The sequence below is a fragment of the Larus michahellis genome, chromosome 3 (assembly GCF_964199755.1).
Source record: "Larus michahellis chromosome 3, bLarMic1.1, whole genome shotgun sequence".
In the NCBI taxonomy this organism is placed as follows: Eukaryota; Metazoa; Chordata; class Aves; order Charadriiformes; family Laridae; genus Larus; species Larus michahellis.
This window is the reverse complement of record NC_133898.1, coordinates 39,387,146-39,527,461: the sequence shown is the minus strand read 5'-3', so window position 1 is coordinate 39,527,461 and position 140,316 is coordinate 39,387,146. Positions and strand designations below refer to the sequence as shown.

The window sequence follows — 140,316 nt, the reverse complement described above, 5'->3', positions numbered from 1 at the left end:
GTGCAGGGGGAAAGCCTGTGTGAATCCTTAGGGCCTTTTGCCACCTGTTTTCTTCCAGGATACTCTGAACTCCAGCAACTTGAGGAATGGCTTCAGGAGGATGCTCCGATCCGGTACCTGCCTGTCCTTGGTGGCTTCTTTTTTCCAGCTGTGATATGCTGTGTCAAAAAGAAAGAGCCTGGAAATCCAAGCTGAGCTCTGCTACTGATTACATTGCCTCAGTCCAATCCCGTTACCCCTGGTCTACAGGGACCTGGAGTTATGCCACTGTTTATTACCAGGCAGTATTAACATTAGAAATAAAAGGTTAGGGAGGAGTTGGGGCATCTTCAATGGATTTTGCAGCATTTCCAGCATTCTTTGGGAGTGTGGTATTGTTGATCTGTTGTGTCACATTTATTATGCGCGTGCTGCTTGTACTCGATCCCTTTGGCACATTTCAAAAGGCCACACCATGCAAAGGGATGCTGCTCAGGAGGAGGCCATGTGTGCTCTGTTAACGCAACCAGTGCTTTGCATCTGGAGATGTGTTCGGTATACCACTGTGAGCCATGTTTTCGCAATGCCAGCACCATCCAGAGCTGCACAGCTTTACTGTTGCCTTTGCACCTGCCTTGCAGCCCCCCCACTAGCCCAGCCCTAGCCCCGCAGCTCTGCCCTGTGCCTTGCTCCCGCCCCGCCGTAGCCCCTGCTGTGCCCATCTTCCATCTCTGCCAAAGCCCTTTTTTCTCTACAATCCTATAATTTTATTCCATTGCAAATTCTTAGTCTTTACAAAATTAATGCATTGCAGTGGCCCTGTCTCTTGCGCCGTCTTTCACAAGAAACACCTGGCTGACCCTGGACAAAAAATACCAATGTCAAGTGTCTGCTTAGAAGCAGAAACTCAGTAGCAAAGAGTAGGGGTCAGCAATCTTTGAAGGGCCGCATGCTGCATTGTAGTTTCCTGTCCTAAGTTACTGTGAACGTGCAGTTAATCAGTGGCATCTTGCCCTCTGTGGGACGCAGCGGGTGCCCAGCTCCAGCTAAATGTTGAAATGAGGAGAAGCTGGGAGCCCTGATCTCTCACGGAGACAAGTTCAGAGTGCAGCGGGCAAAGTTTGTTGCTCACTGTGTTTGACAGCATGCCGGCAGGCTGCCCCTGCTGCCTCCCACCAGGAAAGGGCTTTTCCTCACTTTTCCTTCCACACCTGATGTTGTCATGAGATGTTATAGACCGAAAAGCTGATCCAGTCTGGGCAGGAAGGACCAGCAAGATTTTGCTATGATCCAGGACTCAAAGGCAGTGTCTGCACATACAAGATGTGTAACTTGCTTTCCTCTTCCATGCCCAGCTTCCCAGAGGTCAGCATGCAGAATGACATGCCTAGACAAGGCAGGGGCTCTTCTTCATCCTTAAAAAGTTCCTAGTTCTAAGCCACTACAATCCAGATGCAGTGAGAAGTGCTGTTAATACTTGTGCATTTTCCAGAACCCAATCCATTTAACGTGCCAGTGGTATTCCTTCCCTTGTAAAAACAGACATTGCCACTGTTCATGATTCAGAAAAGACCTGTGGATTCAGGGGTCCCACCAGAGCCACCTGACGTCTGCAGGAACCTCCACGGACCTCCGTGGCCAGTGGTCTGTGCTCTGAATGAGCGAGAGTCCTGTGCTTAAGGAAAATACCATGCTCTGTCTGTTCTTACCCACCTGCACTGGGGAAAGACCCTATCTGGGTTGAGAAAATCTGCAGACAGTAGCTCCAGCTGCCTGTAGGGTTTTCATCCCATTTTCTGCTCATGCAGCATCTCCATGAGAACTGCAAGTCCCTATCAGACCATGCCGTGCCTCGAATCAGAGCTGGAGTCAGGCTTGGCTGCTTCAAGCCGCCAGCGCTGCTGCGGGGCACGAAGCCAGGCTGGAAGGCAGCTGGGACAGCACAGCGCCGAGGGGTCAGAAGAGGAGCTGGGGGCTCGCCAGAGGAACGGTGTGTGCTGGGCACAGCCCGTGGCAGTGCCAGGCTTGCAGAGAGAGGGGAAGGTGCAGAGGCTTTCCCCTGGGCACAGCTCTGGTTCGTGGCGACGCTGGGGCAGCCTGAGCCACGCAGCAGGGCAGGAAAGACGTGCTATTGTTCTCTGGTGACAAAAAGAGCCCGTGAAATAGATGCACTGAGACCCAGGTTCTTCAGGAGACAGATCGCTCCGTAGGTTTGAGCTGATCGGCAACACTCGCTGTCTCTCGCCCTCCTCGCCATCCTGCTGTACATGTGTTTCAAAGGACAATTACATTTGTATTTTACAAAATACACTGCTCATAAGAGGAGAGGAAGCCACCACGCTCCCTGCCCCCACTCCTCCGGGCCCCCATTAAGCCTGTTTGCCTGTGATTTCTTCCAACTGACAGAGCCAGCCTGTTAGCAGTTAAGTTAAACAGAGCTTGTCCTGTAATAACCCCATTCAGGCTGCTAATTGGTACCAGCACCTAGTCCCTGCCTGCTCCTTGCCGCTGGCAGGGCTTGGGTCTGCAGCGCTCCTGCAGCAGCCCTGCTCAGGTCAGCAAGGGAAGGGATGTCACCTGCCGGCTTTTGCTCTGCAACGCGGACGTCCCCGTCATGGCACAGGTGGCGGTGGCAGGGGACAGCGAGCAAGGATGGGAAAGAGCTCTGCCAGAGAAAGCAATGACCATGTCCCTGGATGCGCTCTGTTCCCTGCTGCTGTAATTGAAGACAGCAGTTGCTCTGCCTGATCTGGCCACAAAGTCATCCTAATCCTCTCCCTATGACATCACAGTGCGTTGCTGTGGAAACAATGATGACATCCCAGCATAATCACAGCAACATATGGCTTCACAGTGGGGAAGGCAGGCAAGGTACCACACGAGCTGGACACAACTATGTGGTGGTGTTTGAACATTAGACCTTTGCAAGGTCCCATGAGGTGCCCAGCTTCCCTGGAGATGCAGCTATCGCTGCTGTCAAAATGCATCAGGGTTGTCCAACACACAGCCCTCATACAGCACCATGCACTAGGAACAATTCAAGTTAAGCAACAGGTGAAAATAAAGATCCTGGGAAGGACTGCATTTGCAGTGCTGCCCAGTCCCTTGGAGAACCCAGATGACAGGGCACTTTCCACAGCTGAAGTCAGAGAAGGTTCGTTGTTTGGTGCTCATAGTGCCTATGTTCAAATCCTTCGGATGACCTATGGCAGTACGATACTATTTCACTTCCATGAGAAACTGTATTTTACTGCTCAAGATATTTTTAGGCATCACATTTCAGTTCCCTGCACAAAATAGGCAGAATTATTTTTGCAGTCATTTGCCTTTCAAAGAACATACTTGCTCATCTGCTCAGGGATCAGCAACACCCACTATTTGTGAGGAGCCACCCCTACTAACACATACTGAATTTTAAATATTTGCTGTCAAGTCACAGGACAAACCAAAACACCAAAAAACCCATAAATATTGCTGACGGGATTCTTTCATCAATTAAATCAACAAACAAATGCAAGGAGAGCACAACTTCGTAGTGAGTGCAGTTCAAGGAAAAGAATGAAAAGGCTGAATCTGACAGGCTGCTCATAGTGAAATATTTGTGCCACTCCTACTATTATTATTAGTCAGTTGTTGTACATTTCCGGAGCGGTGAACTCATTAATCCTCACAGGGCCCATGGGAGGTGCGACAGTCATTACCCATTAAGGGAAAGCCCTCATTGTCAATGGTACCAAATGTTTTGGCTGCATGGAGGCTGCTGGAGAAGAGGATGCTCTGTACTGCTGAGAGGTAGGGCTCTGCTGGAGGGGCATGAGATCTTAGAAGTTCTTCTCATTTTGGCTGTATCCAGGGTCAAACTGGTCCTCCTGCTGCTCAGAGAGGCCTCCTTACAGTATGGAAGTGCTTCCAGGCACTGAAGGAATGACCTGTGCCTGCATCCTTCTCTCAAGGTCTTTGGTGTGATCCTGAGGGAATGGTCTCAGGTGTCTCAGGTGTCTCAGGCCCCAGACACACACAGGAGCATCTGTCAGGCCTGATGCTGATCCCAGTAACTCCTTGGGAATAACAGGGGCACAGGGTCTTTATCCTGAATCCTGACACATCTTTGTGTTGGCTCCCCAGGGGAGCAACTGGAAGAGCATCCTCATGCACAGCAGCCCTGCACCGAGGGGACCCTGCACACCCTTTGGTCCTGCGGAGCAGAGGGGGAGCGCAGCATGCCTTTCCCCACCGGCATTATTCAAAGGCTGGGCTCCAAGATCCCCCTCACATGCATTCTTGGGAAGAAAAAGAAATTTCTCCGTTCGCTGCCCAAGTGCCAAGGAGTGTGTTTATGCAGCCCCCTCTGCGAGAAGAAGATTTGGTGCTGCTCACCAAACCGCCCTCATCCCCATTAGGCAGGGCTCCAAGCTTCTCCGACTCCCGGTTCCTGGGTCCTGGAGTTATCCATGGTTTGTGCAACACGCCCAGTTCTCGTGGTCTTGCTCATGGCAAACATCTGACTTCACGCGCGGTTCCCACTCCAGCACTCTAAATCATCCCGTACACGTCACACAATTGTTTAGCTCAGACCAAGCGGCCCCAGCTTTCTCCCGGCTCTGAAAGGATACTAATGATCCCTCTGTGCTGCTCTGTGGTGCGGGGACACAGCCTGGGCTCTCTGGAGGAAACATCATGCACATGAGCATTGCTAGAAGTTAGGTGGATCCCACCTGGGAGGTACTACTCCGGAGATGGCTGCATTTTTGTATCACAGTGCATTTCAGATGTGTGATGGGATCCTTAGGAATGACAGACACCACAACTGTGGAGAAGGTAAATTATTTGTTGCAATTACTTAACCAACTTCTTAATTTAAGGAATTTTAGGAATCTCTGCTCAGGGCAGAAAGCTCAGAAATGATGCACCCTGGAGCTCCAGGGAGTAGAAGAGAAACTTGATGAATTTAGGAGCTGGCAAAGCCCTGCTGGTGTGAGAAACTGTTCAGGAGAGTCCCAGACAGCTGCATCATCTCCACACAGAAGTGGCCACTAGCCTCAGTGGTTGGACCAGAGGGAAAACAGCAGTCTGGGCTGGCTGTGAAGCGCAAAGCTTTTGGATCTGAGGAGCAGAAGCCATACAACCAGCACTTTCCATGTCTCTGAGCTAGTGGAGTAGTTTTAGGCGACCTTGATATGAAAGAGCAGTGACAACTTCCAAGCCAAATGGTTCTCATTAGTGGTTAATTTTCTTGGTGTGAGGGATAAAAGCACAGAAAGAGCTAAAGCAGCTCCCAGCGTTTGGGTGGAGGGGAGGGAATGACTACAGAGGATCACCCTTTCCCCAGGCGGTGACTCTAGAGCTTGGCACAACCCCACAGCAGGGAAAGGGGGAACTGCCAGCCCTATGCTGAGCCTGGCAGCGAGTCTAAGAGCCTGCTCCCAACCAAGAAAAAGGAGCTTAGAGATGGGGGTAGGGAAGGAGAGACCTGGCAGACTGAAGAGCTGGGGGAGAGGACTGCTCCAGCAACCTGTAAGTGCAGCAGCTTGGGTGCACAGCAGCGTGAACATTAACATGGGCTGCAGAGAGGGGATTTGAAACCAGAGCAAATATGTATGTGCCAGAGCATCTCTGGTGAGCAAGCCTCTGCAGCTGGGGAGAAGAGGCTCCAAAGCCAGAAGAGCACATTGTGGCGATGGTAGTGTGGAGTCCTCAGGCTGTGTTGCCTCCCTGCACTGCTGTCCCAGGATGAGTGCCTGGCACCACACCTTCCAGCCTTCAGGAGCTAAACAGGGAGAGACCTGGGTGACAAGGGCATGAACACACTGGCTGTGCTTTGAAAAGCTGCATGACCAGGGCATTTCTGGAGCTTGTAGGCTTGTAGGGGTCTCCTGGTTTTCCAAGGATCCCTCAGGGAAGCTAATATGCCTAGGCTTAGAGCCGAAGTGGCAGCAGCTGGTGTCCCAGTGCTGTTTCCAGACCTCTTCCTTTTGGTATCTGGCCCAGAATGTATATATAACCAGCTGGGAATCATAAAAAAATATATATGGAAAAACCCTTGTACCCACTGGCATTTTAAGAGCCATCAGCCTACCATCAAGTGAGTGGAGTACTACTGCAGGTCTCAGACCAGTCCTGTAAACTGGCAGCCGTTGGAAGGCAATAGTCTGATCTTTTGGTGTTGAAGAACCAGCATTAAAAGACAGTACTCTGGAGAACGGTCCCAGGGCCAAGGAGTGAGCTGATGAAGGAGTGTGTCTTCCTCCCAATGGCCAAACGGTGATGTAGCAAATCTTCACTGCATCCCTCTTCTCATATGTTTGGAGCAGCTGCGAAACAACTGGCCAGGCTGGCCTTCCAAACAATACTTAAGAGTCCTCTGAAATATCTGAGAAGTGACTCCGTGTTCCCTCGTGCCCTTGCATCCAGCTGTTTGCCTGCTTGGGCAGATCCACTGCTCTGGATTGAGCAGTAAAGTCTGCTTGAAGACTTTACTGTGCAGTTTTGTTCGCTCTTCGGAATGCTCGGATTTTTTGGAAGGCAAGGTGGCAGTCCCCAGAAATGAGGGCTAGTCCTTCCAGCCACAACGGGCCAGCCCTGTTCAAGCCCTGCTTGCAGCTGTGAGCCGTGACAGACTGTAAATCTGAGGGCTGGAGTGGGAGAACAGCTGGGTGGCCATCAGAGATGGCTGGGAGGGGAACAATGATGGGGAGAGCCGTCAAGGGCACTGCCTGGCTTTCGATCAGTCCTAGGAACTGGCAACCTTCAGCAGATACTGATCTTCTCTTTTGGCAATTCCTGGCAATCAGCTTCCTTCGACAGCTGAAGGAGGAAAAAAGTTACTTGATCCCAAAGCTGAAGGAGCTGGTGTGAAACATATCTCTAGCTTGTTTCTGAATTGCTTTAAATTATAAAAGGGGAAGGTAGGAGGGGGAAATATAAATAAATACACACCAAATAGTCACTCTACACAATAAAAACTCTCTATTAACTCTCATTTTCAAACAGATTATTTGCCTTTAAGTTTTCTGCTTGCTTCACTTTGCCATTTGAATTATTCGGAGAAGGGATTTTAGCCTCTTGAGATCCCACAGCAACCGTCAAGATAGTCAGGCATGTGGTCTCACCACGTGCTGGTGGCTCCTTCTGCTGGAGGTTCCACAGGTCTGTTAGATAGCTTTGCATTTGTTTGCACCCTCCCCGTAAAGAGGGGATGCAGTATTGTTCCCTTTCTACAGACAAGGAACCTGAGAGCCTCAGCTCATGCTGCAAAGCTGCGGCTGGGAAATTAATCTGTATCCAGCGATCCCAAATGCCTTAGCTGTAAAAGTCTCATTGTGAAATCCTTTGTTCAAGCTGGCTTTGCAGTTCTGTGGTTCTGTTTCTGGATTTGATGGACCACCCGAGAGCACATGTTATCTCCTAAACCCAAAAAAGAATCCATCATTTAATTACCATCAGGGCACGAACCCTATTCACTTGCTGGGCTCACAAAACTTACTGCAGAAATGCTTGTCAGATGCAGAGAAAATGATGCCCAGTTAAAATTTAATTCACAGTTGGGGAAAAAAAATCCTCTGATGATTGACCATTTGTATTGCAGCTGTCACAGAGACCAGGGACTTGCCGTGCTGCGTACTTGGAATAGGAGTTGGTCCCGGACTCAGATTTATTGCTCGGGCAGGGTCCCACTGGAGGAAGGGCTCTGCAGTCCCTGGCCTGTATGATGTGAACGGAGGCACAAGTAAGGGGCTTTCCCCACGTCGTGCTTCAAAACCAGCTGATTCAAGTGCAAAACTGAAAACTCCTGGGCCCCATTCCAGCCCCTGACCTGTGGGACAGTCTTGCCCCTCTGATTTTTCTAAGGTTTTAAATTGGAGCGAGTGTGCAGCATAAGCCAAAAGAGTCCAAGGGAAACCTCTCACTCACAGGTAGCCACAACCATGTTCTGCAGATCCAGACACCAGTGTCACAAGAGCATGGAGAAATATTCTCTACCACCGGAGTATGTGTCCCCGTCCTTGATCCTAAATGTACAGGCTGACTTTTAATTAGCAACGTGTGTCCCAGAAGGCTGGCAAGATGGCTCCAAATTTACCTCTATCTTAATTGCATCAGGAAGCTGTCTTCTGGGGCTCATCAGCTCCGAGCCTCTTGGCACATCTCACGCTAACGGAGCAAGGCTGCAGCCGGCAGCTCCTCCCAGGCGCTCGCTGGGCCCTTACTCACCAGCCTCCGAGTATCAGGTGCTGCAGGCAACGCCTCGCAGGCGTACCAAACCGGTCCAGCATTCCCGTGTGGGATAACGGGATGCTGCACTGAGCCACCTCCATGCCAGCAAGCAGAGGCGTTACCAGGCGGGTTTGGCTGCAGGGGAATGGGGGGTGGTGGGAAAGGGTGATGGAAAGGACATGAGGTTTGTACAAGTAGCATCCACAGAGTGAAGCTCAGATTGGATTTGCCGTTGGGAAATCCCACTCCGTTATTTCAAATTATCTTGATTCCAATTCCATTTCCCCGTGGGTGGAGGTGTATGTAAATGCGAATGTGAGCACGTGTACACACAGAGCAAAGCCAGCCAGACACCTCCACAACTGACTGGCTTCCACTGCCCTCTCTCCTGGCTCCTCTGTGCTGGAGACTGATGCGACCCTGCTGATGAGCAGCCACGATTTGTTGGTACAAGCCATTTTGCCATCCCTCATGCTAGCTGGGAATGCAAAATAGGGAGCTGCATGGCCAAGGGCTAGAGCACATCCCCACCCACCCCCTTGCTCCAGGAGGGAAAACAGGCTCCACCAAAGCCCTGACTCATACCAGCTCCGCTCACCTCTCCATTTTCAGTGCCTGCTGCATTTCCTCTGCCTGTCTAATTTCCTTGGGCTCTCTCTGGGAGGGAGTGTGGCCAGGCCCGTTTCCTCTCATAAAGCAGATGTGAAATTTGTGACTGCAGCTCCCAGAGAGCTAGGCTGTGCCGTCCTGTGCCAGAGCCCGATTCTGCAGTGGCCTTGATGTTGCAGAACACAGCGAGTTCAAAATGGCAGGGAGGTACTGCTCAAGAGCACATCTCCCTTGTTACGTTGGGTGGCCTGAACCTGCTGACAGCTTTAATTTAGGAAGCTGCCAATGGCTCTCTACATGCAACATCTGCCTGTTGGGTTGGCTGAGCTACAAGCACATCCTCTTTGCTCTACCGTCCCATGCCATAGCCCATTCAGGGTCATGGAGTGCCTCTGCCACCACAGGAATCATGCACCCCTAAAGTGCCCTCCTCAACTTGTCCTTTTCCTCTCCTTTTATGGCTTAGAGAGCATCCCAGGGAAGATCCCCAGAGCTCGGAGCCTGTCAGCAGCAGGTCGACAGCATCCCTGCCTGCAGGAGCCTCAGAGGCAGAGGACGATATCCAGGGACCTTCATCTCCTGTCCACTCCCCAGGCAGGCATGAGCAAGCAGGTCTGCATGTCTCTGGCTGGTTCTTAGCAGACCTGAGCAGCCCCGCTGCCCTTTCTCCAGCCTGCCTCCTTGAACACAAATGTGCAACAGGAGCAGACTGGGGTCTGTGTATGGAAGAGGCTGAGCTGGAATGGGCACTGGGGCTGAGACAGTCTCTGGCTTTACCATCTTGGCGATTGCTTTTGTTTTTTTATTATCTTCTCCTGGAGGGCTGCTTAATCCTAGAACTTGCTTTTCTTCCCATGAAAAGCCATTACTCAGATTCTACACATCTGGGTGCTAACAGACGGAACAAGATGAAGGACCAGCGGTGTATAATTGTAATACTCGTCTATGTCACAGTTTACACAGCAGATGACTGCTGTTTGCCAAAAAAGTGCTGGTAAGTGGATCCCAGAGGAGATTCCTCTCACACCACCAGCTGCTATAGAGAGGGAAAAGCCCACCTACAGTCTCCCGGGGTTCCTACCATGTGGAGAAGGCGACAGAGTTTGCCTTCCTGTGGCAGCCCTTGAGCACAGCAGTTTGCCTCACTCAGGGGAGTGGATACACCTTGTGCTTCCTCTGCTTGTTTTGATGCTCTTCTATTGCCAGACCGTATTTAAAGAAAAGAAACAAGTTAGTTCTGCCAAACCAAAGGGCTCGACATTTGATTGCAAGTTTGGGGAAGAGAGGCAACATGGGGTTTCTTCTCAGCCATGGCCAGATAGAGTTTGGTTCAGATGCTTCCCACCACGGCAGTGCAGCCTTTCAGAGCAGGCTGCTTTCTTAAGCCATCTTTTTGTTTTGGTTTGTGTGGTTTTTGGGGTGAGTGTCAGGTTTCCTGGTTAGATTTGGGAGCTGTGTGGTTGCTCTCAAAACTGCCAAGCGCGTCTCACAGGCCCCCTTCCCTGCACACCTAAGTCAGGAGTAGTTTTTTAGGTATTTTTGTTTTCAGTTGCTCGGGGGCTGAGGGAATGCCAGTGAAATAGGGCAGAGCTTGATGGAGAATGAATTTCTCTGGAGAGAAGAGGGAACCGCAGACGCCCGCCCTTCTATTCCTGTTTACCTTTGCTTTCAGGAGGTCAATTGAATTGTGGGCATAAACTTACATTGCGGTTTGCAAACCGATACTCACCAGAAGAGTGTTCTGGCGTCACAGAGCATTTTGCATTTCAGTTTCTTCTTTCCTAGCTCTTTTATGGCTTGGTAATAACTTGCAACATATGTATCACAGAAATATTATTTACACAACGTTTTCACAGCATCACAATTAAAATTACTTCGCAGAATTCCCATGAAGATGTCCCTCACACAGTAATGACCAACAACCCGTTTCAAACTTGGACTTCCTCAGTCTTCTGTATGGTATAGCTACAGGATTTCTTCATAAGCGCTGATTGAAAGATTCGTAGTCTTCAATTCTGTGTGTGTTGAGAAGGGGGAGGGCATTTTGCGCAGTGTACGTTGGCTTGGACTCTGTCCACTTGGTAACGGTCCCTCCTTCCACACAGTACATGACCAGCCCATGGAACTCATTGCTGCAGGATACTGCGGAAAACAAATATCTCAGTGGCTCCAACAAGGCATCAGACAATGAGAAGCCTCTCATTGTCAAATACAATGGTCTAGCCAAAGGTCCATCTCTGGACATGTCTGCAGTGCTAGCTGTCAGAGACTAAGAGGGCCCACAAGGGAAAAGTCCACCCTGTTGAGGCCCAGTTTTTATGCTTTAGTTGCTGTCAAAGCCAGGAGAATGAACTAGGTGGACTTTTGATCTGGCCCAGTATAGCACTTAGTTCAAATTTACACTGGCTGGGAGTCAAGCCTCATTTGTAGCATAGTGTGTTGTGCAATCCTTGCTGTCATTCCCAATGCTGTGTTCACCATCCTACAGAGGTTAGTGAGTTTAGATTTCGGGGGAAAGGGAGAGAGCTTTCTGACTGCAGTCACATTTGTACCATCAGGCCTTGCCCAAGCCTGCTTCTGAGATCTTACTCAGAGAACCGCTTACACTTACTTCCAAGAAAGAAAGTGCTTAAATCCAGCTGACCTTAACTGCTCTCTATCCATGAGCTGTGATAGCTCCCACCTCATTTTCTCAACCATTTTCTGGGTTTTCTTTTATCCACAGTCAAATGGGCACTGGACTCTAACGCAGCCTCTCCCATCCCACCGGTTCAGTACCGACACAGAACAGAAGAGCTGCTAACTTAAGCCTACAAATCAGGAGGAGCTTTTCTCTGCTACAGGCTGACCTAAGAAAGAAGAGTCAGTGGACTCAAGAAGAGCTTTCCATCAAGAGATAGTGGGATATATCCTGGTTTTCAAATCCCCTTCGTAAGGCCCTGAAGTCAAAGGCAGTGGCTGGTGGAGTGGACATGATCAGGTGGGGCTGTCTGGGGCTGTTGGGATTTCTGTCCACCCATAGTCAGTGCTCTGCTGCAAATCTGTCCTGTTGCATTTGCTAGCAAGTTTGTATTTTTAGCATCTTGAGATCCCTTGAATTATACAATGCTCCCAGATTTCCCTGATCTGGAGCTTCACACGTTCTCACCCAGACATGATAATACTTACCCATTTATCCACTCTCCTCCCTGGCAAGCTGCCTCACCGGTCAGCAGCCCTTCTTCACTGCCACGTGCTGGTTTCTTTAATGATCTAGGAAGGAAGATGTACAATAATACAGAAAGGAAGTGTAATAAGATAAGGAAGATGTATAATGAGATAAAAGTGATGCAAGTGCCTGCTGGACAAGAAGGGACTTGAGGAGGCTGAGGGAGACGCCTCTTGGTGGCTCAGTGAAGAGGGATCCCAATTGCAGGAGAAAGCCCAGGATTATGAAAACAACACAGCCTGGAGCCCTTCTCTGACTTGTGGGCTTTGTGGAGCTCTCAGTGGTCTGTAGCAACGCTCAGGGAGGAGGCTGGCACTGTGGGCATGGGAAAGCATACTGCTGAAGTCCCAACACCTTTATCTCAGCCGGTGTGCAGCCCCTGCTGCAGGTTTGCTCACCCATCCCATAGCAGATAACGCAGTGGGAATGACTGTGGGCTAACTCTTGTCTGGCAAGACCCTGAAAGTATCGGGATGCATTGCTTCGGAAGAAGAGACGAGCAAAGGGGCGCTCAGTACGTGTGTGCTAATGGTCTCACAGGGGACAGCTGGGAACACCTCATAACCACAAACGCAATGGAGGAAAAGAACTTAAAGGGTGGGGAATTCCAGTGGAATAACACACATTTTTAACACCAGCTATGAACCTAGCAGTTCTCAGAAGGGGCCTGGGTAGCTAGAAGGCACAGGGCCATTGCAAATAGCAGTAAGTTATGCAATTTTTATTCCCATTCTTATTGCTGGCTTCTGAGAGTTGGCCTGCGGAGTTCAGTGAGTTTCCCTCTCAGGGGACGAGGGGAGCATTGCCTGACTTAAGGCCAACTTCTGTGATTTTGTAGGCAATCAGCAAGGCTCAGGAACATTGTAAATAATGACCACATGTGTCAGAAGGGGTATGAGTTATCCTGCTCTGGGGTCTGTCTTTGGCTGCTCATCGACTGAGCTGCTTAGCTGGAATGGATACCCATGACAGAGGGTGAAGGATGGAGATGTGCTTACTCCACACCAGCACCTCCCCTCTGAGCCCTGACACCTTTCCTAGGAGTCCTGGTGCTGGCCACTGTTGGACATGGGATGGAAAGAGGTGGCTGGTGAGATTCATCCCACGTGCACATTTCCAGTGCTCCCTTTTCTTTTTCTTCTCTGGTGATGCAAGCAGGGTTGCAGGCTTTGGCTAGTACATCCTCCATGACCTTCCAAGCTTTACTGTCTGTAGCACCTGAAGAGAAACCCAGACCACCCTGCATTTGATTGCCTAATTGCACCGGCTACAAGCCTGGGCGTAACCTGGCTGTCATGGTGACAGGCCGACGTACCACCTGGACCTTCAGGGAGCAGGAAGAGGGTTTGGTAGTGGCAGGGTGATGTGGGATAGAGGCAGATGACTGCCTGCTCCAGAATCACTAAGGACTGTGTGTTGAGCCAGCCTGGTGGGGTCAACAGCTATAGGGACTGCTCAAGGTTGACATACCCCACCTGTCTGAGGACTCCAGCGAGGCTGAAAGATGGCACTTTGCTTTATTAATCAAGTGCTATTTTCTTGTGGCTTTCTCTTAACTGTAGTTATAGCCCATTTAGTTATTAGCAGCTCCAGGCTGTCACGGAAGCAGAGGGAAAACTGCTCATCACTCATCAAATGCTGGTCTTATTTGTGTGTTTTCAGTTTTTATGCAATTTTTTAAAGCACAAACAGATGTCACAAGATTTTTATCTTCATTACCTTCGTATGGTTTTTATCCCCATTAAGCTTGCAAACAAAAACTACATGCAACCAAGTTTCCAGTCCAGCAACTGCAAGAAGTCCCATGAGATGGAATAGCCCAAAGCCAGGTACCTTGGTTACACAAAAAGCCTCAATACTGCAGGACTGCAGTGTTGTATAGACTGGGAGTCTTAACAGCTCCAGGCTGATCCAAGGTACAGAAAACTGTCATCCTTTTTCATATGCTCTGATTCTTTCATTCACAGCTCAGACCATCTTTGAATGAAATTTCCTCCTCTCTTCTGGTGATCTGCCTGCCTTTGGTGTGTGTCGTGTCTTCCCAAAATATTAGAATCATAGAATCGTCTAGGTTGGAAAGGATCTTTAAGATCATAGAGTCCAACCATCAACCTAACACTGCCGAAATCACCACTAAACCATGTCCCTCAACACCACGTCTACCCATCTTTTAAATACCTCTCCAGGGATGGAGATTCCACCAGTTCCCTGGGCAGCCTTGTCTCTTTAGAGTAGCCCCTGTGGTTGGAAAGTGCTCTTGGCCACGTGCTAAAGGCACATGGACCAGGGCAGCAGAAACTGATGGGCTGTGGTGAGCCTGGCTGTCCAGGCACCATGCCCAGCCTTTGCTGGCTGGTAGACAGCCCAGGCGTAGGTAGAAGATTCGAAGAGGACTGGAGGGTATTGTAAGAGTAAGTATGGGAGACACAGGAAAGGAGTTACAGCATTGCAATCCAGTCATTGAAAGCTGGGCTTTGATAACTGCTGCTCCCAACAGACTTGACTTGACTGACCTGAGCTCATGTCTCAGAGCAGCAGCTGCAGCTTTACAGGAGGCCCTGCTGGTGTTCCTCTTCCAAGGAAAATATCCTCAGGTCTGCTTTGAAGTTGCAATTGAACAAATCTTCCTTTAAGCTTCTTTATATTGCACCTAGTTCAGGCATCAGCCGGAAATCCATCTGCATTGCTGCGTTACTGCGCCAGCAGCCAGGAACTGCAGCAGCATCCAAAGGTGAGGTCTGATCTCTCTACCCATGTCACCAACTTGCACAACGCCATAAAATGGTACTGTGCCACAACACACAAGGGGGCAAAAGAGACAGATCTCTTCGCTGTTCTGCCCAGGTGACAGGCACTATTCATACAACGTTGCTCTTTATAGGCTTTGACTGAGCCATGCAGAGCCTCCTACAAACAAAGGGAATGAGGCAGATTCTGCCGGGAAGCACTCGGCATGTAAGGAGACAAAAGAGTGATGGGATCAGAGAGGAAACAAAATGAAAGCATTTTTTTTCAAGATCACAGAACAGGTCAGCGCAGCATTAGGTAACACAATGCTGAACTAAATACCCAAGTGCAGGTGCTTCCTGTAGGACTCTTTCTGTAGATAATCTAGTCTACTTGAGCAGGTTTTGTTAGAGAAATGTTTAGGGAGATGTTCACTGCTTTGATTTGGGCTCACAGGCAACATCAAACACGTTGCAGCTGTGTATTGTTGGAGGTGAAAAAAAAGCAACTGACAGCGTAGAATGAGGCAATCTGTCAAGCTCATAAAACCCCTTTTTTTGGGCCCATTTCTAGGAATAAAAGAAATATTTGTGCAATCACATAAACTGCTAAACAGTCTCACATCGTTACGGTGTTCACTCCCTTCTGTACCAGACGGGAAGGGCCATTAGACCTTTTTCCAATCTGATTTTTGATAAGACTCTTTAAGACCCCTGTAAATCTTGTCAGAAAAGGTATTTGGCATTAAAAAAATTGCTTAGGTGAGAGAGCTGGAATGCAGGGTGGTGTTTTACGAATAGAGCCTGCCCTTGCTTCCTGGGGCATTCAGTCCATGTGCTACTACATCTGCCAAGGCAATTCCAGAAGAGATTGCCCCATTCCCCAGTTTCCAAAGCAAATGTCAATTAAAAAAAAACCTTTTTCTTCTATTTTTCATTCCACTAAAATATTGAGCTGGAATATTGTGAAGGGATGTATCGATTTTGCTCTGGTTATTTGCAGAGCTGTTTCACATCAGGATCATTGTTTCATCGATAGAAATGTAAATCACAGCCGAGCCAGTAGGAAAGGTGAGACAGCTAAGATGGCAGGAATGCATTGTTTCAAGCCATTTTCTCAGAAAGCTTTTTCTATTTCTTTTTCCTGACATCTCATAAGTTGTTTTTTCTATTTTTTTTCCCCAAAACATAATTAACTTAATCAGATTTTTATATTTTTTTTTTTAAAGGAAGGAGCCCAGAGATAGGCTGCAGCCCCTCCCAAGCGCCTTTCTGTCTGGGAGGAATTTGAGTCCCAAATATTGAATGTTCCAGTCTGGCACGCTCAATGATACACAAATATCAGCTGTGGTACAAGTGAAATGCTTTGGTGAATCATTGGTCAATGCCTGAGGCTGCTAACAGTTCAGTCGCATCCCATTGTTACATTAGCAGCTCTGTTAAAAAACCAGCCTGAAACTTATCCAGTATAAAAAAAATGTAATAAACTGATTTAGTGCAGACCTCCTAAGAGCAACAAAACACACCCTGAACCTCCTCTTTAAGATCAGCTGAATTATTTTTATAAACAAGTAGTCATAACCGGCGTGTTTAAGGATTCAGAATTTGCATCCTGGGTAGAGAACCACTTACTTAGAAAAAGGAAATCTCACTGAGCTTTCTCTAGCTACACTTTATATCCAATTCACTTAGCTGCCCAGGTTTTCCTGTGAGCAGAGGCATGCCCCATCAGATAGTACCACTTTCATCGCTTCACCACAAGGCTCTCCCCACTTTTCAGATGTGGAGATTCCTGAGGAGGAGAAAGGCGTCTTTGCAATCATCCAGGGGATCCTGAAGAGCTGGGATGCGGACCTGTGCCTCCTCCGGAGCAGTGGGGTCACAGTACCATCTGCTCTGAAATGAGAAAATACCCACACAGGCAATAACCAGGTGGACTGCACTCCCTCCACGAAGGGGTGCAAAATGCAGTTGTTCAAAATCCAGAGTGAGTGTTTATCATGGACTAAACATGAAAGAGAAACAAGTTTCTGTTTTAGAGCTCGCTGCCTAAACGATCCAATATGAAATGAAAGATGATGCCCTTTTCAGAAAGGCAGTGGCAGCAAGTGTGGTACGTTTTTTTGATTTTAAGGCAAATGAGGGCTATGTAGTTCCTAACACAGACCAGAGCACCTCCCCACAAAGCAGGGACTCGGTTATATACATATTTTACAGAATCTTGTGCTGTGTTGGCAGGTAAAATGAATTTAAATAAGGGAGAGGCTTGGTTGCTCTCCGCTTGAGGCTATAATGCAATGCTCGAACTTGCACATATGTAAGGAAATATAAGCCTAGTGAGGAAAATGTGAAGATGACAGAGCAAGGTGCCAGTAGTCTTGGCTCGTGTGGCCAGTGGATGCTGACCTGCAGTGAGAAGGACATCTGCAAAGGAATGGGGGACCAAGTGAGATTCAGTGGCACATGAGTGTCCTTTCATAGACAGCTTGTTCCATGCATTTATTCTGTGTTGGCTGGTGTCACAGCTCCCCAGAGGTTTCAGGGCTCTTCTCTGCCCCAGGGTTTCAGAGTGGCTGCAGCTGCAGAGTCGCAGTCTACCTTCACCAGGCGGCCACAGCTGCCAGCCTGCAATCAATGGCAGCACCTGCGCCCCAGCCGAACTCCTCCAAAAGTGTGACCGGTCACTTCATTGAACAACTTCCCCTTCGGACTGATGCAACGTCAGTTTTCCCATGCCTGTCGCTCCCTACCCAGCCAGGGGCCACCCTGCCACAGCCAGGAGAGGGGCTGCCCCAGCTGGGGACCTGGGACAACCTCCACCGCTGGCACGAAACGCATGGTGGTTCAAGCAAAGCCAGTGAAATTATGGAGGTTCACACCCCCCAGGGAGAGACCCTGCCCCGTTATTCTTGATCTCTGTCCCCTGCTTGTTCTGCGCGCCGCCTCCTTTCCCATCTCACCCTTTCTTCAACCTCCATCACCGCACAAGGCTCCCCGGCTGGCCCCTGCCCTCGCAAACACCTCGCGCCAGCAGCACCCTGGCCACAGGCTATATTTTTCATTCAAATATAATTTGTTTGTTTGTTTTATTAAAATACTGACAGTAAATACATTAATTAGGAAGATAGAGCCAGTAGGAAAAACGAGGTGGGATGGAGAGATTTGACCAGCTATAAATAGCAGATAGGATAAACAGACAACGGCAAATTATGGGCTGCAAGGCCGGGCTTAGCACCTGCTGCTGGGAGACTTTCACCGGTTTATTTGTTTGCTTTTAAAATGGAAACTGTTTACAATGATGAGCTCCAGGCTGACAGATTTGCCGCCTTCTGGGAAAACATTACCCCTTGATGACCACTCGCAGGTGTTTTTTCCTACCCGCTCTGCAGCACTTGCCCCGCTCCGCCTGCCAGAGGCACGGTCGGCCTTTCGGCAGGGAGCTGCCCTTACCCCATACCCTCCCAATGTGCCAGCAGCCTGGAAAGACGCCTGCAGGTTAGCAGGATGGGGTCACGGCACATCAGCGGAGCTTACGGGAGGCTTAGAGGGGTTCACGGAAGTGAAGGTTTGGGGAACGGGCCTAGGAAACATTTCTGAGCAGGGGAAAGAAAGGATGCCAAGGCAGAGGCTTGTCTGGAGGCGGCCACAGAGCCTTCACGGAAAGGTGTCCCGGGCAGCAGGGATGGTGTCTCTGAGCAGCCCTGGCACGAGGTGCTGAAAGCACTTATGGGGTGCAGAGGCTCAAGCATTTTGTTTTCCCAGGAGGGCAGGTTGTCATGGACAAGTGGGATCGCCTGGTACGGCTCTCACGGTGCTCGGCACCAGGTCGATGCGTGTGAGCAGCAGGCATGTTCCTGCAGATGCCGGGGTGACTTCTCCTGGCCCCCGGCCTCCGCTCAAAGAGCGTTGCCTGCGGCTGCTTCCATGCAGACTAACCCCACTTTCCCCCTGGCGATAAAAGATGCGTGTTTCTCTCGCCCGTGCAATCCCAGCCCGTCTTGAAGGTGACTGCGCTTGCCACCACCCTGGGACAGTCCCCAGGGGTGAGGTGTTCGGGTGAACGGTGTATTTTTCAGTCAAGCCTCTGCCTGAATGAAAAAAAGCAGGAATCCTTAGCCTGACTGATGCTGTGCCATACATCACTGGCCGCTGCATTTCAGCCATTGCTGCAGTTGAGCTCCGTACCTTGTGTTTATCTCCCAGAAAATCAGCCTGTCTGGACACAAAGCCTTTAAGAGATGGGGAGCCCCAGGCCCCTCCCGCTCTGTTTCGATGTGTGCCAGCACCCCCTGTGCAACGTGCCTCATTTCTTATTTACATTTGCCTGGCTTTAAATTGCAATCCCTGTTGCTTGTTATGCCTCTCTCTGCTAGATTAAAGAGCCCTAAAATGTCACCCTTTCAGTGTTATCATCTGCCCTCTGCTATTATTGCCTCGCAGTAAATAAAAGGGACTTCCCAGTCATTATTTTATACCCCACAATCACAGTGCTTTTTCAGATCAATTAGTTTTCACTCCTCTTATCTGTATTCAAGCCTCACCTCCCTTTCAGTGTCTCCATTGCCTGCTCGGGGACCTTTCCTATGTCTCCCGTGACCCCTGGGAGAGGATCCGAGCTGACCCAAAAGCAGGGCTTGGTGAGAGGACATCCGATCTGCTTACGGACCAGCTGACCTAATGTTGAACAGGGACGATGTTTTCGTGCATGTCTGAGCTTCTCACTGGGCATCCTGGGAAGCTAACGTGATGCCTTGCTTGCCTGCAAAGCTGCATCCCCTTTGGCACCATCAGCTAGTACAAGACATGTCAGTTTGCGTGACTTGGTACTTACCTGTAAGTACTTTCATCTTCTACCTTGTGCCCAATTACCTTTCAATAGGAAACCTTTAACTGAAACCATTTTATCTTACACACTCTCCCCTTCTTTCCCAGAGTACATAAAAACATCAGGGCAAAATCTTTTCCGCAAAGAACTGCAAAAACTAACCTGAGTGGGGGTGCTCATTGGATTTTCTCTCTCTCTCTTCTAAACCAGTATTTTTTCATTTCGTCAAGAACCCATCCAAGTCCCCAGTCACTACTTGACCGTGCATGGGAACCAGAAATTAATCTTAAGGGGGTAAGACCAATTTCATTGTCCATCTTAAGAACACTTTAAAATCTAAGCTGTCAAAAATGCATAGGTAAAAGCACATTGGAAGCCATTGAAGGCCACTTTGGACTACATGCCAGTGAAATGCCTTTTAAGGGCTGGTAGAAAACTGCATTTAGCTTTTAAATATAGCTTTTCAACCCCTCGGTATGGTTTTACAAAGTAGAGGCAGCATCACTGTTCCCCAAAATATCCTAACCACATCATGTTAGAAACGAAGCTTTACTACTTCACTTTGTTTCCTAGCTACCAACATTTTTTTTAGCTTAGTAGTAGAGATGAGCAGTGAAATTTGGCATTCAGACTGTGACTTCATAAAAGCCTTTAAACAAATCTCATACATATATACACACACATACACGCACACATCCGTAACAGTTACAGTTGCTTGCATAGTGATTGTTTTCAGAAATGTTTCAATTACTAATCTTCATCCTGGATGCCCACTCATTCCTGTCCCTCAGCCCCCTGCCAGCCCAGCCCAGGACCCCTACCTCTGTCCCTGCCCCACAGCCCCCTCCAGCCCAGCCCCAGCCCCCCGCCTCTGCCCTACACCCCGTTCCCACCCCAGCCCCATCTGCTGTCGGAGCACTCTCCCTTCTCTCCTCTCACCCTTCCCAGCTCTACCAGTCCCTTTACATTCATCACATTAAAGAAAACATTTCATGGTCATCTCTTTTATCTCCTTCAGTGAACAGTTAATCAGAAAAAATGCTTTCATGTTGCTAAATCAGGGCCAGTGGGCAAAGCCAGGCTGACAAGAGACATTTTCCTCCGCCACTAACCTGGGCTAAATAGTATTAATTACAGAGGCTGGGCTTTGATTGCTGGAGTGTGGTGGGGCTGTCGAGATCTCTCTCCTCCCCCTCCACTCCCTCCCACCGCAGACCCACGCTGCCATCTCCCTTACCTGCCTGCCCTTTGCCAGCATCCCCCTCCCATGCCACCGCACGACTGCAAGTGGGATCCCCTAAGTCTTCCTCTGGGCAGCTCAGGCACCATCTGGGAGAGTCAGGTCCCTGGACTGGAGGTCATGGATGGGCCTCCAGCCCAGCTGGGTGGTTGGAGTGTCTCTATCCTTGCCTCCCCTGTGCCCGTCTTCCCAAGGCGATGCTTTTTTCAGGGCAGGGACTGCTTCTTTCTACATATTTCAGAGAACCTGAGAGAAAGGCTGGGAGGCAACTTGTGCAACATCACCCCATCCTGTGTTTCTCAGCCTGTGGGCCACAAGCGGTCTGTCAGATGTCAAAGGGACTGCAAAATGACTGCAGACAATTTTGGGGGACAGAGACATCCATCCTCACACATTGCCGGAAAAGGAGCAAAGACAACAGGCAGTAGAAGGCAAAGTGAGGGCAATGTGCCTTCCATGGGGTGGTCCAAAGGTGTTTATTGCTCTTTCAAAGAAAGAAAGGTCAAGAAACACCAGGCCAGTCTAGCCCTGCAGAGATGGGTGGTCTCCATCTCTGTCCCTCTCCATGGACATTATGAAGGAACAGGAGCTGGACGTGTCTTGAAGGCTTGAGCCTCATGATGCTGTGCTCCGCTCTGTGTTGGCATTAGCATCCCCCAGGTCTCCCAGGTTGGAGGGGGGACAGGACACAATCTCACATTGCACCAGCAGCACCAGCAAAAATCTGGTTAGCAATTCTGCTGAACTGGCTCTCCGCAAATTATCAAAACAGGCCGAATCCCCAGATGCATGAATCACAGCTGAAACATGGCTGCTCTTTAAAGGCAGAATGCCACTAACTGCTTTCCCTGTCCCTCTCCGAGCTGAGCAGAGGTTTACGAAAGTGACCACAGAAGGAATTTGCATGGTGGTTACTCTCTGTTTCAGAGACCTGCCCTTGGGATGGGTGGCACAGCTGGGGGCCTGAGTCAAGCTGTGGTTTAAGGCGATTAAGGTGACCATCCCTGGTGACCCATGGTGACAAGCTCTGCTCCTATGTGGCTGGTGGGCAGCACGGTGGGAGCACAGCACTCCGGGCAACAGGCATCTCCAGGCTCACTACAAAACCCAGCTGGAGCAGCCAGGCAGGCCAATGTTTTTAAATGCTTTTTTCTTTGTTTTGAGTGTTAGCTGCTATATATCAAGACCTGTTTCTCCAGCCAGCACCCCAGTGTGGTTGTAGCTGCCTTTCCAACACATAAATGTCCTTGGCAAGAGCCCAGCTCTGTGCCCTTTGCAGGTCGGGATCCCTCCTTCCCTTCCTATGATACTGCAGACCCCAGGTCCTTCCTCCTTCTCCATGTTGCAGCTGGTTTCCACAGGCTCCCCCTACCTCCCAAGCTGATGCTTTGCTCTACCCTGCACAACCACAGAGAGAAACAGGAGTGGTAGATCTGCTCCATTTTGCCCCAGTCCACACTTTGACCTTCTATGTGCTCTTCCCAAGGACACACGGACCTGGTCTTCCCAGACAGCAACAACGGGTTGGATTCTCCACTGGGGCAAATCATCACAGGACGTTGAAGGTCTGCTGGCACTGTCCAAGCACTTAGGCCCGTTTGCTCTGAAGAGCAAAAAATTGGAGAATTTGGAAAACATCTAGGGTGGTCAGGGCCCAGCAACCAAAGTCAGCTAAACCTTGATATACCGGTAGTTTGCATGGGCGCAGCTGATGAAGGCAGGTTTACTCCAAGTTCTTTGGGAATGGGGCCCTTTGGATGATCTGGATCTGTAGGGCAAAAGACCTCAGACTTGTCAATAGCTTCATTCACACCTTCAAATTAAAGTGCAGCAGATACAGGATGAAATATGCAAGTAAGTAACCCAACCAGGAAGTTGTCCCCATGCTATTCTTCTTGATATTCAAATGTATTTTAAGCTGACATTGCTGTGTTTAGAGAGTCAGCACAGCAGTTACATGCAATGCACTGGAAGAGCTGTTGAGGAGGCAGAAATCGGCATTTTGATGGCTAGGAGAGCAGTAAAGAGCCTGGGGGATAAGCACATTCTAAGCCAACGTGCAGCAGTGAAGAAAGCTAAGGCTTGAGTTGCCGTGGATGAGTTCAGAGTTAACAGCCTCTTGATAGGAATGACAGTTCAGAGCCCTTGTTGCAGCATATTTCAGACCACAAACAATACGGTTGCATCTTTTTGTATTAGCTTCAAATATTTAGGCCTCTCTCTGTTGCCAGCAAGACGCAAAACTTTTCTTCTTTCCTTTTTACAGTGAAAATGTAGAAGATAAGAATGGCCAGCCTGGATCAAATTAAGCCTCCATCTAGCCCAATGTTTTCTGGCAGGCTGGTTTTGGTTGCTTCTGAGAGAAAGGCAAGAAGCTTTGCAGCAGTGGGATGATGTGCTTGCCAAAAGAGTTTCTCCCTTAGAAGTTGTCTCTCTTAGAAGTTGTCTTCTGCCTTGAGGCAGGATGGTTTATATCCAAAGCTACTTGATTTGACTTTGTTCTTTGTTTGTTTTCGGTTCTTCAGGCTGTCACTGTGAATAATGGGTCTTGGTGCTGGAACACAATTCTCGGACAAACATTGGCTTCCATAGTAAATTCCAGGGCTGCTGAATTGCAGAATAAATCCTACCTCCATTGAGTGTGTGGCTGGTGTCTTTAAGGAAGGTACAGGGTGCCGGTACAGCACATCCCCGTCAGTCCGCAGAAGGTCATAATTCCTTGCTGAAGTCCTGCCTGTGGAGGGCCAGGCCATCCTCCAGCCTGAGCAATGAGCCGGGCCTGCCTTGAAGCTCTCCTGAGATCCACACTTGGGAATCTGCTGCCACATGGTGGCATCCACTCTCTCTTCCTGGCCCTAGGAATCCCTCCTTGGTTTCCATGAGTGGGAAGAGCACTTCTGAGCTCTGCATTGTAACTACCTCACCAAGTTTCCAGGGACTCATTCTGGAGCTGCTAGAAGCTTTTCCAAGAGCATCATTTCCTGTTTGGAGCTACACAAAAGCACCATGGTTGCTGGCAAAAATTCTGAGAGGATCTCAGGTGCTTTGGGCTCAGTGGGTAGGACTTGTAAATGAAAGACCTTTACCAAACCTGATGGAACTAAAGTATTTTCATGAAGCAGACCAAGGTTTGCATCTGTCTGCTTGCATTTCTGCTCTGCAGCAGTTGCAAGGGCAGCACCAGGCAGGAAAGGAAACTACTGAGATCATCCCTGTTCCTGACACAGACTGAAAAGCAGAAAGTCACAAGAGCTGGTGGAGAGCATCAGTCTCGTTGGCTGTGGGCTGCACTGTGAGTTTTCAGCGCTGTATTTGTCTTCTTGAGGTCACAGGTTGCTTTGTCCTGGGTCAGGCAGTCATGTGCTGCTCAGAGAAGATGCATTTACAAGACCACTGCTGCTTCCTTCCAGATGGGTGATGTCACCTGTGGGTGGGAAACCCATGGGAAGTGCCCTGGGACCACCTTTGCTTTGGAGACTCAGAGGCAGCATGCTCAGAGCCTGCTGTTCCCACCGTGCTGCTGTGTACAGTGCGGGAGGTGGCAGCTTTAGTCAGCAGGCTTGCCTGGCTGGGAGACACAAGGAGCCATCCAGATGAAGAGGGAGGGTAGCAGGGCAGTAGACCTGCCCAATGGGTCACCTAGGTAGGACCGCTTCGTTTGCAAAGGACTGTGGGGAGCTTGGCCCAAACCAACAATGCCCAGAGTCTGGAGACAGAAGGACTGACATCTGGAGTTGATGGCATTCCTGCTCTCCTCCACATCAACACAAAGTTGAAGTTCATCCAGCAGCAGCTCCTGGGTGGAAGAAAAATACAGATTCTGAGAGAATGGCAAGTTACCATGGACTTTCTTCCCATCACAGCCCATGCCCAATGGCAAAAGCTGCACCTCTTTCATCTTCCAGCTTCGCCCCGGCTGTGGTCCTCCGTCAGGGCAGCACACTAAGCTCCGCCTGGGGGGAGCAACACAGGATGGATACGGTGACATCAGGAGCAGTAAAGCATGAGAATAAGGATGGGGAGATGTGAGCCCTGGGGGGGGAGAGGGACCGTGCAAGAAGCAGAACGGGGAGGGGGAAAGGAATAAGGGTGCTGTGGGCAACACATTAGGAAACACTGTGCCGTGGTGAGATGTCTATGTTGGCAGGACACTGCTGCCCAGAGGCATTTAGTACACAGGCTTGCAGAGCAGGGATTAGAGAGAACATCTCTCCAGTGGGCCAAGGGCACATCTTCATGACAAATAACAGAGCTGCCCCATCTCCTGCCTCTGCTATTCCTCAGCTGCCCAAGCTGTAGGGGAGGAAGGGGTGGCCAAGGAAAGGGATTTTGTAAATGTTGGGACAAAATAAGCAACAAAGCTGTTGCAAGGTCAGCCACTGTCATTCCATATGGTTTGGTGTCCTGTGGCAGTACGTGCAGATGGGGGGAGGGGGGAGGCTTTTGAGATCATCAGTATCCAGCTGTTGAGCATGTGGGCACCCAGGAAGAGCCCTGGGTTCGTGCCACAGCCTGCGTGGCTGCAAACTAGCCCGCTCCTCTTCGGCTGTGCCTCTCTTCCTTGCCTAACGGAGCCCAGCTAGCCCTCTGCCCCAGATCCTCTCTCCTCATTGCTGTTCTCTGCCCTTCCTTGCTGCATCTTGTTTCATGGAAAAGAATTCACTGTGTGGGGCAGAGGCCACGTCTGTGCCCTGGGGGGGTCCTGCTCTACCTGGGAGACCTCAGATATTGGGGTAACTGGCCTAGGTAATTAATAGCAGTGGAAGGTGCTGGAGAAGTGCTAGGGGTGATTACAGGCACCACAGCAGAGGCTCTGGGTGAACACATCAAAGGAGGTCTCCCTTTCATCTCGCTGCTCCGAGCAGACGGCTCTGAAGCATCTCTTCCAAGGACAATACGAGGGAGAACTCTAATAACCTTACAGTGTGGAGCCCTGCCAGCACTCCCAGCGGCCGCTCTGGCGGCGGCTAAAGGGGCGCCTTCTCCGCTTCCACCCTAATTGCCCTTAATTGGCTCCTGCCTGCTGGCAGCAGAATGGCAAGGGCTCTCCAAGGATCACTGCGCCGGAGTGACAACGTTTGGAGAAGGATCGCCCGCCTCTGCCTTGCCCCACCTCCCTCCCGCTCTCCCCCACCCACCAGAGCAATACAATAACCTTCCCAAGCATGAGATTTTTCTGCCCGTGTCTGACTTTTTCTTTCCAGGCCCTGTTCCCTGCTTCTCTGGGAAGGCTTTGCCGGGCAGCTGGGGCAGGGGAGTGGTGCAGAGTCTGTGTCCCAAACCCAGAGGGGTGTGTGCATGGTGGCACCAGGCTGAGGTGGATATAAGCGTTGTCCTTCACATAGCGCTGAGACTGACTTGCCCAAAAGCGTGTGTCGGTGCAACGAGTCCTACTGCTCTGTTGCTTTGCCAGGGCTGTGGATGTAGGTGGCCAGAGCTTGGAGGTCTCCCATGCAGAACCAGCATCCCAGGGGATTTAGCCTGTCCCATCCCACAGAAAATCCCACTTTCTGTAGGGAGAGGTGCTCACTGTCCCAGGGCATCCAGGTGGGAATGGGACTGCACTGCAGGGTGACCTCCTTCCTATGACCTGCACTGTTATCCCGGGGGACTTGAGGAAAGTGGGGAGGACTCCGCTCTGCTGTCCCCTTCATGTCCCAGTGCTGGATGAGGGCAAGCAGAGCAGAAGGCCCCCGCTGCCCCCCTTCCCCAGGAAGGGTTCTCCAGGACATGCTGGCCCTTGGCGCATCTGGCTCCGGTTTCCTGTGGCGGAGCTCCCCGCGTTTTCCCCTCGCTGCTTGACAGCCGCACAAACCGTTCCCTTGTGTCAACAGGAGGGTGGGAAGCCACAACACGAAAAGCACCTTGTAGTCCAGACCAGGCACGTCCCTGACGACCTGTCTCCCTGTTCCTGCTCCCGGCCAGGACAAAACCCTTGCTGCAGCAGCAAAATATAACCGAGCATCTTCCCAGTCCCTCGTGGTTACCCGCATCCTGGCCGGGGCCAGCCTTGGCGGGCAGTGGGCATCACGTGAGTGACACGCTCGGCGGCAACCTGGCAGGGTCACGGGAAGGCAAACACGACACAAATCCAATTCTGATGGAGGGAGCTGCCATGTCTTTCCCGCTGAGGTTATTTTTAAACTGTTTATCAAAAGCTTGCTGCTCTTGGCAGTGGGGCGGGGGGCTATTTTTGGACGCCTGCTTCACCTCTCCACGGAGATGGGCTGGCATAGGCTCGTCCCTTCTTTTGCCTGGCACCCTCAGACCTCCCGTGATCTCTGGGATTTGCCCCGCTAAGGTCACCACTGTATGCTTACTCGCGCGCAGAGGGACTTTTTAAGCAGGAGGTCTGAACTCGGGCACAGCCTCGTAATTAGTCCTTATTAGCAAAACTCCTCATCCTTTCCTGCTATCAGTGGTGACACAGCTGCTCGGGTGTGGGCAAAATACATGCTTCTGTCTGCTGTTGTCCTTCGGGATGGTGACATTTGTCCCGACCTAAGCTTGGCACTCTGGAGCTTTGCATTCAGGTGATGTCTCTGCTACTGGCTTCCCACTTGCTGCTGCCATGTCACTTTGCCCGTCTAGGAGAGCAAGGCCGTATTTCCCTACTCCACGGGGTTGCTGGGACAAGTAATTGGGGCAGGCTGACTGAAAACTCAATGCTGTCCTCTCAGAGCCACTTCTCTGTGGATGGGTGAAGAACATGACAAGTTTCACTGAGGTGTGACGTTGGGAACGGTGGTCTGATAAGGTGGGGCTCAAAGCAAGTGCAGGGAGACAATAGGGGTGCATGGAAGTGCTGCAGCTGTGTGTTGGAATCAGTGAAAACACAGACTAAAATGGCATTGTAAAGCAAGCCATCAGGCTCTGAGGTTAATAATAGGCTGCATGAGCCTTGACTGTGTAGAATAAAATCAGTCCTTAAAAGAAGCTGACTGGCACTGTGCTTGACCCTGACATGGTTATCTGCAGGAGCCCGAACAAACGACTGGCCTCATTACCGACCCGCAGCCAGAAGTATGGCTTGAGATGCTCTGGGCTCGCATAAAGAAATCAGCACTGTCCACACTGCCCTTGCGGTACCAGGGGAAAAGTCTTGGAGAAGTTTCCCAAGAACATCAACAAATTCAGGGATTTCCTTTTGCTAACAAAGATCAAATCTTCTGCTGAAGGCAGATTTTCTACATTCGAAGATGAATTTGGACAGCCAAAGGTGTGTGCAGGCCAGGAGAATCTCCTCCAGGAGTGAAGACAGAAGAAAGCCAGTGCTGGCATGTGCAAGATTTTGGACTCAAAGAAGATGGATATGTCTTTTCTTACAGGAAGCAACCGGAAGAAAAGGTGAAAACCACTTTCCTTCACGACTGGCAGGGCTGGCTCGGTATCCTTCAAGCTACGCAAGCATACACAGCTGTACTCTCCATCCCCAAGATTTAAGAGGGAGACAGATTTCTCTGAAACAATAGACTGGTAGGAATCTAAAAGCCCCATTGGCACACACACGGGAGAAATTGAGGGTGGGCCCACAGTCATCTGTGACAAAAACCACCCAGTCACTCCTGTGACCTAGCTGGTCACCATATCCGTGGACAAGATAGTCAGAGGAGGCTGATAATGCTGGGGGGTGGCAGATCAACAGCAAAGAGCTGAGGGGGAAAATCCTTGGGGCAATGAACCAAGGGGTAAACGCCAAAGGAGAAACATGAAAGAGGGAAGGGAGATGCACTGCCACGTGGAGGACACATAGTTATATCCAACAGCACCCACAAGTGTGGGTGTGCATGTAAGACAAGGCAATATGTCCAGGGAAACACAGTCATACAGATTTTTAAGCAAGTTAGGAATAAAATGAGCAGGGTCTCTAACGAGCTCCTGCAGACATGCATCAGGGGAGGCGACCGCAGCACGTGGCTGGCTGCAGGAGCCAGGACTGTAAGGGTGGCCAGGGCAAACCTGCTGGGGAGGACGTGCTCGTGGAGCGAGTCCCTTGGGTGCACTGAGGCTGCTGGCACGAGAAAGCGTTGCTGGCATGAGGTCTCGCTGAGGCAAGTTGCCCCCTGACATCTGTGGGCATGTGGATGTGAGCAGACATTCCCGTGGTGAGTAAAGGTTGTGCCATGTCGCACAGGCAGACAGGCACGTTCACCATGAGAGGGTCCAAAGGAAAAATCATGCCCCTGGCCCTTCCTCTTACTAACAGGGAGGGAGTGACTATGAACAGAAGGATGATTGGGAAGACTTGGGCAGTGACCACGAGAACCTGGAGCCTGCCTGGATGAGGGATGAGTTCACTGTTCCCAGTCAGAGACCTCAAGAGGACAGAATTTTTGGAAGGGGAAAAAAAAAAGGAAAGGAAAAAAGAGAAAAAAAAAATACAGTGCCAAATGTGCTATTGCTGTGAGCAGGATTCACAGGTCAGTGAAAGCAAAACTCATCCTGTCACTCTATAGATCCCCCTCAAACCTGGAGTCAGAGCCCACCTGGCTGCCTTCTGCCTTGGGCCACTTCCCAAAGAAAGATGGAGAAAAATGCACCAGAGGGCTTTGCACAGCTCTATGGCCAAGAGTCTGTCTAACGACCTTTGCCTTTCTGGGGGTGTGACAACACAGAAGCAGGTTTCCCTGATATCAGGGCAAAGACCTGAGGCTGGAAACACCCCGGGTTAGAAAGCTGGGGGAAAAAGGACTTGGTGCAAGCTGGAAAAGAGCCAGGGATTTGAAGGAACAGTGAGAAGACAGACATCATCTTGGACATCACAGAGAACACTAACAGACATGAATGCAAGCAACCCCTGCACACTGTTTATGTCCAGAAGGGTCCTGGTATCTCCAGACCTAGAGAGGTCCCTTTTTTTCTTCCCTCCATCCTTTAAGCTGTCCACACCACATATGCCCTGCAAGCTTCATCTGACAGTATTTGTGCCACAGAGCTCCTTGTCACCAGCCACCGCCGTGTTTTGTACAGCCTCTTGATGGGCTCACTACCCAGCCCAAAGCCTGGACCAGGCCACCACAGAACCGCAGAATCACAGAATGGTAGGAACTGGACGGGACATTTGGAGGTCATCTAGTCCAACCCCCCTGCCAAAGCAGGGTCACCTAGAGCAGGATGCACAGGATCATGTCCAGGTGGGTTTTTAATATCTCCAGAGAAGGAGACTCCACCACCTCTCTGGGCAGCCTGTTCCAGTGGTCTGACACTTTCAAAGTAAGGAAGTTTTTCCTTATGTTGAGATGGAATTTCCTGTGTTCCAGTTTGTGCCCGTTGCCCCTTGTTCTGTCTCTGGGCACCACTGAAAAGAGCCTGGCCCCATCCTCCTGACACCTGCCCTTTAGATATTGATAAGCATTGATGAGATCCCCTCTCAGTCTTCTCTTCTCCAGGCTACGCAGACCCAGTCCTGTGTGTGGCTGCAGGACCCTGAGGTGACACAGAGAAGGAGGAGAAGTGGTGTCTTAGTTCACGTTGGAGAGGGCCAGAGGTCCCAGCCCCACCTGGCAGCAGCACCCCTCTGTGTTGGGGAGGGGGAGTGGGGACCAGCACACACTCCCAGGCACGGCAGCTGCTCTGCGAGCGCTGCCTCCCCATGGGGGACGTGCTGCCCGCCTGGCACCAAGACCGTCCTTCTCCTCCTTTGTGGCATGAAACAAAGAGCAGAGGGAGGGAAGGAAGTGACTTCTCTGGAAGCGATTGTAGCAGTGGGATGAGCACCCATCTCTTTCCGAACAGATGGAGGAGTGACTCCCCCAGCCCTTCTCCTGTCCCCTCTTGCCTCCCATTCACTGCTGGCATCCCCTCTTTCTCCCCCCTCTCCCTCGCCTTCTGCAGGCTGTGAAACTGGGAGAGAGGAAAAAAAAAAAAGAAGGAAAAAAAAAAAAGAGAGAGAGAGAGAGAGGAAGCGGATTCGGGGCACTGGCTGGCAGGCAGACAAGGAGCGCGGCAGGGGCGGCTGGGAGCCCGGGACTCTCGGCCGCTGCCAGGGCCTTCTGGGCTGCGGGGCATGTACGTGCGGTCAGCAACGTGCGAGCCGGTGTGTGCCGGGGCCGGCAGGCACGCGCGGCTGGCAGCCTGCGTGCCCCTCCGCTCAGGCTCCCAGCAGGCAGCACCCCCCCACACCAGCTGGCAGCCTGCCGGGTGACTGACTGCCACCACGCACATCCCCGCTGACCCTGCCGGCGACATCCAGGTGATCACAAGTTTCCGAGCGGGTGGTTACGCTTTTCTATCGCGCCAGCCCGCCTGCCATTTTTGAAACTAAGAAAGAGAAACCGTGACCTGCTCCGTCCCAAGGCCGCATGCCTCCTCCCGCCGGCGATGCCATGCTGGGGATCATGCTGCTGCGGCTCCCTTCTGCCTGTCTCAGCAGTTTCGGAGCAGTTCCCAGCCCAGCACGGCTCCCGTGCCCTTGAGGAGTCGGCAGAGCACTGAGGCTCCCTCTCTCCCTCCGCTGAACCCCTTTTCACCCTCCTGCACCCCATTTTGGGAGCATCCTGCCCTGCTCCCGCTTCTCACCCACCAACTTGGGAGCAAAAAGAGGTCCCACTGGCACCCCAGTGGGATTTTGGAGTGGGGGCTCCAAATGTCTCCCCAAATGCACCCAAAAGTCATATTACACACTCAGGCACAGTTTCCCCTACACTCATATCAAATTCACGGGAAGGAAGGGAAGGGAAGGGAAGGGAAGGGAAGGGAAGGGAAGGGAAGGGAAGGGAAGGGAAGGGAAGGGAAGGGAAGGGAAGGGAAGGGAAGGGAAGGGAAGGGAAGGGAAGGGAAGGGAAGGGAAGGGAAGGGAAGGGAAGGGAAGGGAAGGGAAGGGAAGGGAAGGGAAGGGAAGGGAAGGGAAGGGAAGGGAAGGGAAGGGAAGGGAAGGGGCAGTCACAGTGGGGCATTTTATAAGACGTGGTTTCTTCGTTTCCACCTCTGTGCATTATGTCGTGGGCCAGCTGGGAGTTAACTGAGTCTTAGTCTCCTTCTCCTCATCTCCTGACAATGAACGAGGTTTCCAGCTGTTTTGGAGACCACAGAGCAGTCTCCAGGGCCGGAGGTGTGCTGAACCCATGAGTCAGCAGCTGTCGGTAACGGTTAGACACACGTGGGTGACACCGCTGGGGTAGGAAAGTCCCTGTAATATCACGCACCGGACAATAGGCACGTAGTAACTTGGCTACCCAAACCCATCCTTGGTGAGACTAAGAATATACCAACACCGCAACCAAGGCGTCCCTACGTCCTGGAGAGCACGTACGACTTAAGCCCTCTGGGGAGGCGGCAGCAGCAGCACAGCTACGCAGGGATAGAGCCTGCAGCAGCCTCTGTGGGTCATGGCTCTCGTGCCAGTGGCTGTCAGCTGCCTTTCACTGCCCTCTGCACCTGCGTTTGCTCACTTTTGGTATATCCGACCCGTTTTAACTGCACCTCAGAGTAAAGCAGACCCCTCTGAAATCCTCTGAGAAAGATGTTCACCCCGCAGCAGACAAACCCAAGGGGAACTGGTAGCACGTGGGGCTGTGGGGGGTCGCTGGTGCTTTTTCAGGGTACTGAGATGCTCCTGGGTGGCAGGGTACCTCCTTTGCTGGGTGTCACTTGCAGAACGGCCCAGCAGAGCATTGTCGTAGAGCCCCGGCCCTTTGCTTGGGAAACATGAAAAAGGCCGCAGGCAGGGAGAGGCAACTGTCATGGAGGGGGCAGGAACACCAGCTTTTGAGCTCACACCGGTTGTTCTTGTAAATATTTTATTCATTTCTCAGTTATTCGCTGTAGCATGCCACTATCTAGCCTCTGGCTATCAGAAGGCAAAAGCACTGAAGAGCGTTAAGTGTATAAGCAGGCCTGACACGTAACAACTGCTGCATGAAGGCAGCACTTTTCATCTTCATGTCCTTTTCTGCAGGTTGCTAACCCAGCCCCAGGCCCCCGGCTCTGCCCCTGCCCCTCACTCCCGCAGCATGCCTGAAGGCCGTTTAACACACCACATATACAGTGGCTTCATAATTTTTACTCCCAGTGCCAGCAAAACATTAATTGTCCAGGGCGGGGGGCCGATAATAATCCAGGTTACTCAAAGCGGACGAGTAATCACATATCTATAAAAATGGACAAAGCTAGCTTGGAGATGGGCTGCCATCACAGTCCCTTAAACAAAGGAGGCAGATGAGGCAGATCTAATCACATCTTTCATTGACCCCATCCTGCAAACTGCCTTTGCCGTGTTCAGTGAGGAAGGGTGAGCCTTTGATCCAGGTAGCCTGAGCTGAGCAGCTGAGATGGGTAGAGATGCAGAGTCCAAGCCCCTGGGTCCAAACCAATCTTAGAGAGCTCCCCAAACATGGGAGCTGTTCAGTGTTCTGCTTCTAGTGGAAAGGCATCTTGGCCTGTTGGCCAAGGCACAGCAAGGTCCAACCAAAGCATGTTGGACTTCATTTCAGACCGCTGGGCACAGCACTGGGTTGATTTGCAACCTATTTGCCCCCATAAGGCTAAGAGAAAAGCCCTGCTCTCCCGTACAGCTCTGCTCGTCGCATGCCGGCTGCTCTGCAGACAGCTTTCCAGCTCCATGTCCAGCAAACCTCTTCCCTTCCTTGGCCAGGCTGTTGCAGATGGGCACCACCAGCACTTCCTTCCTCAGCTTATTCATCGTGAAGGGCATGACCAGAGCCCGTGACAGCAGCAGCAGAGGAAGCGGGAAGTTCCCACTGAGATTTGCAAGAGTCTGTTGCACATGGGCAAGGCTGGCCACTGCGGAGACTTGTTTCTGGTGTGTGTGGAGAAAATTCAGCGCGGCACTGGTGAGACACAAAAGCAGGACTATGGAGAACCTGCCCTCCCATGCTCTCCAAGACCTGTTTGTTTGACAGTTTTGTTTTTTCTGCCATTCATGGCAGAAAAGGTGGGTGCTAACACCAAGTGGATGTCAGAGGAGGGTTGGGTCTTCTCCCTTTCTGCCTCTGGAAACCAGCCAGACATAACTCCACTGGGAGCATTACACCTGAAGGCAGCTGAAGGAAGCCGGGTCTCGCTGACAACACAGAAAAAGGAGATTCAAAAGATGCCAAGCTTGTCAGTCCAGCCAGGCGGTGAGGGCAGATCCCCACCTGCTGCCAGCTATCGCAGCTCCCCCCAACACCAGCAGCACTTTAGCAGGCGCAGACCGTCCCCGGGGCAGTGCCACTGGGAGGCTGCTCTTCGCCGTAGGAAATGGGAGCAGCAGCTTCTCTGACTGCACATGTGTGGAGACCTCAGCCGGGGCATTGTGCTCTGGGCTTATTGCCTGCCCAGCCATTTTCCTGCTTTCCCCAGGGTCCCTGAGCTCTGCCAGGGCATTTCCCACCTCCAATCCCCTGCGACCCTCTGCCTGCACACCACCACTGATGTCCCGGCAATGCCCCACTCTGGGCAAAGCCGGGGACGGCTGAATCCTGTGGCGGGAGAGCTTTGTGCCGCTGGCAGGCTTCCCACCCATCCTCCACCTATTCCTCGCCTTCCTACCAGCACTGCTCCGAACAGCAAGGAGAGAGCTGCCGGTGGGAATAACAGGGTGTATTATGTTGACGCTACTTACTGGGGCTGTCTGTCCAAATGCCCTGAAAGCTTCTCCCGTGTCAGCCCATGCTTTTCCGTCTGCTGACAACTTCAGGATGCTACACCTCTGCATTCACTGCTTCGTCCCTGAGGCACCAGCACAGTGAGGACCCTGGGGAGAGGAAGAAGAGGGGCCAAGAAGTAGCAGAAGGAGGAGTTGGGATGAGTAGAAGGCTGGGATGAAAAGCGAAAGAAGTGACAGGATCAGATAGGGGAAGGGGCAGAAGGAAGGAGATGGGTTAAGGGATAAACTGAAAGGACTAGAAGGGAAGAAGTTGCTCAAAGGGAATTACAGAGGTTGTTTAAACGGAGAATCAGCGGGACAGAGATTGCCTCCGTCATTGCCCAGCATCTAGGCCTGGATCCCAAATGAGCAACAAATTAATAGATGTGTGAACTCAAAACAGAGCTTAGAGGGGAGATGAATGGGTGAGAATTACCAGCATTCGGAAAACTGAGGAGACATCCAGACCCAGAAAGGCAAACAGAAAGAAGCAGGAAATGCAAAAGCAGCCAGGTCTCAGCACTGAAATCTCTTACACAAGGAGGGAGAGTGAAGGAAATGATGAAGCTGAGCTGGCACACTGGGAAATGGCCTGGCCCCATCCTGTACCGCCAGCGCTGCTTTGGGGGAGCTTAGCACCAGAACACTCCATTTGGGAAATGCCGCTCTGGAAATAGCCCACTTGGTAGTGAGATCATTCATTCTTCTCGGCTGGAAACCTGACCCTGTCGCCAAAATTATTTTCCAGACTAGAAGCTGACGTTCATGGAAAACTTCGTCCCCAAGATCCAAATAGTGAGATCCTGAGCTTGTTGATGCTGAGCTTCAACACCTCGGCAGGCTGCACAGCCATCTCAGAAGTCTCTCAGGCCTTGCTGCCACCTGGCTGGTGGCTAGTCTCTCTCCTCACACCGTGACCAGCACCCAGGCAGCCCATGGGCTGTCTAACTTTGGGTTGGCAAGGAGTGCTCATTGGATGGTCTTCAAACAGATTTATGGGGGCCAAAGCCCAGCAGTAAGTGGCAAGGGCGTAAGAGGGCGCAAATACCTGGTTTGATATTATGTCTCCTGGCTGCCATTAAAGGGAGTTAAGTCCTCCTGGATCTCCAGCAGCAGGAGGGGACATGTTTTTGGATGTCTTTTCTGGCTCCAAACATCACATGAATGAGTGTGGATAAGTCAAACACTTTCAGTCATGGCTTTTGTCACGGAGTCATGACTCTGCCAAACCACCATCCTACTTCTGAGGTTTTGGGCAACTTCCACCGTGCCATGCCGGGGATGTGAGCCATTGGGTTGGCAGGGCATTCTCTCCCCTGGCTCTGCACTACCTGCCGTCCGTGCTGCTTCGGCTGCTTTTCCGTAAGCAGTTGGCCCCAATCCAAAGAAAACAGCAGCAGCGATGCCATGCCATTGCAAGGCATGTCTGCAGGAAAGCCAGGCCCGCCGCAGGCAAGCTGCCTTCGCGGAGCTCGGGGGGAGGCTGGGCACACTCCGGGCCCTGTGCCTAATATTTGCCGTGGCACCCGGATAATATTTGTGTGCAGCTGGCAGGTGCTCACCTCGCTTTGGCTGGGGAGGTATTTGAGTGTGTGGTGAAGGTGTGAATTATACCATTCCAGGCACTGAGGAGCACTTGAGGGACAGCCAGGGCTGGAGGCATCTCCCCTGCCTCCAGTTTTGGTTGCAGGCAAGCTCCAGCAAAGCCCTCGCCTCCCCGCCTTTCCCTCTCTGCAAAAAGCACTGCCCTGGGGGGGACAGGGCGGCCCCAGAAGCCCCCGGCCGCTTCACTCTCAGGCACCCCAGGGGGAACCAAGGGGCGATGCTCCTGAGGAGGAGCTGAATTTGGAGATTCAGGAGCACACCAGTTGGGATGTTGGAGGGAACCGAAATGCCAGGTGTCCGGATGGAGGGGTGGCACCGCGGGGGACGAGAATCCCCGCGCTCCCACCGGCAGTGAATAACCATTATCCGGGCCGCCTACAAAGGCAGCTCGCTGCCTGTGGGCAGACGTGATGGCAGGCACAGCCTCGGCTCCCACGCTTGTGGGAACCAGGCAGAAACTCTCCCGGTTCCCCCTGGGCTCGGTTCAGCTGTGCCGGGAGATTTGCATTGGCAGCGGGGCGGCGGGGAAGCTCGCCCACCCCTTGCCCGCACGCTGCCAGCGTCCTGCCAGCCTTTCGCCTCTGTGAACTTTTTGTCTCCCGTGTGAAAGGGGAGCGTTTTTCAAAGGGATCGCTTAAACATTGGCATCTTAATTAGAAGTGGGCAAATGGCACGGGGAGCCCTACCTCTGGCTCGGAAGCGCACCTTTGCCCATCCGCTCCTCTCTTGCCGATCAGCACCCTCCTTCACCACCAGGTCCCCAGGGACATCAGCTGGCCGAGCCCCTCGATCCATCCTGGCAGCCCTCAGCCCCCCACTGCCCCCAGCCCGGCTGCCCGTGTCACGCATGGCTGTGCCAGTGTCCCTTCCGTCCCCTCTCCCAGCCTCCCGCTGCTCTCCCAGCCCCGGGACCCCTGCCCCCTCCCAGCCACCCCTCGCTCCTGACCCTGGTGTCACCTGTAGCCGCAACAGCTATTCAGCCTATATCCATTACTAAATGAAGAATCCACTGTGAAGCAGCAGAAAAGCTCCGGCTGTACAATGCCCCCAGAGTGAAAAGGGAAGGCTGTTAACATCACTTGGAAAGGGGCCTGCATTTGACAACAAACATGGCCAAGTTTCGAGCTCCTTGCTAATTAGTCTATTAGCTATATGAGCAGAGAAAGCCTCTCGCCATCCAGCACCGCTCCACTCTCGCGCTTCAGCCCCGTCACCTCAGGAATCCCCTGCCCCGTCTCTGTGGCGCGGTGCTACGTAGGCATCACACCAGCGGCTGCCTGGCCACTCGCCTGCGCCTGAACGGGAGAGCCAGACGGAGACGGTTTCTCGCCGATGGTTTTCTCTAAGGAACAAAAGCTGCTTAAAAAAAAGAGGAGCCAAAGCCCCAGGTGCTGCTGGGATGCGGGGCTGCCGAAGGAGAGGGCACCCTGCAGTAATCCACGGACCCACACGCTGGCGGGATGGGCATCCCCAGCCTGATGGTGCTGGCCAGGAACAGCCCTGTGAAGAAGGTGTTGGGGACAACTCGTCCCCTTGCCAAGGCCCACGCCCCCCGGCCACCCTCGGGTGCCAGCAGAGCCGGCAGCCCAGGGAGGAGATCATTCCCTGGTGGGCCTTCGAGTCAGGAGCGAGCAAAACCATCGCTGTTCGCCCCAGCACATGAACCAGCACATCTCTGCACCCACAACCTTTCTGGCACCTTTCTGGCACCTTTCTGGCAACCCAGCCAGCCAACCCAGCAGAGAGAGGCTCCCAGTGCTTCAGCACCAGATGGAGAGCATCTGCCCGCCCATCCATCCATCCGTCCGTCTGTTCATCCGTCCGTCCATCTGTCCAGGGAATGGGTTAAACAGCCTATGCCCCACCCTGCGAGGCCAGCCTGGGCTTCCAGGCATGGAAGGGAGAGGCTTACAGCTGGGGCTCATTACAGGGCAGCCATAAAGAGGGTGGAGGCGCTTCCTCCCACACTGATCAGAGGAGCTTCGCAACTGTGTGCCCTGGAGCCAAGGGATGAGGTCCAGGGCTTGTTTACCGCCTCCTGTGAAGTAGGGGAGGTTTGTCCACGCCAAGGAGAAAGCCGGCTGATCCTACCAAGAAGCGATGTGTTATGTGCTTCCCCAAAGTGTGGGGACCACTTGATGACCACCTGGTCTGCTTTGGTTGATTTCTCCAAATCAGGAGGGCCTGATTTGTCTGGCCTGCCTGAGGACATTTATCCATCTAATATTCCCCCCACCAGTAGACAAGAGGGGATACTGTGCTCCCTAACATTTTATTGACTGTCTTCTGTTAATGGAGCTTGTTGACAAGCGCCAGAGATAGATAGATAGATGCATCTCTGCTGCCTGAAAACATGGAGCCGTGGCAGAAAAAGGTCCAATTCATTCCTGCCCTGTGCAGGACTTGCAGAAATCAAGAGGCAGCCTTTCCAATTTGGCCACAGTGCACTGAGGGATTGACACCAAAATCTCCAGCTGCTGAGCTCTCTCTGCTCAGAGAGACTGTCCAAAAGACTTGGAGATCTTGGAGAAATTTAGCAAAAATCCTAAGGGATGCACTAATAGCAGAGGAACGAAGCATTTTGTCCTGGGGATGGCATGTTGCCTGGCCATCAATGGATGAATGGAAACTCACGCGCCAAGGGATGCCGGAAGCATGGCCTTTTCCCTTGGAACGAGGGGAGCTCCACATGAAAAATGGATGACTCACTCTCCCGAGCACCACAGTCAGATGGGGAGGGGAGGAGGTCACGGTTCTCCTCCAGGCTCAGCCCCCGGAACAAACTTGCCATATACCAAAATGAGATATTATGAGTTCTTTGGCTGGCTCTGCTGGCTGGTAGACATAAATAGTGTAGATGTAATCCCCTCTGGTTTCCAGTGAAAGCTGGGAATGTCTGGAGGGCCAGCTGTAGCTTATGAGGGTTGCTGTGGTGGTCGTGTACCTCTTCAGCAGAATTGAGCCAGCTGCTCAGGCAGTTTCTTCTTGGCTGAGCAGGGCGGCCAGAGAAGGTACTTTCCAAGATCTGAGCTGTGTTATCCACCGTGACGCCTTTCTCCTCCCTTCCAAGCACGGGGGATTTTGTACTCCCCCCGGGATGGCCTTATCAAATGCTCTTGAGCTGCAATACAAAGTCCTGGAGAAAGCAATTCCCCTTGGTTTCATCCTACACTGTTACACAGGGGCGATTCAGCCAAGGAGTTTGGAATAATTATTTATTAATAGGTCATGAGATCACTGAGGTCACTCGCCTGTGAAATCACTGAGGAGCAGAAAATGGATCATTGGCCTCAAGTCCTTGAAAAATCATATAAACCTGTGGAGGATGTCTTTGCTCCATCCCTCTTCTACTCTTGACAGATGTTTATACCACAGTGGCCTCTCTCATCTCAGTGCTGTAATCCAGGCAACGGTCAGCCCTTTCCTTGCCAATGCCTCCTTTAGTGCGTGCGGTGGGTTGGCTTTTCCATGTTAACGAGGCTTAGGGTCTAGTTTTTCCATGCAGCCTCCACCCAGCCCCTGTGAACACGCTTACCCTCTGGCAGAGGCACCCATTTGCTTGAGCCAACCTTCACAGAGCATTTGAGTTTGAAGTGGCGGTTTGTGTGCTTCAGCACGGGGCTGAACCAACGCAGCTGCAAGAGGATTTCCCATACAGACTATGGCACCAGGTCTGTGTGAAAAGGAAGGCAGCTTAGGTCTGCTCTGAACAGCCTTCTGCAGAAGTCTGGCACAGCTCTGAAGGACTCCTGTGGGTTCGCTTTCCTACTGACCCCTTAGAGGACTCACCAGCTTCAGTGCGTTCTCTTCCTGAAGGACTGCTGTGAGGTCTACTGGAGGCTAGGCCCTCTTTCTCCTGATGTCTTGAAAGTTCATTCAAGGACTGATGTTTACTCCACGCTTGCAGCTTACCCTGGATTAGTGGTTTAACTTCAACCACAACAAAGGGTAGGCTTCATCCACCACTTCTCTAAATTTTTACTTGTTATCTAGCCAGCACCCGATGAGAGACCCATTCAAGAAGCCTTCTCATCTGATTGCTGTAGACAGGAATGATGTAAAGAGCCTTTCTGGTTGAGCCCCCGTTCTGCAGAATTAGGAGCCTCCACAGTGCAACTAAACCACCGCATTCCGCAGTAAGAAGCGGTAGCAGCCTACTGTCCTCTGTCAGCTAAAGGGTAGCGTTGTCTGAACAGTGGGTTAAGCTTCACCTGGGCAACTGACAGGTTGCTGGTGTTGTGCCCTGTATCCCATAAGGCTATCCACTTGTTGAAATGGGAGATATGGTGTGGTGTCTGGACAACTCTTCCCTCTTCACTGATTTCCAGCGATGCCCTTCTTGTCAGCCTGCAAAGACCAACTCACGCCTGGAACTGCATGGCTGTGCCTCACTGTGTAATGGTGCATGACCGAAAACAGGGCACCTGAGACGTCAGCTAGACGCGTCTCTGCCAAGGAGGGATACCGCTATCTAACCGGGCCTGACAGGTATTTGTCACACCTTGGTTTTGGACACTTCTAGAGGAGGAGATTGTGTGGTCTCTGCAAGGCACTCTGTCTTAAGAGGACAGGACAGCTCTCAAGGAGCTGAAAAGTTTTTCTGGATGTTGAACCTTATGTCTCCTCGAGATGGAGAACAATCCATTCTGTTCCTTTTTCAGACACTTTTTATGAATTTGAAGGTTGTCATGATTTCACTTTTCTCTTCTCCTAACTAGACTAAACAAATGCAGTTCTTTCAACCTGTACTCATAGGTCGTGGTTACTAGGCTGCTGATCATCTTCTGTGGACCTTAATAGATGCAAGCCTTTCTTCAGCTGCATTGCCCAAAACTGGATATATCCAGAAAGTATGAGGCTTTCCTAATGCTGCATGAAATGGGATGATTGCAGCACACAGGGTGCATGTGGCACTCTTGTTTATATAGCCTCGTAGGGACGTTTGCTTTTCTTCACATCTGTGGGTTATCAAGTCACTCATTAATGACACCCATCACCACAATGACACCCACGTCCTTTTCTGAAGGTCTCGTTGGCTCCTTGTATAGGCATAGAGCAGATTATCCCGCTAAGAGCTGTGGCTTGCATTTGCCCTTACGAATTGCGTCCTGTTTATATTCATTTCACCAATGTCACAATCTGCTTGAGCTCCCATCCTGATCTCCAAAGTGCCTGCAACCACCACGTGGCCAATCATCAATGGCAAATGTAATACACATCTTTGAGACCAACACCCAGGCTGATCATGCAAAGGGCTCATAGCATTAGCTCTAGGAGACATCTTCCTCGTCTCCTTGCCCTCCAGCCCTGATGTAGAAGGAAATTAGGTAGTTGCCAAATTCGTGTTGGCTATTACTTCTCACCTTGCTATCATGCTTAGTCTTACAAATAGGGCGTCTGCTCCAGGGCCTTTGCTGGCGTTGAAGGCAGCCTGGCAGATCCGCCGTCCCGTGGCTCCATTTCCACTCCTTTAAGAACAGGTACTGTCCCTCTGCCTTTTCTCCCTAGTCATCTGGAACCTCACTCCTTCTTCGTAAGATAATTGCTACCACATTTGAGACCGTTTCAGCCAGGATTTCAGCAGGGCTGGCTAATCCGAAAGGAAGGTCACCGGTGAAAGGACAAGGGAAGTGGTGTCTCTGCCCTGGCCGGAGGGCACATGGCTCAAACCCTTCTGCCCAGCTCAGGGAGCCCGCAGGTGCAAGTCCAGCACCTCTTGCAGCCCGAGGAGGGTACGTGAGCCTGGAGACAGCATCCCGCAGCATCTGGCCTGTTTACATAGCAGGGAGCTTTTGTTAACATCAGGAGGTTGGCCAACGAAGGGAAATTTTACAATTGCACCACAGAGCTCTGTTGACTCAAAAGGAAGAGTTAGCTTCAAAGCAAAACAGGCTCCACGTAGCCAGGCTCACGTAGTCCGGCCAGCTGCACAATGAGGCGTTTCAGCAGAGGGCTGGGAGGCTGCTGGATGGATGCACAACATTCACACGGGGCAGATAGCGGCTCTCGCTAGGCAGCTGGCAAACAGGCAGCTCCCGGGAGCCAGAGAGCGCCCTGGGAAAGGGGCAGGCAAGGCGGGGAGACAAAGGCTGCCGGGTGGCTGCGGGGAGACTGCGGGTGCGATGCTGACATCCTCTCCATCAGGCAGGAGCTGGCAGCTGCCTCTCGGTACCAGGAGGGAAGGGAGGACAGGGGACGAATGGGCCACTGAGTTCCCAGGCCCCTTGGGGAACGTGACAACGGTCGCACAAAGCGCAGTTCTGCGCATCAGTGAAGGGGGCTGCCCGAGCATTGTCATCCCCCCCCCAACCCCAACCGCACTTTTTTCCATTTCTTTTCCCAGACAGGAGCGGCCCAATTCTTTGGTGAACCTTTTTGCCTTGTCCTTACCTTTAGCCATGAATGAATTTATTCTTTGCTCTGCTTTTTGGTCCAGCGGTTTTCCCAGGCGGGCAGTGAGAGAGGCAGGCGGAGGGAGCGCTACATCCACCTCTCCCTCGCTTCTCCCCTGCCCGCCGCAGAGCCAGGCAGCCCTGCACACCATTAATTACGGGGGACGGAAATGCCCCGTGCCCGATATCCGGTGGGGCTGAGTGATGACAGCCCACTAATCACTTCCAGAATTTGTGATTGGAATTAAAGGGCCGGGTTCTCCTTTGGTGAGTGTGGGCAGAGCAGCTGGGGGAAGGGAACGGCCCCTCTTTGAGAGGAGATGAAGCTGCGCAGAATATTGCTGCGCTGCTGGGGCGATTCAAGCACTGGCTGGCTGAGAGGTGATTTATGAGCCTATGATAGATGTCCTGTGGGACATCTTATGATAGCGAGCAGTTACAGCTTTGCCGGATGACAACCTTCCTCCCTGCCCATCACATGCAGCACCTCCACATCCAGCATTCGTGTGCTCCTTCCCCACCTTCTTATGCCCCTGGGAAAGAGCAGGTCCTGCCTCCATTCTGCCAGGCAATCAGTGCTGCCCACTTGCCTGTTTTCCCAACAAGCACCTGCGTGCTCCTTCCCTTCTCACCCACTTGTGCCTGGGAGAGTCTTCCCACACACCTCCTCCAAACCAATTTCTCCACTGTGGTGCTGGAGAGCATAGGAAGCCTGGCTGCTTGCTTTATCCCAGCTGGGGACTCACACCACTGGATTCCCCGGTGCGCCCTACCTGCCTGGTGGCTGGTGGCCGAGGCTGCTGCTTGGCTGCCTGCCCTGGGAGGTATACATCCTTGGGAAGGAGCCATCTTTCCTAGTTTTGTGGCTCGGCAGGACCCAGCAGCACCCCAGGGACTCTGCTGACACAAGGAGTGCTTGGTCAGAAATGGCCCCATCAGCTCCCACACTCCGGACACAAGATGTGGCGCAGGGGCGGAGGACACCAAGGGCAGCAAAGTCTTTTATTATTATTCATGTCACCAAGAGACAAGCACTCCAGAAGAGAAGCAAGCCTGTGCTTGTGGACCTGGCTCATTAGCCTGAAGCCTCTCGTCCAAAAGCAGCTCTGGGAGGGCCTCTGAGATGCTGCCCTGTCTAAGCACAGACCAGAACTCTTTTTTCCCAGGAACAAGGCACTGCCCCCATTTTCCCCTGTGGCCCTTTGGGGGGTTTCTCACCTCTTTGACTGAAGCTACAGGTCTGGGCTATAAGGCAAGGAAGATGCTTGTGGTCTTCCCATTCATCTCCACCCTGGGCCCCAGCTATGAAGCTCTCTGAAGGGAGGCTCAGGGCAAGGTCCTGTGGAGATGATCTGGAGTGAGCTGTGAAAAGGGAAGCCAGCAAGAGGGTGGGACGCCTGGAAGGCTGCAAAGAAACTTTTCAGTAATTGTGTCAGAGGAAGAAGAGATGGGGCTGTGGAATGGAAAGTAATGAGCTGTCTACAGGGCATGCGCAGGACAGACTGGAAGCCTTGGGAGCCTCCTGGAGCCGGGCAGCCAGCTCCTGCAAGAGGGACTTCATGTAATACGCTTGTGTCAGTGCTACGCAAGGAGCTTTGGCGGCTAGCCCATATATTTGGGGATGAGCCTCACTGCCTGACTTCCAGATAAGAATTTTACACAGATTTCTGGCTCCCAGTTTAAAACCACTGCAGATGTGATGTGTTTCCATGCTTCAGGTGGCCACTTTTTCTTGACTGCCGCGGGACATCCTTTAGCAGAGGTCACCAGTGTGGGAAATTCCTTCCCTGCCTAGCCTGCCAAACGTGGGGTTTGACAGCCTTCTGCAGACCCCTGTCTGCCCCAGCGGGGCGAGGAGGACGTTTGCAGAGAGCCTGGGATGAAATCACGGTCTGGGAGGTCTCTTATTCCTCTTTGCAGCCTCAGAGCTGAGCTCGGTGCCCAGCTAGGATCCACTTTATGAGCTGCTGTTGTTTGATGTGCAATTGCCATCCTGAGCCCGGGGCTTGAGATAGATACAATTAACAGATTTGATGAAATAACTGAGATAAAAGAAGGTGTCTGCTGGATTCTGGGCCAAGCCCTGCCCGGGATCATGACAACAAGCACATTTTGGAGAGCAAACATGCAATCGGGAGTGGGAATTAATTACCTGGGCTTGTTTATCTCTGCTCTCCCTCCCTGCCTCTCACGGCGGCTCACACCCCGTCTCAGTGCCAGGCTGCACGTACGGTAACAGGGCTTTGACTAAGGCTTGCCTAGGGATCCCGGGCAGCGCGCTCCCATCTCCACACCCTGCCGGGCTGGGTGCTCACTCCTGAGCCTGGCAGGCAGCGCAGAGCCATGGGGCAAGCCAGGAGTCAGGGTGGCAACTGCCTGCTTGTGCCTCTCGCCTGCACCCAGGCAACCTGCTCTGAGACGGTGACGGTTCCTTGCAGGCGACCGTCGAGGATGCAGCTCGCTGGCTAAGGGGGCCGAGCAGAGCTGGGGGATGCCAGGGTGCAGAGACAGTGTTGGTTGGCTTCCAGGAGCCGGATGGTAGCTGCTGAGAGTGATGGTGGGTTCTCAGAGGGTGATGTGGAGGAGAAAGGACCCGGCTCAGCCCTTCTCATACGGAGAGCAAAGCAAAGAGGGACCACAAGGACGGAGCGGTGGCGTTGCATGCCAGGTGTTGGGACAGGCCTGCAGGTGCATCCTGAGGGACAGGGATGCTTGGAAGTCGAAGCGGGTCTGCTCTGCTCTGACTGCCAGGGCCACGCTGAGGGAAGCTTCCTCCCTCCAAAGCCTTTAGTCCCACTTCAGTCCGCCCCTGCCTACCCTCACAGCAGAGCTGGCACACGAGTGCCGGAAGGGGACTGTGGGCCTGTGGCAATGGAGGTGGTGAGGGGTGGGGGGACCAGCCCAGGCCTCCCAGAATGCAGGGTACCTCCCCCAGGCTAGCCCCATCTCCTGGGCCCTCCCCTGGCTCCTGATGGGCTGCATCTCCCGTCACCCCACGGTCGCCTCTTCCACTATTGGCCACCAAGAGCTGAGTCCATTGGTGTTATTCGGATCAGCCCATCCAGGTTGTTCCATCCGGGGATGCTACCGAGGAGCTGGAAACAAAGAAAACCCCGTACCACTGCCTGAAGATCCCACACACACTCTGAGAGCAAAACCCCTCTGGCTTGTAAGCGAGATGCAGCCACTTTTTGCAGCTTGTTTAGCAGACAGCACCCTGTGTTCACCAGTGCCTCCTGCCACCCCACCGAGGGGTCAGGTCAGTACCAAAATAATGAAAAGGCGGTACATCACCGATGTCTACTGGCTAAAGAGCCTCACAGATTTCTGAAACACCTCATGCTCTGCAAATTTGTGCAAGTGCTGGCCACACTGGGACTGCATCTTGCAGAAGAAGAGGGCAAGGAGAACTTGGGCAGCGTTAAAATCTTGGGAGACAAAAGGCCAGGCTTGGATGTGAAATATCCCAAGGAAGAGAGAAAGCTTGTAATCAGCTCAGGGAGAGCAGCTCGTGGGAGGACAGGGAGCGTGCTCCGAGGGATGGCACAGCGCAAGGCCTGCACACACAGAGCAATTCCTGTGCACAAGGAGCTCTTGGAGCAGCGGCAGGGAAGGGATCCAAACATGAGTCAGATGGGCGCTCACTTAGAGGAAGGAAACGGTCCAGAGGACGAACACCAGACAGTCAGGTAGAGAGAAGAGCCACCACCTCCTCTCCTGAAACGCTGCTCTGGCCCTCGCGTACTGCAGGTTTCTGCAAGAGGAACCAGCAGCAGGACCTGGGAGAAGGGACGTGCTCCGCCTGCCCAGCCCTGATCAACAGAAACGGGGGAGCTCCTCGATGCGCTGGCTAGTAAAACATAGCGACAGCCCAGGCACTTGCCTTGCGGACATGTCCTAAAACAGCCTGCCCACCACACGCCCCTGCCCTTGAGCAACATCTTCATATGGAATCAGCACGGCCACAGCAGGCAGCCCAGCTGGTGTGTGATACAGGGAGCGGAGACAAGGCACAGGGACTGAGACAAGCTGGTGAGCTGCCCCATGCAAAAATTTCCCCCTTCTCCCCACTCCGTGTAAGAATTTACAGCAGGTTTCTCGACTCCACTGGTATCTCCCTTAAACACATGGCAGGGTACTGATGGAGAGGACAGGCTCTTGGGCTCATGGGATGTTTGTTGCAGAGAGCATATGTGCTGTCCTTACAAATGGCACAGCATGCTGCGAAGGACTCTCTTATCAGTCCTGAAGGATGTACCCAACCTAGCATTAAATCTAGCTGGCCTGAGCGCCAAGAGCAACGAAGCTCTGGTCCCACAGACTTCAACATGAGTCATTTACCTCCAGCACGGAGCCTGGACCATGTCCTCGTGGTGACTAACTATTGGCACCGCTAGCTCAGAGGTGTCTACATATGTTCTATGCCTACCTAGCTGCTGTCCTTTCCTAGAGCAAAGTCACACACACACACACACACACAAACAGCCCTTGGGCTCTGCCACCAGTGCCCTGCACAAGTCCTGCCCCTTCACACTGGCTTGTGGCCTGCCCTTGCCTTGGCTGAGGAGCAGCATAGCTGTATTGCAGGTGTGCCAGTTCTCCCTCCCCTGGTGCTGCAGCCAGTCTGTGGGGACAAAGACTCTGCCCCAAGATGACGATGATGGCAGAAGACCTCATAACACAGCCCGCGAGCGCTGATGTTATGCTGGTCGCCACACTCAATTCATGACCCATAGCACCTGTTCTTTCTGAGTCCCTGGCGTTTTCTTTTCCTTGTCAGGGCAGGGTACCCCAAGCGTTAGGTATTTAAAGAGACACCCCCTCCCAGTCAGTACAAGGTTTCCTTGAGCCCTCCCAGTCCCACCGCCTGATGGGCATCTCACACAATGAATACGCACAGTGCATTTGTGTTCTGGCTCCAGATGGTGAGTAGGATGAGCAAAGGGCTCTTCTCCAGGGTTTGCCTGGTGGTTTCACCCTCCTTGGTTGCTGGGAAATAATATTCCATTGGAAAAGTGAAGGAATTTACTGCGAGGGTGGTGAGACACTGGAACAGGTTGCCCAGAGAAGCTATGGATGCCCCATCCCTGGAAATGTTCCAGGCCAGGCTGGATGGGGCTTTGAGCAGCCTGGTCTAGTGGGTGATGGTGTCCCCGCCCATGACGGGGAGGGTGGAACCAAGAGGTCTGTAATGTCCCTTCCAGCCCAAACCATTCTATGATTCTATGAATAAGTTCCCCTATGTCCCCTCTGAGAGCAAACCAACCCCAAAGACACTGACCAGACTGGAAGGGAGAGACACAGGGGATCCCCCCCCAGCTCTTCCCTCTGAGAGACGCAGCGCAAGAGATCTCAGCCGAGCCACGGCTCCCAGAAGCCTCCTTTTTCGCCCCTGCTTCCCAATACCCCCACCAATGTCCCCCACTCCCTCCCTGCCCCAGCTGGGTCAGTCCGGCCGTAATTGTTGTATATGATTCAGTCATTTCCTGACATTCGGCAGCGTGCAGGGTGACCAGGAGCAGATGTACAGGAGCGGAGAAGAGCGGGAGCTATGCCACCGCGTCCAAGAGTGCTCCGGCAGAGCATCGGGCAAGGGGCGGGGCGGGGGGGGGGGGGAGAAGAAAAAAAAAAGAAAAGAGGAGAGAAGGAAAAAAAAAAAACCCCAAACCACACACGGCTCAATACTTTCCATGTGCTGCCGCTAAGGAGGAAATCGCCTCCATTTGCTACGTGCAAAGCTGGGTGTCTGCAGAGGGGGCCGGGAAGAGAAGGGAGCCTGTTTCCCAGGTGGGGAGGAGGGGCTGCGGGGGAATCTGCAGGCAGCTGGGGGGGGACACGCACGGTGCCTCCCACCCGCACCCACGCGGGACGGGGACGGCAGGAGGGGGCTCAGCTGCAGGTGGTGGAAGGGGTGGGGGGCTGTGCTTGGATTCCCCCCCCCCCCCCACCTACCCCGCGCCGGGCTGCCGAGCAGTGTGGGGGGGGGGAAATGTGAGCTGCCCCTGCTTTCGGGGTGCCCGGGGGCTCCCACTCCCACCTGCCCCACCCCCCAGCACCAGGGATGGCAGGAGATCCGGCTCCTTACCCACCACCCAGGCTTGCCTCTTCAGATGGGGTGCCAGCTGTGCCCCCACCCCCCCTCCTGTGGGGTACCCTGCGCTCTCTCTCACCCCTCAAAACAGGGGCAAAGGGGGGGTGAGGACAAATTTCCCACCCGCCTTACCCCCCCCCACCTCCCTCTGAAGAACGTGGGGGCGGTGGGACAAGGGCTACGATGTCCCTCTCCCTTCCCGTGACTGCAGCTCTGTGCGTATTGGGGTGCTGCCAGCCCGCCAGGGCCGCTGCCCGCTGCTGTGCCCCTGTCCCCTCCCTGGACCTCCTGTCCACCCGCCTCTGGTAGCTGCTGCCCCCAAGCCTCGTCCCAGCTGGCAGCCTCCTCCTGCACCCCCCCACCCCTGGCAGCCACCTCTGCTGGGGCAGGAGAGGGGGAAGGATGCTCCTGACCAAGGTCCCAATCAGAGGCACCCCCAGACTGATGCCTCTGGGACTGTGGCAGAGGATGAAGGGCTTGTGGGGAACAGAACCCCTCCTGGGATTTCGAGGGCTTATCCAGTGACACACTCAGCATCCCCCTCTGGAGCTGAGCATCTCAGAGGGTGGAGGTCCTCTCTCTCCAACCACGCCTTGCCCACTCCCACCATCCCCACCAACACGGCAGTTACCCCTCCTTCACCCACACACTTGCTCCTGGGTTGGTGCCACGGGGTACACGCTGCTCCCCCTACTCCACAGCCCAGCAAAATGTGCTGCAAGCAACCAAAACCCACCTCTCCTTGCCTAACCCCAGTGCCAGGCGGGAGCCACCCCCCGTGCCAGCCTCTCCAGGGCAGGGAGACCCTTGTGCTGGGAGTGGCACCACGTTACCTTCTGCACCCAGACTGGGAGGCAAAGTCCCTGATTAGACAAGGTCTGCCAGAATCACCCCTGGTCTTTGCAAGCCCATGCCCAGCACAGCCCATAGAGCACATGGGCTTGACGTCTCACCAGGAGACTCTCATGTCCAAAGCGTTTCTCCAGCTGTGAGTGGGGACCGCCAGAAAGACTGGGAAAATACCTTCCGCTGCCTGCAGCCTACACCCCGGCTGTAAACTGTAAAGTCAGTCTGGTTCCGCTCCAGGCTGCTTAAACACCGGTCCAGACCCCTTGAGCACCTTCCGCGTCGTATCTGCAGGCTCACAGCTGCTGAGGAAGTTACAGCCCTCCCAGCCCCTCGCTGGGAAGCCACTGCTCTGTCCCGATTTGACCCATGTCCCCGGGGCCTTGTCTGATCTCATTTGCACAGGTGTCCCACAGGTGAGGAACCCTTGGAGTCCACAGATCTGCCTCCATGCCAGCTAAAGCACAACCAAGCTTTAGGCCATTGCTGTTCCCTGGGAAAAGACAGGATGAGCAGGGCCAAGCCACAGGAAATCCAAATGGCCCCATTCGGAAACTGGGTCTGCTACAAGAAAGGCTTGGGAGGGGGGACAATATTTTCAGGGCTGTGGGGTCTTTGTCAAATCCATCGACCATAAAACACAGGGAAGAAAGTGTGCAGTACAACCCATACTATTTTGGCTGGTCCACCCCTTCGCTCATAGTCCTGCTCATCCTCAGAAGACCCCATGTGATGGGTGCCTTGGCCTGTTGCAGGTTTTTGTGGGGCACACTGGGGGACGGATGATTTGGCAAAGCCTTCTGTGATACGCAGAGGAAAGCTTCAGACTGACACACCCAAGTCCCCAGCACCCACTGGAGTGAGCAGGATGGCACTCAAGCTCTCCAAAACGTCTCTTAGTTCACCTCCTGACCCACAAGCCCCTCTCTGGGTTATGCTGTCCACAGGGATGCCACAGGAATCGGCATCCCGGACAGTCCACCCTGAGGTCCTCCCCGACCTTTTGCAAAGAGCAGAACTTACCTCTAAACACCTCCTGAGACGTGGGACTGTCCCCATTGGGATGTCTCATGGTTCCCCTGCGAGATGCCACGGCTGGAGACCTGCTGTGCACCTACTGCAATGAAGAAGGCTGTCGAGTGTAGGGTCGTGAGATTGTGTCCTAGCTCTGCAGCTGCCAGCCAGCTCCCGCTGGAGGGGCTGTCAGCTCTGTTCACCACCTCTGTGCTCTGTGGGCTGTACACTGTGGTCCAGAGCTGATGGTGCCTACTGAGAAAGGTTCAGTCCATCTATCTGCAGGACGGGTGGCCCTTGTCACCCCATGGAGAGTGCAGAAGCAGCCCCAGAAGCTGCAGAACTGGGTGCAAAGCCATGAGACAGCAACTTTAGTTTTTCTGGGGAATCAATGTGGTGCACGGAGGAGTTAGCAACCCCCGAGCAAAGCAGGGGGACTTCCAACAGGGACCCCAGTTCATCTTCCAGGAAGGTGTGGGGAGGTGGCATCTTCTGCTTGCTGGTGGTGAAAGCGCAGTGGGGATGACGGCACACCACGCTGCCTGGGGAGGAAAACAGCTCTGAAAGCGGACATCCCCTTCTAACTAGGCATCTCCCCCTCTGTTGGTTTATGAATTTATTTTTCTTTTTCCCTCCTTCCTCCTCTTCCTCCTCCTTCTTTCCCCCTAATCCATGAACAAGGCTCTCGGAGCTAGAAGAGAGGCGAAAACCAGCACAGCTGCGAATGCACTCAGCGGCGCGCTGGCAGGCAGGCACGCACAGCTGGAGAGGGGAGCGCGCTCTCACACACACAAAGCAGCACCAAATGGAGAGCGTGGACGAAGGCCAGCAGAGGCCGGTGACTCACATATCCTGGCCTCCATCAGCTTCAGACCAAGGAACATCAGCAGATGACCCAGGCTGGCAGGAGGTACCGCAGTGCCTGAGCCATGCTGAGCACCCACCGGCCACCCAAGCCAAGGATGGGCAAACTCTCCCATCCTCAGAGGCTACTCAACACATCTTGGTGGCAGTCAGATGTCAAGCACCACGTTATCTTCTGAATCTGAGCCTACATATTTATTTCCTCATCCAGGTCCTGACACATCCTTCCTCCCTCCTTCCTTCGTCAAATTGTCCATACCACCAGTGGCAAGAGGTGACCAAATGGGAGAGAGTGCCTGGTGTCACAGACCCAGCAGATGGGCAGAAAGGAAAGTGCAGCTTGCTGCTGGCTGAGCACCGACCGAGACGTGGAGAGCCCTGCACATGGCAGAGGTGGGGAGCAGCAAGGAGGCTGTTGTGAAAACTGCAGCTGCCGCACCGGGAGCTCCTGCTCTCAGGGATATTCTCTCCCCTCCCCAAAACATCCCAGCAACACGGCAGGACCTGTGATGGCTGCCAGATTCTCCTTGCTCAGAGGCTATTTAGTCTCCCAGAGAGGAAAAAAGCATGCTCACGGGAGACTCCGTCAGCAGAGCAGAACCAGCACCGCTAAGGACATGCAGCAGCCCCTTTGCAAAGGGCAGCCCTGCTCCTCGGCCCTGCCTGCACCCACCGCAGCACCACCATGGCCGGGCCAGCCTCTCGCCTTCCTCATCTGTCATGGCAGTGGTCCATGCCAGGGCACGGCAGCAACGCAGGAGAGAGAGGAGGGCTGCAGCATCCATACCCACCTCTCAATGCACGGTGCTGCAGCGGGTGGTGCTAACCGGGGACTTCAGTCTTCTTCCATCCTCTTTAATGCCTCCACCGCTGCAGTGCAGCTCTATGCCATTCACTGTGGCCCAGTTATACATCCCAGTGTCGGTCTCCTTGCAGTACAAGTTCCTCCCAGTCCTGGGCAGCATCACTTTTATTTGGGATGCGGACTCCCCAGCTTGACAGAACACAGACACGCTGCAGAGCAGCAGGAGGGAGGCCAGTGAAGCACCGTTTCATCACGCTGCAAAAAAAATGGGAGAGGACACTGTACAGACCTGAGCAGTGGTACAGCCTCACCCAGCCCTGCCTGCCCCTGGAGCCCTCATCTTCGGATATTTCTTCTTGCACAGCCGCTCTTCCCAGCGCAGCGGTCTGTGGTGCCTGGCTCCCCTCTCTTCTCCCCTCCTCGCCCTGCCGTGAGGACCACACAGCCTCCCCCAGATGTGTTGTAGGATGCACCAGCATTCAGAGCTGTCATGAGGTGGAAGTTTGAGGTAGCCGGAAAGCACCTGTATAAGCTGACCAACTTTCCTGTGCATAAGCAAACATACCCTGTCCGCCCCAAGCTCCATCCCCAAACCATGGCTGGAGCCTGGGTACCACTCAAAAATTAAAGATTGGGCACTGCCATTCTGGCCTGGGGGAGAAAGCAAGTGAAGGCAGACAAGGATGGAAGTTTTAGGGTTTTCTCACACTTCCTTCACCCCAGCAAAACACGATCTCCACTCCAGCAGCTTTGTGAAAGCAGAGATACGAGGGACAGGCGTTGCAGGTAGGTCCACTCCCACCAAGCACTATGAACATGCCGTCACTCTTCCCATGCCAAGCGCCGGTTTTCAGCCGGTTTTAACTTGGCCATACTTAAACTGTTTGGACTGGACTTTGTCTTGCTGGTTGGCTGCCTGATGTTGAAATATCTATATAAATATAGATATAAAATATATAATTTCAGCCAAAATGATTCATCTGCTTCCAAGAACATTGTAAGGGGAAATACTTTGGTTTCTCTTGCTTTTGTTACAGAGAAATCTGATGACCTTTTCTTTGAAGAGGTCTCAAAGCTGCATGTTTTTGGCATGCGGACTTGAAGTTTGGCAAAAGGAGAAGCAAGGAAGGTCTTTGGTTTAGTCCAGATGCACCCTTTTCTGCCGCCAAACTTAGCCAAGTCTTTGAAATATTCCATTTCACATGTGCTCCCTTAAGACAGCCTTATAGTGCTCACCAGCTAAATTCCCTGAAACTTTTCCCCTTTCAGGATGCACTCCAGCCAGGGGCTGAGCAGGATTTCCAGATAAGCAAAGCTGTGGATCACTGTGGTCCAGACCACAAGTCCGGTCCCTCCCTGAGATTAGGCAGCTCCTGCCTCCTCATACTGCCCGTCGTGGACCAGGCAGCTAAGCAACGAAAGCACAGGCAGGTGGAGAAAGGATCCGACAGAAATTGCTGGGAGGAGAGAGGATTTGGGATGGGGATTTGGCTGAAGGAAAACTGGACCGGACCCAGGCGGGGAAAGGAAGGTGAACCTCCATGAGGAGTCAGCATGAAGAACTGCGACCAACCGAAAGCGTGGCACAAGGATGCAGAGCATCGTGCAAGGATGCAGCCCTGAAAAAAGCCAGGGTACCCTGGGAGCCAGAGGAGTTGAGGAGCAGGGTGGGAGGAGGGCGACAGCCAGCTGCTGAGCATCACCAGCACATAACGAGGCAAGGGCCCCGGCGAAACCAAGAGGTCTTGGGTAGCATCACAGGCAGAGGGGACAGCCAAAAGGTGTACAAGGAGTGTAAGAGCTGACGTTGTAGGGTATCAAGACAAGACCACATCTGCAAAGAGGTTTCTTTAACACAAAGCATGAAGAGGAATCTGCATATCATGGATATATTACTATGAGGGCTCATCCTAGTAGATGGTGAATCAGTCCTGCACCGTGACATCAGGGTCCTGCCCTGCTGGGGGAAATCAGCAGAGCTCTAAGTGTGAGCTGATGGTCTCATAGAGGTGTGCAGGCTCCATACTCTGAAGATATAAGAGGGAATTCATTGGAGAGTAATAAACTGTAAATTAGGACATTGCTTCCAAAAAGGGAGGGACACATCCTGCTTGGTATGGTGCAAATGAAACCCTCCAACGTGGCAGAGGCTCAGAATACCTCCATTTGTTTATTTATTTTCATTGTGATGCTCTGGTTTTGCTTGGAAGCAGCCGCCCTGAAATCTTCACAGCTCCAAGGTCTCCGACCTCAGCTCCAGCCCAAAGGAAGGCAGAAGGTTTGGAGACAATCCAGGCAAACATTTGAAGCTTGTGAGCCGCGCTTCGCACTAGCATTAAGAGCCCCCTTCACAGTCATACTTCATTAGCTCTAGGCACCAATGCAAACGGTCTCTCTATGGACATTAACTGGCCTTTCATGGGACTGCTATTCTCCATGGATGAGCAGTCAATGCTACCCGTCTCTGCTTTTGCTTTATTTTTCCCTTAAGGAGGAAAGTTTTCTTACCACTTTGTTAAAAATTTAAAAAAAAAAAAAAAGCCACACAAAACCAATGCACTTACACTCACAAAGCAGCAATACCTTTTCATTTCTCCCCCAGAATCCCACAGGAAGCCCAGGGCAAACCCTACCACTTTTTCTCAGAAAGCACATCTTCTCTTCCTCGTTTCATACGTAGACGAGAGCAGAAAGTTTGCATTCAGGCTGTGTCAGCAGCACAGGGGGTGACTTGCCCATCTTCCAGCTGGGGTGCCAGCCGGTGACTCATCTGCCATGGAAATCAGGCGGCGTGAAGCAGAAGAAGAATGGAGAAAGCAGCGGTCCATGTTATTCTGAGTGCGTCACTCCGCCAGGAGATTTCTTCCTGTGCAGACGGGGTCACAGGCCCTGGCAGAGGCAATGGGCAGAGCTGGACCTCAAGCTGCGGGGAAAACCTGCGGTGGAGAGTGTTTGTGCCTCCGAGCGTCCTTGAGAAAGGGAGCGTCTCTGGGCAGCTCTCCACTTCCTATGCTTCCTATGCGGAGCGGCTGGAGATTATCTGTGGGAGCTACTTCTTTGTATTGAGTCTTTTATTCTGTTTTAACAGCAGGTTCTGGATTCTGGAGGGAGCTTTTACTTTTTAACGCAAACATGAGCTCCTGGAAACTGGTCAGTTTGGCCAAATGGCCTCCCTCCCCCAGGCCCTGATCCCGAAGCACCAGGGCTGCCTCCTGGTCCCCGAGCCTGGCCTTGCCACGCTCTGCCTTGCCATTCCAGGCTTTCCCCTACCCTGCCGTGCTCTCCCCTGCTGTGCCAGGCTCCCATCCCGCACCGTGGTCACCTCGCCACGTTTTGTGAGCAGGGCATCCTGGCTAAGGGGGGTGGGATCTGCGGTCCAACCAGGGTGCTGGGTCTGTGAAAGGGCAAGATGGGCACCAGCCACCTGGACTGCAGCTCCTGGGAGACAGAGCAGTATCGAGAAGTCGTGAGTGTGACTTTGTTCCTTGACGGCAGCTGAGCAGCTGGAGAAAGAGCGATTCTTGACCAGCTCTGCGTTTTAGCCTCCCTCTCTAGGGGAGGGCCAGGAGGGCATCTGAACCGGGGTAGTCCTGGGAAACTGCACAGCAGAAGTGGCTTCACAGGAGCATTTGGCATCGGAAGAAGGACCCGATGAGATTTGGCTGCTGAAGTCCTTCTGCCCTCGACTTCTCCTCCACAAGCTGGCTCCTGCCAGCTGTTCCTCCGTCTCTCCACTGCAGCACTGCCAGCTTTGGCCAAGCCGAAAGATGAGCCTTTCCAGCCTCAAAGCTAGGAGACTACCGAGGGGAGCTAGACCTTAGCAGACATCCTTAGCTCGCAAATTGATCTGAGAGCTCCTCCAAGGGGCAATGGCACTGCGGAAGAAAAGTGAGCCCACCGTCTCTCTCCCCCTGCATCCCCAGGTGTCCGCAGAGCCGTCAGACCTGCAGTGCTCCACGACCTCGGGCGTCTGCTCCACTTTCTCTGGGAGAGACGGCCAGGGCGCTTCCCTGGGCACGAGCAGCTCCCACGCAGCGGGCCAGCGCTCGGTGCCAGGGGATGTGTGTGCAGAGCCAGCCGGAGGTAAAATGTGAGCCTGCTTTCTCGGAGACAGCCAGGGCCAAGCCCAGAGGAAGAGGCGAAGAAAGCCTTTGCTGTCAGAGGCAGGGTTTACAACCAGACGTAAATGGCCTCGGTCCCTAAAGTTCCCATGGTGACAGTCCTGGTGGGAACCGAGCTGTCTCCTCTGCCCCGTCCCCACTAGCCTTTCCCAGGTCCTGGAGCAGCCCGGGTGAGCGCACCCCGCTCCAACACCCCCTGAGATGGGGAACGCAGTGTGGCCCCAGCTCCGGGGGGAGCAGCAGCCAGGGCACCTTGCGTAGCGTCCCGCCGGGGCCAGGCTGCAAATGCAGCAGCTTTGGGGTTTGCTGCTTCTCATTCGGCTGAGAGCGGGGTTCGGTATTTCCCTCCTCCCAGGCTCCAAAAGGCAAAAGATCAGTGACGACAGCAAAGGATGGACCAGTTCTCCCTGGGACACTGACACGCAGCACCTACCACCAAAGCCCAAGGTAGGCTTTCTGGAGAGAAAGGCTGTTTGCAACCCACGACCTTTGCTATAAGCTCCTCTTGAATTCACTAGCTCATTTTCTTTGCTGGTGTCTGGCCAACTTGACTTACAACTCTTCCCAGCACATGATATTCCTTGCTTGTTTTACCAGTTTGCCTATTTAATGCATTCACATGGGGAAGGCCCATTGCAGAGGCATCAGTGTGCAATGCAGATCTGGGTTTGCTCCCAGGGAAGGCTTCCCTTTGACCTGCTGTGAGACCATGGGCAAATCGCTTGAACCTTCTGTACCAAAGAGTCCAGTGCATTAAAAAAAGACATTGTTTTTCCCCTGCTCTTGCTCTGTCTTCCATGCTGTTAGAGAAAAATCTGGTGGACATAGATATATGCACCACATCCCTCCACGGGAGCCACTCTAGACTCCCTCAAAGTCCCACCAGACTATCCCCAGGGCAGATGCTGCTGCCTGAGCTAATTACCCCAAGCTCTCCATAGAGCTGGTGGGAAGAAAAAGCATCTTTAGGACTTGATTGACCTAATCTATTTGAGTTGTCTGCTTGAGGATGAAACAACTGTGCTGCTGGCTGCTCATGAAGCCCAGCACATCTTGGTCACATTAGGTGCCTGCGCTGCAGAGCCTGAGACGTGGTCAGACAACTCGCGCTGGCCACGGCAGATGCAGTTTGGACTCACGGATGGTGTCACCCCAGTGAGTGAAAAGGATGGCTTTCCCCGATCATCTTTCTGAGCATAATTCCTCTTAAGGCAGAAGGCCCTGCCTTGGCTGGTTACAGCATGGCTGTGCAATGGACGTGAGTCACTGCTGTAACGGGCTGAATTACGACTCCTTGCTTGCTGAGTTTAAAACAGAGGACAGCAGCTTAAGAACACGGAAAGGCCTAAGCATGTGAAAAATGTTGCCTTTTCAAAACTGCCATTAGCCAATTGAAAATCTTTGTATTTGGGCTGTAAGTCTATGCCAAGTCTCTGTCTGAGGCTCAGTTCAAACACTCAGGCTATATAATCCCTTCCAGTCTGGGCTCATAATGGAAACGCCAACAGACCGTTAAGCACAGCAGTATTGCCAGGTTCTACTATAATTAAACACACACAGGAAAAGGTATAAATAACCAGGTTAAATTAGGCAGGAGGCTGTGTTTGAAGGGATCTCCGGGAAAGCCTGCAGCCTGATTGTGCCTGATCGGTTCAGGGGTGGTCAACCGGGGACCTGGGGTTTGTGCCTGGCCCAGGTGAGCCCTCTCCAGCAGATGCTGTGCATTAAAGCGAAGTCAACTGGCTACAATCACCTGCAGAGCCTGATGTCCCAGGCCCTCTGTGCCTTGCAGAAAGCCAGGAAAAGGGGAAAATGGGAGCCTGGCTGCCTTCTGAGCCACGCTCAACCTTGCTGGGTTTATTTGCCCCATTGGGGAGCCTTGTTTCTTGTTTGACACCTTGCCTTCATTTCCACAACAACCAGATAAGGTGGCTTGAGGAAATGATGATGCAAATGCCACAGATAGATAGATAGATAGAAAAATCTCAAAATACAAGAAAGAAAGGGCAGCAGAGGATGCAGACTTCTTTTGGGGATGTTGGTCCCTGAAGATCACTTTATCCACAGCCTTGAGGTCCTCCAAGGGAAGCACCTCTCTGCATCATGGAGGTGTTGCAAAGCAGCCAGAGGAGACACGGCAGGTCCTGCTGTCTCCTCTCTGTGGTTGTTACCAATTCCACGTCCCGGGTGTCTTATAAGACACCTTCACAGAATCACAGAATGGTAGGGTTGGAAGGGACCTCTGGAGATCATCTAGTCCAACCCCCCTGCCAGAGCAGGGTCACCTAGAGCAGGCTGCACAGGAACACGTCCAGGCGGGTTTTGAATGTCTCCAGAGATGGAGACTCCACCACCCCTATGGGCAGCCTGTTCCAGTGCTCTGCCACCCTCAAAGAACAGAAGTTCCTCCTCAAGTTTAGATGAAACTTCCTATGCTCAAGTTTGTGCCCAGTGCCTCTTGTCCTGTTGCTGGGCACCACTGAAAAGAGCCTGGCCCCATCCTCCTGACACCCCCCCTGCACGTAGGTGCTGGGGAAAGGTGGGACACTCACCACTGGAACACTGGCCTGGCTGTACCAGCAGAAAAGTAAAGCCAGGAAAAAAAGGCAGATTCACAAGCGAAATGTTCCCACACCAGCCTCCTTCCTTGTGCCGATGGGTGCAAGAAGTAAAGCCACCTGAATGCTGCAGGACCCCCAGGTGAGGTGCCCAAACACCACCACACAGCCCGCTGCTTGCTCAGGACGGCAGTGCTGGCACCCGGGCTTTGCAGCAGGATTAGCTGCACGCACACGTCCTTCCCGGTTTTCCTCCTGTGACTCCCAGCTCGGTTCGACTGAGTTTTCTGGGCCAACTCTTCTAAATTTGTACAAGTATCCAGGGAGCTTTAGTAAATAACGCAGTAAATATTTGTTTTCCGTATTTGTCTTTCAAAAAAGACAATGAGGCAGCAGCCACGCACAAGGACACGGCCACGCGTACGACCCCGGGCGATCGCAGAGCACACCCCGCATTGGAAAACCGAGGCTCGCTTTTCTATCCGAAGAAACGACTCCACCAGGCTTAACGTGGAAAAGACCCCCCCGCCTCCACTGAAACCAGACACACGCATGCTCCAGCACATATGTATATTTGTGTACGCTCGTATATTTTTCTGACCGCAGTCATCAAGCATCAAATCTTGCACTTTCCAAAAAAAGAAAAAGCTCATTTCCAGGCTGCAAGACCGACTCTGACCTCAGCCTGTGCTTCCCCAGCTGAGCTAATAACGCTCCCAACCCCCAAAATATGGAGGCAGCTCAGAATGGAAATGTTAAAGAGCCGTAATTCCAGAGGATGTGAATGGCTAATTCTGTACATTCAAATGAAACAGAGGGGAAATATACTGAATGGAGCCCATGTATAAGATCATATGAAATGTAAAAAGACTTGTTGTTCGGCGCACACACTGCCTCTTCAATCTAGTTCTGTTTAAATGCCCATTCTTTTCGTTTGGCATCTCCTTGTCCCTCGATGGCTGAATCAAAAGAGGAACGAAATAATGACACAAAGATTTTTAAAAAACTCAGCCCCAGCTGCAGCAGGGAGAAGCCTGAAGCGAAACGTGAGAGCGTACGGCTCTTTGTTAAGGTTTCCTTGGCTATAGAATATGGTATATGAAACGCCTGGCGGATCCCCGTTTGGTCCTATGGAGGGAGAGCTCTTAAGGTGGCTCCCTTGGGTTTGGGAGGGCTGAGGGAAGGCTTCCCCGCATTTGCAGGCAGCAAGCGTCCCACCTGCGGAGACCCCAGGGCCCAGCCGGTTCCCCCTCCGAACGCCCCGGGGGCCCGGGGCGCTCTCTGGCAGGCGGTGGGTGGTCCAGCCTTCTTTTGTCTTTTTCTCCATTGTAGCTGCCGCTTTACATTGGAAAACCGAACGCGGCGCTTCTTGTTGGGAGATGGTTCCAATTTATATAGGTTTCCAGGAAATAAATATGGGTTGTTTTGGTTTTTTTTCCCCTGCCTCTGAGGTATTTTGTGCGTGCCCATCCCCAGCCGGCAGAGCTGCGCACACAGGCAGCTACGAGGCATCGGTGCCAGCAGCGTGCAGCCCAGGCTCCCCGGACACAGCCTTTTCTAAACTCTGCCTTGGGAAGCTGGTGGAAGGCTTGATGCCCCGATGACTGCAGGGACCCCAGCGTCACCATCCCAGCAGAAACGGGGAAAAGCTGCCTGTCTCCTCCCGATCTCCAGCGCCCGCGTCCACGGGAAAGTTCGGCAGGTCATTGCACCAGATACCCCCAGCGCAACCTCCTTGCAAATGCTGCAGGAGATAATGCCTTTTGGGAGAGGGCATCACCCGGAGCATCCACTTCTGGGAAGGAAAACCACTGTTTGGTCAGCTCTCCGGCTATGAGGAGCAGCCAGGGAGAGAAGCTGCGGTGCAGAGGAGGCGGCTCACGAGGACAGGGCCAGCTCTCGTCACCGCCACCCAGCCGCTTGGCCAGCGCCATGAACAGCAACACCGAAAGTTGTCTAGTAAGTGCCGTGGTGACCAGCTCCCCACAGCTGAGCAGCTTTGAGCCATATTGCTTAATCTAAACAAACGTTCTGCGAACGTCAACACTAATTCATTTTCTGTGGGCTGCAAAGTTTTCCTCTCGGAGGCCCTTCCAGCAGCTGCAGCTGATTTCTGCTTGTGCCCAGCACGTCTTCCCCAGGACCCCCCACCTTCATGGTCACCAAGGTGATTCCCAGCGTGTCCCCTCACAGACCCCAGCCCTTGGGACATGCTGGGAGTGGGCTCTTTCCAGGGGTTCCCTGTGGGAAAACCCAGTGATCGGAGGATGCCCTGAGCTAGCATCGGCACCAAAGGCCCAGTGGTTGACCTGTGTCACCTAGACAGCAGCTAAAATTATTCATTGGCATTGACAGATTCTCTGTATTTTTTATTACCTGGGACACGCTTGGGCTGTGGAGTCCTTCTATGCTGTGCCTACATCTCCCAGCTCCTGGGCACCCACCGCGGGGCCAGCACAAGCGGAGTGCCATGCCCAGCCAGGCAGCAGGATGCTTCCCGGCTGCAAGGAGCACAGTGCTGCTCTGCCCAGCTCTTTTCCTGGCAGGAGGGCCTTTGCAAACCACCGGGTAGACATTCCCAAAGGCATCGGGTCACCCCAGCGCCCTTGGCTATCTTGGCTAAATCCCAGAGAGGAGGGGTGCTATGACCACCGCTCCCTCCTGCCAGGGCTGTGCCCCGGCCATGTGTGCAGCCGCCGCATCAGGAGACTTGTCACCTGTCTGTCCCCAGGGCTGGTGAGGAGGAGCACGTTCCTCCATGGCCACTGAAGCCACCTCATGACGCTCACACACGTGGCTGCCAGGAGGTTGGCACGGTGCAGGGGAGGACAGCCAGAGCGGCCATGTGATCCCCTCGCTGCTATTCCTGGTCCTCGGGGAGGCTGGAGGGCTGTCACACGGAGCGAGAATCACCCGGCTGCAGCGTACAAGCCAGGTGAGTCCAGCTGTGGTGACAGCAAATTCCTAATTAGTTCATTGCATCAGACCGTCCAAATACTCACAGTCATTACCCAAGGATGGCCTACGTGCCGGGCAGGGTGTACTCCCCTGATCCCTGCTTCCCAAAACGGGAGCAGGAGAGCCAGACGAGCTTGCCCTGGAAAAGGGACATGCTGTGTGCTGTGCCCGGCAGGCCAAGCCACTCCAGGTGCCTCAAACCACATGGGGAAAAACCAGCGAGACAAAGTGCCAGGCACGCAGCAAATGGCCCGAGCGTGACTGTCCTACAGGGTGAGGTCTCATCCTGCCCCGTGCGTGGATGTGGAGTGGGTCTCTCTTACCTGCAGCCACACAGACCCGGGCACAGGACGGTGGGGTGCACAGTGGCTCCCCCATCCTGCTCCCCTGCGCCTGGGGTGTAGGCAGGCCTGACCCTCTCCTTTCCAGCCGCTTTCCAAGGAAAGCTGGTTGCACATTCGGAGCCCCTCAACAGGGCGGTAACGGGGCAAGCTCCCTGCGCGCTCCCTGGTGGCTTTGCAGAGAGGTGGTGTCCCCGCGAGCTTGGCTGGACACTGCGCAAGTGCAGGCTGGTGGGTCGGAGCATCGGAGGGCAGCCGCACCGCCGCCTCGGAGGTAGCACAGGTAGGTTTGGCAGGGAACTATGTATCTTGGAGCTGCTTTCCCCACGGCGGTAGCTGGAGACGATCCTGAATACTTAGCTGGTTTAATATGCAAACAAAAATCCTTGGATTGTCAGCTCTTCCAAGCAAGGGACCATCCGAGTGCTTGGCAAACACGCAGGGTGTGGGGGGACCTGTGGCAGCTGAGCAGCAGTGGCCAACACTGGTCACAGGATGGAGGTGAGAAACTGGGCAAGAACCAAGCTAGTCTCTGCTTCATGCTGGCTCTGAAGTTTAGCTGCTCTCCTTTGCTCAAGGCAGGCTTGGACGGGGTGCCAAGGCGTGCCCCGGTCCTCCCTAGGCTTGAGCCCCATCAAGGTGTGTGCTGCTGGTGTTTTCTAGGCATTGCAAGGTGCTTGGCCAGGTGGGGACCTCTGGCCAGACCACGAGGTGGAAGCAGGCTCTGCTGTCCTTCTCCTCCCTCACCTCCTGGCCTTGGGGGCACCTCACCCCACCAGCTGGAGAGTCTCCCCTCTCTTGTGCCCTCTGAATGAAGGATCCTGCAGGATCCAGGGTGCTGCTGAAATGTGGAGACCTTTAGGGCGGCACACAGTAACCAGCTCCTGGCAAACACCAATCCTACCTAACTGGTTCGGACAAGGGGTGATGAAAAACCCTGCGTCCTGCTGAAACCGCTGTGGGATTTAGGTCAGGCAGGTGGGATCACCCAGGCTGCAGTGGGACCAGTGGGCAGGAACTGGTGCCCAAACAGTGCTAAAGGCACCACCAGATCTGCAGGATACCACCCCGGGGCACTGACGGGGGGGTCAGTGCCATAACAACAGCCTTGTCCATCCCGCAAGTAACATGAGCACTGATGACCAACAGGGCCCAGCCCCTGCGAGCACCATGCTGGGGCTTTCTGCAAAGTCCCTGGCCCATGCCACAGGCCATCTCTGCTCACGGGGGTGGCACAAGGGGAGGTGCCCACAGCAGGAACCTGATCAACGGTGCCGTTGGGAAAAGCCATGTTAGAGCTTCCCTCCTGGAGAAGGGAACCCGCTCCCGAGGCTCTCCTCCAAGCTCCCCCTGAGCATCTCTGCACTTCAAATGCTCCCCAGAAGGAAAAAAGCCTCACCAATGCAAGCAGCCAAAGCTGCCTCCGGAGGAAACTTTATCCCCCATGTGGCAGAGTGGATGGGAAAGCAGCGAATCCCCAGCCTGCTGCCTCCCGGGAACAGCAAGGGCTGTCCGTGCTGCGCTGCAGGCACGACCCACACCCGTGGGAAGGCTCTGGGGCTCTGTGCAGCCACCACTTCTGCTGCTCGGTCACCCTGTCCCACAGCTATGCCAGCGATGCTAATGTCCTGGTCCCTAGAGTGGTAAATCCCAGCTGCAGCTGGAAGCAACCGACACATGCAGTCGCAGGTGATTCCTCAGGGGCTCCAAAACCAAAAAAAGAAGGGCTTTTTCCTTTCCTTATCTCCAAGCCCTGAGCAGTCAGTCACCCCCAGCTTCTCTGCCAGCAAATGGCAGGGAGTTACTCGGCTGCTTCTCCCGGCTTTCCCCACCAACGGGGACCTCTGATGCAAGTGGGAGGTCATGGGGGAGCAGGGTGGAGGGCTGTGAACATCCCTCAGAGCACAAAGAAGCTGCCGGGGAGGAGGATGCCCCAGCACTGCCTTGCGAGGCCGGGCATAGAAACGGGCAGCGGGGAGAAAGGAGTCTGTTGACAGCAGAAGGCAGCTGTGCCCCCCAAAGCCCAGCCTGCTCCCAGACACCCCCCCACAGGCCCAGCACCCCCACCCCGAGGCTGCCAAAAGCTCTCCAGGGGGTGCAGGGAGAGCACCATTGGGGCACGCCAGGGCAGCCCGGTGTAAAACCGACGGGGCCGCGCTCGCCCCGAGCCAGGCTGCGCTTGAAAAGGGCGGGGAGGCGGGGGGGGGGGGGGGAGGGGGGGGCGACCCCCAGTGCGGGGGTGGGGGGTACCGGGGTGTCGGTGCCGGCATCTCCACCAGGACACCTTAAAGTCGGTGCCTGCGGGGCCGCCTCCCCGCCGCCCCGCTCCGCTCCGCGCCGCTCCTCGCTGGGAAGCAGCTGACTCGGGGCGGCTGCCAGCGCTGCTGGCTGCTGGATCCGGCCGCGGCAACGTGCAGCCCGACATGTAAACCCGGGCAGGCCTATGCTAATGGCTGGGGGAGGGCGCAGGGGCGAGGGGGAACGGAGGTGGAGGCCGGAGCCCAGCCAAGCAAATTCCGCCCCCCTTCCCCCCCCCCCCCCCCCCCTTCTCCATCACCGCCTCCCCGCATCCATCTGCCTCCCCTCCTCCTCCTCCTCCTCCTCCATTCATAAAATCCGGGCGGCACTGCCATCTACCGTAGCCTGCGACGGCCAGCCCGCCGCCCCGCCGGGCCCACGGGCCAACCCCATAAGCCCACCGCCCCCGCCGGCACCTCCGACCCTTGCCTGTGAGTCCCGTCCCCACGGGAAAGCGAGCCCTCTTCCCGGCAGCGCTCCCAAAGGCCCCACGAGACTTCCCACGGGGCAGAAAGGCAACCCTGTCCTTGCCCTTGATGCCAAGTTGGGGGCTCTCCGTCCAGCCCCTCACCCCAGCTTCAGGCCTGCCCCAGCTGTATTTGGGGGCGGGGGGGGGGTCTCCTCACTGCCCTCCGGGGCAGTCAGCCCCACTGACGCTGACCAAGCAGTTAGAAATCCAGAGGCGGCAGAGGCAGTGGTCTGCTACCTCTGCTGTCTGGTCTCCCACCCCTACTAAAAACCCTCAGCTCCCACTTTCAAGCACCTCCTTAAAACCACAAAGTCCTCTCTCTGTGTGGGGAGATACAGGAGATAAAAACCCAGCTTCTCCTGTAACTGAGCCATGGGCCTGAGGCTTTAAAAAAAAGATGAAAGTAGACTTGCCCGCCAGGAGAAGGGTGAGTTAGCCATCAGCCGTAGTCCCTGATCAGGAAGAAACCTTCCCAGGGCTGAGCATCCCCCTCCAGGAGGAGACACTGAGGGGCAGCCCTGTTTCCTTGGTGAGAAGGCAGGCCCAGTGAGCCATTTCCAGTTCCCCACTGGGGAGGTCTTGGGCTCCCACTCCCCTCTGCTTACAGCGTTTTATTCTCCCTCCTCAGCGTGCAATGGGGGCACCCCTGGTTGTGTCTTATTCCATGTCCCTTATTATCATCCACAGGAATAAAATCTCACACACACCCCCGCCCCCCATCAAGAGACCCTCCCCAACCCCCCATGCCTTTCCTTTCCTTTCTTCCCTCCCTTCCTTAATGAAGGTTATCCCTGAGCAGCAAAGATGGCAACCCCACACCCCAGCGGGAAGCGAGCAGCCCTGCAGGGAGATAGGAGCTGGACCTCCAGACTCACGGGTGGGTGAGCAGGAGCAGCAGGCTCCCTGTCCGAGCCTTCCCCCTGGCAGCATCTCAGCTCGCATCAGCCTCCCTCTTTGTTCACCGGAGCTCCCCTCGCCAGGACTAAAGCCCCAGGGGAGCGGGAGAAGGGGAAGGGAGTGAATTTGGACCGTCCCAACAGAACAACCTGCAGGCGGGTCAGTGTGTGCAATGCATGTGCAGGTGGGAGACCTCGTGCTTGAAGCTGAATGGGGAGCACTGTCTGAGCATCTCTACAGGGAGCAGAGAGAGGGAGGGAGGGAGAGAGAGGGGAAAAAAAAAAAAAATCCTGTGAGTGCAGCGTTTGCAAAATGAGCTGGCGGTAAATAGCTGGAGGATAGACAGCGTCTCTGTACGTGATGCACAGCACGGAGAGCTGCACCTGAGCAAGGCTGGGCCACTGCGCGCTCCAGCATCACACGTCACTTACTGATGCATCCTCCCCAGCCTGCCTCCTCTCTGCACCAGCTCCCCCGCCTCTGCCACGAAAATGCAGCGGGAAAAATGGGTTCCCCCCACACACACACTCGGCGCAGCCACAAATCAGAGAGGCGGGAGAGGCACAACTGAACTTGATTCAAGGTCCAGCTCGTTCTGGGGGCATCCAAAAGCACGAACCTCCTGAATCCCATTTTCCTGCTGGGGACCCACACTCCCTGAGCTCAAGCCTCTCCCCACGCCCCTGCTCGGGCGCTTTCTTCCCCAGGCAACGGCAGCCGTGCTGCCAAAACTCCCTGCTCGCCAGTGTCGCTCTCGCTATCCAAGCCCCTTTGTTCCCCCACGCAGGGCAGCCTTCCTCTGCCTTTCCCCAGCGAGAGGCTGAGGCCCAGCGCAACTCATCGCGCCTGGGGCTGCTCCAGCCAGGAGACCACCTCCCCTCCTCCCCCCTACCCCCCTCCATGCCGTGAAAGACCCGGCAAAAATCCCGAAAAGCATCGCACCCTTCCTACGTGCCGCAGGAAAGGCAGGAGAAGCCATCCTTCCCCCGTAGAAAGGCGCGCTCAGGGTGTACGGTTTCTAGCAAAACCAGCCCATTATTTGCCGTTTCCCCAGGCTTCCTCCCCAGGCCCGCTGGGTTTGCCGGTCCCAGAGGCGCCGGCGAGCGCTCCGGCAGCCGGAGCTGGGGGGGAAGAGGCCGGCACCCGCCTGACACCCTGTGGCCGCCGCCCGCCTTGCAGGGAAAGCGGGGAGGGGGCGGGAGGCAGCCCGGGAATGGGGCCGGGGCCGGTGGGGAGGGAAGGGGAAGGGAAAGGGAAGGGGAAGGGAAAGGGAAAGGGAAGGGAAGGGAAGGGAAGGGAAGGGAAGGGAAGGGAAGGGAAGGGAAGGGAAGGGAAGGGAAGGGAAGGGAAGGGAAGGGAAGGGAAGGGGAAAGGGAAGGGGAAAGGGAAAGGGAAGGGAAGGGAAGGGAAGGGAAGGGAAGGGAAGGGAAGGGAAGGGAAGGGAAGGGAAGGGAAGGGAAGGGAAGGGAAGGGAAGGGAAGGGAAGGGAAGGGAAGGGAAGGGAAGGGAAGGGAAGGGAAAGGGAGGGAAGGGGAATGGAAGGGGAAGGGGAAGGGGAAGGGGAAGGGGAAGGGGAAGGGAAAGGGAAAGGGAAAGGGAAAGGGAAAGGGAAAGGGAAAGGGAAAGGGAAAGCTGCGTGGGAGTGGGAACACAGGGGTCTCGCCCGGACTCGGTCTTAAAGCTGACAGGAGTGGGGAGAAATGTCATCCCGAGGGCATGCCTGAGTCCCGCCACCCGCCAGCCAGGGGTAAAATGCTACAGACTTTAATAAAGCAGCGCACACAGGCGTCCCGGCAGTTTCCATAGGTGCCCATGGATTCAACCCAGCATGCGCGGAAGGAAAAGAATTTCAATTTACTGCTAGCTGATGGTCCAAGGCTCATACGAGCGCACAAGACCTCTCGCTCTATGGGCAGCATGTGACAGCAGGAGCTGCTATAATGCCTCGGCACGTGAGAGGCCCCTAAGAACATCCATATGGGTTTCAAGCTCCTCGGAGAGTCCTCCCCATTGCACGGCAGGGCCTGTCCTCTGCCCTTCCACGGCTTTGCTCACCTCCTGCCAGAAGGATGAACTTCCACTGCCTAAAGCACAAAAGTTGGGGTTGCTGCAGGGGCTGCGCAGGAGTAAAACCCAGTCATCTGCACCCCGCCAACACCACGGGGTGCCTGTTTGCTGCGCCCACCTAGGAAGGTGTGGTGGTCAGAGTGGCCCTGTATGGTGCATGACCAACACATGTCATGGTGCCTGTGCCAAGTGTCACACACTCCTGCAAGAGTCGAAACACCCCAAAAATTCCCACTGCTCAGAGCTGACCCTGTGACACGTCTGAGGCACCACCAGCAGCTACTACACAGCAGGACCCCAGCCCGGGGAAGCTCCAGCAGCAGCTGGGGATGGGGCTGGCACTCACCCTTCCCAGGGAAGCAAGAGGAATGGCTCCATGTAGTGCCCCAGGGGAGTTACTGACCCTCAGCATCCCCTCCTGCAGGGACAGCTGAGGTCTGCCCTCATCCCTGGAAAAGCTGCCAGGATGCTAGGGGCAGGGGGAGGTGAAGGTGTTTGCCGAGAGGGCTTTGAGAGACAAGCCACCGTGGAGCAGGCAGCCCTTGCTCCAGGTGCTCACCCAGTGAAGCTCTGCAACCTTCATGGAAAACCTTGTCTCCATTTAGGAGGGGATTCTTTGGATACCCTTAGTTCCCTGCCTCCCTTACAAACCCCAGTGGATGTCCCACCTTCTCGGGGCCTTGGAGAGAGACCTCCAAATCCCACCAAACACTGAGCATGGCCACCAGCTTGATTCTTCTGCAGATACATCAGCCATGCCCGGGGAGCTGGTGACTCCTAACCGTGCCATACTGCTCACAGCACTCACAGCCTCCCCCGGGCACCCCCAGCTCTGCTCGCTTCTGCATTGAGAGACACCATTTCTCATTCCCAGGCTTTCTCCTTGGGTGGGCAGCCAAAGTTCCTCATTTTTTCAGAGCATTGGGCAGAGATTGCTGTAGAGCGGGTTGGCAGAGGGGCAGTATGGCTTTCGGCTACTTTCTCTGCTCTGACTTCAGTTTCACTAAACTGGCTGCAGTTCGGAGAGATTTCGACGTGATACTCTGCCCCAGCACGTCCCTCTGGCCGGAGCCCAGCGGGGAGAACCAGAGACATTCAGACGGCGCATCGCAGGGGAACCATTTTAATTAAAAGCGATGCTCTGGTCAGCGGGGCACAGGCTTCTTTGGGGAAATGGGGAGGAGGAGTGAGCTAGGCGGGTGGCGGGGCGGGGGGAAGACATGCCTCCTCAGGGTTAGCTCTGGACTCAACAACTTTGCAAGGAAAGCAGGATGCGGCAGGATGAGCTGGTGCTCGCTTCCCAGCAGCCTCACCATGGGGCTGGTGCTCCTGGCAACGCTTACGGTGACCTGACAGCCCAGTGCAAACTGGGGGACACCCTCCCCCAGACTCAAAGTATTTGCTGCTTCCTGACACCAATCCCTCTCCCGGCAGAGAGGGAGGATGTCTGTGGGCTGCTTATGGTTGTCTGAGGGCACGGGGGCCCCATGCTGGCTCTCCATCTCTGCCAGAAAAGAAAGCTAAAAGCCCAGGAGTGCCCTGCACCAGGTGGGTTATTGCAGGGTGGTGGGGAGCCACCACAGCCACAGCCACCCCCCGGAGCCAGGAACAACCACTAGCTCTGATGTCCCTCCTGGTGAGCCACAAACCATGGCGTGCTCTCAGCTGTGGTGACAGAGGGGATCCATCGCTGCCAGGGATGTGCTAAGAAGACAGAAGACAAGAAGCAACTTGCGAGGGGGAGTAGGGTTTGAGGAGGAATTAGGTAAGGGGATTTTTCCTCACGTAGAAGCACAGGATCCACAGGGACTGGGAGGCTTGAAAGAGGGCCAAGACCTAGCGTACATCCTAAAAAGCCTCTCTCAGGTTGGCCTCCCAGCTAGAGCCTAGTCCACCCCAGGTAGCCATGATCCTCCCGCCTTCACCTGAGGTTCCAGGATGCTCTGGAAACAAAGCTCCCAGACATCACACCACATGGCTCTGAATCACCAGGAATGCACCTCCCTCCAAGCAGCCACCAAGCACGCACAAGGCCTGTTTTCTGCTCCCAGGAGAGCTGTGGAAAGCAATAGCTGGACCCCATCAGGAGTCAGAGGTGGAGCAGCCTCCAGCCTGGCACCTGGCAGATGCCGTGATGGTGCGTGGTGCCACGCTCCTGTCCCGGTAAGGATGCGTCTCACCGCCTCCCCGCCTGGGCTAGCGGCAGCCTGGCCACGTGAAACTACAATTATATTTCAGGCAGTGCAGGGAGCATTTCTAGCCCACGCCGACGGCTGCTGTGAAGAGACGCATGTGCCGATCGATCAGCGCCGGCGAGACGGAGGGAGCATGGCAGGAGGATGGGTGGCATGGGATGGAGGTGGGGAAGCTACACCACCGGTCCTCAGCAATGCCTGGCAAGACAGCGAGGAAAGGGTGGAGAGTGACTACGTGATGCTTCGCAGGGAGAACTGATCTTATTAATAAAAGCTGCTTCTTCCCAAGGCCTTGATAATCTCTCCTGCTGCAGATTATTTACAGCTGTGGAATTTAATACTCCAATGAACAAAGCTCCCCGCAGAAGAGAGGGAGCGAGCGGGCTGTTAACCCTTCTGCATGGCACCAGGGGCTTGCGGCACAGGTTTGGTGTCACAGGCTGCCGCAACCCCCCCCAGATCTCAGCACCTATGTGGCCCAGCACCTGAGCCAGGCTGACACTTGGCAGGAAGTCAACCCAAAGCCCATTCAAACACAAACACCTGGATGGGGAGAATCATAGAATCATAGGGTTGGAAGGGACCTCTGGAGATCATCTAGTCCAACCCCCCTGCCAGAGCAGGGTCACCTAGAGCAGGTTGCACAGGAATGCGTCCAGGTGGGTTTTGAATGTCTCCAGAGATGGAGACTCCACCACCTCTCTGGGCAGCCTGTTCCAGTGCTCTGCCACCCTCAAAGTAACGAAGTTCCTCCTCATATTTAGGTGGAACTTCCTATGCTCAAGTTTGTGCCCATTAGCCCTTGTCCTGTCACTGGGCACCACTGAAAAGAGCCTGGCCCCATCCTCCTGACACCACCCTTTAAGTATTTATAAGTGTTGATAATGTCCCCCCTCAGTTGTCTTTTTCCCAGACTGAAGAGACCCGAATCCCTCAGCCTTTCTTCATAAGAGAGGTGTTCCAGTCCCCTAATCATCTTTGTAGCCCTTTGCTGCACCCTCTCCAGCAGTTCCCTGTCCTTGAACCGGGGAGCCCAGAACACCACTTAATTAAGAAGACAGGCCAGGGAGTAGTGCTCGGAGGCAGAGCCTGGGCAGGGCTGGGGGCTGTGTCGTCAGCGAGGTGGTGCTGCATTAACATCACCAGTTAAGCACTTGACCTTACAGACACCAGACCAACAAACTCAGCCCCCAGGCTGAGAAGATCGCTGCCCCCAGCTACGTTATCCACCCCACAGGCTCAGCATTAGGCGTGTGTGAAGCTGAGCCAGCTAGCCCCGGGGGGCCTTGCACCACGTCTGCAACGCCAGTGGGGTCACAAACTGCAGCCCAGCACTCTCGCTGCCCTCCCTGGGACCAGAAAGCCCATGGTTAAAATATACGCTTTAACATGCTCTGAAATGTACCCCTGTCCTCAGCTTGTCTTGATGTTCAAGTGCATGTCAGGATGAGGGCATAAGAGCCATCAGACTTGGCTTATTGGCCTGAACAGTCCCTTAGATACAGCTGATTCGGAGGGAGAGAGAATCACACAAAATCACATTGAATGGTCGGGGTTGGAAGGGACCTCTGGAGGTCATCTAGTCCAACCCCCCTGCCAGAGCAGGGTCACCTAGAGCAGGTTGCAGAGGAACGCGTAGGGCATTCCCATAGAATGGAGTGGGCTGGAGGCATGGCCTGGCAAAAGCAGGGGTGAGAGGAATGTACAGGAAGGATGGGTTAATCATACGGGCTGGCTGTCCCACCAGCGTCAGAGCCTGGTTTGAGCGTGTGGAGAAGGAAAGGCAAACACCAGCCCTCACTCACACGCTAAAATCCACTATCCACCTGTCGTGGTTTTGGTTCCCATAACAAAGTGACAGACTGTGGAGCGGTAAATGCAGCCCGGTTTTGCTCTCCACCTCTCAACACACCTGTGTTTCAGACATTCCTCAAACACCACACAAACCCTTGGTCCGGTTCTGCACAGCACAGTTTAAAGGGTCACAGCAGCATCCCTACTGTAAACTACATAACTATAATCCCCGGACGTGATAAAAACAGCCCCTATCCACCCCACATAGCCCACGCAGGAAAAACCAGAGCTATGGCAGAATTCAGGTGGGATCTGCCACCCTCTCAGGTGGTAAAAGCCTGGCTCCTGAAGCGCAGGAAACACAGAGCTCACACACCAACTCTCGTGTCTCACGGGATGGCATCTCCTCTATTTGTCAGCAGCACCTGGCCTTTCTGCAGCGGCCAGATCAGCCCACGCCTGCCCTAAAACTACAGCATGTGCCTCCCAGGTTATGCAGCCCCTTTGCTCTTGATTTGCAACTTCTACAGCCCCTCTCCCACCCGTATGATGCCGTCTGGCGGGGATCTCTCAGGGCTCTCCCCATCCTTCAACCACCCCACAGAGGAGGAGCTGGAGGCTGTAGAAGGGAGTTCAGCCCAGCCTCAGGTGGCCCAAAATTTGCACAGGACAGCCCATTAACTCTGCATTTCCTCATTCTTAAAAGTCTTAAGGTTTGCTCAACTTTATGCAGGAACACAAGATACCACCTGCCAGCCATCACTCTGCATTGGCAGAGCCTTTTGCCCTTGAGATTGCCAGCAAGAAACGCAGGCTGCTGTGAGCACGTTGAGTGGAGACACCAGCAGAGAAGGGAGCCCAGGGAGCAAGGGAAGGATGGATCCTGCCCCGCAGAGCCCGATGGGTGTTTGGAGATCCTCTATCACAGGCAGGAGGCCAGCCTGGCTTCCCTCTCCCTCCCCACCCAGAGCCTGAGCTGCCAAGTTTCCAGGAGGGAACTGCCTCCGCAGGTCCAGGTTTGATGCCCTGGAGGTCCCCATGTCCTCAGCTCACCCCACTCCAGGTGAGGCCTCCAGAGGACCTGTCCTTCCTCCGCAAGGCAGACTTGAGAAGCCAGTTAAACCACCTGTTTACTGCTGTTACCATCATGAAACACAGATTCGAGGCTTCCTAGAGCTGTCTAGGGCCTCATGGAGAAGGGCCAAGAGCCGAGCATCAACCTCAGGAAACAAGGGCAAAGATAACATCTACCATCCTACCACCTCCTCTCCTCACTTTATCTACCCCTCTGAGTGATAAGTTTTTTGCCATCAGTGAACTGTAGCCTTTCCCACCACCCATCAGAAGAGGATTGGTTCAGAGTCTGGACTGCATGGCTGTGATTGTGAGCTTCATGATGGCCCTCTGTGGCCAGGGTAGGATGCCACAGGGTGATGTTACCACACCTGAGAGTTTTCAGCTCTGGAGGGCTGAAGGTCAGCCACCATACACGCTCCTACTGGGGAGTTAGAGCAGCAGTCACAAAGCCCATCAAAGCATTGCCCTTGGTTTTGGTAATGAGGACAGCACCAACTGGGGAGACCACTATACAATGGGTAGGAGATGAGAATTTCCTTGGGGTGGCCCATGCCTGGCTCATTGCCTTTCCTGCCCTGCCCTGGTAGATCCTGGCAGAAAGAGCAGAGTAGCTGGTGGGCTCTGAATGCAGCTTCACCTCCTCTCCCCACACCCCACAGGCAGCTTGGGGTACAGCTGCTGCAGGTCACCGCTGGAAGCACAACGGTACCCAACACAGGACGCCCGCCAAGCCCTTCGCAGAGCTGAAGCCCTTCAGCCGGCAGAGCTCACCCCACCACGCCTCCAGGCAAGCAGAGGGCTAGCCCCACCGCACAGGAGCCGCAGGACCACCGCGTCCTCGCCTTGGTCCTGGGGAATACTCACCCCTGAGCTCCACACTCAAGTGCTGTGAGGCCATAACTACGAAGAGCAGACCATTTGAGTTAGAGAGAGAGAAAAAGGTCTGTGGTATGATCTTATACCAAATGACCTTGGATTTGCTTCACAGGCTCTGCCTCAATCCATGTTGTATCTTGGGGCTTGCATGTTTATTTTTAAAGAACCACATTAGGTTCATGGAGTTTACAGCATTCAGACGTTTTCAAAGCAAGCTTATATGTCACAAGCCTAAGTGACAGCCTGTCTTTGGTGTCCACACCACAATGACTGGGCACATCACTTCCCAACCATTTGGGAGAGGGGTGTGTGTACTATTCATACTGAGCACACTCGCTCTAGCTGGCACGGAGGTGGGGGTCCAGCTTCATTTTGAGCTGTATTAACCACTGAAGCTTGCTTGCGCCCTGGAGCAATGAATTCCATGGTGCAACTTATGCTTTGGGTGAAAGGAAAAATGAAAAAAAGCTAATTTTATTCCCTCTGCCAGCCTGTTTGATGGAACGTCAGTTCTACTGCTCTCTCAGACAGGGTGAATGGATGTGCCTGATATGCTTTCTCCACATCCTTCTTTTTATCCTTCTGTCGTGAGCCCTCATTAATCTTCCTTCTCTCCAGGCTAGACATTCCTGAGCTTTCCAACTCTGGTTTCTTGTTAGAGGGTGTATCTGTGAGAGGTCTAGGAAAATTCCCATCCTCTACCCCTGACAGCTTCTGAGATAAGCTGACCAGCCCGGCATGCACTACCTCACTTGAGGCTCCAACACTGATTTATGCAACAGCATTAAGACTAGATTCATTGTCGTTCACCACCCCGTGTCTTATGCTGGAGAACAGGAGAAACTACTCAGAAAACAAGTTGACGGGGCTGCAGTCGGTGCTAACTCGCTCAGGGGAGGGCCCTTTGGGCAGCGACCACACAAGCTTTGACCTCGGGGCTCTGCCCCGGCAGCGGTGCCAGCCCCAGCCTCCTCCCTTCACTCCCGGCTCTTCGCCCCCTCCAGCCCCTCGGGGTTTCCCAGTAGAAGTGTCCAGCCCACATCAACCTCCCTGATGCAGGGTCTCCCCCTGCCTTGTCTATCTCCAACAGTAGCTGCAGAATATAAACAAGCGAGGCCCCAGCTCCAGCTGTTTCCCGGTCCTCTTTGCTCTCCCTGGGTCATGCAGACCCTAAACATCACAGCCATGTCCAGAAGAGAAGCAGACGGCTAAAAAAATTATAATCCTCATCAGAAGGGTTTGGGGGGGTGGTGGGGGGGGGTCCTCCTGCTGCCTCTCCGCCAGCGGCTGGGTGGAAAATGCTGCTCAGGCTGCTAACCCCCCTCACCGCCCGAGGCTTGGCAAGCCTCTCCCTCAGGGAAGGGGATTTGGCAACTGCCTCTTGGTGAAAGGCCCCAGCAAGGGGTTTCAATGCGTTTTGAGGGGATGTTTTGCATCAGGAGAGTGGCCCGGCTCCAGGCATCCCAAGGGAGCCGGGCTGTGCCTCCCCACTGCGCACCCCTGCCCCCTGCCATCCACAAGCCAGCATCCTGCTGCTGGGAATTGTGTCCCTCCTCTCCCTGCCCTGTGGGATCCACGGTGCCACTCACAGACCCATCTTCCCATTGATTTCCCTAGCCCAGCTAACCCTCGCCAGAACGGGACGGGGGTTAGATGTCACCCTGCCACCCCTGGCCACTCAACACCCCTCTGTGAAGACAGGGTGGTCAGAGCTCCTTGGCTCTCCATGGGTCTTTCCCCAAGGGACCAGATCAGGCTCAGTCACCCCAAACTCTCCACCTTCCTCCTCCTCACCGGCCTTGGCTCCGCTGCCCCGCTGCGGGCCAGTGGCTGGGGAACGTGCTGACAGAGGGAGATTTTGGCTCAGTCGTGTCAGTCAGGCTTAGTGGCCCGCCGAGCCAGGCGGGGGGCCGTGGGGGCAGGCTCCTGGGCACACCATCGCGCCCACATTGCCACCTAGCCTCCCGCTCTGGGATGTGCAGGTCGCCGCCCTCACCCCCGCCAACCCAGCGATGCTCACTTTGGACCAAAGTCCGGCCTCTGGCTGCATCACCCCTGGTTCAGCCAGGATTTCGGCCATCTCCCCTTCCTCCCAGCCCCCAAAATCACTACTCCCCCAGCTCTGCGGTCTATCCACCCTGCTGGCACAGGGCCACGAGACGGGGCTGCCTGTCTCCCGGCCTCGGTCTCCAAGCAGATGGAAGACATCAGCTTCCCGCTGCATCCCTCTGTGATAATCTGTCTCGCCCGCTTCCTTTCGGGGACACCCCTTCTCACGGCCAGCTAATCCCCAGTGCTCGCCTGTCTCTTTCCAGACCCCGGCCCTTGCCGGAGAGCCCCGCCATATGTCTTTTCTGGGCAAGCATCTCCCCAAAAGGCCATCTCTCCCTACCCATTCCAGGATGCCCTAAAAAAAGACCGCTCTCCCCCACTTCCCATGGAAGAATGCTTGGGCACAGAGTCCCCCCGCCAGGGGAATGGGCACCCTCTTGGGAGCTTCATCTGACGCAAATCCCATATCCAAACACACGGGAACAGACACTAACTCAGGGACCCAGTCGGAGCTGAGCTGGGAGGCACATCCGTAACGGGGCAAGAAGACCCTGGGAGGACTCTGCCTTTCGCTTCTCCTTCCCTCTGCAGCGGGTGGCAGCTCCCCCAGAGGCTGCATGGGAGACTAAAGAATTCCTCCTAAGAACCGTTTCACGCTGAGAAATTTTCCCATATACCATATAAAATCATGTTAATGGCAGAATAACAAACATAAATATGGAGCAGAGAAGAGAATGACCTTCCGGCAGCTGCTGAGGTAGGTGGTGTTTCAGTTTCTCTTCCCTCCCCTGATGGAGTCATCCCACCAGCTCGTAGCCATCCTTCAAGAAAAGGACCCGCAAGAATTGCTGCCTACGGAGGAAATCACATCTGATTTCCTCGCAGGATGGACGCACAAGGAAAAGCCTCCCATTTGGAGAGAGCACAGGCTCAGACAGATCCCAAAGATGGATGCCTCAAGCCGGAGCCCAGGAAACCCAGCAGCTGCTCCTGGGACACCACCACCACCTCGCTGCTCAGAAGGCTCTGGCATGTCTGGAGCAAAGCGGTAGGCAGCCTGGAAGTGAGAACAAGCAGATATCAGCTGCTGCGCTGAAACAAAAGAGAGGACCTGGAATACGAGGCCTGCGCGAAGAAGAAGAGAGAGAGAGCCCAGAGAACGTACATCAGCCTGGGCCGCTGGCAAGGTGCCATCCATCTGCTCCTGCCTGCGCAGAGCAGCGCTGGGGGAACCAGGATCTGACCATCCTACAGCCACAGCGGGGCCGAATTCAGCGGGATGAGTGGGAGTAGTCTAAGGGCTCATCCAGGACCCAGGCCTTTTTCCCTCCGAGAGATGCTGCTACAGGCAGCGCTTGGAATTTGCCAAGGATGGAGCTGTCACCGTGAGTCGGGAATTTCTGCCGAGGCCATGTTCCTCATTAGGGAAGCATGGGTAAAAACTGCAGGAGCCACTCTATGGGATATGCTTAGCTTAGCTGTCTGCATGTCTGCTTATTAAGCTCCGAGGTTAAGGATTTAGTTCCACGTATCAGTTTACTTAGAAATAAAGCATCGCTTCACATTTTAATCTCAAGTATGCTGCATTGTCTTGCCCGCTTCCTCTCGTGCCCTCTCCCCACGACCTCTTCCCCAGTGAAACGCCAGAAAGTTATTAGCAAATATTCTGTGAAATATTTAATATCCAAACAGCAGGGTCTGTGCATCCCATGAGGGACTCATACGGTCCCTTATGGTCAGGAAAAGAAAAACAAGGACTGTTTGCAGGCCCCCCAGGTCCTGCTGGGAGACGCTTCGAGGCTGGAGCTGTTGCCAAGCAAAAACCTCACAAGCAAGCAGACCTTTGAATGAGTTATAAACCAGGCTACCTGGGACTGAGTTATTCCAGCTTGGGATGGATCCCGCTTCCCCTGTGCCCATAGGCTTTGCACAGAAATGAAATACCCCATACAAGTGACATTTGAAAGTCTATTTTCTGGCCCAATGGAAGTGGAAGCCATCTTCCTCTTCTGTTCTCTACAGGAACATCGAGGAAGTCTGAGCTCCTTCTGGCTGCAGGAGGGGCATGACAGACATATCAATTGGCTTATGATTTGTTTATAAAAAGAAACTATAAAAGTATTTGCTTATGTGTTCATTGGGGTTGGGGGACTTTCAAAGGCTGTGGAAGGTTTTCTAAAGGAAGAGCGCGGAGCTGTTAAGTGGCATAAACACTTTCCCCAAATACGCATAAAAACATATACACTTTTTTTACTTGAAATACTTCAGCGTGCTACCCGGATGAGCTTTGAAAAAGCTAAAAAAAAAACACACCTAAGCTGGGCTGTGAAGATTTATCCGCTAAGGGCAGGGCACAGTGATGGCTTTCCCACCCCTGAGCGGAGCTGGGGTGGACCAGCACCCTCCAGCCCTTCACCTTGAGCAGAGCAGAGCTTGTCCCACGCCCCCGGCCCGACGCTGCCCCTGCAGCCGGGCGGGATGCGGGACGGCGGAGGGCTCCCACCGGCGGCAGAGAGCCGCTAGAGGGCCCGGCCGGCTCGCCGGAGGATGCCGGGGCCGGGCAGCCCTCCAGGGGCCGGCCCTGTCCCCGCCACCCCGTTCCCGGCATCGCTGCACCGGCCCGCACGGCTCCCCGCGCCCGCAGGGCTGGCACCGGGCGTCGCCAAAGGGCTCGAGGAACAGTGCTCATCCCCAAAAAAAGGAGCCCCGGGAGCATCCCACGCCTATCCGGGAACAAATTCAACCAGGGAAAAAAACCCGTCAGGCCAAGCCCTGCCCCTGTGCCATGGAGGACAGTTGTGCTCATCGCTGTGACCAGCATGCAGTTTGTTCACCATCCTCCTTAGCAAAATGGCACAAACATCACCTCCGAGCACGGGAAGCTCCTCCTGGAAGCCGATCAGAAAGACTGACATCAGCCAGGCAAGCGTCTGCTCCGCTGAGATGGCAGCAGGCAGAAGCCTAAGCAGCAAGCAGGCGGAAGGCTGAAAGGCAACACCTGCAGGGTTCAGGAGGACTCAGAGCAGCAGAGCCAATGTCCACCAGCACACGGACAACAGCTGGCAAGGAACGTCTGCCAGCAGCAGCCAATTCCACTCTCCACTGAACTGGGCAGCACATAGGCTTGGGCTCTTCCAGTTCACAGGAAGTTTTACTAAGGGGGACAGTGACCTTACTTAAAGGTTGAGCCTGAATTTAAATTTGAAGCACCATCTTACCTGCGTTACGCGGAGTAATGGAGTATGAGGGGATCCAGGGCTCACCTTTTCCATGGGCAATGTGGATTCCACAGTGGGCGGCATGGGCAGATACATCTGCCAGAAGTAACTAGCTAAAGTGTGATATAGCTCAGCACTGCAGCCCTCAGACCTTCACGCAGGGGCAACACAGGGCCAAGGTGAGGAGCTTTCCCAGCATGACAGGGAGAGGAGGTGGAAGGACAAGGCACAGCCAGCTGCCACTGCCACCGGACCCACGAGGAGTCAGCTCAGGGGCCTGAAGTTGGCCAGACTCCCACTGGCCGCCTCCCCTGCACCCTCTTCCCCAGCACTGCTTTGTAGGAGTGCTCTGCCCTGATGTCCCTTTACCTGCCACGAGCACCAAGTGTCTCTGCTCAACTCCATATAAAGGCAGCTGTTTGGCTCCTGGACCACAGCTGTCCCTGAAAGCAGTACAGTAGTGTTTGCCCACTACTGTGCCCGAGCTTAGGAAGCACCGCTGGACAACAGACAGTCTCGCCAACCAACATCACAGATAATGTCTGACATGGTCCCAAAAAGCAGTCCAAAAGGAAGCTGCTTTCTATGGATCTTTCAATCTGAACCCAGCCCTTGCGTTACTCGGAGAGCACAATTTCCTGAGGTTGGTCAGGTAGAGAGCACAGGCTGCATCTCAAACCCACCCCCATTCACTTCCCTTTCCTACCTCTGCTTCCCCACCTCTGGCATACCCTGTTCAACCACGCACCACCAAAGCTGGAGGCCATCATGCTCTCCCAATTCTGATTCCTCCTAAAGACTTTTCTTAGGCAAAGATGTACAAATTAATCCTTTTATCGAATGTGCCCAAGGCAACAACAGTTCATTATATCTCTCTCCTACTCTATTACATGGGAATTCATTTTGTAGACCACAGTGTCACTGGGCCACGGACTGACAGTGCTTTGCTCTTGGGGAACCGGGAAAGGCAGAAATAGGGAAAAGAGAATATAAGCAGTACAAAACAAGAAGGATTTTCACATTCTTATTTTAATGATTAGAGACCAAATTAACACCACTGGAGCAGTAAGAGTGAAGGAGCATTTTCCCAACACACTGCAGAAGTTCTGTGAAACAAATCCATCCTATTTGGGAGAAACCCCAGGTATTTCAATATTTCAACTAGTTATCTGCAATTCTTAAACAGGAAGAGAGACTCTTGACGACTCGACTTTTTCACGTTTCACCATTTTCTAGAAAAGGACCAAGAAACAGCTACTGTATGAGAGAATTGCCAGAAACCATTCTTGGCTTTCATACAAAGTTGTGGGCAATAGCCAATACTTTGGAGAATTCTCCTTTCCGTCGCAGCATATAGGGTATTGGTGTTTTTATTCTAGTCCCTACTGGATTTCCATTGTCTTCTATGAGTACCACATTGTTGGAATCAAATCTAGGCGTCATGGTGGGGCCAGGCATCTTGTGCCCTACAATCAAAGCTTTCTTCTTTTCTCCTTTGATAGCCAGAAGGATTGTATCTCCTACTTTGCCAACTCCGGTCTTGTTATACACGTGGATACATTTTGGTGGCCGGTGGTATGGCGTGTTCCCCAGGGCGCTGTTGTCCACCACTCGCACGCGGGTGAGTTTCTGTATCGCTTGGCATGCTCCAGTGATACTAGCAAAGGACAGGAAAGAATGAGAGACAGATCTCCTCAATAATCCTTGGGGAGCAAGGGCAAACCCAGCACAGAATCTTGTCATTATAGAAACCATTCGGAAGGCGCCAGCAACAAATACATACCATACGGGTGACACATTGACTGCATTCAATGTGCTCTTTGAAAGCCAGATGCTACTCTGGGCTTTGCACACTCTTCACTAAATGTCAAACATAAAACGACTGTTCTACTCTGAAACACGACTAAAAGATGGTGTGAAGAGTGGCTTGCATTTTTGGGGCTTTTTAGCAACTGCAGATGATTCCATTCAACTTCAATTTACAAGCAAAAAAATGTGCTTGCTTCTGCCACAAACAGCCTGCAGGAAGCTAAGGCTCAAATCAGGCTCTTTCAATCTTGTAGACAGTTCCCAGCAATAAAGACTTTTCTGACCAATCTTCTTCTCATTGAAGTCTACGAGGGCCTGCCATCTTATTCCGCTTTCAGTGAGACCTCTGAGGCCCTGCTGTGGCTGTGCTGCCACCAACTAGAATCTAATGGATCATCATCTTCCCCATGTGGGAGGAACCCAGAGAGATATGTCTCTTCTGTATCTGCTTGCTCTGTGGGATTATTAGGAGTAAGAAACAACAGAAAGAAACTGCATGATACAAAGTTGCTAGATCTGACTCTGAATATGCTTGGGAACAGCAGGAATAAACAGAAATAATTCAACCTCCCTTTCAAGAATGGCTATTCTGTAAGCCAGCAAGCTCAAATTCAAGTGATTCGCTGCTTCTCTTCAAAGGACACCCAAACACAGACCGTCGGAAAAGCAGGAAGATCCTTTCTACTGCTAAACCACTGCTTTGCAGGAAGGTACTAGAAACATGCTGGCCAGGCAGCTGCAGGAACACCAAGCTGCTGTCAGCTGAACTACTCAAACAGACAGCGTATGGAATCAACCTACTTATTCACCTTGTTTTGCAGCGTAGAAGTGTGTACAGTACATAAAGACCAATGGGGACCACCACCTCTTCTTGAAGATGAAGGACCTGTATGTCCAATCATAGAACGGTTTGGGTTGGAAGGGACCTTAAAGATTGTCTAGTTCCAGCCCCCCTGCCATGGACAGCGAAACCTTCCGCTAGACCAGGCTGCTCAACGCTCCATCCAGCCTGGCCTTGAACACTTCCAGGGATGGGGCATCTACAGATTCTCGGGGCAATGCTGCCTAAAAGAAGTGCAAGCGTATCAAACACTGTGTGAATGGATATCAGCTGAAGCAGACATTTTTACATGCAGTAAGGGAAGGCCATCTGGGTCAGTCTGTGTTACTCTAACTGCTCCAGAGGCCCAGCGCTGCCTTTTGAGATTTGTTTCCTACAGCAGAGGCCTAGCCCAGCCTTCCCCTCTAAGCAGGCACCTCTCTCCTCTCTCAGAAGTTCACTCACCTCTGCAAGCAGCTGCCCTGTCCCACCCCATCCCCTGGCAGGGACAGTGGTACGCCACACTGCCTATCCTCCGCTTGCCAGGCTGTGGCTGCACAGCAGGGAAGGCGAAAGGGAGGAAGTTGGAAAGGGACAAAAGCACTGTCACAGGAAGGAAAGGGGAAACCTAGGTGGGACCGAGTCCGCAACGCAGCAGCAGCAAACAGCTGTAAGAGAGATTGCCCGGGTGCCACTAGACAAGAGTAACAGGACAAGGAGGACTTTTTTTCCCGTCCTTTCTTCACTTCTGCCACAGTCTTGGAGCAAAACCCCACCACACCCAAAGCAGGCCCACCACAACTGAGAGGTTTTCCCATTAAGACTGCTGATGTCCTGCAGTAGCACTGCTTACCTCTGTGGACTTGGCCTCCCTCTCGCTATCAGCGTATATATATACTTTAAATGTCTACTGGCCAATGCTCTCATGCAGCCCATTTACAGAGAAAGCCAGTAAGATGTAAATACCTCCTTGAGACAGCTCCTGGGACCACCGCACAACCTAGCCCTCAGCATTGTCTTAATCCCCTCTCTAGACCAAAGTCATGGGAATGACCATTCTCACCCTATAAACTGAAACCCTGAGCCTTCAAAGAGCTATATGCTGGAGATTCCCCATACACGCATAGAGCATACCGTGGGATTAGCCTCTAAGCTTTGTGCAAAGCATTGTAAAACATGAGATCCATAAATTTAAGCAGCTTTAAATGCCTTGACCCTGGAACAAGGACCTAAAGGAAAATAACAAAGTGGACACTGTTAAGGCACAAGGCAATAATTTTCAGGTTATTCTTGTTCTAAATAATTGAAATGATAAACTCTGGAATAATTTTAAATATCTAATTGGCTTTACATCAGCAGCGGCTGGCTGTTGCTTTTTTGGACTTGGCTGAGAAACACAGACACTTTCAACTTCTGTTTGCAGGCCCTTGCAATGCCCTCAAAAGCCTAAGAATCTCCTTACAAGCATACAAAAATGCAGAGTTCAGACCACACTTAAGACTGCCAGGAACCTGCATCTGTAGTTGTGTTTGGACTCACTTTACAACCTGTGAAGAGACAACTGTGAGATTTGTTTCATTATATTACCCTTTTTGAATTAGAAATACTGGATCTTATGCTTGACCTACTTAATAGCATCTCTTTCAATCAGGAAATTCTCCCAATAAAACAAAAGCAAAAGCAGGATTTGAAAAATTACCTGAAGTGTCGCTGTATCACTGTGCTGCTTAGATGGCTTAAGGATAAACCCAACTGCGTATTCAATAGAGCCATTTGGATTCTGGTAACCCAATCTGCGTAAGAAACAAGAGAATTATGAACCCTGGAAAATGGACAGAATTTGTTTTGCTTCCTTTCCCTTATGTGAATCGCACATCAGAGCCTCAGCACCTCTTCAGAAGCTGCAATCCACAGCACAGAGTGGTAACAGCATCCGCAGGGTGCTACAAAGCAGATCAACAACCCCTGCCTGAATTCAGCAGCCAACATAATTCAGATGCATATACCACAAAGCTGAACTCAGTATCACTGCACTGCAGTTTCCTGCACACAGAGGTAAAGGCCCTTCTGCACGCACTGTGAACCACGTAACAAGCAGGTCTGAGAATGTTGGACATGAACCAATTTAGAGGCAGCAGTGACCAGTAAAAGCTACCATAGTTACTTGTAACAGCTACCAATGTTACCTATAAAATCAAGCAAAAAGCCAGAGATACTCTGCAGACTGGCATCACAGCTTCAAGAAACAATCTGCCAGACAAGGGGTGAACCAAAACACCACTGGTGAGGGTACGCTCCCTCTCCGCATACACAAGGTGTTCAGCAGCCTGTGTTTAGAGACCAGAATCACACCTCTGCCAATCTCGCCCTGATAAAACCGTTCCCTGTAACTTTATGGGGCTCGCTCAACCCAAACCAAAATACCACCTAACTCAGGTTAACCTCTGAGGCTCACCACACCCTCTTCTCTGACTACATCTACGGCAGTTCTCTAACCTCATTCTGTCAGGCTGATGGGGACCAGCTTGCACACGCAATTGCGGAGGCTTGTCTGAACCCGGATCATTTTGCCAGACATCAGTTAGGGAGTGATGACCCAGGCAGCTATGCCAACAGATCCAAGTGAGGGGAGAAAACAACACCGACCTAGAGCCAGTCCTCTTTCAGGCCAGCTTTGGTAGAGCTAAGACTTTCCATCTGACTGCAACTACCGCCGTGTGACACTGCTTGCTTAGACGTTGGCAGTGGAACCAGCACATGCTCCGCTTCTCTCCTGCCTAAAGTAAACATTAAAAATACATTGACCTCTTATCTCCCTTCGCCAGCTCTCATCAGCTTAGGGCCAAACTGTAGCAGTACCTTGTAAAGCCATTTTCTTAACTTTTATTTTAAAAACAAAGCTGACTTAACTTCTCTAGGGAGAAAAAAACACCCACATAACCTTCCGACAGACAATGCCACAGCTGTTCTTATTACAACCAAGTAAAGCCCGGGCTAAATCTTCACTCTCTCTTTGCTTTTGTTTTTCCACAGTGTGTTTGCTAACTTGGGGATGTATGTAATTTTTAGGGTTTGCAGTTGTCCTACAGAGCAAGCATTACCCAACAGCAAGATGAGAAGCACTGAAGATGTGCACCACAGCAATTTTGTAGCAGTGTTCCTCGAGCAAAGCACACAACACATGGCAAACCACCTTGCCTGTCACACAGGCAGGTTTGGAAGAGATCAGGAACAGCCACAGCTTACATTTATTTGCTAAACAAAGCCACTTTTCAGTGGGGTAGAAGATCTCCAAATGAGTTCAGAGCTTCTCTTCACAGCTCACCTGCACTGTCCCCTCTGAAATAAGATTCCATGAAGGCTGTGTTTTTGCCACAGCTCCTAACAAAAACAAGGCCCTGCAGTATTTACAGTGCTGCTGGGAATCAAGGTCCAATTACCCAAGCCTTGCTGCTGCTAGGATTTCTAAGCAAGTTCAGCTACGTTGCCTTGCTGTAAGCCCACACTCTGTGTTGGCGGGGAGGACCGCCTGTGTCCCATTCTGCACTTCAGTGTACTGTTTCCCCGTGTGAAACTCAAACCCAGTAGGTAATATTGCTCCTACTTCCTCCACAATCACACTGAGGCTTTGGATCCCTCTAGAAAACCCAAACAAGCATCAGCAGCAGTGAGTTGGCCTCTCTGTTGTCTTTGACAGATGTCTCCCAGGGGGGTCTGGCTCTCCTCCCCTAGCAGGCATGGTGGCCTCGGTGGCAGGAGAGGATGGGCCTGCTTATCTTCACCACTATATAAGACCGACAGGAGAGGTCTGCTGGCTTGTGGCAGGGCAGGCACGTGCGCACACTCTACCCACTGTCAGAGGGACAGCAACGTCAGGACCAGCATACCTAGATGTGCTCAAGGCCGCATGTCAGATTCCTGAAGCTCTGCCTAAACTCTGAACTCACTCCCCTCTCCTGGGAGGAGTCGCCACTTGTTTCCTCCCTCTGGCAACAGTGAAGGTTTGTAGTTACAAAACTACCAGCAGAAGCATCAACAGCGTTAAGTATCCAAGGACTGTTTATTTTTCCAGATGACTCAGTACCTCCTTCTTTGCTAAGAATTATTCCTCGGCACATTAAGATGTGTCATGAGCTAAGAAACTTCGTATGATTGATTATTTAGTATGAAGCATCCTGTTAGGACCTGAGTAAACAGGGGGGATGCTTCCAATTACCAGGAAGGTTCAGGGTGGAGAAAAAGAGAAGAATGCACCTGTGGCATGGAGTACAGCATGCAAGGGTGCAAGTGGGTTCATGAAGAGTGAATCACATTTTCAGCTATTGTAACATGTCACCTTCCCTTCTAGAAACAAACAGTCAATAGCCTGGGTCTGTCTCCAGGCGCTGCTCAACCAGACCCAGTCCTGACTTGCTCCCTCTGCGGCTGTGAACAGGGCGCTCCATCTCCTCCACCCTGTCTTCCCCTCTGTGGAGCAGCTAATTACTAACCTAAACACCGAAGGGCACAGAAGCCACTCAATCTGTCATGCTGGGTGCTGCCACACGAATGCTCCGAGTGCAACCAAAGTTGAAGAGCCGCTATGAAGTGATGAGAGCCATTGGCCCTGGCTCTCCTTCCTAGTGCTGATGTTGCCTCACACCAGCAGGCCTTAAAATGGCTCAGAGGAGGCTGCAGTTAGCACAGGCACAGGGAACGCACGTGACCTGACTTTGCTTATGAAGGTGGCTCCCCCAGGGTTGTCTCTGATCAGGTTTCAGTGCTCGGAGGTGTATGGGAAGAGTATCTCCATAATGCTCAAGCACAGGAAAATCTGCAGGAATTCCCAGAAATCTGCTGTTGGTATTGCCCGATTGATGCAGGAGTGCACCCTACAACACCCTGGATAGGCAAAACACCACCGCTGCTTAGTACTTAGTCACTAATACACTCTTGACCAAGGAATTATCTTGGAAGGGACTTTTGGAGGTCATCTAGTCCAATCTCCTGCTCAAGCAGGATTAATTTCCAAGTTGTTCACGCTAGGCAAGAGCAGTATTTAAACAGACACTATCCTAAAATGAAAGGCCCAACACAAAGACAACTACTGATACAGTGCAGGGCACACATAGCTGCACCAAAGCAGTGATAAAGAACTATGCAGAGCAACCTTCTCTCCCAGCTCCGACCCTGCCGCTCCTAAATTCTAGCAGTGGCTCTATATCATAGTTAGAGAGACTAATTTCTTAAACCCAGAAACATAGAGACACTTTGCTTCTCTCCATTCCACATATCAGTTAAAAGCGCAGACCTCAGAGTGACTTCAGAGCAAGACTAAGAAAGGGTGAAGGAGTCTGTTAATCAAATATTCACTAAAATGACCCAATTTCTACTTCACTGAGTAAGTCTGAGCACGCAATAACCTGCTGCAGCAAACACTCCCTTCTCAAGGGCCCTTCAGTCATACCCCACTCAATGCAACAGACTGACATCAAATTCCAGCACCGCACAACAAAGGAACCCTTCACCAGTTATAAAGCTCTGGAAGTTATTTACCCACTGCACCATTTTCAAGTGCCATACCACCTTCACCATTTCCCCTTGAGATTAAAGAACTAACTTGTATTTACTGCAATCTTGAGTGGTTTTTGAATAGAGGAGTTCTGGAAAATTTCATCCCAGCTAACAGAAGCAGGCCACATACAATATTTTCATCAAACGCATGCACACATGCGAGTAGACCACCTCAAGGAGTTGATACAAACCAAGGACATCTTCCAGACATGGAGGACAGGATTACATACTCATTTTGAACCAACATCAGGGCACACAGTACCACAAAAGAAAGCCCTGTGTCCCCGCAACACACATTGCCATCACCTCCCTTAGACTAGCTCTAGCATTCATGTAAATCAGTCAGTCTTCAGCTAGATCGGTTCCCTGATCCAACTCATCCCATGGCCACATGAATGCCAGTGCGAGGGAATGTGGCAAAACACAAGACAGGGACTTCTCCTTTCACTGCCAACCCAGACTTACGTCGTGACAGTATCTCCAGAGAAACGCCAGCAGATTTGGACAGGAAAAGGATCCCTTTCGTTTCAGCACAAATACTGATGTGCTTCACAACAATAGTCTGTATGAATCTGCACTATTAACACAGCCATATGAGCACTAAAAAGTTCTGCATCTGAACACTCAAGAGGTCAGTGCAATGGCCCTGATCAAGTTTTCATCAGTGGTGTATACCCTAAAAACCAGCCAAGGTGCCGTTCGTACCCTGCCTGCATCCTAGAGTAAACGTACTTTTAAATAGAGCTGTTACCTAGCAATCCAGTATTACTTTCCTTTTTAATCACAAGCTCCCTATATTCCCAAGATCTGTAGTTCCACAATCATGCAGCTATTTCTTTTCCTTCTTTCTGCTAGTAACTTATCCATACGAACAGGCCCCAAGGAAAACCAATGGATGCTGCAAAGCAATTGCTGAGGCCTACTACCCAAAGCCTGCTGTCAAACATACAAAATAAAACAGGAAAAAATATTCTTCGCTTTTATAGTAGTAACCTGATCTACACAGTCAAACAGTGGGGGCCAACATCCCCTTTATTCTTCTAAGAGACCAAAATAGACATGCTCCAGGCACCACAAAGATTTGAACTGCATCTGTCATGCATCATTAAAACACAGGAAATAAATCCAAGACAATATGTGCGATGCAAATACCTAAACCCCTACTCTGCCACTGCAGGTTTATTTATAGACCGTCTGCCAGGGTGAGCTACAAGAGCCAACTGTGAACTACAGGACCCAATCCATTCACAGCTCTCCTCATAAAGGAAACGATGTGATTAAGGGCTTGTGTGTGTTAAAAATACACAAGATATTCATTACCAAGACATAATTGGTTTTACATTAATGACACACAGAAAGGCCGGGATTCACAAAGAGGAATTAAGTCTTTTCCAATTCCCTTTATGAATAGGATTAGCTATTAAACAGGATATTTATTGATCCAAGTTACCAACAGAAACTCATTACAGGTACATCTGTTAACAATTTTGAAGCAAAACACACTAACCTCATTTTCCAGATCACAATCAGGAAAGGCAGATAAAAAAAGAGTTAATACCTTTAATGGAAAACTTACTTTTGACGTTTTAACTCCCAACTCTAAGGTACTTACGGCTCTTAACATTCTAGCATCTGAGCACCTTAAACCATTCTATATATTCATATTCACAGCATTGTACTAAAATAGGAAGGCATTATTCCCAGTGCACCAGCAGGAAATTAAGCTAAGGAGAGGACAACTTTCTGTGTGAGGTCAAAGGAAAGGAGCAGTAAAACAGGTACCTAACCCCAGAAACTCTGCTCTGGTATGGTCTATGGGGCTGGAGGTGAAGCTCAGAGAGCTCCCTCTCTGTCTCTGCCTTCTGGAATTATATGTGAATTCAGACAACTGCCCACACTCCCATAACTTAACACAGATATCACCTCTCAAATATATCTTTACTACTTCTAAAAGTATTGAGGTCTCGGAAACAGGGCGATAGGTGGCAAGCCACAAGACCAGATTCGGTTTCCAGCCCTGACCTGGTCCCAACCAGCAAGGTGTGATCACAAACCAGATAGCAGTAACTGCGCTGGGGGGGGTTGGGGGAGGGCTGTCGCAGGGAGGAGGACAAAACAAGAAGGAAGAGATGGGGAGCTGTGGCTCAACCATAAAAAAAAAAGTCAGGAACCACTGACCTAGGCTAGTTGTTTACAGAATAAAGAACGATAGTGGCTCCAAGCCTTTCTGATAAAGCTACATCAGAAAAGGATATCTGACACAGACAGAACTCAGGCTTAAGAGAAACCTAACCTGGAAACAAAGGCACACTCATGCTGCAAGGCAGCACAGAGCTACCTGCAGCTTTGCTGGAATAAGCCTTGCTTCTCACTCAAAACCTTCCCTTAACTCATTTTCTCTCCTTCCAAACAAGACCCTCCCGATAAGCCTGGGGAACTTTCAAACCAGGCAAGTGAATGCAGCTCAGATGAGCATCTGCGTCCTGGTTTTACAAGGGCTCTCTGCCTCTCTGCTTTTACTAGGAGTAAGTCTTTCACGCTTGTAAGAAACCTGTCACACAGTCATCTTCCCCAAATTGTCTCCCCTTACTCACCAGACCTCCAAAGGAGTTTTCTGGAGAATAACCAGCAAAGCACAGGCTGGCACCCACACTTCCTGAGTCCCCATGACACACACGAGCAAATGCCATGCCTGTCAGGACACAAGAATTTTGGTCCAACTTTGCTGCATGACTACTCATACCCACACAAGCCTAATCGTGGCAGCACAGCCCCGCATGAATTCTGAAGCAAAGAAACACTCTGAAGGACACACATGCAAGAGCATCAGAATAGACTCTGCGTTTTCCTCCTCCCCCAGGCCAGACTGTGAGGGCACAAGCTGAAGCACAGCAGGAGCAGAGGGTGCTGCCTGCTGCAAGAGGCAAGATGCTACTGCTCACCCCAGCTGCAGCGAGTGCCCTGCCTGCAGGTGACACAAAGGCTCCACACAGCCCAGGCTCTGTCTCCCAGCTGCTTTTACAAGATGGTATCTGCCCTGCTGCATGCCACTCAGACTCAGTCACTGGGGCCAGCGTTTCCCAGCCTTTTTGAAGCAGCAACCCATACTCAGGGTTTAGGCGTTTCAGGCCCTGTGCCCGATGCATCAGCGACACCTGCAAACGGCTCGCTGTGAGAGACGGGCGGCATGGCCGGTACCCGGAGGAAGAGAAGACCCGGGCAGCCCAGGCGCCGCAAAGGACTCACATACTGCTCGCACCGGCACTGTGGCCCGCTCCCACACCGACGCAGCGCCCCGGGGACCGCCCAAGCCCCAGCGGAACGCCGGCACCCTGGGAGCGGCCTGGGCAAGGCCGCTCGCAGGCCACCGGCTCCAAAGGCCGCGTCCCGCCCCGCCCAGCAGGCCTAAGGCCCCGCCGCGGCCCATGCGCCGCCGGCTCAGGGGTGGGATGGGGCGGCGCGCTGCCGCCCGGCTATCCCCGCTCCGCTCCGCTCCCCACCGCCCCGGCCCACCGCCGCTCCCGGGGCTTCCTTTGCGCCCACCGCCCACACAGGCCCCAGTCCCCAGCTCCGCCGCGCACCTCCGAGGGGAACTCGGGCCCTCCGCCCGCAGGCCCCCGCGCATGCGCAGAGCCGCCGCCGGGCCCCGCCCACCGTCGCGCCGACCCCGCCCACCCCGCAGACCCCGCCCCTCGCCGAGCTCAGCCGAACCCAGCCGAGCCGAGCCGAACCCAGCCGGGTGGTTGCCGCTGTCTCTGCCGTACCGCAGCCCGGTACCGCAGCGCCCGGCCCGGCAGGGCCAAGTGGAGCGGCAGCCCAGGGAAGGGTGGGAGCCAGTCCGCGCCTGACACGGGGTAAGCAGAACCGGCGGGGTGCGACGGCTCCTTCCAGACCGGGCGGGCCCGGAGCCGCAGACTCGGTGCTTGGGAGGGGGGGGCGGCAATGGCCGCGCCTCAGGCCCTGCCGAGGGCGGAGCGGGCCGGACCGGGTGTTGTGCGGAGCCCTATAGCGGGGGTGGACTGGGGCGGGGGGCGCCGCCTGCCATCTTGGGGCGGGGGGACTCGCCCCGCCGCCCCTCCGAGGCGGGGTAGGAGCGGGGCGGCTGGGGGCTGCGAGGCTTCTCGCCCCCCTGCCCAGTGTGCGCCGTCCCTCGGCTCGGCCGCTGGGTGGGCGAGGCGGTTTCGGCACCCTGGGGGTCGTTTCTAAGCACCCCGTTTCCAGTGGGTGGGAGCGGCTCCGCCGTCTCACCTGCCGGCGCCGTCGGAGGTGCTGAGGCCGCTTGTGCGGGTGCTGGGAGAGCCCCCCCGCCCTCCTCCGGGCACCGCCGTGAGGGAGAGGGGCAGGCAGGCAGGAGGGATGTTTCAAGGGTGGGAAGAGCAGGGAAATTTCTGATACCGCCCTGCTTTCGCCTACCCTGGAGAAATCAGCAAAGATGGGGCTTGTGTCTATGCTCGTTGCAGCCAAGCAGCCTCTTTCTGCTCTTCTCTTGGTGGCCGGCCTCTCCAAATCGGCGAACCGTGTTTTTTTTCCTCTTGTCCTGGAGTGCGCCCTGGATGTCTGTATGTAGCTACCTGCTGGAGGCATCATGCCAAAAATCTGTGACGTGGCTGCAGTCAGCCTGGTGCCCGTAGCAGGTTTGATAGCTCTCAGCTGGATGGAGACTAGGTGTTTGGGGAATTTGGGATTCTGGGCACCTCCCTCCCTTGCCCTTCCCTCAATAGCAGGAGTTGGAAGCAAAAGGCTGAGCAGTGCGTGCTCAGGGTGTGCTAATTTAGTCGTGCGTAGTCCACAAGGGCCCCTGTGCCCCGTGTTTGTGTGTTACTGTGGAAGTGTCCCGCTCTATCATGCCATACTCTGGAGTAAGCACATATGGAAAGCCATGGGCTGCACGGCAGGAGCATCCCGTTAGCAGCGGTCATAAAGCCACTGAAGGGTTGCACAGCACAGGTGCCTCTTGGATGGTCCTGCAGATGCCCCACCCGGGCATGGGACAAAGACTTCACAAGTGCCTTGCGGGGACCGGTACCCTTCCCCTCCAAGCACCCGTGCTGTACGGTCCCTAATAGCCTTTTATTCTCTTAATGCTTCTGAGAGAGTGGAAAGCCAACCACTCCTCTCCTAACCGGCTCCAGGAGGACTCCGTTTAAACCAGAAATAGCAGAGCATTAAGGACGTTGCTTCTAATGACTGCAATTAGCTGGTATCTACCTAGGAAAGGCCTTTTTTGTCTGTAGCCTTTTAGTGGCAGGAATACGCTGTCTTCACCAGGAGAAAAATCCTTTCTGCAGTCTTCACCTGAATAGCATAGGAGCAAGATAAACATGAAAGAAGATGCCTTTGAGGGGGTTGGGAAGAGACTCTGTTTTGGCTCATGAATGTGTTTTGTTGCACTAAGTTTGCTCTATTTTTGTCTGTTCCTGTCTTCGGTAACCTTGGAAGGAACTGAAGCTGCTGTATTTTCTGAGGGTGTCGGTTTTCTTGTCAAGAAGGCACTGCCGTGAGGCTTTGTAATGCTCCATTTTTTTCCCCTTCGACTGGAGCATGGTGCAACTATTCTGAAATGTCCTAAAGTAATGAATTGGGCCAAAAAAAGAAAAAATACCGAGGGCTTTGCTTCTTGTTTGTTTATTGTTTTTTGTTTAGTTGTTTTTTTTTCCCTTCTGGACTTTTAAAATATCCTGGGTCATATTTTTTAGTTTTCTTCAGCAATAAAATGGGCTAGAATCTTGCTCAGGGAGGGGAGGGGTTGGCAAATTTTTACATAGAAAAATAAAATACCCTCATGAAATCGCTTCATTCTGGGAACTAGGACTTTGAGAAAATCCCAGGTAGTGTGAGATGTGTGATAAAAGCCTGAGAGCTAGCAGTGCCGACGGCCTGCTTTTTTTTTGTCTGTTGCTAATTACTCTTTTCTTGAGCCCAGGGTGGCTGGAGTGCCTCAGGTCATGGGGAGCCCCGCAGCATCCTGCCAGTGGCTCCTCTGCCACCCTCCCCGTCCATACCGAGGTGCAACCCCAGCCTGCATCCTATCTGCAAGTGCCCTGTCCCCATCCTTGTAGCCAGGGTGACGTTGTATGCAGGGGACCGGAGGGCTCCGCAGGCGCGGCACCTCCCGCTCCCAGGAAACACAGCCGAGACCTGCACCATCTGACGTGAAGCCTGCGCAGCTGTGGGGTGCCTGCTTTGTGCGGGAGGAGGCCCTGGGCGTAGGATACTCCGTGCACTGTTAATAGCAGACGGTGCTGGTTATGGATCCTGTGGCTGATTTGCATATCAAAGCATCTGAGAGCTCCGCAGTGGGTAACGGAGGCAAGGATGATAGGGCTTGCTGGAGGCTGGGGTTGGATCTTCCCTGGGGGGTTTTGTGGTGCGGAGATGAGACAAGACGATGGGGATGCTTGGAAAATGGAGATTGTCTCCATGTCCTTGAATGACAGCGCCGTTAAGGCTTTTTTAATTTAGCAGCTGCTATCCAAGGGGTGGGAACCAAGAAGAGGGGGAGCAATCCTTGGTGGCAGTGCCTCGGGCTGCTCCTGCCCTACCTCCTTTCTGCCAGCAAGAGCTTGGCTGGCAGCCGTACCACCCCCCCACCCCCCCCAGCCAGCAGCTCCTGTGGCGAGCGGACGATGTGCCAGCCTGCTGCCTGTTCTCCATGCTGCCTCTCGAACGAGGAGGTGGAGTCACCGCTTGGAGCCTGAAGTGGAGGGGCAGGTTTGCTACCCCCTGAACTGGCTCTGTAGGGTCCCAGGTCCTGCCTGATGTCTCTGGAGGCATTGTGGGGGGGACCAGCAGAGCCTCCAATGGGTCATGGCCTCTGGGATGCTGCATGATTCAGAGGAAGGTTTGCCTGTGTTGTCTGGTCTCAGTAGAGCTGTCTCCTGTTCCTCCTGACTCCCCAGGGCCTGGCTCTGAGCTGACGGGGTGGGAAGCGTATGCCTTTGCATAGGTCTGCCTGCTTTCACCCATCACAGCTACAAGGACTGCAGAGAGTCCTCTCTTTTTTTTTTTCTATTTTTCTTATTTATTTTTTCCTTTGCCCACTCAGGTGTTGGCAGGATTTTCCTGACCTGACCCATGAGGAGAGGTCTTTGGCTCTGTACTTTAGGCTGTGCAAAGGGGCCTTGCTGCTCACGCCCACCCCACAATGGCAGCAGGAGTGGAAGTCCAGAGGTACAGCCTGGGGCTCCGTGGGACCACCAGTGATCCCAGCGCTGCCCAGACAGCCCAGCTACCAAGCAGGTCGGTGCTGGCATGAGCATGGGGTGAGGAACCATGCTTGTGGTGGTGCTCTCACCCCTGCCCTGCAGCCATCTCTGTTCCTCCAGCACCAGGTGTCCTGCTTGGGGCCTGGCTGCAGCCGTTCCCATTGGAAACGAGCATGGGGAGCTTGGAGCTTGCTTGCAGGGTGAGCTGGAAACTGAAATGCAGGTTTCTAGGCAGGGAGAGAGGGGAGAGATCCCTGTGTTCCTCTGCCACCTTGATCTTCACAAGCGTGTTGCTGATCCTGACGCTCTAGCTTTGAAGGACTGCAGCGTCGGGCAGCTGACCTCTCTGAGGGTAATTCTGCCTTCATCGTGGGAGCTTCTGCTGCCTGAGACTGCAGCCCTGAGCCTCTCCCCCATGCCCTGTACAGCTCAGGCTCTTGCTGGGAAGGAGTCCTCATCTCACCAGCCATATGGGGAGTTGGTGTGTGCAGGAGCTGCCTTGAGCGTGGCCCTCTCAGGAGGCACCTCTCTGCCTGCAGCCCTTGTCCTGTTGGCAGTTCTCTGGCTCGCTCAGGGGAGTGAGTTGGCGGGGGCAGGCCTCGTGCTTTGGCTAGAAAGTTGGTTAAAAGGACAAAAGCAAAACCCAAGGCACGAATAAGAAACATGCATGTGTGTACGCACTCTGCAACAGAGAGAGAGGCAGAGATTCGTGAAGCTGGTGCCAAGCTTCTAGAGCAAAGGCTTGCAGTATGAAATGGCTTTTCTCTGAGCCTGCAGGCCTGCGGTTGGCACTGCCTTCTCGCTTCATGTCCTTCCAGCATGGAGCTGGGTGTCTGCCCTCTGCTCCAAATACAGATTAGCTGCAGGAAGCCCGAGACTCTCTTGCTAAGTGTGAGTTGCAGAGCATTTTCCTCTGTGCTTCTCCATGCAGCACTCCCTGCCCTTCGCGGGGTTATCTTTGCATGCTCGTTATGCTTTCCCCGCACATGATTGCGGAGCAGTCCTGGAAATACTTCTGTTCTCCCCATGGCTCTTGCATGTTGGTATTGTTTGCTTGTCATTCCCCCTTTTCTGCTTTCAAGTGACTTCCTCCCCATCCCTTGTAAAGCCAGGTGGGGAGTGGCAATGCTTTCCCAGTATCCCAGTGCTGTCCTTAGGCCAAGCTCTTATAGTGGCTACACAGCTTGTACGGGCAAGATAGGGATCCTGCTGGCATAACCTACTGCTTCTTTTGAGCAAGGTTTCCTGTACTTTATGTGCTTTGGTCTAATTGTCAATGCCAGCAGCTTCTGCCCACATGGTTATTGTGCTGGGAAGAGAGAGAGGTCTTGTTTTATGTATGCTGTTTTCCCCAGAGAAATTGGCAGTTGGTAGTACAGGTCTGGCTTAAACCAAGGTTTTGAAGATTCCCGTTTGTGTGGCCTGATCTGGGAAGACGTTTGTGCTGTTGCATTAAAGGAAGGAGCTGGATCTCTTAAGGGACTGTGTGTTTGAAAGGTGTCACATTGCATCAGCACCAGAAGAAAGCGGCTGTGGGCAGGATTCATGTCGGCCTGTTTTTGGTATGTTCTGCAGTTGATTTCCTGAACCACCTCAACTGTGCTGCCTCTGAGCAGCAAGCTGAAGAACGTCTTTGCCTTTCTGTGGCTGAAAGAGTGGCTGCTGCGGGTCTTTCCTGTCCAACCTTTGCCTGTGGCTTCCTAGAAGGACTGTCTGTCCCCAGAGCTACTACTGTGAGTCCCTGCATTGGGTGTGTTTGTCCCCTCTGCACCGCTGTAATTGTGTGCGGAGCAGTTGCTTGCTTTGGTACTCCTTCCCTTTCCTCTAGGGATGCTCCTGCTGGGTCTGTGCAGGTCTCTTCTCCTGGCTCAGTGCAGACCATCGCGCTGCAGACAGGCAGCTGCCACCAGCGATGTGACTTCTGGCTCGGTCATGCCAACAAGGAGGCCATGTAGTGGTGTTCATGGGGAGATGTACTCTCTCCTGTTGACTTGCATGGAAGAGCAGCTCTGACAGGCTCCCTTAAGAGCATTCCACCGTCTCCTGATGTGTTGCTGACATGGGTCAGGGGGACGGTGCTACTCTTAAGTGGAACTTCTTTGGAGAGTTGTGTGTTGGCCTGGCCCTGCTTTTGCTAATTAAATAGGGACCTTTAGTAGGCTGTCTCAGGTCCCTTCAAGGCCAGGTGGTGAGACAATCTTGGCATGATCTTTTACTTAGAAGAAATTCAGATGGAAGCAGGCCTGCTTGAAGTAATTATCAACATCTGGTGTCTTCTGCTTTGAGGTCAGAGAGAGCCTGGCAGTGACACAGGCTGGCGAGGTCTCTGCAGCTGACCTTAGGATACTTGGGCTCTTGTGCCAAAAATTTAGTGCCTTTGGGATGCCAAGGAAGATCTTAAAAGGGATTCACCCTTCAACTCCCTGTGCACGTGGTCTAGACTCCCTTTGTGTGGAAACTATTGGACTCTGGAGGCTCTTGGGTGATGCTGGTAAAGCTGACGCCTTCCCCAGGATGACTGTATGCAAGTTGGTGATTTGGTTTTGCTGGGCTCTCATCTTCGCTTGAGGCATAAACCTGGCTGTGAATTATTGTGTGTCTTCTGAACTGCAGTAGCTGCCCAGGGGCTTGCTATTATTCACAACACAGAAAAGGCAGCCTGAGTTGGCATGAGTTGCAAAGTTATAAATCTGGGAGGAAGGAACTGGATTTGCGGTGGATGCGAAGCTCAGTGTGAACTCCCAGCTAGGGCAGAAGGAGCCAATGCGGCTATTGGATAGAAAAAAGAATTGGTGCCTGGCTGCGCGGAAAAGAGGAACAAATAAAATGTGACAGTAAGAACTCTGTCTTCACCTTGCAAAGAAGGTCAGGGGTGACAAGGTACTTAAAGAAGTTAATTTTTAAAAGTGAATCCAAGTACAAGTCATAACAGGTGACAAGACTAGTTAGGTAAATTAGATGTGGGCAAAGCCTTATGAAATTTCCCTGAAAGTACTTAAAGAATAGACTAAGGCAACTTTTGCATGGTGAGTAGCCACCTTAGAGAACATCTAGTTGGAGGGAGATCTCAAGATCTGATCCCTTGAAATACAGGGAGAAAGAATGGGACTACAACCAGCCTGTCTAAATAAACTGGAACAAACAGTTAAGCAGTTAATGTTTATCCTGTTAAAGAGGTGGGAGAATATGCTGATTAAAAATCCATCAGCATGCGTTTGTCTGGAACGTACCACATCAAGTCGGTCAACACCCTTGCCTGGAAGGATGGCTTGCCTACTGGCTGAGCGGGGGCGATAGATGTCATAGAGCTTGACTTAAGTCAGTCTGTGTCACTGACCCAGGTGTCAGCCTCATAAACAAACATTGAAGGGATGGGAGATAGGAAGCATCCCTCAGGTGGACCCACAACTAGTTGAAAAGCTGTACTCGGAAGGGTTCCTCTCATAAGGAGATCCTGGCTGGGCAAGGCAGGGGAAAATGTTGGTATTACCAGGGTTTGTGAGCAGGATGACTTAGTGCTGTGTTGGAGAAGAGAACAACATGAGGCAAGCCTTGTATGTGAGCAGTGACACCTCTAAGGTGCAGGAAGCAATTAGTCCTTTCCACAACACAGATGAGGTATTGCTGAAGGACCAGGCTCAGATGTAGACGCAACCCTTGGAAAAGGATGCACACAAACAAGAGAGTATCCAGCAAAGCAACAGAAGTGATTAAGGTCTTTAGAAATACGGTGTGGGAGGAAGGATGCGAAGAACTAGGACTGCGTAGCCTGAGGAAGAAAAGATGGAAGAGGGAACTTCATGGTCTTCAAGGATGTGCAGCAGTGTACTTCTAGAAAACTGTAGTTGTGATGAACACAGGGCAGGAAGTCACTTTACCTGTAACGAGGGAGTTCAGACTTCATGGTCTTCCTTAGTATCGGTTGGGATGGTGAAGCAGAAGAGGAGGCTATCTTCAGGGGAGGTTTTATGGGGGTTTTTTGTGTTTTGTGTAGGGTGTTTTTGTTTGTTTTAGAACAAATTAGCCAAAAGGCTGTAGATATGGATGAGTTGCAGCTAGCTGTGCCTCAAGCAAAGAATCTCACCAGATGACCTTCAAGCCTGGCAGTTATGTGAAGTGTTTGACACCTGGAAAGGCAGCTGTGAGTAGCCCTAGGAATAAGACTTTACTGCTGTAGGAGGTGCTGGAGAGACTGGTACTAAAATACTCTGTCTAAATCCAGTGTCAGTGCTCAGAAAAGGATGCTGAAAAATTGAAGAGAATGCAGAAAAGAGTTACAAAATAATCTGAGGGCTGGAGAGAAAGCTTTATGGTGAGAAACATAAGGAGATCAATCTGTTTATCTAATCGAGGAAAAGATTAAGGTGGCACTCAGTTATCCTGCATAAGCATAATGTATCTTATGACTGTGTATCATTAGCTTGGTAGGATAAAAACGCCAGGCCAAGATGACTGGCAAGAAAAACCCGTCGTGAGATGCTGGGGCTGCGGTCACCCTCAGAGCCATGCAGCCAGGTCTCCCCTCTCCTCTTGTATGGGTGGAGATCCCTGTCTTCACCTGTTACCGCTTTCTCTGCACAACCCTTTTTCTCTGGCTTTCAAAGCCCCCCTTTCTTTGTTCCTCCTGCCTTGGTATCTGTCTGAGCCCTTTCCTTGAGACTCCTCTACATTATGGTTGAAAGCACTAGCCTGGACCCAGCTAATGTAGGGTGTTGCCCTGACAAACCTACGCCCACTTTCCGTGCATGTGCCTCTGAAATTGTTCCCTGCCTTTCCTTGCCCCAGCCCGTCATCCACCTCCGAGCGATTTATAGCATCCCTTCCCTTGTGGCACCCAGCTTATTTGCCAAACAGGTACTTGGGAGCAACCAGCACCTACCACCTCTCCAAACTTGGTACCCTGGTCAGTGAAAATGATGAATGAAACCAGATGTCACTCTTGCCTCTGGTTCCTGCCAGCCTGCAGTCCAGTGCTCTGTCACTTATAGCTGTTGGTTTATTTAGGGTCATTACACCCGTTTTCAGTCCATGAGGTGACGTTTCTGCCTTAGCCCGATGAAGAAACCTTGAGAGGGAGACTGGGTGAGATGCCGCAGCAGATGGCTCGCTAAAATCTTGCTACATCCACGACTTCCCTTTCACCCACTAACGCTGTAATGCTGTTAAAAATAAAAATGATCCAGTGTGCCTGACAGGATGTATCCCTTGTAAATCCCTGCTGCCTAGTGCTCCTGGAATCTCACACTCTCGTATCTTCATGTTTTATTATTGCCTGGGGTAGGAGGGGAATTTCAAAGCTAGTAGATAGCTCCTGACTATGGTTATGAGTCAGGGGAAGACAAATGCTTTGATGTGCTTTAAGGGAGAAGGGGGAAAAGAACCCCAATGTTTCCTTTATTTTGTTTTCTCCCAAGCTTTGTTCCATTTGATAGGAGCAGAGCTTTGGTTTGTAGGAAATAACCCCGGTAAGCGTTTGTGTCTTCTGGGGAGTTGCGTGCTACAGGGTGGAACAGCCTGGGCTGTTCCAGAAGAGTCTTGTGGAGTAGCAGCCATGGCTCAGCTCTCCTCTGGTGGGTATGGGGAGAAGGACACACCTTTGCGAATTAAAGGTGTAAAACCATGGTATGGTAGCAGCATTTGAGCAGCACGTGTCTGTGTGGTGCGTTAGGTGCCTCCTTCAAAACACCTGCAGCTTCTGGCCTGCCTGATGTGTAGGGTTGCCTGTTTTGATCGTTCTGATGATATATTATTTTGGCAAAAATGTTCCTGCTTCTCAGTCTGGCTTATTCCACCACCTCAAAACCCTGAGAAGTAGTTTTGCCAGTATAACTGCACCTCCATCAGCAGACTTATGCCTGTGGAGACATGTTGATCCGCTTGGGTGTCTTTGCCTCTCTGTCTAACACAGCTATGCTCGCAGATGTCTCTGGCGTTGGCTCGGTGTGAAAGATCAAATAGGACCTCTAGTTGGAGTTCAGAAATCTTGGTGAGAGAAGGGATGGGCCAATCAAAGTAGAGGAGGTATGCAGTTTTAATGAGCTTGTTTTCAAAATATATGGGAGTGACTGATGTATAGGTAGGAAAGCAGTGCTGGAAGCACATGGCTGGGAAATAGACTTTGGACAGGTTAGGGAGAGGGGCCTTTGCTATTTGGACTGCTGCACGTATACTCTGTCTCTTGTTGTTTGCACTGTGTTTCTTGGAGCAAGCAAAGGGATTTTTTTTAAACTCATTTGGTGAAGGTAGACTCAAGCCCATCCAAGCAGTGGTGCAGGTAGAGCTATGCGTTGTGACTGAATAAGTGCATGGTCTGGAAATTCCCAGTCAAGTCCTGAAAAGCTGGTGCAGGGCGGTGAGCCTGTCTGGCCCATAGCAAGCGCACCTGCCTGCTTTTTCCTCTGTTCCCCTCCCTTCCCCCGGCTGTTTCCAGCCTGTCAATCATCCTGATCAACCTCTAATTGCCTCTCAGCCCACCCCAGCATTTCAGAGCATCCCTTGTCTTGCTACGCATTACTGATTGCAAAGCCTGCCCTTCCTACCAACCCGTTCTTGCAGAGCTGGCTCTGGAGGCTCCAAGGAGAGCTCTGGGGCAACACCCTCTCCTCCTACCCCAGCGCCGAGGCTTGGCTGCCCTGTTATTCCTGCTCTGCCTCTCCACTTAGAGGTGTGTGCATTTTCGTGCCCGTTTTGCCTGCAGGAGCCTTGTGCTGGTTGGATTTCAGGATCAATGAGAGCTTCAGACTCAAATGTGGCTGGAGGTTGGTGGTTTGGGGTTTTTGGGTTGGTTTGTTGGTGTTTTTTTTATCTACTCTTGCTGCTGCTTTAAGGCATGTGTGTTGGGGATGGTGGCCCAGGAACTTCTGCCCCATCCCTTGGTAACCAAGCAGGTAAGAAGGTCCAGGAGGAGGCCCTGCTGGTGCACACTGCTGCCTGCCATGCCAGGGGAGGAACCTCCTGCTCCTTCCCTAGCACTGAGGCACCAAAACAAATACCAAAGGGAATTGCAGAGATGTGGTTTTTAAGCTCCTAATCCAGTGACTGTGGATGCTGGGAGAGAAGAGCGGACCACAAAAAGTGGTCAGGCATATGTGCTGTCCCTGTTGGGATCACCTCATGGGGCTGGGGATTGGCCTGGTCCTAATGAAAACCTGAAGTCTGCCCCAGGGAGGGAAGAACTAAAGAAGAAAATGTGATGATGGAGACAAATGGCAGGTAGCAGGAGGCAATGTGTAGGAGCTGCATGAGGTGCAGAATGAGGAGCCCATGTGTGGGGAACGGCAGCTGGGGGCACTGAGCAGGGCACCCAGCAGCACCACTGCTCCTCACAGGTACCTGAAGGTGGACGCTGCCTGCAGACAGGAGAGGCTGTGCTAGGGCTGGCAGGGGGTCCTGTGACTTAGGCCATGGGTGGATGGAGAGTATTTTATCCTTCTTTCTCACTCCTGGAGATGAACTTGCTGCTGGGTGCCACCCCCCCTTCCCTTGAGGGCAGGGCTTGTACCTGGTCCTGAAGAGCCTAAGTGCTGACTTTGGATGGCAGATGAAACTAGTGGTGTCAAAACTTCATAAGGCACGCTGCTGCCCGCCTGGGTATCTCCCTGGCTGCTTGGAGCTGAGCTGAGCTGGCAAAGGTGGCACAAAGCCTGTGTTCTTGCGTTTACCCCAGCAAGCAGCTGGGAAATCATTCAAAAACATCTTTGGTTTTACTCCTGTGGCTGGTGATGCTCTCGAGCAGGGGCAGGACAGGTGTTGCTCACCCAGGAGAGGGATAAATCCAAAAGTCCTGGTGGAGGAAGGGGCAGCAGGGCAGTGACAGCACCCTGCTGCTTGCCCAGACCTTACCGATGGGAGCAGAGGACCATAGCTCCTTCTGCTGAACATATCCTTCATTCCTAGTAACTCACAGGGATTTCAGCTGACTGTAGGTGGGGGTACAAGCAGCAAGAAATCCTTGTGTGCTGTTGGTACATCTAATCTGGAAAGTGGAGTGTCTTTCTAATGCTCATGAATTAACTACGTGGTATCCCTGGAAGGGGTTGTATGTGATTCCGACAGACAGAAGCAGAGGCACGGGGCGTACCAGCAGCATGCCCGTGGTCACACAGCTGGTCGGAGTGGGATGCAGAGCAGAGCCAGGCTGTCCTGTGTCATGTGTCCACGCTGCTTTGCTGCCGCTCTCTAAAACAGAGTACTGACATCTCACCCTGTGACTTGGGGTGGCAGGGATGCCGGAGGTGAGCTGGATGCACGGTCGTGCGTGATGGGGAGTGAGTCAGTGCCGGGGGCAGGTGAATCGGTGCCGGAGGAGCGGGTGGGCCTGGTAATGGGTGGGGATGGCCGGGAGCTGCCACATGGACGTGTGGGAAGCTGTCAGGGAGTGGGGGCCCAGCAGCTGGTACCAGGGTGAGCTGGGAGGATGAAGGGAGTGAAGGATTATCCTGGGCACAGGTAGCACCACTGGTGCCTATGCCTCTGGCAGCATATGGAGGGCAGAAGCCTGCACCCCCACCATGTCCATGGCTTGTTGGTGGGGAGAAGGTGTGCCAAAGGGATGGAACGTAAGGGTGAGCTGAGTGGACAGCTTATAGCCAAAACTTGTTGTGGGCTAGCAGTTCCTGGGCCCTGTGTGACGATGTCCCATGTTCCTGCTGCCAAGGCGGTGTGCTCCAGGCACACCTCTGGACTCCAAGCCTTGGCTGAACATGCACCAAGCCCCAGCTGAGGCTTTCTGGTAAAGCCCCTAAGACAACTCTCCCTGTGCCCGTTAGGAAAGGTTAAAAACTCAAAAAATCGATCCAGCCTCTTAATGTAAGTGTATCTTGCCAGCCTGTTTGGGGCTGGTAAGTGCAATGGCACAGGAGATGGATCCAGGAAATGACAGAGGGGAACATAGCCAGGAGGTCCATTACCAGTTTGGTAGGGTGGAATAGATGTTGGCTATTTGAAGGCAGGAAAGCAATAACTTTCTCGAAGATGGAGAGGAAAATCTGAGGCTCTAAAAATGAGCCTGGCATCAGGAGATGGCTGGGTGCTGGGAGGGAGGAATGGAAAATGCGGATGTGGCTCTGGGAGGAGCCAGGGGCTGGCACTGGTTGTTTCACCTGGATGGGCGTCAAGACTCATCTGCCACCATATGCATGTGCAGTTCAATAACATCACGCAGGGTCTGTTTCCAGCCACACAGGAGGGGATAAAGCCTGGACACTGGAGAAAGTCTGCAAAATTTAAGGAGTCCTAGGAGATACTAATTTCTTGCCTTCTGTTGCTCAGGAGCATATTCCTGGACAGTATGCTGAAATGTGACACTGCCATGGGAGCCTGGGGTTGTAACCCCTTTCCCCCCCAACCCCACTTTGAGACCCGTAGCTTGCCTTAGCAGTTAGATGTCCTTACTTTATACAGCCCCCCCAGATCTAACTCTTCCTAGGGGTGCTGAGCAAATGCACTAACAGAGTGACTGACCAGAGGGGATGCTGGGAGAGAGCGAGCAGTGGGGGGTGCTTTCCCACCTGCCCGCCAGAGGACCACCAGCTGGCAGGGTTGTGGTTGCCCCTGGAGATGGACGCTGCCTGAAGAAGCCCTGTCAAAGCATTGTAGCAACCAACAGCCCTTCATTGAGCTGCTGGAAGAGGGTCCCAGGAGCTGTCAGGAGGTTTTTGGAGACCTTATGTTAAATCTGTTCTTCAACACCTGCTGGCACTCAGTGCTTCCCAAGCCCAGAGCAGGCTGCAGGGGGATGCTGGTGCACTCCTGTGTGCTGGATCTGATTTTGCCCTTTCACAGGAAGATCTTCACAAGAGCTTAAGGGTCTGATGTAAAAAAAAAAAAAAAAAAAAAAAAAAAAAAAAAAAAAAAAAATGCTGAGCATACCCTCAAGTCTGCTTCCATTGGTGAGGGAGCTGTGGGTGATCAGCCATGCTGCAGCACCCAGCCTGAAGTAACCCTTCCACGATCCCCTCATCTTCCCATGACAGAAGAAAGGTCCCTTGCTCATGCTCGCTTGACTCATCTCGTTCTCCGCTTCCAACAAGAGAGTGATTGGTGTTGGTAAACAGCATGTTATAAATAGGCAACTGATGCTATATTGGGAGGAGTTTTCTCCACTGGTAAGCACAGGCGTGGTGGGACTTGGGCCTGGAAGCTGTGAGCTTGGCTGACAGGCATGCGGAGGAACTGGTGACCCCTCGTCAAGGGGCTACTGTGGACATGGCTGGGGGGAAGGTTCTTGAGCGCCAGCTCTGTCCCTGAGAAGCCATCCACAGCTTCCCACCCCTACTGACATGTGGATGGGGACATCAGAGAGGAGGCTTGAAAGCAGCTAGGATTCGGGAGGAAGGAGTGAGATGAGCAGGGCTGTGTTGGGCTACAGATATCCTTGAGGAGCTGCAGATGTTTCATGTAGGGGCGAAGGTACTGCAGTTGGCAGCAGTGGGGTAAAACTTGGGGCTTGGTAGCTGTCAACTTCCTCCTGATGAGATGGTCCCTGACTTGGGAGAAGGTACATAGCCAGCGTTTGTTGAGGCTCTGAAGATGAGCAGATGACTGTTCTGGGCTGCTCTGTAGTGCCCACTGGGGTGCCAGGTAGAAGGCACCAAATGCCAGATCTCTCTCTGATTGCTGCCTGTTCACACGTGCACGTCCCTAGGCCTGTGCTGCTTGGAGAGTAAGTATTGACCCTGAAGTGCTGCTGTGGCTTTCTGATGAGCTGCAGTAAATGAGTCACCCCCCTGGTTTGTGCATGATGTGAAGCCCTGAAGAGCTCTGGGCAGCAGGATTGATCTTGGAGGTCACAGCGTTGACCCTGAGAGGACATTTCCCCCTGCCACCAGACCCAGCAGTTGATCCCCAGCAGCCATGCCTGATGGCTGGCACCGCAGCCTCGATGGAGGCCTGATTTCCGTATGTTGGGATTCCTTGGAGGCTTTGACCGAGATGCCGGTCGAGTGGCGTAAGTAGAGGGCAGGGTGCCAGGGGTGAAATTCCAACCTCCCCGCTCACTTACGGGGCCGTGGCAGAATTGCTGTGGCAAGCCTCAGGCGTAAACAGGCAGGCAGGGCAGCAGTGGCAGGGCTGGCCACCCAGGAGGAGAGGCTGGAGGAGGTGCTGCCCTCCTGCATCCCTGTACTTTCCCATTTCAGGCCCTGGAGGAGCTACGCGTGGCTTCCAGGTTTGCTCTGGGGGCAGCTGGGCACCTTCCCCTCTGGAGGCTGGCCTGGGAGATGCAGTTCCAGCCCCAGCAGCGTGAGGTGTAGAGGGGATGTCTCCACCACAGGCAGCTGTCGTTCAAGGAGCTGAGAGTTGGCGTGCCTGGGATGCACCTCCTGCTAGGCCGATGCGAAATCAGTGGTCCCCTGCTTAAGCAGCCTTCCCCCCCACATCAAACAGGGGAGGGTGACTGGGAAGAAGGAGCAGCTGGGCTTGCCTGGGAGCTCTTTGGAGGGCAGTGATGGCTTGCAAAGTGCGAACTGAATCTGAAAGCTCTCGCAGTTTGAGGAGTGGAGGCTTTGCTTGGCCCACTGCTCGAATAAGCGGTGTTGTTCGGCCTTATCCTGCATTGTCCACGTTGTGTTTTAGACTGTGTAAACCTAATGCTGCCTAGTGCTTTCCTGTGAAGTATCAGGCTGGCTCCTCCGAGCTGATTGGGATGCATTGTAAGATCCAGGCAAAAGGCATTGTAAGACCAGCCTGACCAGCATGTGAGATGAGGCAGTGTGGCTGCGCTTTCTCCATTGATAAAAAGCAAAATACCCTGCAAGAGGCTCCTGCCTTATGTCTAGCATGTAGCACATGTCTTTCCACACCATGATCTAAAAAGCAAATGTTAGGAAGCTTCTGCTCCATCACGCGTTAATGAAGCTCGCCTCTTGCATCTGTAGATTGCGTTCCCCAGCAGGAGTGCAAGAGACCCTGGATTATAGAACTACTTGGGGAAATTGAGGTACTCGAGTGCTTTAGTGCAGGAGACCTGTTCAAAATACCCCGTAACAGCAATGGAGATGCAAAGGCCGTGTTGGTTGTGTGGTGGTGTTTGCCAAGAGCAAGGCAAGCCTGATGCTAATGCTGATGATGGGTAGCAAGTCTGGCAACAAATTGCGGGTGTGTCCCACTGTGTAAAAATGAGACAACTGGGATGTTTGAATGTTGATATAAATGAGAAAACTGAAGTTCACCATGTTGACACTTGCCAAACTACTGTGTTTATTTAAAAATAAAAAAAGCTTGCTTTCCTCTCCTGCTGTGGACACTTTGGACACCATGGGAGGCAGCTGTGCCGGAGGAAGTGGGAAGTGAGAGGGAAAGCTAGGATGACAGGGTATAGAGGTTTAGATATTTGGCCATGATGTGACTGAAAGAGAACACTGGCCTTTCAGGCTATAAATGCAAAGGAGTTGTGCTGCAGAGCAAGGGGACCGCAGTACCGTTCTCGCGCTGGCCATATCCGTGTTTGGGATGCTCAGGCACAATACAGCTAGAAAGATGCTGACCATACAGAGAGACATCAGCTGCGGAAGCAGTCAGAGGCTGGAAAGGTGTGCTTGGAAAAATGCCAGGTGTACAGAGCATAGCTTAAGGAGAGTGGAGGCAGGTGAGACATCTCCTGACAGCAAGGGATCTTATATCTCCATGCTGAGAAGGGGGAGCAGTATTTTTGGAGGAGCAGCCAGAAGCAGAAGTAATGAAACAGAATCAGGAAGAATGGGATGCCTTTCAAGCCTGCTAGAACCATTTGCCCATGAAGAGAAGAAAGCTTTCTGGTCTGGGATTATTTATTTAACCAGTCACTATAAAGTGTATTTGGAGGAACTTATTTCTCATCATCAAAGAAAAATTCTGGTTAAGCTACTTGATCTTTGCTGCTTCTACCCTGAGACACTCAGCTGGGGCTGGGCTGATAACCAGTGCACATAGCCAGGGTTCAGAGAGTAGTCTTGGAAAACATCTGGTCCTTGAAGCAGAACATAGTGCTCAAGTCCGTCCCTTCTTAGGTAAACACTTTAATTTAGCCATATACTTAAGTTATGATGGCTTCAGTGAGAGCGTTTCAAGATAAGTACATACTTAGGAGCTTTCCTGAGCAGGGGTGATTTCTTTTGCATGAAGATCCTTGGAAAAGTATCTTAACAAGCATTTGCCCATACAGCTGTCAAAGCTCGATTTGTGTTGGGAGAAATACTAAGCAGTAACCTCATCTGGGTTATTAATTAGTAATTGATCTCAAAATGCCATAATCTACTAATTGTTTTTATACTCTTGCTCCCGTGATGTGTTTGGGAAGGCCAGGCAAGCTTCACACCTATAAGGAAAATTCTGGAGGAACTGCTTGCTGTTCTGCCATGTTGTATTAGAGGCCTCAGCCACTGCTTTAACGGGTGATTTGTCTTTTCAAGCAATACATGTGATATGTTGTCCTGATCCAGAAATGAGGTAAGGGACAGCATGTTCGCCTTGCCCTCGCACGTGAACCAGCAAAGAACAGTTTTGTTGCCTGAAGGTACTCTGATTTTCTTCGGGGTCCACTGGCTCCTTTTTATTTGGGTATACTGCCTTTCCTGCCCGCCTCTGTGATGCTGCACTTCACATCGGTCCGTGTAGCCAGATGCCCCTTCCATAGAAGGGGAACAGCCAGGAGTGTGCTTTCTTGGTGGAAACATATGGTGCACTTTGGTGCATCTTGCCAGTGTTGTGCTGTGTGCTGGTACCCTTGTCCAGGGAAGGGTTAGGGTTGTGGGTACAGGGTGACCTTCAAACCAAACTTCAAGGCTCCACTCAAGGATGGAGACACAAGATGAGATTCAGCCTAGGCTTGGGGCACGTGCACCCCATCCATCAGTGCTGTCACGCTGTTTTCTTTTGGCGTTAGGTGTCATCTGTGGAAGCACAGAGTATGAGGGAGTGTTTTGAGAGGGAGAGGTGGTCTTGGGAAACAATGGCCAGAAGTGATGGGTTTTGGCTCCCACTAACCCATAAGGATGTGTCAAGGATGAAGGGCTTAACTTGCAGCAGAGGTGATGGGATGGGAGCAGCGCAGCTCTTCTGAGTGTGGTCCCTCTTGGGGTCGCTGCTGCGGTTCCAATCAGGAATCACCACTGATTTGCACTCTGTTTAGGGCTGTGCTTTCCATGGAAAGCAGCCTTCAGGTGTGCAGACTACCTTACAGCTGCTCTAGGCCATGATGCTTAGCTGCTCCTGGGTGTTCTCCATATGCAAGCCCATGGAAAGTGCCTGCTGCTGTTTTCCTTTCAATGCCACAGCCTGGAGGAGCAGAGGCTGCCTGGGAGACATGCCTGAGGGGCTGTCAGGTATCTGGTCTTAGTTCTTGTGTGTGATGCTGGTCCGTCTGGGCAGGAGGGCGCTTCCTGACTTCACCTCCAGCAGCCCTTGGTGCACAGTATTTGGTGTGCTCCACGTTGCTTCTGGGGTGACCTTCAAGGCACCTCCTTTATATCAAGTCAGGATTTCAGTGGTCTTAGGTGTGAGCACCCTAGCTTCAGCCAGGGCTGTGGGCAAAAGGAGCCCAGGTTACCAACTGCATGTCTTTAGTAGACTTTCATAGGCTTGGTATTTGCTCTTGTGGAGCTGTGCTCCATGGATAAACAGTGACTCAGAGCTGCTTTGCCCAGTTAAAGTACTGTTTCTTTGTTTGTCCTAACATTGAGATAGAGTCCAGATGACACAAGGCTTGCACTGCTGCGTCTTACTGAAAATTCAGTACCCTCCTCCAAGTCCAAACAGCCACTTTATCTTGCACACCTGTATCTGCAGGTCTGGGAGCCGGGCTGCTTGCCTTGAAGTACCACTTCAGTGTTCCTGGTCTCAGCTGGACGCCATCGTCTCTGTGCCCAGCGACCGACCGGTGCTTTGTTCCCTGTGTTCCCAAGCCAGGCCCAGGTCCTCTTGCCAAGCCCCACGGGGTGGAGAGAGACCATTGAAAAGAAGAGCACAATCAGCATCACTCAAGTGCTGGGGGCTGGCTGAGAGCCCGGCATTCCCAGCCTGGTGCATGCGAGTGATTCCTGCCTGCAGACCCCAGCCCTGGCAGTTGAAGGCAGGCAGAGCTGCCCTGAAAGCTCAAAGAGACGTGTTCAACCCTCATTCTTCCCAGCAGGTGAAGGTTGTCGGTGAGCTGGCTCTAGATTAGATCCTTCTGGTAGCATCAGAGCAAACGTCCAGCAGAAGAGGAACTGGGACATCTTTGGGTACTGATATGCCAAGTGAGGTCCAGTGGTTCTCTGTCTGTAGCACAGGTGAGGGCCTGGGGGCAAGGACAGTCTAAAATCTGTGTTTAATGTCCATCTTGCTCTGCTATGGACCTTTGTTATCTATTCAGTGCCCAGCAGGAGCTCAAAATTGGTCTCTTACAGCCTCTGTCTGCCATGTTGGAGTTCAGTAGCTGCTGGGACAGAGTGCATAAAGGGAGCGGTGTGCTGTAAAGCCTCAAGGTTTTTCCACCATCACTGTCCTAATTTGGACGTCCTTTTGGCCAAGGTTGCCCTGTTGTTCTTGGTTGTACTGGTTGCTGTGCCAGCCCTGTGCATAGTGTCCTGGGTTGTGCTGTGCTGCTGTTGCTGGAGCTCTGACTCCTATCTTGATTTCCCCAGCATATGCAGAATGCTGGTTCCTAGGTGTTCTCCTGTAACTGTCCTGGCTTGCTGGCCACATCCAGACCTCTTGCTGCGAGAGCCCTTTGCTGATGTCTGCTGTTGAGGAACAACTGACTTCTTTCCTCCTCCTGCTGTAGCTGATGAATTTCTTCTCAGCACGGAGTTGTAAAGGGAGCTCAATTCTACCTGCTTCAGGGCTGTGATTGTGTTGACCTTTGTTGTTTGCCTGTGCTATGGGTCCTTTGTAGACTAACCCTGCAAGGCAAGCACTACCCTAGGAGTGCGGTAAGGAAGGGGAGGAAAACACGAGAACATCCCTAGCCTGCAAAATACAAACACTTGGAGCTGCAATCTGCTTAAGGACCTTTGGAAAGGATCAGCCTTTATTTGTTATAGAAAGGGTGCAGGTGCCAGGGTTTGGAGTAGATGTTCCTGTTGTTGTAGGAGCAATGCTGAGAGGCTGCTCCTGCTGGAGGCCATGCAGCATGCTGGCTCCTTGACCCCCAGTGCCCACAGGGGAAGGGGTTTCCCCTCTGGGCTTGCTGATTTTGCATCCTGTGTGTTTCCTGCTGGATGAGGGAGCCAGGCTTGTAGGCCCTTCCCTGCTAGTGCCAAGTTTCTCCACCTTCTGATGTGAAGGAGGGGTGTTCTGTGTGCTGCTAAGTGTCAACTCCAGGGATGCCGCTCTAAGCGGCTCTTGCACCTGCTTTGCCACTGTTCCTGAATTGATGCAGGGTTTCAATTTTCCTGGGTCCCTATGGAGCACTTGCTAAAAGCATGAAGCTTTTCTGAAGTACCATCCAAGACACATAATGCCGCAACCCTGTGCCTGCTAAGTGCGGTGTTGTCAGTGCTTAGGGCAGGAGGACCGGGCAAGAGAGACGCTTACCCCCCAATAACCTCTGAGTGAGCAGCTTGCGTGCTGCAGAGTAAGGAGTAGGGATGCTCCCAGGGCTGATGCAGTAGGGTATCCTACCAGCCCCTGGCCTGGAACCAGCTGTGGAGCCCGGAGAAGCAGTTTGGACAACTCTTGAGAGATGCTTCTTGCCACTGCTTGGTGACTCGCATCACCAAGGCTTTCCTTGGTGGGAAGTGCTGATCACACTGTGTAGGGAAGTGATTGTAATCATGCCCAGTGGACAGAATTCCTGTGTCTTTGAGCGCTGTGCTGCAAGGAGGTAAAGACTCCTGTCGTGCAGAAGTGAGGAGGAGGAAACAATCAATGTGACCTTGAGAGACTAGCTCAGAAACCTGGGTTTACGAGAGACACACACATATGCCTCACTTGAGAGGAAAAGCTGGGTGCAGATGAGAATACCCAGTCTGTCATGACTGGCAGGGGACAGTTATGGGGCATGAAGGAAGGCAAATATGTTAATACTCCCCTATGCACAAGAGGATTAAGATCAGAGATAAACAAGAAGCTGTAAGGTGAGGTGAGCTTACTGATAAACAAAGGAAAAAGGGATGAGAGCTGGGAGAGGAGTAAAGCTCTTGCTAAAAATGTCTATCTGTGCAAAATGGAAAAGATGGCGTTTGGTCACTTAAGAAATGGAGGGGAACATGGAAAAATTCAGAGCAAATAAGGCATCACCAGTAAGTCTGGTCCATGCTTCAGAAAAGCCAGATGTCATGCACCTGAACAGCTCTCACTAACAGTGCTCAAAAGCTGAAGTGATATTTGTGCAGTAAAGATCCTGTATAAATAGTTACTCTCACCTAAGGAATGAAGTATGGGTGAGCCAGCCTGGGGCAGGCTCATAAAAATTTTGCAAGGAAGGTGCATACCACATGCAAGTAGCATAAGCGGTGATAATAGACATGTAGGAGATGACCAAGAAGGCAACCCCTGAGGAACAGCCCATGTGTCACTGGGGTCCATAAACCAGAAGCTGAAAACCACTGGTGTTGAGAGATGGTGGAGTCTCCATCCTTGAGTTTGGTAAGCATCTGCTGGGAATTGGTAGCTACTGCTACTGCTGCGGTGTTGGGTGGTAGGTGAGGAGGCCCTGTTTTCTGGGGCTTACTCCCAACCAGGGCTTGGTTGCCATATGGCCACTGCTTTGCAGAATATACATCGTGAAGTCCAGCGCCTTGTCAGTCTCACCACTCAACTTATTTATTTTGCGTTTGCTGTATCACTACCAGCATATGCCTACAGGAAACAAGGGAAGCCAAACAGTGAGCAGTGTTTCTTTATAGACTATAAAGTACAAGCTGGCAGACAAACTTGGTTTCTTTCTGATAGATTTATAGCCCAGGAGCTTGAAGGGAAAGTGACAGGTAGATATATTTGGAACCAAAGTGTTTGATTCGGTGACTCATGAAATCTAACACTCAAAATTTAATGCAAATCAGGTTGGCTGTGACTCTGCTGTGCAGACTGAGAGCAGATTGATGCGGAGAACTGTTGGATTGGTTTGGGCTTCCTCTTGATGGCAGAGGAGGAGATGGGCCCTTGCCATGGACTAGGATGGGATGCATGGATGGGACCCTGAGGGTGTCCATGTGGCATCAAGACTCCATGGTGTTTGTCAGGAGGCAAATAAGATGGGGCTGGAGACCTCTCCTTAGTGGTGCAGAAATGCCAGGTGCCAGGGCTGTGTTGGTTCCTCGTAGACAGATGGAGGCGGTCGGGCGGCTTTCTTGGCAGCAGTGCCGTAGCATGGTATTGCATGTCTGCCACTGTTCCACCAAACCTCCCTGGAGGGGAAGGGGATGCCATCAGCCCTTCCCTGTTGGCCAGACAGGGACAGACGCCCCTTGCCCAGGAGCACCCAGTACAAAGGGATGTAAAAACAGAGGCAGGAGGGCAGCAAGGTGTGAGGCAGGAGCAAAACGCAGAGCCAGAGAGACCAAAGAGCCTTTAGGCCGAGGACAGATTAGCCAGCTGAGATGAGAGGAGCATGAACTACTGCATACCAAGGTTTTGAGCGGTGGTACAGCCCCTCTTGGCATGGTATGTTATGTTCAGGGCACCATATGACTTGAAAGCACTGCCAGCAGATTGTAGGGAGTTCCTGTAAAAAAGAGGCATAAAAAAGACCTAGCTGTCTGCAGCTAAATCGGTATCGCTTGGCAAGGCAGACAGTTTCCGGTGAGCGAAGGCAGCATGAAGGGTTTTGCTGATGTTCAAAGGTAAGGTTTTGTGATTGACTATCCTGGGTGATCTTGAAAGGGATGGAGTTGTGACCTGAACAGGTTCCCTGACCTTCATGGAAGTTAGCACCCAAAAGCTCTTCTCCTTATGGAAAATCATGGATGAGAAAATAACTTCCAAAAAATAAGTTGTTTTGTGTGGCCTGGTCAAAGGAGGGCTGTCAAGATGAAGTTGTGGAAGTGGTTTGGTTTCACCTGAAACTTGATGATTTCTCTGATGCTGAGATTCCCCAGCTTGTGGAGTGTTTTTTCCCAAGGAAGGGAGGGGGAGTTCTTCAAACAACCCTATTTCAAGCATTCGAAATGAAGGAGCAGCCCAGCACTGAGCCCCAGGAAGTAAGCAGGGGTCTCCAAAACATCTGTGTACCTTCAGGATCACCCTCTAGCAGGTTCAGGACAGAATGTCAGGAGGAGTTCCCCTCCTCCTTTTGGGTGGATAAGCCATTCTTCCTTCCCCTTTTGCTCATGAAGTGATCTACGTACATCTTGATTGCCTTTAGGAGAAAATAAAACCCAGGTTTCTCGTGGATCCAAAGGCTCCCAGCTGTTACAGTCTACTTCCATCCCTGCCAGGCACCATCCCAGTGCAGAATGAATCACTTGGGTGGTCGGCTGTGCTTACACCTGTGCTGGGAGCAGAACCAGGGGTTCCCGAGCAGCAGGATGTGCACAGCCAGCAGTACGCAAGCTGCTGCAGAGTGGTGCTCTGAGCAGCATGGGGTCAGGGGCTGGCCGTGACAGTGACGGTATCTGCCAACACCAGGGCTGGGAGCTTATACACACAAAAAAAGTTGTGATGCCCTTTGCTGGGAGATATTTGAGGCCTGATGCAAAGCCAGATGGAAGGACCTTAGACCCAGGGCAAGTGTGCGCTTAGTTTTTGCTTTGAAGAAGCCAAACCTGCCAGATCAATGCTTTGGAGGCCTGGTGTCTGCTTGGCTGGCTCATAGAGATGATGAAGCATGCAGGGGGTGTTGTACGTTGACTGGAGGAGATGGAGAGGAGGCAGAGAGATGCAGGGCTTTGGCAGGCCCTCCCTCCTTCCTGGGCGATACAGGACTGATCCTTATTGTATGCTCGTCGGTGCTTTGCCCAGGCTTGTTTGAAATGTGCCAGTAGCACATTTTCTTCTTGATGCTTTTCCCCTTCGCCTGCAGATCGCGTTCCTCCTCGCTGCACCCAGTGTGTCAGCACTTCTCCGTCCCTCAGCTGCCTGAAAGCCCCATGCCAGGTCTGAAGCATGGCGCAGGGCAGCTTTCCCACCACTCTGTCTGCAGCAAGAGCGCTATTTACCCCTTTTATTTGCTGCTGTACTCTGGGAAAGGCTTTCAGCTGATTTGCAAGCCCCCTTCTCCCTGTCTCTCCCGAGGCTTTTCCCTGCTTGCTCGCCAAAGGTTGGACTGTTCTTCCTGTGGTCTGTTTGTGGCTGCAAGCGGTTTGCACAGAGCTCTGCTGGTCTTCTCCGTCGAGCTGCAGGTAACCTAGGTGGCTGTTTGGGGGGTGAAAAGGCTCCCTCAACCTTGGGTGCCCGCTGCTGCATGAGGGTCCCCAAGTGCCCAGTGCAAGCAGGTCTGTGTTGCCCTGTCAGGCAGGGGCTCAGGGTGGCACGTCCTCTGGGCTCAGGTCCCTGGTGTCACAGCGTTACCTATGGTGCTTGGGAGACCAAGGGGACCCCAGAGGAGCAGGTCTGCAAAGACACATGCCATGTCCCCAGCACCCTCTGGGGCCAGGTACTAAAACAGACCTCACCTTCCTGAACGTCATGTCCTAGAGATTTAGCAAATTTTGGGATGGTTTTTTTTTTGGTTTTGGTTTTTTTTTTTTTTTTTAATCTGGAAATCTCTAGCATCCTCACCCCAGACCTGCTGGTATCCGGCTGCCTATCTCTGTGCCCTGAGACTGTCACATTTCCGTAAACGAATGCATCTCTACTGGAGCACAGTCTCTCTGTTCTAATTACAGATGGGGTTATTAACATTTACCGGTGAGAAAACAAATGAATGTAGCTTGTATGCTTACGTCGTTCTGGCTGCAAGGGCAGGCATATGCTTTATTGATTTATATTTTTCTGCAAGTGTTTCTCAGGCCACCTCCTCATGTCTGGCTGACATCGGTGGTGCGGCTGGAAGAACACAGCTAGCCGCTCGCCCATGTCAGTGCATCTGTCTGCCTGTAAGCCAGCTGCCCACCTTCTGCATCACTCCTGCCCGAGTCCCAGCAGGTTGCTTTCTCTTTCTTCTTTCCTCCTGGTGCCAGGGTTTTGGCAGAGGATGCGAGTGCTGGGCATGAGGCACAGAGACTCCAGGGTGAGCTGGAGAGGAGAATGGGAAATGCTCCATTTGGGAGGGCCTGCAGCGCTATTTTTATTGCGTGCCCTAGCCACTCTGTGCTGCGTCAGAGTTCGGCGTGGGGCAGGTAGCCTCCTCAATGGGTGTCTCCTGGTCCCCTGCCCTGCAAGAGCCCCTCAGGACTCTGCCAGACATCAGCCCCTGCCCAGACTGTGGGATGAGTCCATGAGCATCCTGATGCACACTCTGCAGGCTGAGACATAGAAGGGTGAAGGGGTGTCATCCTGGCCTTCCCAGCCTCGTGCCACCTTCTTTCCTCTTTCCCTTTGTAATGGATGGCTGGGAGCGTGGAGGCTTGCTTGGCTTCTATGTGGATGCTCATCCGAAAGGAAAACCCAGTGAGCTGTGCTGACCTGCAGGCCAAGGACAACAGCAAGGAGGAGAACTCCTGTTCTGCTGAGTCTGCCAAGCCCTCAAGAGCAGCAGTTCCCAGGGCTGAGCAGGCAGGAGCTGGGCTGGAGGCTGCATGCACTGCAGGACCCGGGTGGGATGTGCTATAGGGACTTCAGCTGGGAAGCAGGATGCCTCTGCTCCTGACATGTAGGGGTGGAAACATGGGGCAGTGTGGACGCATAGGTCCTGCTGGGAATGTAGAGGTTGTGGTGTGGGGAAGGAAGCAGACTTCTCTGTGGATGGGGGAAACTGGGGGACTGTTGTTCCTCCCTCTGCCCTTCCTGCTGCTCATAGAGAAGGGGTTGGAGTCCAGTAATGCTGAATAAGAGCTGAAAATGCCTTTTGGCAAGTCATTCTGTGCTGTCCTTGCTGTTTTGAGGAAGTCAGCATTAAACACACAGACTAGGGCTTGCGTGGGACCTGGTTTGATGTCCTGCTCTTACTGCTTCCTTGGCCCGGTTGTGGTGGGAAGCCGTACTTCCAGTCAGGAAAGGGCTTGGACACCTCGGGCTGGTTCCCACCACGCCAGCCCTCACAACAGCTTACCACCAACTCCCTGTGTCTCTCTCTTGATGCGCAGAAGCTTGTGCTGATGGTAGCATCCCAGCCCAGGCAGAGCCAAGATAATCCTGTTCTACAGCCTGTTAGGGGAAGGAGGGACCAGGAAAGGCACTTTTAACCACATCCGCAGAACAGCACAGCGTGTGTGGTCACAGAGGCTCTCCTACCTGTGGTGGCAGCATAGGTGTAAGGAGGCACCCAGGGTCCTTCCCCAGAGGCAGGTAGCAGGATCTGAACAGAAAGTTTTGCAAAACCATCTCTGCTTTGGGTGGAAGTAGGACATGTGTTTGGGGAGGGGGGCGGTTGTTGCTGTAGAAGTACCCCTTTCCCTCCCGTGCTGCTGGAGGGGATTTCCTTTGGTAATGGCGAGCGTGCTGCTGTACCACAAGACTGTGCTTGCTGTGAGCGCCGCCTTTCCTCCCTGCCTGTGCTTTGCTTAAAACACCGCACCTGGCATCGGCCGCCTCCAGGACCAGCCCTGCACCTTGCAGCACAGGACATGTTGCAGCGTGCCCTGCCTGGTAGAGGTTGGGGACCAAGGGTCCCGTGGAGCAGCCATCTGAGACCAAGGCGCAAACTGAGTGCGAGGACAGAGGCATTGCCAAGCCTATGGGTTGCGCTGTGCCTGTCAAGACCAGCCAGCCTCCTGCTCAGCTGATAGGCTCCTGGGGAAGGTCTTTGGATGAAGGATACTAGGTAGACACTATTGATCAAGCCTGCAGAGATGGTTGTTAAGCGTTTTCTTAGTTGCCTCATTTGTGTTGTAACACCAGAAGAAGCTGGGTACCTTGGTGGGTCTGACCTGAAGTGATGTGCTGGCAGGTCACCTCTAGCCTGCTGCCAGGTGTGCCTGCAGCTGGGGGAGCTGGAAGGACAAAAGTGTTCCTGACATCCCTGCAAGCTCTCCCAGCCTTCCCACACACCCGAAACGCCTCTCTCTCCATGGGGAGCCCCTTCTTGTGCTTACCAGCCAAGCAGGAGGTTGCATACCTAAGGATGGTGCTGACCGCTGCTGGGACACCTGGCTGGGCTGACGAAAGGGCAACCTAAGCCTTGGACATATATGCCACAGCTTTTCTATTACTGGGTGTTCTGGGTGGGTTACTGGAGAGACTAGGAAGGTTTATCTCCAGTCCCTTCCAGTCCATCTTCTGGGCTTCAGGGAAAACACAAAAAGTCTCTGGGACCTGTCTCTGTGAAATGTGGCTTAAATTACCAGCAGGCTTGCAAAGTTTGTCTTGAACACGTAATGGTTTTTATAAATAATGATTATGATAGGGTCGTGGGCAATGTGAGTGTATGAATGAGCCTCGTTGCTTTTAGAAAGACGACTGGAAAATGGGGCTATAAAACATGCAGGAATGAGGTAAATAGTTTGGTCTCTGCAGAGGAAAATTATACTTCTGTGATATGTTCTAAGTCTTTCAGTACTTCGGTAAAATAATAGGTAATATTCGTCCAGCTTATGTAATTTGCTTGGATGTTCAGAAAACCTCTGAAATTCCTTGCAGAAGACTATTAAGAAAACTGTCCGCTGGAGGAGGTGTAGAGTCCTGGATCAAAAACTAGCTGAGGGTCCAAAAACAAAGCCTAGGAGTGAATGAGGAACTTGAATGTGCCAAGAGCAGAGGGATGAGGTCCTTCGCTATTAATGACCCAGAAAAGATAGTGTGCAGCAAGGTATCCAAAATCTGCCGATACCCTGGAGTCATTCAGATTTGACAAGCTGAAGCAACTCCAAAGTAACACAGCAAGGAGAAAGTGGGTACTGAGAAGTGTGCAGTCAGGTGTATTGGAAGGAATTATTCGTTCTGGGACATGGCTGGCTACTAAATTACTGTGGCTACTCAGGGCAGCCACACTGCAGGCCAGTAAGAGGGATGTTTTTCCTCAATAGGCAAAGATGCCATAGGAGAAATAAACCATGCTCAGCTGCACAAGGAGTAGAATAAGGAGAGATGCTGAGAGCATCAGGATGTCATTCCGGCAGTCAAGGTCGTTTCCCTACCCAGGATATTGTATGTGGTTCTGGTCACCTTTCCATAGGGTCAAAAGAGCGGACTATATTGGGGATGTGCGGTGAGAGTGGTTAGAGCTGGAAGACACCTCGTGTCATGGGAAGGAGAGAGCACTTAATAATAGCTTAGTAGGTCTAGAAAAAGCAAAGGCTTTTATTCTTTGCCTTTTCTCACTATGGGAGGAGAAATGAAGGCTGTGGACTTGCAGTGAGATTGTAGTGGTTTATTCAACATCTGGAACTCACTGCTGCATTTTACAACCTAAAAGTTTATAAGATTCCCAAGAAGAGGAATGAGAGATAATTATCTTTGCAATGAGTCCATCTAGGCTGACACTTTAGAGGTAAAAACAGAGGGGTGTAACTGTTCCCACTCCAAAGCATCTTACTTCTCTTTGCTGAGTCTCATCCCATCATTTCTTCCCATCCCTCCCCTGGAGCTGCCGAGTCTCTCATTAATTCAACCGGGGTGAATTATCCTGCCTGGCTTCCCAGTTTGTTCCCAACTGCGATCTTGTGGCTTGGCTTTCTCCTACTGCTTTTCCACTCCCATTTTCTTCTCTTGGCAGCCCTGCTCCAGCTTTGTACCTGTGAATATCTCTTGGTGGTTTTTCCAATGTGGCTGACCCCCCTCAATGCCTGTACCCAACCGGGCTTTTGCTCATCGCAGTGACCTTTGTCATCGGTGCTTCAGCTGTTTTGCAGCTGTTCATCTATCCCAGCTGATCCAGGAGGGATCACTTTGAAGCCAAGCTCTCTAGGACACTGCAGTGAATGGTTTGGTGGTCACTATCCAGCCAGTGTTGTGCTGCGGTGCTGATAGATCTCTGCAGCCAGGCAGGAGATTGCCAGGATATACCATGAGCTGGAGGGAAGAGCCCTGCAACCCTCTCTGCTAATGTCACCATCCAATGCAGAGCTAGAAGGGCAGAGCTGGTGGCAGGGGACATCTCTGAGACAAGAGGCTGAAACCAGCACAAGGCAGTGGTGGTGGCGGCTTGGGCAAGTGATGGCTCTTTTGCCCAGCCCACCAGGATGGCATTTCTGGGCTTGGGTGAGCAGCCCCTGAGCGTTGCCCAGCAGTGACGTTGTGCCAGCCAGCCTCTCTGCTTGGTACATGGTAGTAGTGAAGGATTTGGGGTGGTTTGTGGGTGCTGGGGGGTGATTTATGGATTGGCAGCCTGGATAGGTCTTCTGGTCTGTTACCGCTGCTTCCTTCTGCAGCTGATGGGATTTTCTCTCCCCTGTTTGTGCTGTTGATTTGTCATTTCTAGACCGCGCTGGTGACGCTCAGTTTGCATTTATCCATTGCTAGCGTGGTCTTCTCTGTGTTTCCCATGGAGCTGTTCTGTGCAGGAGGAAGATTGTCCCATGTTGAAGCAGTGATGCTACAGTGATGCTGACCCGAGCCCAGCTGCAAGTCTTGTAGCAATTTGAGGAGGGCACTGAAATAAATAAAATATTTGATCAGCTTGATAGTATAGCCTAAGCCACCTCCCTGCCCTCTGCATGCTTGCATCTAAATGCATTCAAGTCAGAGGAAGGAAAGAAAACAAGCAGGGGGTGTAACCAGCCCCTGATGGGTGCCCTGGGAGCTGGGGGCTGAGGCCCACAGTGAGCAGAGGGTGGTGATTCAGACTAATAAAGCTAATGGCACGCAGCCAGGCAAAGGAAATTGTGGGATCATGATGCAGCAACTGTCCCGTAGCAGTTTGTTTCCGTCATCCAGACGTGACTTCATGTCTCCACCACCCCACCCTTTCATTCTTTCCTGTACATAAAATGTTCTCCCTGCTGAGGGGAAGGGGCTGAGACATTGTGTCCTCAAGAAGAGGAGTAGTCCATGAGAAAGAGAGGCATCTAAATGGTGTGAGAGTGGGGGAACAAGAAAGGGAGCTCTGGGACTGTGTGTGGTGAGACCACAGCTGCTGAAACACCTGGGTTCTTCCAGCACCCCACAAACTCAGCAGGCTTCTCCAGATGACCTTGTCCCTGGACACTGTTTCCCAGGGAAATCCTGCAGTGCAGAGGAGCCTGAGATAGCAGGCAAAGTTGGCCCCTAACTTTGACAGGGCTATCCTGTTGTCCAGCTGGTGTGTGTCTAACTAGGCCTTTCTCTCTCTTCCCTAGGGAAGACGATGAAGCTGTAGAGATGCTTCCCTACGTGATCGCCACCCTGGGCTCAGCAGGGGCCACCTGCAAAGCCTCCACATGCAACAACAGCACCAAGGACTACTGCTACAGTGCCCGCATCCGCAGCACTGTGCTGCAGGGGCTGCCCTTTGGTGGAGTGCCCACCGTCCTAGCACTCGACTTTATGTGCTTTCTCGTAAGTCTACCTACTGCTGCTTCAGCACTGTCTCCCCTAATTAGCCACGAAGGGAGGACTGTGATCCTGTGATTAGAGTTGAGGGCCCCAAATGCCATCTCAGACTTTGCTGCTGGCTGACTTTATGGTCTTCATAGTGTTGCTTAGCCACTATTGACTTAACTCCAGTACCACTGCACTGAGCCCATGGAAGGGTGTTGCAAATTTTCCTAAGGACACGTGTAAGCTTAGGTCAGTCGTGCATCCCAAAACTCCTGCTTATGATGCCAGGTCCCTGCAGCTTTACCTACCCAAATGCTTTGCTTGTTCCTCCTTAGAAACTGCAGGACCACAGATGCTGCAACCATAATCTCACCTCCTTGGGACCTCAGGGCCTTTTGATCCTGTAGCTGACTTAGCTACAGGATACAACACACAATTGCATCCTGGACCTCTGCATTCCACAGCCACCCAGATAGTCTGATTTTAGCCGTGGGGATGTTGTGCTGTCAGATGGCCTCAGTGTGCTGTTAACTGAGCATGCCTGTCCCCTCCTAGCTTCCTGCTCCTGTGGCTCTGCACACAGAGGACAAGGATGAAGCTGGACAATGCCTGATCTCACAGCTCCTCCTTTGCTCTCTTCCAGGCACTGTTGTTTGTCTTCTCAATTTTGCGTAAAGTTGCTTGGGACTATGGACGCCTGGCCCTGGTGACTGATGCTGACAGGTAAGCGTGGGAGGGAGGCAGGAAAACAAGACACGAATGGCACTCTTCATTGATGCGGGGCAGAAGGGATAAATACCTTTCCATGTGCTGGAGGCAGCTGGGCAGGAGAGGCAAGAATGCTAGTTGTATCCCCTGAGTCCCAGGAACAGGAAAAATACCTGCTCTTTTGTTACAGCGTCCTTCTCCCAACACAGGGAGTGATTCCCACGGGCTCCATATCACTTATGGTCCTTACAGTGATAGAGGTGCATAGGGGCCCTTACAGAGGGACAGCAGATGGAAGGGAGGGAGGAGAGAGGAAAAGAGGTCACAGGAAGGGTGACGGTTGCCACAGTGAAGGCTTTGTTAAGCCTCTGAAGGTGTCTTTGTGGCTCTGCTGGATGCAGCTCTTGTTAAGAGCACTTGAAAGCGGTAAGCTATATTTCCAGGTGCTGTACTGCTGTGCTAATGCGAGTTTAGCTCGCATCCCAAGTGCTGACGAGTCGGTCTGGGTATGGATTCTTCCTGCCCAATGCATTCGTGGGCTGCAGTGTCCATTGGCAAAAGCCGAGGCCCATTGAAATGGCAGCTCCGCAGCAGAGTGAGATGCTATTCTTGTTTTTGCTGTCAGCAGCAGGAAGGACAATGATTATTTTCTTCCAGTGCAGAATAAGGAGCTCTCATTGATTAAGTCAGAGGGATTGTGTGCGTAGTCCACCTCTCTCTAGGGGCTGTGCGCATGGCACTTTGTCGTGTGCTGGTGGCAGTGTGGCTTCTGAAGGCTTGCTACAAGAGATTCTTCTTCCCCTTGATCAGCTCCATGAGCTCATCACACCCAAAGGCTTGGAAGGGGCTAAGCTCCATCCTCTTTCATTCCTTTGGTGATACAGATCCAAGCAAGCTGCTCTTGAGCACTCCATGCATGACAGTGGAAAGAGTAAGAGTTGTTTTCTTCCAGCAGTGAACCAGGAACTCTCCTGTTTAGATAAAGAGTCCTGGATAGCATTAGATACACAGCTGTGTCCCTGTGGCTCTTCTGCCCCTCCTTTCCTGGCCTGGCTGGGAAAATCAGCAATACAGGGGCCTTGGGTGAAAGTGAGGAGTAGGGAATAGCTGGATGAGACCTCACTGGGGAGAGGGCAGCAGCTCCTTGGGGTTAAGCTATCTGGACCCAAGCACTGGCTGGTAGCCACAGGGGCTGGACAAGCTCTGACTTTCAGTGGGGAGAGAGGGACAGCCCTTCTCAGAGGTGATGTTGAGCATGTTGGGTGCAAGCAAGTGGGAGCAGTGGTTGTAGGCAGGAAGGCAGAGGGGTGCCAGCTGTTTGGCAAGGGAAAGCTGGTAAGTGTGGGGAGAGGGACAGCATAGCTGTAGAAAGGCTATCTTCAGGACTGGGATCCCAGGGAGGATCCCCTGCTGCTTGGCCCATCCATGGGGTGCGATGAGCATTTTGGGAAAGTGGGATGCAAGTGTCTTGGCTGCCTGGGTGGGGAGGGAAGGCATAAAGGGAAGCTCAGATGGCAGCCAGGCAGCCCTGGCAGGCTGTCCTGCCTGGCTCAGTCCCTCAGGAGCTCCCTGAGACACCCGTGGTGTGGAGCCAGGCCACCTTTTCAGTGAACGCAGCTTCCCTTTAGCTGGCAGTAAAGCACTCTGCTCCTGGGCTGATGGGGGGTCTGGGGCGTTGTGGCTTGGGGTGGTGCTGGGATCTAGAAGGAAGGTCTTCTCCAGCCTGACCATCAGCAGGTCTCACTTCCTCAGGATGGTGTGGAGCCATGTTGGGTGCGTAGCTCCCTGTGACAGAGGAGACCCAGCACCTGCTCCCATGGTTGTAACCTCTCCCTTTCTGTTTCTGTGCCCCCAGGCGTCGACACTGGCAGACGGAGCGAGAGGAGCGGGAATAGTATGTTGTTTTTTCAGGGTCTTGTTTCTTCTTTTTCTTGCTCGCACTTTCTCTCTCCTTTTCTCTTATAGTTTTCTGTCTTGCTTTTGAACTAATCTTAGGTGGCTGGGAGTTCGGGCTTGGATTTGTGCCTCTTGGTGGATTCATGCTCTTCTTTTTCCCTTGCCTTTGTGTCAGCCACTACCACAGCTGGATGCATGCTGGTTTTTCCCCTAGTAGCACTTAAATGCTCCCTGAGGGCAGCAGTGACGAGGACCTCCCAGTCCCAGCCAAGGTGGAGGGTGCCACGTCACATACCCTGCTCTACCTGCCTGTGACCAGCTATCCCACCTTATGATGGAGAAAATAAACCCAGTTGCCTGAGCCCACGACACACTCAGGTCACCTGGGCGCAGGGGATCCTCCTTTGCCCGGTCCCTCTTGTGCCAGGGTGCAACGAGTGCTGCTCCCACACCAGCTGCAAGGGCAGGTGGGTGCACAGAGAGGATCTGGCAGGCAGTTGCAAGACTTCTGCCTTTTTCCTTTACCCTGTGAGACTACCAGGACCAGGGCAAGTGTTGGCCCTTGTCCCTTGCCACCTACCCCTGGCTGGCAGCATGCCTGGCAAGGCAGCACTCTTGTCCCTTCTCTCTCCCCTTGCAGAAGCAAACTTCCTGTCTCAGTGCTGCTGAGAGCATCCTCCAGCACCTTGGCCTAGCATTGCCCATGAAGCACTGCCATGGACCCTTTCTCCCTGCTCTTTCCTCTTTCTTGCTGCTTTTATGCCTAAGAAAAGAGCATCCCCCGTGCCTTGCTGACTGGCTGGGTGGTGCATGCTGCAGAGGATGCAATCAGCCAGCAGGACAGAGCCTGTGATGGTCGCTCCAGCCAGGCTGATGCATATCTAAGGCTGAGGGAACAAGCTGCAGCCTCACTTCTCATACTCCATCACTTGCAAAGCAGGTACCTGCCACTACTACTGCCTTGAGAGGGTACAGGGATGCTCCTCTTTTTGTAGTTCCTCCTTGCCCCTAAAGGAGCAGAGCAATCAGAGCTGTGAAAACAGAGGTGGTGGTAGCTATGGTACATGGAAGAGAGGACCCCTTGCTATGCTTGAGTGCTTCACTAGGGGTTGGCCCTGCTTCAGGTGTGTCTGGCAACTTTTCACTGCTAATGCCTTGCAGGGGGAGTAAGGCAGAAGAAGCAGAGCTGTCATGTTTTGGGGCTTCTTGGGGGGCCCACCTCAGTTATCCTTACAAGTGCTCACCTCTCGCCAGGGGGCTGCTTCTTCCTACTCCCATTCTTCATCTGGACTTTCTGGAGCTCTCTGCTGACCTCCCCAAAAATGTATGGCTTGAGCTGGGATGGTGTTGGTAGCCAGAAACTTCCAAAGCCTGTGGAGCTCAGTAAGGAAATCTTGTCCTGGCTGTGCTCCTCCAAGGCTGGTGGCACCTTCCAATCCCAGCTGTTCTCTGTGCTGAGGTGCAGTGGCACATGGTGGGTTAAGGACACGTGTATGCTGCCTGACACTCCCAGCCCTTGAATGCAGCATCGCTCTTGGTGCAGGAGGGACCCTTCCTCAGATGGCAAGTACCATTGTCCTGCCCCTTGCTGGGGCTTGTGGTAGCCACTGACACTCTTAATTGGTGTCTCGGTCTGCACTGGGAGATTGTGGCAACCCACCTGCACCTCTGTGTAAAGGCAGTGATCACAGGGCCCTGTGGGGCTTGTCACCCACACAGCCATCTCCTGCCTTGCACAGCAGCAAGCCGCTTCCACAGCATGCCTGGCCTGGCCTCCCCTCCCAGAGCCTGCAATTCCCTTGGCCTGAAGCTAGCCATGCCTTGGACCCTGTCCTTCTCCCTCCCTGGGAGGGCCAGCACCAAATCTGGGGCAGCGGGCAGGGTCCCACCTTAATCTTCTCATGGTTTAGGGCAACCTTGCCTCCACCCACTTGCTTCATTAGTATTTTGTTTTAAAAAGCTGCTAGCTAGATGCATGTTCCATTGGAACTCCCTCTTCAGCTTCTCATCTTTGGCAAGGTTCTCTGTCTTCTCAGCACTGTTGGTCATCCTGATCATCATCTCTGCATCCCCCTGAATGGAGCTGAGTTAGCCTGGTCATCTCATAACATGGCACTCTTCTCAGTTTTTTCCTCAAGTGCTGCTTGTGCTCTGCCCTCTGCTTTTCCAGTTCTGAGGAGCCAAAAGCCCACTGTGTTGTCGTGCTGGGCTCTCCTCAGGGGTGCGGACAGCAGAAACTCACCCCCGCTCCCTGCACCCAGCTGGAAGGTCTCTTGGATTTTAAAGGGCTGAATGTCCGAGAGCTTGGTCAAAGCTTGCTCTGTGCCTCAAGCAGAGCAGGCTGTCGGGCTGTGCAATCGCAAGGCTGCACACCACTGTCTAATCTGCACTCCTGTAGTCCCATGACCTTCAGCTAATCTCCTTTCCCCTCTCTCTGTTACTTCCAGGTAGGGACTCGGCAGGTGCTGCTCTGCTCTGAGGGAGGCCACGTGTCCCATCATCTTTCCTTCAGCAGGGTCACAAGGGTTTTTGCTTGTTTTCCTTCCAGTAGTGTCATCCACCTTGTCTCTGGCACTTGTCTCTCAGCTGCTGCTTCTCCAGGTTCTTGTCCATCTGATCCTCCTCAAGCCTGTACTGGTTACAGGGAGACCATGTTTTCATCTGTTTTTTTTTTCCTTGGCTTCTAGCCTTCAGATTAGCTATATCTCTTCTCGTACCTCCGAGGTTCCAGCCTGCTCTTGTCATCTCGCAAGTGCTATTTGATTTAAGTCTCTGGACCATTTTCTTGTCTCCTTTGCCAGCTGCCCTTCACCTCCATTCGTAGTGGGGGTCTATTGTCTGCCTCGGATGCTTCTGCTGCAGGTTCTTCATCTAGATCCCTGCCTGCACCTGGAGTAAAGTGGTCTGGGATATTCACCTCTCTTGCTCTCCTGTCCTTTAGCCTGTAGTCATTCACTTCCAGCTGTCTGCCCTGCTCCTGCTGGAGGGATTTCCAGGCAGGAGGCCCAGCTGAGGCTGTGGAGCATGGTGGACCAAGCCTGGCTCCAGGCAGTGCAGCAGCCGTGACTCAGCTGCGTTCCTCCTCCTGGGATTCCCTGCACTGAAGCACTGAGGGCGGGGAGGACTGGTGTAGCAGGATACAGCCCACCAGACTCCCAGCCTTCCTCTTCCCTGCGGGCGAGAGAGGTCCTGTGGGACAGGAGCCGCTGCCAGTGCCTCTCCGGAGCACCAGGGCTGCCGCCTCGTGGCCGCACCGGAGCCAGAGGGGCACCCTCTGATTCCCACATCCTCTCCTCTGTCTAAACCCTGCACTAAGCAGACCTCACCTCTCCTCCGTGGCAGCTGCTGCCAGCCCCTCCTCGTAGGGGCTGCTGAATAACACTGGTGCCTCTCAGAAGGTGCTGAGCAGGTAGCATCCACGGCCAAGCCCGTGGGGGCTGCCAGGCTCAGGGTGATGTCTCAGGAGGGGGACTTGACTTACTGCTACCTCTGCTCTCTGATCTCTCCTCTCTCCATCTCACCTGGGGCAACCTGACCTGAATTAACCTCTGATCTTCTGGGTGCTCTTCGTTCCTGACGATGCTGCCTCCTCCCATCTTCTAACTTTCTCCCTCGCCTCCCGCTTGTCATTTTAGCGTAGCCTCCGCCCTGCACTCCGACAACCATGACCGCTACGAGCGCCTCACCTCCGTCTCCAGCTCTGTGGACTTCGACCAGAGGGACAACGTGAGTAGCAGCAAGAGTCAAACACTTTGCCTTTGAGTGGCCAGGAGCCCACAGCTTGTCTGAACCAAGGGCTCTTTGGAAGAAACACTGTTTGCTCATCCCCAGGTCTTAAGTCCCACACCTTGTAGTTTGTGTGTGGTACAGAGCTCAAGGCTCTATATAACTATGTGGCTTCTAGGCATCTGCTTAATTAAGTAGGCTGTACATCCATGTGGCTTAACAGACATCTGTCCAACCTATCATCTCAGCATTACAAATAATACTTGCCAGCTCCTCCTCATGCTGCTCTCTAGAGATGAAAACAGCAGTAGAGGTAAAGGGGAGGCACAGTTCAGTAGGATAACAGGGTGTGATGGATGGGTGGTGAAGCTCCCAGGAAATATTCCTCCCCAGGTGTCCTTTGAAGAGCACTGGCTTGGCCCAGCCTGCCTTCCCAGTCTCTGCAGAGCTCCTCTTGTCCGGGATGATGGCTGAAGTATCTGTAAAATTAATTTTATGGGTGTCCCTAGGCTGTGGAGAGCTTCCATGCTAGTCAGGAGCCAGGGTCACCTGGGTGGTTAAACTGACACTTGGTAGGGGACAGCCACATGTCAGAGTCCAGCCTGTGTTGTCCCCCATGGAGTAGCGCTGTCATCGCCTTGGCCCATCCATGGCTCCGTATGTCTGGGTACTCATGGTCTGTCCCCCCCCCGAGCCAAGTCTGTGGTGGTGCAAGGACACCAGCCTGGTCCCCCTGAGCCTTTGAAGGAGGGAGCAGGGATAAGGGAACACAAAGTGATGTGAGACCCTCCTGTCTTCTTTCTGCACAGGGTTTCTGCTCCTGGCTGACGGCCATCTTCAGGATAAAGTAAGTGCCCCAGGGCCTGCACAGGGACCCACGTGGGGAAGGAGGAGAGGCAGTGCGGGGTGTTGGGATACCTAGCTCAGTACAGCTGTGTGAAGTTGCTGCCCGTGCTGCAGCCCCCTCTCTGAAGAGCAGAAGCAAAACATGCTCTGGAGAGGTCAAGCAAAGATGGGACTAGATGAGGAGTCCTAAAGCCAAAACTAAGGTCAGACAGTGAGTCTGTGACAGAGGAGAGCACCCAGCCCAGGTCTCCCCTGCCTCAGGGTCCTATCTCAGAAACACTGTCTGCTGATCTGTAGAGATGCTCCTCTCCCTGGGACTCCTGCTAGGGGCACTGCTGTCCAGGGAATGGCTACAAAGCGGGGATTGGAGGATGCAGGGAGACACTCACAGGCTGATGATGCTCAGGAGTGGTCTTAGCTTCAGAGCACTGCGAGATGGTGTCAGCCATCCCATATCTCAGCAGGGGAGGCAAGGCCCACCAGGTGGGTGTGAGGCGGGGTTTGTGTGTGTCCAGCTGCCTGTCCTGGGGGGCAGAGGACAGGGGCATGGGGACTGGGGCTGCAGTAAGGATTGCACAGGCAGGTTTCTGCCCAGGCTGGTTCAAGGCTGGGTGCTGGGCTCCCTACCCTTGGGCCTTACCACAGCTCTTCAGGGCAGAACCAGGGGTGCTGTATGGGCTCAAACCAGGAGCCCTGTGCTTTTCTCCAGCATTTGAGGGAATGCAGAAGATTGCCTGATGGCCTTTTTCTCCCCGGCAGGGATGACGAGATCCGGGACAAGTGCGGGGGTGATGCAGTGCACTACCTGTCCTTCCAGAGGCACATCATCGGGCTGCTGGTGGCCGTGGGTGTGCTCTCCGTGGGCATTGTGTTACCTGTCAACTTCTCAGGGGACCTGCTAGGTGAGAGCAAGGAGCCTTTGGCTGGGCTGGGGGTGCTGCTTTCAACACCATGTCCCAGACCACTGGGGAGCAGCGGAGGGCAGGACAGGACTAACAGACAAACCCTGACTGCTGTCCCACTTGGAGTGTGGCACATCCAGAGGGTCATCCTGGGCAGCTTGGGTTTTGGGGTGTTCTGCAGGTGAGATTCCTGCTGTAGACTACCCCAGTGGTGCTGTGTGTCACTCAGTATAACTGAATGTGCTTGTATCTGCCTCTTTCTCCGTAGAAAACAACGCCTACAGCTTTGGAAGGACAACTATTGCTAACCTGAATTCTGGGTATGTGTAGGCAGGGGTGGGATGGATAATTGAGCCCCTCGGGGGGGTATTTTTTAAATGTCCACTTGCTGCAGAGCCTCACCTCCTTGAAGGTTTTCTGCCCTCATTGTGAGGCTACTCTCCCTGCTCCAGTTTCCAGGCTGAGCTCCTGGAATTTGGTTCTAGGGCGTGTGGGTGCTGTGCTGGTTACGCTGCTCGTGGCCCCAGTGCCTTCAGGGCCTGACCAGCCATACACAGACTTGTAGTGGCAACCTTGCATTGACCTTTGTGGTCTTCCTCGTGACAGGAATAACCTGCTGTGGCTGCACACATCTTTTGCCTTCCTGTACCTGCTGCTGACAGTGTACAGCATGCGCCGGCACACCTCCAAGATGCGCTACAAAGAGGATGACTTGGTGAGCAGGATCTGGCCGCTCTCCCAGGCACATTTTCCCACACCCTTCTGTCAAGTCGGGTGGCCTTGGAGAGAGTGCCAAGCACCCCACATCAGTTTGGGGCTGTCTTGTTTTGGCTGTTCTTTTATTCTGCCTGGCCAAAGGCAGGTCTCTTCCAGAGCTGCAGCCCCGTGGGGAAACAAGAGAGGCCTGCGCTGGGTGAACGTGATGGGGGAAGGCAACCCCATGCCTTCCTCAGGGGTTGCTTCAGCTGCTTTTGCTGCCTTTGTTTCTTAAGGGTACCCCTTGTTTCTGTTCAGGTAGCTGCAGTGTAAGCCCTTAGTCACTCAGTCTGCAGCGCACCGGGATGCAGGATGCCAAGAGCTAGTGGAAGCCTAGGAGAGGGGGAGCCCTGGGTGCTAGAAGTGATGGGGCTGCCCTTTCCCATCGCTGACTCAGGCCTCGGGGGTGGTGTTGGGGTTGCTGCAATCCAGTCTTTCACGCCATCCACACCTACCTGCCCTCTCCTTTTTTCTTCCTTCTTTCTAGGTTAAGCGAACTCTCTTCATCAATGGGATCTCAAAATATGCTGAGCCAGAGAAGATCAAGAAGCATTTTGAGTGAGTCTCACTGTGACCCTAAATAAAGGCTGCTCTGTAACGGGGCTGTTTTCACTGGGGTAGCGCTAGTGTTACCTGGAATGGCAATAATACATTGAGAGCAGAAAGCTAGTCAAAATCAGTGAACACTTTTATTTTGGGCATCTCCCTGTTATTTTTCTGCACAATTTTATTATCTGAATGTGCAGTGTCCTTGGTTTTGTGCCTTGGGATATACCCAGCTATCTCTTGCAGAGTTTAGCGGGGGTCAGCGTGGTAAGCAGAGGACAGGGCATGTCCTGGGATGTAGCCAAGTTCAGAGATGAGATGCGGGCAGGAGACGCTCAAGCAGTGACTATGAGAAGTTGTGCTGCTGCTTCTGCCCTGATCGCAGTCCTTGTAGAAAAGTATGTTTTTTCTTTTTAACAAAAAAAATCAAATTACCCTTCCTTCAGAACCTCAATGAACACACAGTTGGAGCCATGTTTAGAAGGGCCATGTTTAGAAGCACCATGGAGAAAGGAGAAATGCTTTGTACCTTTTGGGAACCCTTACGCCTCTTTCTGCCCCCAAGCCCTGTGGCCCATGAAGGCAGAGAGGAGGGTGTGGAGTCAGAGGGGTGCCTTGCTCCACAGGGCGAAAGTCCAAAGAGGCTTCTCATGCCAGAACCTGGCGGCTGTAGCATTTGCCCCATGTGTTGCTTCTGCTTTAGGGGACAGAGCCTGCAGGCTCCCATGCTGCCCCCAGCAAGCTCTTGCTATGCATCATGATGCTCAGCCCAGGGCAGGAGAGAGGTCCTGGACACGTGGGGTTTGCTTGAGGGTACAGCCTTTGGCTTCGGGTGTGATGAGCTGGTGCTTCCTGTCTGCAGGGAGGCCTACGCCAACTGCACCGTCCTGGAGGCCCGTCCCTGCTATGATGTGGCTCGCCTGATGTTCCTCGATGCGGAGAGGTAACCGCTGGTTTGGGAGAGAAGGCAGGGTGGGCCAATGCCCCAGGCTCCCCCTCAACTCCAGTGCCACAGGAGCTTTTTCTGATCCCACCCTCTTTCTTTCTTTCCTTCCTTCTCTTCCGCTCTCCTGTTTCAGGAAGAAAGCTGAGCGCGGGCGAATCTACTTCACCAACCTGCAGAGCAAGGAGAACACCCCGTCCATGATCAACCCCAAGCCCTGTGGCCACCTGTGCTGCTGTGTCATCAGGGGCTGCGAGGAGGTAGGGAGAGCTGGAGGTGTTGGGTGGCAGGGCGCTGGGGACTTGGCTCCCCAAGTCTCTGCTCTGACCCCTGACCCCCTGCCCAGGTGGAGGCCATCGAATACTATACCAAGCTGGAGGAGAAGCTTAAAGATGACTACAAGCGGGAGAAGGAGAAGGTGAATGAAAAGCCTCTGGGGATGGCCTTTGTCACTTTCCACAATGAGACCATCACAGCCATGTGAGTGCAAAGGGTCCTGTCCTCCCCAGGAAGGTGACCTGTCCCAGCTCTCACCTTAAATCAGAGGAGTGCCAACACTAAGGCATCCCCCTCAGCTTGTTCCTGCCAGCAGTCTGTGTTAGCATCTCCCTCTTTCTCTTCTTCTCCAGAATCCTCAAAGATTTCAATGCTTGTAAGTGCCAGGGCTGTGCTTGCCGTGGGGAGCCCAGGGCCTCCTCCTGCAGCGAGTCCCTCCATGTCTCCAACTGGACTGTCAGCTATGCTCCTGACCCACAGAACATCTACTGGTGAGCAGCTCTGTGGGGCTTAGGGGTCCTGCCAATGGAAAAAGGGGTGCACCCTCTCTGTCTCCCTCCCCGTCCGCTCCTCTGGTAACTGAATGAGTTGTTCTTGCTGAAGCCCAGCTTGGCTGAGATGGAGCTCTGATCTGACTTGGAGGGCGAAAGCCTTGGGCTGGGTCATGGTGTACATGTGAGGCCCCCAGACCTGACCTTCTTCCCCATGCAGCCATCCTGATGTTCCTCTTCCCCCCCTCTCTCAGGGAACACCTTTCCATCCGGGGTTTCATCTGGTGGATCCGCTGCCTCGTGATCAATGTGGTCCTCTTCATCCTCCTATTCTTCCTCACCACCCCTGCTATTATCATCACCACTATGGACAAGTTCAATGTCACCAAGCCTGTGGAGTACCTCAATGTAAGGCCTTCGGAGACGGGTGCAGGATGGGTAGCATGGGAACCGCCCTGAGGGACCACAACCCCTGCAAGGGAGGGGGTAGAGAGAGAGGTTGTCAGTGGTCACCAGGTCCTGTCACCCTGACCATGAGGGAGGTGCTGAGCCTGGCCAGGGTGCTGGGGACTCGGTGTCAGCAAAGGCAGCTGTAGCTGTGGCTGGCACAAGAGCTGCCACACCGTGTAACACGCGGTCTCTTCTCTGCCTCATTGCAGAACCCCATCATCACCCAGTTCTTCCCCACCCTGCTGCTGTGGTGCTTCTCTGCTCTGTTGCCCACCATTGTGTATTACTCTGCCTTCTTCGAAGCGCACTGGACCAGGTGAGGACAGCCAGCGCCTGTTCTTAGTTGTACCAGCGTGCTGCCTGACCACTAGACACTTCTCACTGATGTAAAGCTCCTGGTTGGATCCTTCTACTTGAACTTCTGTCTTCCACTCCAAGCGTGGTGTTATGTTGCACCTCTTGGATACCTGGGGTCTGCTGTGGACAGCTGTTCTGCCAATCCTTAGCTGCTGTTGTGCAGCATGGTTGTCTGAGCAGAGCTTGACGTAGGTCTACAAGAAGAAAAAAGCTGAAGGGAGTGGGGGCTGGTGAGAAATGCTAGTAGCGAGGGAAACCTTGGCTTGGGTGAGTGGGCCACGGTGGTGTGCCTGTACCCACGTGTAAGTCATAGCTTTTCCAAGGGAAAATCACCTTACCTTCCCTATGGTCAGAAGCCGTAGCAGCTATGTGAAGTGCTGAGCACTAGAAATGTGCATTCCCCACAGGATGTGTGATGTAAGCTTTGTTTTCTGCTATATGTTGCAAAGATTGGTGGGGAGGCTATTACCAGCTCGGAGGATTGCAGGTTAAGAGAGGTGATTGCAGAGAGTCCTCTAAAGATACAAGGGCTGGGAGGGCCTGTGAGACAAGGCGTGAGGAACTGGGACTCGAGAACAGGCCTCAGACATACTGGAGGGAAAGGTACCACTAGTGGACTGGGTGGGATTCAGATTAGACACTGGTAAGTGCTTTCTGATGAGAAAGCAATGGGGGCACCGCGTCTGGGGCTGGCAGAGTGACAACAAAAGATTAACAGCCTCCTCTCTGCCCTCAGGTCTGGAGAGAACAGGACGACCATGCACAAGTGTTACACCTTCCTCATCTTCATGGTCCTGCTGCTGCCATCGCTGGGCCTGAGCAGGTAGGGGTGGTGGGAGAGGAAAGCAGAGAGACCTGGAGCAGAGGGAGGGTTGAGATGCACCCCTGGTTGTTCTCCTACACTACATTATTTCCCAGCTGCACAAGTGTCCTGGACACCATACCCTTGGGAAGGTGGCACTTAGTTCTGGCTGGGGGGCCAGGCCAGGCCATACCTGGTTGGGTCTCTAGGATATTATTGAACCAATCTGCGGATACATTGATATGTGCCATGGTGTTACAGATAATGCAGCAAAAATTGGCACAGTTGATGGACACATGTAAAAAGTCTGCTAGAGGTCTGCTGGTGAAGGAGCATCCTGGTTTTGGCTGGGATAGAGTTAATTTTCTTCCTAGTAGCTGGTATAGTGCTGTGGTTTGGATTTAGTATGAGGATAATGTTGAGTGAGCGAGTGGCTGTGGGGTGCTTAGGTGCCAGCTGGGGTTAAACCACAACAAGGAGGCGCTCCCCACCTCTGTGCTCAGTGCGCACTCTGAATTTTGCACAAAAGTAGTGAATTCCCCCATCGAGCCAGAACTGAGTAGGTTGCAGTGCTTGGCTGGGTGGCATAGTTATGTGTAGGCTGCAGCAATGCTCATCTGTTTGGATGTGAGCCCCAAATCTTCCTGCAGGGGTTGTAGAAACACCCTGTGCAAACAGCAGTGCCTCAGCTGCCACCCGTCAGCATGGGCTCCCAGCACTGAACAGTGGATGAGTAAGGAAACAGTGTGAGGAAGGAAAAACTGGGGAGTGGGACTGGGGGCCCTCACTGTGGTAGGGAGTTACTTATATATACATTGTAGGGTGTGGGATCTACACGTCCCCTAAATTCAGGATTCAGGGTACGGCCCCTCAGTGGTAAAGTCAGGCAGCTCCTGAGAATAGACAAACCCTCTGATAGAGGCAGAAGAATAGCCCTCCATCCTAGTGGGTGCTACGGCAACGTTTCCCAGCCAGATTAAAAATGCCTTGTTGCATATAACCTTATGATGTAGGCAGGTAAATGCTCTCAGAAGGTTTGCATTTTGACCAGATACTGTTAAACAGACCACGCTACCTTCTGAGGACTCAGTCCCTGTGCTGTTGCCTCTGGAGCACTGTACTCCACCAGTACCCAAGGTGCCAGAGGATTGGATGGTTTTATATCAAAAAATCAGACTTGAGGAAAGTGGAATTTGTTTCTTCTAAGGGATTTTTCTTTAATCTCTGTGTTGGAGGATGCCTTGTACCTAACCAGTTTCTTCTGTAGAGTCAGTCATCTGTTCCTTGCATGGATGTTGTGTCCAAACGGAGGGAAGAGGAAAATACTTCATTGATAGGATCAGGGTAAAGGAAGAACACACATGAGAGTGGGAAGCTTTACATCCCTTTTTGGGTGCTGCACTGTTTTTCCCAGTGTCTGACGTACATTATTGCTGGTGGCACATTCCAAGAGTGAACAAAAAAGTCTATGGTCAGAGCTTTGGGTCCTTCTAGTGCAGCTTCCACATATTTGCATGTGCATGTCTGTCTATTGGTGCTTCTGACTGTTGCCCTTTTCTTCTTGTCCCCCTCCTCCACAGCTTGGATGTGTTTTTCCGCTGGTTGTTTGACAAAAAATTCCTTGCTGAAGCCGCCGTGCGATTTGAGTAAGTGGAGTTGGACAGAAGGCCCTTCTTTGCAACGGGGAGGGAGGTTCTTGTTGGTGTCCAAAGGTACTGGGGGCTCCCAGCTGCTGCCCTGCCAGGGGGAGCACCTCTTGCAGCCTGCTCTCGCTGTGCCTCCCCAGGTGTGTGTTCCTGCCAGACAACGGGGCCTTCTTTGTCAACTATGTCATCGCCTCTGCCTTCATCGGGAATGCCATGGACCTGCTGCGCATCCCTGGCTTGCTTATGTACATGATACGCCTCTGCCTGGCCCGCTCGGCCGCTGAGCGAAGGAATGTCAAACGAGTATGTAGTGGGACTGAGGGCGTGTGGTATGGCCTCCAGCTGGGAATGGAGTGCTATGGTGGGGCCTCGATGGGGCTCAGCCGATGCTGTGTGTGCAGCTGGGTGTGTTGTGCACCCCCACTGAGCTCCTGGAGTCATGCTGATGGGTCTCTGCTCCCTTTTGCAGCACCAGGCCTACGAATTCCAGTTTGGGGCCGCTTATGCCTGGATGATGTGCGTCTTCACTGTGGTCATGACATACAGCATCACCTGCCCCATCATTGTCCCTTTTGGTAAGTGATGCTCCTCTGCCTCCCTGTGTCAGAGGCTGGGGGGAGGCAAGAGGGGTGGCGTGGGAGAGAGATTCCCTGTACTGGAGGTACTGGGAAAGAGGTTGATTCCCCTCTCTGCTGGCATCCCTCCCCTTTCTCCCAGGGCTCATGTACATGCTGCTTAAGCACCTGGTGGACCGATACAACCTGTATTATGCTTACCTGCCTGCCAAGCTGGACAAGAAGATCCATTCAGGGGCTGTGAACCAGGTGGTGGCAGCCCCCATCCTCTGCCTCTTCTGGCTTCTCTTCTTCTCCACCATGCGCGCAGGTGAGTACTGGGCTGGGTTGCCAGCCCCCAGCCTCCTGCAGAGCCGCTTCCCTGGTCCTGGCAGCCCCCAGCCGTGGAGCATAGTCAGGGGTTTTCTGACACCACCACTTTGTTTTTCCTTTGCCCCAGGGTTCCTGGCCCCCACTTCAATGTTCACCTTTGTGGTCCTTGTGATCACCATTGTGATCTGCCTGTGTCACGTCTGCTTTGGGCACTTCAAATACCTCAGCGCTCACAACTACAAGGTGAGGTGGAGTGCTGGGTGGGAGTGCAAGACTCTTTGCCTTGGGAGCACAGCTCAGCAGCAAAACAGTGGGGGCTCTTGTGGGCGGCCCAGACTGCTCCACGGCAGAGCTTCTCAAGCCTGGCTTCATGGAGGGGACAGTTCTTGAGGCCATCCCTGCTGCCTGGATGTTACTCCTGTGTGGGACAGCAGACGTGTCATCCCAGCAGTCTCTCAGTTTCTCCTTTCCTCTCCAGATTGACCACACGGAAGTGGACTCCATAGAAAACAGGCAGAACGGGAGACCTGCCCCCAGCCTGCCAGCTCCCAAATCCGCTGTGAGTCCCTGTCCCCACCTCCATGCTCCTTACCCGGGTTTGGGAAGGGGGAGGTAACTTTCTGTCCGAGCACCTCGCTCATCACCTCTCTGAGGCAGCACCCAGAGTTTCCCAGAGAGAGTGGGAGGCAAATGTTGGGCCCTGTGCAACTCACCTAAGCTGGGTGATGAGGTGTAACCCACACACATGTGCACCCTTTTCTAGCTGCTCCTCAGATGCCATGCATCTACTTTCTGCCTCTTTCTCGGCTGGAACAGTGAATCCAACTGGGTCAGTCTCCCTTCTCCTTCTGCATCTTTGAGCGCTGGCCCATCAGCAAAGGCTGCCACCCATTGGGCTGATCCTGGTGCCAGCACAAAGAGGTCTCCATAAGCATTGCCTCAAAGGCTGCAAAAGTGTTTTGGGGACTCCCCCCTCCCCTGCCCAGCTCTCTGGGATCTCAGATTTCTGAACTTCTCCTCCGTTCACTGGGTCTTTTCCAGCCATTTCCTTCCACCAGGAGACTTCTCTACTTGGACTCTGTGCAGAGCTGTTCAGGAAGTACATGCAGAGCCTCCTGCTTCCTTAGGAGAGCAGGGCTTGGGTGTGGACTTGTAATCCAGGCTCCTTCCCAGTCTCCACGTATCTAAGGGCAGCAGTATCTCTTCAAGAGGAGATTCCCCTTAGGAGGCAGGCACAGCCTCAAGGGGACAGATCCACTGGCAAAAATGGGAGCACAGTCTTCTAGTCCACATAGGCTCTGAAGCCCTGAGAAGCCCCATGCTCTCCCAGCCCTGGCTCCCTGGGGGTGATGCCAGTCCCAGGATGCTGGGGTTTGGCCCAACCCATGCTGCAGGCACATCTGCTGTTGCAGGGCCAAACCAGCCTTGCTTTTAACTACTCTCCTGGTACATCCCGTGGAGTCTGGGCACTTCCTCTCCCTCCCAGCGTATCCCCACACTCGACCTCTTGCATGGTGCTTTGTGTGTTGTGCTCTGCTACCATGAGAAGCCCCCCGGGCTCACATGTGTTTCTGCTCTTTCCTCACCCCTCGCCCACCCTGTGCCTATGGCCCTGGCAGAAGTACATCGCCCAAGTGCTGCAGGACTCCTCGCCCGAGGGCGAAGCGACGGAGTCGGAGGAGCAGGGGTCGCAGGACGAGGAGCTCATCAACACGGATGGCATGAACGACACGGATTTCCAGTCATGTGAGGACAGCCTGATAGAGAACGAGATCCACCAGTAGGGACCTCGGAGGGAGGGAGGGGAAGGAGGCCCAGGAGCGGGGCAGGCTGTACGCACGAGACCTAGGGAGAGGCATCAAGGGTGCTGGCCACTGCCCTCGCCCGCCCGCCCGCCCGCCCTCTGGGGCCGCTGCCTTCAGTGAGGGCAGGGGCCCTGTCGCAAGCTCTCTGTTTCCCTGCCCCTCCACCCCTGCGCTGGCCCAGCAGCTCGGCGGGCATGCTCTTTACTAGCTACCTTCTTTAATGTGTCCCCAGACCCCAAAACCCTGGGGGCTGGAGAAGAGGGGGACTGTGACCCCCACGGTGCTGCTCTGGACCCGCAGGGAGGAGGAAGGCTGAGTGCTTTGTGGGGAGGGGCGCAAGGAGAACCTCTGGGGGCTCCTAAGCAGCCCCCTCTGTCCCCCGTCCTCCTGGCAAGGAACACTAATAATTTGTTAGATTTACAGGAAGGTGACAAACAAAAAGCTTTAGTCAGTGTATTGGAAGTACCCCCTAGGGAGGGGGGTGGCTTTTGTTGCACCTTCTCCCCATGCGTGCTCTTTCTCAACCCCTTGCAGCATCCCCTTGGTGTGACGTGCCAGGTGCGGGGGGTGGTGACAGAGACCTCCCCCCCTGACCGTGAAGGTGACAGCCTGGCCTTGCGGTCAGGGTTGGCATCACCCTGGGGAAGGGGTGCGGGGTTGGCGTGAGCCAGGCAGCCCCTGGCAGGGTTGAGGGGTGCTGAGGGTATTTCTCGTGACAGGAGGAGGCGCAGGCAGCCTCTCCCCCAGGTCCAGTCCCCTCCTCCCCCAGGGGATTGCAGCATCATTTTAAGTGGCATTTTTTTTGCACATTTTACTCCCCTTTCAAACAAATCAACCTGACCCCCGTGTGGTACCGCAGCCCCCTTTGCTGCCCTGTGTCTGCAAAGCAGGGTCAGGCTTGGGGGTGGGGGGGCCGTCCTGGGGGTCTCCTGGGTGCTAGGGAGAGGGGAGAAAGGGTCCTGGACTGCAGGCCCTCAGCACCCTGCAGGGTGCCTGGTTATGATGGGGCCCCATGGGCTGCCTTCCCTGAGCTGCTGCAAGGTCTTCCCCCAGCTGAGGTGGCTGGAGAGGGAGGGAGCCCCGGGAGAGGAGCCCCTGGGAGCCCTCTCCAAGTAAGACCACTGTCTTCAGGAGCACAAAAGCCTCAGGGGGCTGTGCTGGCTTTCTGCACCTGCCCTGACTGGGTGAGTCGCCAGTCACCCCGGCATCACCCAGCCTGAGTTTCCTCCCCTACCTTTGCCCTTGCCCCCTCCCTGGTGATTGCTGTGTCCCAGAGGCAGGCAGGGGACAGGATGGATGGGAGAGGTGGACTGGAACCCCTGGCACCTGTAGGGAGGTGTGACCCTGTTTAAATGCTCTTTGTGAGGAGGTTTCTGGTCAGGATCAGTTGCCCTCAATTGCTTCCCCCCTCCCCTTGTGTAAAATGTAAGGAAAATAATAAATCTCCCTGCTATCGAGCTATATTTATTTCCCTTAACCCCTTGCCACCATCCTGTTTGGTGCTCATTGCAGACACTAACACCCTCCCCTTTGCCTGTCATCTGTGGGTGCTGCACCAGCTCACTGGAGCCGTGCCCTCCAGGGTCTTACGGGGCTGGGTGAGACAGTTATTTACCTTTTCAATCATCCTTGCTGGCCCTGGAGCTCCAAGCACTTTAAAAGACCTGAACAAGTGAAGCGTCAGCCCTGCCCCTTCCAGGGAAGGGTGGTCATATCCCATGGCTTTTCTCACCCTCGCCCCCCATTAGAGGACACACGGAGCAGGCGGGGGGCTGCTCCGGGGAGGACGTAGCTGACTTTCCTGTATGCCTCTCTATAGGAATCCCAGGCCCAGAGGAAAGGGGAGACGGAGGGGAAGACATGTGGGTCTTCAATGTATGGGGAAGGCAGGCCGCCCTGGTTCTCAGGGCTCGGCTGGGTCTGGAGCACATACAGGTGCAGAGGGGCACGGTGAGTGTCACCCGTCCCCTCCAGGGACGGGCTAGAAATGAAATGAGCATGTGAGCTGAGAGCTCACGGTCCGCTCCCAGGCTGGGGCAGGGAGGATGTTGATCCTGCTTCCCTATTCTTGCACCCACCTACCGCCCTTGGTCCAGCAGGCGGGCTGGGATGCTCCAGTCTCTGTAGGTACAGCCGTGGCCCAGGGCTGCCTCTGCGCCTGTCGGGGCTCTGCCCACGGAGAGCTGTGTGTTCTGAGTGGCACTGTCTGTGTAGAAATGTGTATAATACCCTGTATATATTTGTGTACAAAAAAAAAAAAAAAGGAAAAAAAGGAGCTATTGTTCTTGCAGTCTTTTCTTTGTGGAGCGGGTTGGGGGCTGGGACGTGGCAGGAGAGGACCCCAGCTGCAGTAGGGATGCAGGAGCATGCGTGGTGCAAACGGGGGAGGTGGGGGTTGTGCGCTCCCCCTGCCTGAGCCTAAGCCCTGCTCTGCTGCCAGGAACTTGGCTCTGGCTCACAGGCTCTCCCAGCCCAAGTGGGCTCTCCCTCTGGCTTGCAGAAACATCAAAGGCTTTGCTGCTAAAAGCAGGTGGAGGGGGAGCTGCACGCACTGAGGCTGGGATGGGGGGAGAT

General features: G+C 53.1%; 2 protein-coding genes across 8 annotated transcripts; one reads left to right on the top strand and one right to left on the bottom strand.

The window, feature by feature from the left end:
• Window positions 1-79,935: 79,935 nt before the first annotated feature.
• MRPL14 (mitochondrial ribosomal protein L14) lies at window positions 79,936-90,774 on the bottom strand. Of its 6 annotated transcripts, none has more exons than XM_074579779.1 (4): window positions 90,691-90,772; window positions 89,704-89,801; window positions 83,256-83,349; window positions 79,936-80,584 (listed from the first exon to the last, which is right to left on the bottom strand). In XM_074579779.1, the coding sequence occupies exons 1-4, from the start codon at window positions 90,732-90,734 to the stop codon at window positions 80,221-80,223; spliced, it is 600 nt and encodes a 199-aa protein (XP_074435880.1). In that variant the 5' UTR covers window positions 90,735-90,772; the 3' UTR covers window positions 79,936-80,220. The 6 variants fall into 6 exon arrangements, with proteins under 6 accessions (XP_074435880.1, XP_074435882.1, XP_074435877.1 ...); XM_074579781.1 differs by lacking the exon at window positions 90,691-90,772 and adding an exon at window positions 90,653-90,688; XM_074579776.1 differs by lacking the exon at window positions 90,691-90,772 and adding an exon at window positions 90,052-90,508.
• A 27-nt stretch (window positions 90,775-90,801) lies between these two features.
• TMEM63B (transmembrane protein 63B) lies at window positions 90,802-140,017 on the top strand. Of its 2 annotated transcripts, XM_074579773.1 has the most exons (24): window positions 90,802-90,963; window positions 120,525-120,723; window positions 121,349-121,428; window positions 123,269-123,307; window positions 126,945-127,035; window positions 127,845-127,882; window positions 128,641-128,783; window positions 129,052-129,103; window positions 129,390-129,498; window positions 130,027-130,097; window positions 130,948-131,028; window positions 131,165-131,288; window positions 131,375-131,508; window positions 131,658-131,795; window positions 132,050-132,203; window positions 132,455-132,561; window positions 133,339-133,425; window positions 134,985-135,050; window positions 135,191-135,353; window positions 135,520-135,625; window positions 135,768-135,935; window positions 136,065-136,180; window positions 136,416-136,496; window positions 137,557-140,017. In XM_074579773.1, exons 2-24 carry the CDS (start codon window positions 120,547-120,549, stop codon window positions 137,719-137,721), a joined length of 2,490 nt encoding a protein of 829 aa, XP_074435874.1. In that variant the 5' UTR covers window positions 90,802-90,963; window positions 120,525-120,546; the 3' UTR covers window positions 137,722-140,017. The 2 variants fall into 2 exon arrangements, with proteins under 2 accessions (XP_074435874.1, XP_074435873.1); XM_074579772.1 differs by lacking the exon at window positions 123,269-123,307 and having other exon boundaries at window positions 90,829-90,963.
• The last annotated feature ends 299 nt before the right edge of the window (window positions 140,018-140,316 follow it).

What these genes read in the sequence shown, in the direction of transcription:
- MRPL14 (XM_074579776.1), bottom strand. Translation starts at nt 90,155, where the DNA reads ATGCAGCAGGGCAGATACCATCTTGTAAAAGCAGCTGGGAGACAGAGC. An exon ending in AAAACTCCTTTGGAGGTCTG is followed by an intron (nt 83,350 to 89,703) that starts GTGAGTAAGGGG and finishes TTTCTTACGCAG; the next exon opens with ATTGGGTTACCAGAATCCAA. An exon ending in GTGATACAGCGACACTTCAG is followed by an intron (nt 80,585 to 83,255) that starts GTAATTTTTCAA and finishes GTCCTTTGCTAG; the next exon opens with TATCACTGGAGCATGCCAAG.
- TMEM63B (XM_074579773.1), top strand. Translation starts at nt 120,547, where the DNA reads ATGCTTCCCTACGTGATCGCCACCCTGGGCTCAGCAGGGGCCACCTGC. An exon ending in AAGATCAAGAAGCATTTTGA is followed by an intron (nt 130,098 to 130,947) that starts GTGAGTCTCACT and finishes TCCTGTCTGCAG; the next exon opens with GGAGGCCTACGCCAACTGCA. An exon ending in TCATCAGGGGCTGCGAGGAG is followed by an intron (nt 131,289 to 131,374) that starts GTAGGGAGAGCT and finishes CCCCCTGCCCAG; the next exon opens with GTGGAGGCCATCGAATACTA.